At 41.7% G+C, this 131,617-nt stretch overlaps 15 protein-coding genes, 1 long non-coding RNA gene and 3 other non-coding genes across 29 annotated transcripts; 2 read left to right on the forward strand and 17 right to left on the reverse strand.

Moving 5' to 3' along the window:
* Positions 1 to 2,291: 2,291 nt before the first annotated feature.
* angptl5 (angiopoietin-like 5) lies at positions 2,292 to 10,157 on the reverse strand. The gene is made up of 8 exons (XM_003446742.5): positions 9,700 to 10,157; positions 8,572 to 8,743; positions 8,386 to 8,489; positions 8,206 to 8,299; positions 7,203 to 7,306; positions 6,998 to 7,118; positions 2,874 to 3,059; positions 2,292 to 2,727 (listed from the first exon to the last, which is right to left on the reverse strand). The coding sequence occupies exons 1-8, from the start codon at positions 9,754 to 9,756 to the stop codon at positions 2,408 to 2,410; spliced, it is 1,158 nt and encodes a 385-aa protein (XP_003446790.1). The 5' UTR covers positions 9,757 to 10,157; the 3' UTR covers positions 2,292 to 2,407.
* Positions 10,158 to 15,583: 5,426 nt separating this feature from the next.
* LOC100705595 (transcriptional coactivator YAP1) lies at positions 15,584 to 28,086 on the forward strand. Of its 2 annotated transcripts, XM_005472195.4 has the most exons (9): positions 15,584 to 15,847; positions 16,177 to 16,406; positions 18,297 to 18,496; positions 19,249 to 19,403; positions 21,843 to 21,944; positions 22,182 to 22,285; positions 22,503 to 22,621; positions 23,649 to 23,749; positions 24,041 to 28,086. In XM_005472195.4, the coding sequence occupies exons 2-9, from the start codon at positions 16,206 to 16,208 to the stop codon at positions 24,217 to 24,219; spliced, it is 1,161 nt and encodes a 386-aa protein (XP_005472252.1). In that variant the 5' UTR covers positions 15,584 to 15,847; positions 16,177 to 16,205; the 3' UTR covers positions 24,220 to 28,086. The 2 variants fall into 2 exon arrangements, with proteins under 2 accessions (XP_005472252.1, XP_005472253.1); XM_005472196.4 differs by lacking the exon at positions 21,843 to 21,944 and having other exon boundaries at positions 15,595 to 15,847.
* Positions 18,503 to 33,743, reverse strand: LOC112847997 (uncharacterized). Of its 2 annotated transcripts, none has more exons than XR_003221856.1 (3): positions 33,610 to 33,743; positions 19,253 to 19,367; positions 18,503 to 18,751 (listed from the first exon to the last, which is right to left on the reverse strand). It is a non-coding gene; the product is annotated as an uncharacterized LOC112847997 (long non-coding RNA). The 2 variants fall into 2 exon arrangements; XR_003221857.1 differs by lacking the exon at positions 33,610 to 33,743 and adding an exon at positions 19,467 to 21,834.
* birc2 (baculoviral IAP repeat containing 2) lies at positions 31,098 to 39,427 on the forward strand. 4 transcript variants are annotated; one of them, XM_005472199.4, is made up of 14 exons: positions 31,098 to 31,146; positions 31,983 to 32,002; positions 33,338 to 33,560; positions 33,645 to 33,925; positions 34,962 to 35,264; positions 35,774 to 36,062; positions 36,773 to 36,872; positions 37,009 to 37,087; positions 37,187 to 37,235; positions 37,646 to 37,888; positions 37,999 to 38,097; positions 38,456 to 38,611; positions 38,718 to 38,759; positions 38,892 to 39,427. In XM_005472199.4, exons 3-14 carry the CDS (start codon positions 33,467 to 33,469, stop codon positions 39,083 to 39,085), a joined length of 1,929 nt encoding a protein of 642 aa, XP_005472256.1. In that variant the 5' UTR covers positions 31,098 to 31,146; positions 31,983 to 32,002; positions 33,338 to 33,466; the 3' UTR covers positions 39,086 to 39,427. The 4 variants fall into 4 exon arrangements, with proteins under 4 accessions (XP_005472256.1, XP_005472257.1, XP_005472255.1 ...); XM_005472200.4 differs by lacking the exon at positions 31,098 to 31,146 and adding an exon at positions 31,164 to 31,676; XM_005472198.4 differs by lacking the exon at positions 31,098 to 31,146 and adding an exon at positions 31,572 to 31,715.
* Positions 39,428 to 42,179: 2,752 nt separating this feature from the next.
* rpl23a (ribosomal protein L23a) lies at positions 42,180 to 44,857 on the reverse strand. The gene is made up of 5 exons (XM_003446824.4): positions 44,718 to 44,857; positions 43,585 to 43,765; positions 43,153 to 43,329; positions 42,440 to 42,509; positions 42,180 to 42,248 (listed from the first exon to the last, which is right to left on the reverse strand). The coding sequence occupies exons 1-5, from the start codon at positions 44,785 to 44,787 to the stop codon at positions 42,234 to 42,236; spliced, it is 513 nt and encodes a 170-aa protein (XP_003446872.2). The 5' UTR covers positions 44,788 to 44,857; the 3' UTR covers positions 42,180 to 42,233.
* LOC112848093 (small nucleolar RNA SNORD42) lies at positions 42,325 to 42,393 on the reverse strand. Its single transcript, XR_003222041.1, has one exon. It is a non-coding gene; the product is annotated as a small nucleolar RNA SNORD42 (small nucleolar RNA).
* LOC112848095 (small nucleolar RNA Z17) lies at positions 42,577 to 42,648 on the reverse strand. The gene has a single exon (XR_003222043.1). It is a non-coding gene; the product is annotated as a small nucleolar RNA Z17 (small nucleolar RNA).
* LOC112848094 (small nucleolar RNA Z17) lies at positions 43,463 to 43,534 on the reverse strand. The gene has a single exon (XR_003222042.1). It is a non-coding gene; the product is annotated as a small nucleolar RNA Z17 (small nucleolar RNA).
* A 441-nt stretch (positions 44,858 to 45,298) lies between the features above and the next one.
* On the reverse strand, positions 45,299 to 49,720 carry ddx52 (DEAD (Asp-Glu-Ala-Asp) box polypeptide 52). Its single transcript, XM_005472204.4, has 15 exons — positions 49,535 to 49,720; positions 49,055 to 49,301; positions 48,775 to 48,914; positions 48,439 to 48,624; positions 48,198 to 48,341; positions 47,933 to 48,044; positions 47,781 to 47,853; positions 47,466 to 47,669; positions 47,284 to 47,374; positions 47,020 to 47,142; positions 46,776 to 46,926; positions 46,620 to 46,695; positions 46,290 to 46,361; positions 45,877 to 46,173; positions 45,299 to 45,537 (listed from the first exon to the last, which is right to left on the reverse strand). Exons 1-15 carry the CDS (start codon positions 49,619 to 49,621, stop codon positions 45,501 to 45,503), a joined length of 2,040 nt encoding a protein of 679 aa, XP_005472261.1. The 5' UTR covers positions 49,622 to 49,720; the 3' UTR covers positions 45,299 to 45,500.
* A 1,252-nt stretch (positions 49,721 to 50,972) lies between these two features.
* heatr6 (HEAT repeat containing 6) lies at positions 50,973 to 58,968 on the reverse strand. Its single transcript, XM_003446738.5, has 20 exons — positions 58,646 to 58,968; positions 58,298 to 58,405; positions 57,305 to 57,445; positions 57,106 to 57,221; positions 56,793 to 56,907; positions 56,608 to 56,709; positions 56,349 to 56,513; positions 56,046 to 56,260; positions 55,764 to 55,938; positions 55,457 to 55,663; positions 54,559 to 54,658; positions 54,077 to 54,465; positions 53,874 to 53,996; positions 53,679 to 53,765; positions 52,944 to 53,078; positions 52,735 to 52,857; positions 52,495 to 52,619; positions 52,279 to 52,375; positions 51,958 to 52,162; positions 50,973 to 51,805 (listed from the first exon to the last, which is right to left on the reverse strand). Exons 1-20 carry the CDS (start codon positions 58,937 to 58,939, stop codon positions 51,195 to 51,197), a joined length of 3,633 nt encoding a protein of 1,210 aa, XP_003446786.1. The 5' UTR covers positions 58,940 to 58,968; the 3' UTR covers positions 50,973 to 51,194.
* Positions 58,969 to 59,649: 681 nt separating this feature from the next.
* dynll2b (dynein, light chain, LC8-type 2b) lies at positions 59,650 to 61,328 on the reverse strand. Of its 2 annotated transcripts, none has more exons than XM_003446823.3 (3): positions 61,171 to 61,328; positions 60,477 to 60,621; positions 59,650 to 60,383 (listed from the first exon to the last, which is right to left on the reverse strand). In XM_003446823.3, the coding sequence occupies exons 2-3, from the start codon at positions 60,606 to 60,608 to the stop codon at positions 60,246 to 60,248; spliced, it is 270 nt and encodes an 89-aa protein (XP_003446871.1). In that variant the 5' UTR covers positions 60,609 to 60,621; positions 61,171 to 61,328; the 3' UTR covers positions 59,650 to 60,245. The 2 variants fall into 2 exon arrangements, with proteins under 2 accessions (XP_003446871.1, XP_005472262.1); XM_005472205.3 differs by having other exon boundaries at positions 60,477 to 60,617; positions 61,171 to 61,316.
* Positions 61,329 to 62,738: 1,410 nt separating this feature from the next.
* On the reverse strand, positions 62,739 to 68,084 carry LOC100705065 (serine/arginine-rich splicing factor 1). The gene is given in 7 exon segments (XM_003446822.5): positions 62,739 to 63,254; positions 63,609 to 63,697; positions 64,054 to 64,306; positions 64,308 to 64,381; positions 64,674 to 64,846; positions 64,938 to 65,119; positions 66,689 to 68,084. Coding segments are annotated over 7 exon segments (1,140 nt in total). The 5' UTR covers positions 66,883 to 68,084; the 3' UTR covers positions 62,739 to 63,079.
* Positions 68,085 to 68,228: 144 nt separating this feature from the next.
* LOC100704524 (serine/arginine-rich splicing factor 1B) lies at positions 68,229 to 72,588 on the reverse strand. Its single transcript, XM_003446737.5, is given in 5 exon segments — positions 68,229 to 69,903; positions 71,166 to 71,338; positions 71,443 to 71,506; positions 71,509 to 71,653; positions 72,135 to 72,588. Coding segments are annotated over 5 exon segments (792 nt in total). The 5' UTR covers positions 72,326 to 72,588; the 3' UTR covers positions 68,229 to 69,684.
* A 577-nt stretch (positions 72,589 to 73,165) lies between these two features.
* On the reverse strand, positions 73,166 to 79,113 carry pigs (phosphatidylinositol glycan anchor biosynthesis, class S). The gene is made up of 12 exons (XM_003446821.5): positions 78,952 to 79,113; positions 77,514 to 77,653; positions 77,290 to 77,401; positions 77,116 to 77,205; positions 76,916 to 77,007; positions 76,465 to 76,705; positions 76,245 to 76,387; positions 76,046 to 76,160; positions 75,804 to 75,949; positions 75,600 to 75,700; positions 75,310 to 75,520; positions 73,166 to 73,696 (listed from the first exon to the last, which is right to left on the reverse strand). Exons 1-12 carry the CDS (start codon positions 78,968 to 78,970, stop codon positions 73,418 to 73,420), a joined length of 1,689 nt encoding a protein of 562 aa, XP_003446869.1. The 5' UTR covers positions 78,971 to 79,113; the 3' UTR covers positions 73,166 to 73,417.
* A 2,699-nt stretch (positions 79,114 to 81,812) lies between these two features.
* aldocb (aldolase C, fructose-bisphosphate, b) lies at positions 81,813 to 91,732 on the reverse strand. The gene is made up of 9 exons (XM_003446819.5): positions 91,576 to 91,732; positions 85,548 to 85,664; positions 84,992 to 85,203; positions 84,446 to 84,500; positions 84,185 to 84,345; positions 83,970 to 84,053; positions 83,700 to 83,874; positions 83,093 to 83,292; positions 81,813 to 82,978 (listed from the first exon to the last, which is right to left on the reverse strand). The coding sequence occupies exons 2-9, from the start codon at positions 85,657 to 85,659 to the stop codon at positions 82,886 to 82,888; spliced, it is 1,092 nt and encodes a 363-aa protein (XP_003446867.1). The 5' UTR covers positions 85,660 to 85,664; positions 91,576 to 91,732; the 3' UTR covers positions 81,813 to 82,885.
* A 1,233-nt stretch (positions 91,733 to 92,965) lies between these two features.
* rskrb (ribosomal protein S6 kinase related b) lies at positions 92,966 to 101,616 on the reverse strand. Its single transcript, XM_005472209.3, has 13 exons — positions 101,276 to 101,616; positions 99,203 to 99,493; positions 98,984 to 99,067; positions 98,753 to 98,821; positions 98,317 to 98,386; positions 97,345 to 97,452; positions 97,009 to 97,049; positions 95,496 to 95,523; positions 95,183 to 95,272; positions 94,937 to 95,025; positions 94,666 to 94,776; positions 94,474 to 94,587; positions 92,966 to 94,381 (listed from the first exon to the last, which is right to left on the reverse strand). The coding sequence occupies exons 1-13, from the start codon at positions 101,303 to 101,305 to the stop codon at positions 94,145 to 94,147; spliced, it is 1,362 nt and encodes a 453-aa protein (XP_005472266.1). The 5' UTR covers positions 101,306 to 101,616; the 3' UTR covers positions 92,966 to 94,144.
* Positions 101,617 to 102,606: 990 nt separating this feature from the next.
* cct8 (chaperonin containing TCP1, subunit 8 (theta)) lies at positions 102,607 to 109,099 on the reverse strand. Of its 2 annotated transcripts, XM_005472210.4 has the most exons (16): positions 108,908 to 109,099; positions 108,309 to 108,399; positions 108,142 to 108,221; positions 107,895 to 108,044; positions 107,603 to 107,783; positions 107,444 to 107,505; positions 107,229 to 107,366; positions 106,962 to 107,140; positions 106,521 to 106,587; positions 106,349 to 106,436; positions 106,145 to 106,260; positions 105,677 to 105,748; positions 105,403 to 105,567; positions 104,242 to 104,361; positions 103,676 to 103,816; positions 102,607 to 102,892 (listed from the first exon to the last, which is right to left on the reverse strand). In XM_005472210.4, the coding sequence occupies exons 1-15, from the start codon at positions 108,965 to 108,967 to the stop codon at positions 103,709 to 103,711; spliced, it is 1,677 nt and encodes a 558-aa protein (XP_005472267.1). In that variant the 5' UTR covers positions 108,968 to 109,099; the 3' UTR covers positions 102,607 to 102,892; positions 103,676 to 103,708. The 2 variants fall into 2 exon arrangements, with proteins under 2 accessions (XP_005472267.1, XP_003446866.1); XM_003446818.4 differs by lacking the exon at positions 103,676 to 103,816 and having other exon boundaries at positions 108,908 to 108,967.
* Positions 109,100 to 119,196: 10,097 nt separating this feature from the next.
* Positions 119,197 to 123,005, reverse strand: pimreg (PICALM interacting mitotic regulator). 2 transcript variants are annotated; one of them, XM_003446817.5, is made up of 6 exons: positions 122,858 to 123,005; positions 121,821 to 122,138; positions 121,411 to 121,712; positions 121,081 to 121,176; positions 120,361 to 120,399; positions 119,197 to 119,885 (listed from the first exon to the last, which is right to left on the reverse strand). In XM_003446817.5, the coding sequence occupies exons 2-5, from the start codon at positions 122,112 to 122,114 to the stop codon at positions 120,369 to 120,371; spliced, it is 723 nt and encodes a 240-aa protein (XP_003446865.2). In that variant the 5' UTR covers positions 122,115 to 122,138; positions 122,858 to 123,005; the 3' UTR covers positions 119,197 to 119,885; positions 120,361 to 120,368. The 2 variants fall into 2 exon arrangements, with proteins under 2 accessions (XP_003446865.2, XP_005472269.1); XM_005472212.4 differs by lacking the exon at positions 120,361 to 120,399.
* Positions 123,006 to 124,342: 1,337 nt separating this feature from the next.
* Positions 124,343 to 129,569, reverse strand: tmigd1 (transmembrane and immunoglobulin domain containing 1). Of its 3 annotated transcripts, none has more exons than XM_005472213.4 (6): positions 129,465 to 129,569; positions 128,618 to 128,702; positions 128,210 to 128,488; positions 126,064 to 126,351; positions 125,828 to 125,931; positions 124,343 to 125,743 (listed from the first exon to the last, which is right to left on the reverse strand). In XM_005472213.4, the coding sequence occupies exons 2-6, from the start codon at positions 128,679 to 128,681 to the stop codon at positions 125,732 to 125,734; spliced, it is 747 nt and encodes a 248-aa protein (XP_005472270.1). In that variant the 5' UTR covers positions 128,682 to 128,702; positions 129,465 to 129,569; the 3' UTR covers positions 124,343 to 125,731. The 3 variants fall into 3 exon arrangements, with proteins under 3 accessions (XP_005472270.1, XP_025766738.1, XP_005472273.1); XM_025910953.1 differs by lacking the exon at positions 129,465 to 129,569 and adding an exon at positions 128,800 to 128,868 and having other exon boundaries at positions 128,618 to 128,701; XM_005472216.4 differs by lacking the exon at positions 129,465 to 129,569 and adding an exon at positions 128,777 to 128,816 and having other exon boundaries at positions 128,618 to 128,701.
* Between the last annotated feature and the right edge of the window lie 2,048 nt (positions 129,570 to 131,617).

Genomic DNA, 131,617 nt, shown 5'->3' on the forward strand with positions numbered 1-131,617 from the left:
GACTGATGGCTGATGAACAGCAGATGAGATTCCTCAGGGTTTAAATTCCCTGTAGACTTTGCTTCCTGTGTGCTCCCACTCTCAGCTGATCCTGGTCCAGTGTGGGAAAACTCTGTACCCAATCACATGTGTTCATGTGTTTACAACTGTCCAGCTTTTAGTAGCTCTTTGCAGCAATATTGTGATCATCTTCTGCTTTATTGTCCCATTATTTTTTTATTTTTTTATTTATTTTGTTGCTTCTTATGTCAGCTGAGAGCACTTTTTGTCTGCTTTCAAGCTGAATTTCACATGAAAAACCCCTTTACATTCTGTAAAAAATCTCAGCGTGAAATCAGCCTGATAAAGCAGGATCTCCAATGCACAATTGTGGCAGCGAGAATTGCCTTTTAAGGGCCTGATTGCTGAAGATTAGCCAGTTTGGATGTGTCGTGGCGTAGGGGCGTCACATTTCACTGGGAGAATAGTCGGGGCAATGGGGGTAAAGTCTGACAAATGTCACCATTGTGGGTTTTTGTTAAGATTTGCTCGTCTGAACAGAACAGACCTGAGATCTGGATGTAAACACTGTCAGCCTAAACATACACACTCTTACTGAGGTGCACTGAGTGGACAAGTACCTGGACAGTCCTTTGTGTGTCCTCCTCATGTGTGGGTGTGCGTATTGATTAATTGTGGTGATATGTACGCATACCAGACCACACATAGAGCCGGCGCTCCTTCAGTGCTCCTTCAGTGTTATCACCTGAATCACTGACGCTAAAACACACAAGCACAAACACACACATATCACACACACAGATAAACTTTGGCACCAACAGGACACCGTACATGTAAGCCCCACAATGCTGCAGCTGACTGGAATAGAGTTACCGAAGCCGTATACTTTAAAGACGTCTCTTGGAATGATGAAGCCACCTGAGTTCAAGATATTTCTCTCATAGTTCATGTTTTGTTGGGCTGAACTCTGACGAAGGAGGGGAGGAAGAACAAGAAAAACACACACGCACACAAAGGCCCGGACCAAATTGTTTCCTGTGTGGAAGCAGCTGTTCTGCAGCCTGTGCATCTGTTCTTTGTCTAATAAACCAACCTGAACCTGCAGCTCCTTTCCTCACCCAATCCCACCATTTTCTCCCTCTTCTTTACTTCTTCTTTCTTACTTTTTATGTAACAGATAAAACTTAGACACACTCCAGACTCTCATGAGTTTGTTTTTTAGTCTGTGTTTTCTTTCTCTAATGTGTGAATAATAAGAAATCAGTATCACGGCTGGTTTATTGGACACCTGCGAGATTAGAATACACCAGTTTCTGTGTTTCTGGCTAAACTAAACAGTCTGAGGTCCTGCCAGCGTGCTCAAGAGGCTGCGGTTTTCATTACAGCTGCAAAGTGTGTCTAGTGCTCATCTGGAGAAACGATAATGACGGCGTCTGATTCTTGGAGCGCTCAAAAGTTCTGATGCACATGAAACTTTCCTGATTGAATCATGATTTGGTAAAAGATTTACTGAAACAGGAAGTCTTTAACACCACGACCTTGAGGCAGGTATGAGCTACTGTTGTTCGTTACTCTCTTACAGGATTACCAAACTTGATTGCTTTTAATCAATGACTATCATGTGATGCACCTGAAGGGGTGAAACCACGAGGTTTCTGAGACTGATTCAACACGGTGGTCACATTGAGATGAATCAGGGGGCTGATTCAGTTTCACACTTCAGTGTGAATGTGACCTCGGGGAAGAAGAAGCCCAAGTTTTCAGCTGTAGCCTCAGTAACCTTTTCTCTCTAATCCAGTGATTTGATTGTGGAGCAGGGAGGGCACTCTGGGTGTCCGAAGCAACAGAGGCCCTCTGGCTTGCTAACGTATTTATTTGGGGAGGTCGCATTTAGTTTCTCTTTGATCAAAGACCTTTGCAGGGTTTTTCTTTTTTTCTAATCAGGCTACTGACTTTTTAAGTCTCACTAATTGCACAGCAACTGGTTAGATTTATATACAAGGATATTTCATTTTAATTACGTCTTGGATTTCATGGTTGCGGAATATTTCTGCTGCTATAGTGACAGAAATAATCTGGGCACATACAAATAAACTGCATGTGATGTAGGTCTCAATCGGTACACTTTGCTGAGCTTCACAGCACCACCTACTGGACTGGATCAGTTTAAGTTCTCCTCCCTTACCTTGGTGTGTATGTTAGCTGAACCAAGATCAGTTGAAACTGACAGGAATGCAGCAGATTTTGCAATTAGTGTAAAAGAAGAAGAAGAGCACCATAAGTAATTGGCTGATTTTATTTTATTTTATGTTGGTCACGGTGAAAATGGGAATCCAGAAGAACTATATTCTGTTTTAATGAAGCTTTCAGTCATGCATTGCAATGATGCATTTCTTCCCATCATCTCTCAATTATTGGTTGCAATCCTCCTGATCTTCATGGTGACAGATTTGATGGTGTAGGGGACTCCGTTGTGTCTCCAGGTGTCCCACACGATGTGTGTCCTCTGCCCCTGGTTTCGCTCTGTGTCTTCGGGAGAGCCGTTGAGATTTGCCAGACCGCACTGATTGAACCACCACCCCGTGTGGTTGTGGTGAATGCTGCAGCTCTCCACCGTGCAATTGCCAATGGAGCAGAAAGGGTTGCAGCCATCGTTGTCGACATCTGAGGCGCTGAACGGTGCCGTGTCTTGGTTCTGTTGCTGGTCATAGCCTCGAAATGCATCACCTGCACCAGAGCACGCAGAAATCCATGCAGACATGCAGGAGACACAAAATAACCAAGAGAAGCTGTCGCTGTGTGTTTTAATTTGCACTTAGCAATTTTTTTAAAAATAACATTTGTTTTGTGAAGTTTAACTTATTAAGCCATACCTGCGCTACCTGCGTATCTGCCCAGGTGTATGCTGAAGAACTGCGTTTCGCTGTCAAGGCGGAAGTCATCATACGATGCATAAGAGGTGACATCATCATGGGAGACTAGAGCAATGTGAAGCTGGAATCGAGTATCCTTCTGGTTTACTATGTGAAACACCTTCCTCAGGCCCAACCAGTGTTCTCCTAAACACAAGACGAGAGATTTAGTGGTGAAGTGAAAGGTATAGTTCTCAACATGTGTAGATTGATAAAAATGAGACAGTGTGACAACTTTTAGGAAATGCTATGATACCTCACTAGGAGATGGCTAGCTAACCTTAGTATAAATACTGGGAACAGAAGCAAAACGCTAGGCTGCTAACCTGGCGTCCATACACCCATAGTCCTATATATACAGCAGCAGCCTATTAAAACTTATCCTCTTCCTGCTTTGCTAATGCTAATGTTTCCGCTGTGTTAGTTTTTATGCTAGCACAACTTTATGTGCTGCTCAAGCAAAAACCACTGATAAAAAATGAAAGTTCCTCCTAGACTGCAGTTCCTCCAATGGCTGCTTTAGACTGGATCAACAAGAAAGTCAATTCCATAAGTAAAATACTCTGTAACGCACCGCTTTAGACTGTATTAAGCCTTAAAGTGATGGATAATTATGGTTGTTGTGGCAAATGAATTCATTCACAATGGAAACAGACAAAGAGCGATTCAGAAGACCCTTATGAAGAAAACATCGAGGGAACAGTTTACCCTGCCCGGGATAGGGTTACCGGGGCCCTGCCCTGGAGCCAGGCCCGGGGAGGGTGCCCGAGGGCGAGCGTCTGGTGGCCGGGCCTTAGTCCATGGGGCCCGGCCGGGCACAGCCCGAAGAGGAGACATGGGCCTATCCTCCCGCAGGCCCACCACCCGCAGGAGGCGCCATAGGGGTCGGGTGCATTGTGTGCTGGGCGGCGGCCAGGAGCGGAGGCCCTGGCGGACTGATCCCCGGCTGCCAAGACTGGCAATAGGGACATGGAATGTCACCTCTCTGGTGGGGAAGGAGCCTGAGTTAGTGCGTGAGGTTGAGAGGTACCGGCTAGATATAGTCGGGCTCACCTCTACGCATGGCTTGGGCTCTGGAACCAGTCTCCTAGAGAGGGGCTGGACTCTGTCTCAGTCTGGAGTTGCCCCTGGTGAGAGGCGGCGGGCTGGGGTGGGTATTCTAATATCCCCTCGGCTTGCTGCCGGTACATTGGGGTTTTTCCCGGTGGATGAGAGGGTTTGTTCCCTGCGCCTTAGGGTCGGGGAAAGGGTCCTGACTGTCATCTGCGCTTATGCGCTGAGTGGCAGTTCAGAGTACCCAGCCTTCTTAGAGTCCCTCGGGGGGGTGCTGGAAGGTGCCCCACCAGGAGACTCTGTTGTCCTGCTGGGAGACTTCAATGCTCATGTGGGTAATAACAGCGAGACCTGGAGGGGCGTGATTGGGAGGAACGGCCTCCCTGATCTGAATCTGAGCGGTGTTTTGTTATTGGACTTCTGTGCAAATCACAGTTTGGCCATAACGAACACCTTGTTCAAACATAAGAGTGTCCATAAGTGCACGTGGCACCAGGACGCTCTAGGCCGCAGGTCGATGATCGATTTTGTAATCATATCACCAGACCTGCGACCATATGTTCTGGACACTTGGGTAAAGAGAGGGGCTGAGCTGTCAACTGATCACCACCTGGTGGTGAGTTGGATCAGGTGGCGGGGGAGGACGCTGGACAGACCCGGTGCACCTAAACGCGTAGTGAGGGTGTGCTGGGAACGTCTAGCAGAGGCCCCAGTCTGCGAGATCTTCAACTCACACCTCCGGCAGAGCTTCAACAGCATTCCGAGGGAGACTGGGGACATTGAGTCCGAATGGACCATGTTCAGCGTCTCCATCGCCGAAGCTGCTGCATTGAGCTGCGGCCGCAAGGTGGTTGGTGCCTGCCGTGGTGGTAATCCCCGAACCAAATGGTGGACACCAGAGGTGAAGGGAGCCACCAGGCTGAAGAAGGAGTCCTATCGGGCTTGGTTAGCCTGTGGGACTCCGGAGGCAGCCGACAGGTATCGACAGGCCAAGCGGAATGCGGCTCGGGCAGTGGCTGAAGCAAAAACTCGGGTGTGGGAGGAGTTCGGAGAGGCCATGGAAAAAGACTTTCAGACTGCCTCGAAGAGATTCTGTCAAACCGTCAGGCGTCTCAGGAGGGGAAAGCGGTGCTCTACCTGCACTGTGTATAGTGCTGGCGGAGCGCTGCTGACGTCGACTGAGAAAATTGTCAGGTGGTGGAAGGAATACTTCGAGGACCTGGGTGGGTGTCAGTGGGATTACACTGACACGTCTTCGGAGGAGGAAGCAGAGTCTGGGGATGAGGGGAATGACCCGCCAATTTCCGGGGGCGAGGTCACTGAGGCAGTTAAACAACTCCTTGGTGGCAGAGCCCCTGGTGTTGATGAGGTCCGCCCCGAGTTCCTGAAGGCTCTGGATGTTGTAGGGCTGTCCTGGTTGACACGCCTCTACAATGTTGCGTGGAGATCAGGGGCAGTACCCCTGGACTGGCAGACCGGGGTGGTGGTCCCCATCTTTAAGAAGGGAGACCGGAGGGTGTGTTCCAACTACAGGGGGATCACACTCCTCAGCCTCCCTGGGAAAGTCTATGCCAGGGTGCTGGAAAGGAGAGTTCGTCCGTTAGTCGAACCTCGGATACAGGAGGAACAATGCGGTTTTCGTCCTGGTCGCGGAACACTGGACCAGCTCTTTATCCTCTCAAGGATACTTGAGGGTGCATGGGAGTTTGCCCAACCAGTCTACATGTGTTTTGTGGACTTGGAGAAGGCATTCGACCGTGTCCCTCGGGGTGGCCTGTGGGAGGTGTTGCGGGAGTATGGGGTGTCTGGCCCATTGCTACGGGCCATTCGATCCCTATACAACCATTGCAAGAGTTTGGTTCGCATTGCCGGCAATAAGTCGGACTCGTTCCCGGTGGGTGATTGGCTCCGCCAGGGCTGCCCTTTGTCACCGGTTCTGTTCATAATTTTTATGGACAGGATTTCTAGGCGCAGCCAAGCGGCAGAGGGCTTTCACTTCGGTGGCCTCAGAATCTTATCTCTGCTTTTTGCGGATGATGTGGTTCTGTTGGCTTCATCAGGTGAGGGCCTCCAGCTCGCACTGGAGCGGTTCGCAGCCGAGTGTGAAGCAGCAGGAATGAGGATCAGCACCTCCAAATCTGAGGCCATGGTTCTCAGCCGGAAAAGGGTGGAGTGCCCACTCCGGGTCGGGGATGAGTTCCTGCCCCAAGTGGAGGAGTTCAAGTATCTCGGGGTCTTGTTCGCGAGTGATGGGAGAAGGGAGCCGGAGATCGACAGACAGATTGGTGCTGCGGCTGCAGTGATGCGGACGCTGCACCGGTCCGTCGTGGTGAAGAGGGAGCTGAGTGTAAAAGCGAAGCTCTCAATTTACCGGTCGAGCTACGTCCCTACCCTCACCTATGGCCACGAGCTGTGGGTAGTGACCGAAAGAACGAGATTGCGGATACAAGCGGCAGAAATGAGCTTCCTCCGAAGGGTGGCTGGCCTCTCCCTTAGAGATAGGGTGAGAAGTTCGGCCATCCGGGAGGGGCTCAGAGTAGAGCCGCTGCTCCTCCACATCGAAAGGAGCCAGTTGAGGTGATTCGGGCATCTGACAAGGATGCCTCCTGGGCGCCTCCTGGGTGAGGTGTTCCGGGCATGTCCCACCGGGAGGAGGCCCCGGGGCAGACCCAGGACACGCTGGAGAGATTATATCTCTCGGCTGGCCTGGGAACGCCTTGGTGTTCCCCCGGATAAGCTGGAGGAGGTGGCTGGGGAGAGGGAGGTCTGGGCTTCTCTGCTTAGGCTGCTGCCCCCACGACCCAGCCTCGGATAAAGCGAATGAAGATGGATGGATGGATGGATGGATGGATGGATGGAAACCCACGAATCCCACAAAGGTCCATCAGATAGTGAACATTATGTTGGTCAGTGGTTCCCAAAACATTCTTTAACTGATACTATAAAGTATATTTTGAGCATCTAGCTTACCACCATGTAATGTTATTTTTAACAGTTCAACCTCAAAGAGGATCTCTTTGATAATGTACAACCTGCAAGGTGTCCAAAGCCATCGACATAGCCATCCCAGGATCTTTTGAAGTCAGTTAAACCGTCACTCCTCCTCTGCATCACCGTCCATCCGCCTCCCATATAGTCCATCTCACAGAAAACCTGCAGGACAAGCTTTGCTTTGAGTGTCGGCCAAAGAGTGAATAACTCACTGACGGAGTGAATGAATGAATTATATACATGTACCTCAAATGAAGAGTCAGTGTTCTCTGGGTGGACTATGTAAATGCCACTCGGGATCTTGGGGACGACTGACATGAGGTTGTCCTTGATGTCGCTGCAGTCTCGTCCTAATCAATGCAACAAACACTCTGTTTAGTCACCAGGAGAGCAATTTAATCAAATTTATGGTGAAGCAACTTCTCTGATTTATAGCCACTAATGACTTGAAGGAATGTGCACTTCATGTATTAATTAGTCACTGAGCTTAACATAAATTACATCAATTTATTCTCCCCCTTCGCCGAACAATCATTACATATTTGTCAGAGCTGTTTTTCTCTCTGTTTTTCTCTGTCAGAGCTGTTTAGTCACTCAAATGAGGCACAAACTATTGAGTTATGATAGGCTGTACAAGCTAGTGGTGCAGTTTAATGTCTAGTAGAAAATATGTGCCTTCATATTTGCTGATTTTGAAGATTTCTGATGTACTAAAGGTATAAATACCTTCTGTTGTGGCTTCGTGGGTCAGAAAAAAACTTTTACGAACCTCAGATTTTGGAAAAATGCTGTTGTGTTAATTCTATTTAAAACGGTTTCTAAAACTGATATACTGGTGAATTAATTTTTAAATAATGGACCAAATTATGCACCAGGTTTAAAGATATCCTCAAAGGGAGGCCATAGTGTTTATATCCACATTATCTTTTATTTATAAGCTGTTATAAACACAGATCACATTAAACTCAGCTCTTGGCTCTATATGATGTTTAAAACAGGGTATTAATCATTAATATGGTGATCTCTGGTTTGAACCTACTGTTTAAACCTTGTGTTTGTAAGGGGTAGCCTATTAGAAGAAAAACGCAAAGGGGAAGGAGCTTCAGTAGCTTCTTAAATAGCTTAAATAATGATTCACAACTTAAATTACCAAAGGTACAGTACTTTTCATAATTCACCATGTCACTAGTTAGCGTTTATGTCTTTCAAGCTCCATAATCACCACAGTATGTGTTTGTGTGTGTGTTACCATGAGATTGTACGGGTTTCATGGAGTACATCTCAGTGTTGCTCCTCTGAACTTCCAAGCTGAGCGTCTGCACTTTGGTCATCAACTCTGTGACCTGGAAATGTGACATCACTGTAAATACATTCAGCCAGTCTGACGATCACAAACACTTTTAACAGATGTAAAGAGATTCCTCGTCACCTGACTGCTTAGGATGTCCAGAGCTCTCTGTTGCGCCTCCTTCACATCCCTCATCAGTTTTCTGTTGCTGCGTCCTAACGCAAGCAAAGACTGCTGCAGCTGACCTGAACACACAAAAGCACACACACTGAACAACACATGAAGGTGATGGGGCTAACAAACACAATGAATCAGAAAAGGCTTTACCACAAATGGATTGTTTCTCATCTCGCAGGAGCTTGACAGTGATGTCACACGGGATGGTGCATGAGTCCTGACCTTTGACTTCACCGAGAGGTCTCTGATCTTTGACAGGAACATCAGAGAAATCTCGATCGACTAATTCTGATTGGTTTATATTACCTCTGTTCTCTTTGTCCTGGAAATCAGGAGAAAAGGACAATGAGAGAGTTCAATCTATAAGTCAGCACTTATATGTGACTAGCCTGGAAAGTATGACTCCTGTGGCGCATTAGAGACTGAATAATGTCAGCGTTGTGTTTGTTTTCTCCCTTTTATATATCACATGGTTTCTTATTTCAAACATACTACAGAAAATGTAGTTTGTAGTCTACTTCCTGACTCAGGGGATGTTCTTCAGTCCCCTGAGTCAGGAAGTAGACACTCTGTTAAAGTGTTTTAACCTGATTAGCTGTTGTGTTTTAACTTCTCCACCACCAACTGAAGGAAAAAAAAGACTTTCATCGTGGGATCAGCAGTGCTGTAGGTCAAATATCGCGCTTGGCTGAGAGTAACTCCAATAAACCAAAAAAAGATTTATAACCGACAGTAAACTACGGCTTTGAGGTACTTTACTTTATTGTTCCACTACAGCACATATTGGATGGAAATTGTGCACAGTCCTTTGAAAACTTTCTTTTTCACGTGACTGAACTTACTTGGAAAGATTGCTCGGCACTAATAAGGAGTTAAACTCCACCTAAGACAAACTCTGCAAAAGTGCTGTATACACATTATTGCGTCAGCAAAATAAATTAAAAAATCTACTTACAATATGTGGGTATATATGCAAAACAGATACTTTTACCCGTATATTTTGTTAAAAATACTTTTTTTCTTTCATTTAAAACACAAACTCATAACATGATCATTTTAAAGATGGTATAACTAATAAAAAAAACAAGAATTCGTGGCTAACCACTAAACCTCTGTGATTATACGGGCATTTCTTGAAGCACTTTAACACCTTTAAATCAGCTCCCTCACAAGTCATAATTTATAGCTTCCTGCTGTAACTCCTGATAGAGGAGTGATACTGATCAGTAAGACAGATGACAAGTTAAAAACATTCATAACATGCATTGCGGTACATACTGCGTAGGAAAGAAGCGAAGGCAAAAGCAGCAGGAGGACAGCTGCTGTCCACATCATCTCAGTCTTTTCTGACTGTGATTATTTCCACCAGGAGCTGAAGGAGCTGAATTCGGTCCACCAGCAGACACACCTTCATATGTGCTTATTTTTCCACAAATTCTTTCCTTTTCTAACCGTCTTCTCTGCTCATCTACCAAGTATTTCTGCATCTTCCTTTCAGTTTTTAAACTACTTAAACTACTTCCTGTCCAACTGCCCTTTCTCCACCTCCATCAGTTACTCCTACTTTCTCTTGTTAAATTCCCATGACAGCATACCCTTTAAAGGAGGAGGTCACATGTTGATAAAACTCTGACAAGTAGCTGAATCTGCTAATTCAGAGCCATTACCTTCCCCCTCAGTGTGTCTATTACCGAGCATTGTTGTTTTACAGGTTATATCCTGCCATCAGCATGAGAAACAGATGTGGAAAGGGGAAATGGGCTGCTTGTTTTAATGTAGGAACCCTCTCCCTCTGCTTGTGTCTCTGCGTGGGAGCTACAGCTGAAGGTAGGGAGGAGTGAAGGCAGGGTGTCTTTGCTGCTCATATTTCCCCCCAGTTACTCTGTTTGAAATCAGTCTCCCCCCTCCTTGACAGTCAGACCAATTACTTCAGTTAACTGGGCATTGAAGCAGTAAAGAAAGCGTTCCACTCAGACTCCAGTCTGTCACTTCCCTGGAAAACTGTCCCGCAACTGCCAAACTGAAGATTTGCTGCTGTTCTTAACCTGCGTGAGCCATGGTCAGTGACAGGAATGTGAAAAAGCCACATGCTGCAGACTCTGGGCCCCCACATCTGTCCCACGTTACATGCTGTTGTAAAACAGTCTGTGCAAGTAAATGAGAGCTGAGATAATGAGTATATTTAGACATGACTGTGTGATTAATCAAGCAATTAATCAAACATACAGTACATTAAAATCTGTTTGTGTTAGCAAGGAGGATTGATACTCTCCTATTTCAGCACAGTAAATGTGATGATAGAGCTGGGAGGCAGTTAGCCTAACATAAAAAAGTGAGTACGGCTCTGGCCTGGGCAAAGCCTGAATATTATCCATCCATCCATTCTCTTCTGCACATCCTTATCAGGGTCGCAATTGGGCTGGAGCCCATTCCAGCTCCTGAATATTATAAGTTGGCCAATTCTATCATTTAACAATTCTCTGGTAAGCTGTGGTAAGCCTCGGTGTTCCCCCGGACAAGCTGGAGGAGGTGACCGAGGAGAGGGAGGGGCTGGGCTTCTCTGCGTAGGCTGCCCCCACGACCCGGACCCAGATAAGCGGAACAAGATGGATGGATGGATGGATGGATGGATGGATGGATTGGATGGATGGATGGTAAGCTGTGGTGTTTAAGCATGCTCTGTTGGTACTAAGATGCCCAAAGAAAATATCTCCTAAGCCAGTTACACCACCAGCACCAACCTGAATGGTTGATACAAGGTCAGATGGATCCAAGCTTTCAGGCTATTTTTTGCCAATTTTTTTAACTGCAAACACCTGAGAGGGGTGAAGGCTGCCTACTGTCAGAGAGTCCACTGGATACCCGTATCCATCCTCTTGGAGGCTACCCACCTCCAACACGTACTGTTCACACTTTCAACCTCAGGCCGGAGGTATGGAAGTGTGAAATGGAAAACCTCCAGACTGAAGAACTCTTTCTTCCCTGCTGCCATTAGACTCTAAAACACTTGACAGGAGTTTATAACCTACTGTATTTCATACATGCTGATTTATAGTTGTGAGGTTTTTTTATTGTCTCTAAATTATCATCTATTTTACATGTGAATTTATTTCTGTTTGGCATCTATTGTGGACAGCAAAGGAAGAATTTTATATTACAGGAAAATATGTTTTTTTACTGTGCTTATGACAATAAAACATACTTGGAATGTCACAGCAGAAATCAAGACTCATCAGAGCAGCCATTGTTTTCCATTCTTCTACTGTCCAGTTTTGTTAAGCAAATTGTAGCCTCAGTTTCTGTTTTTGCTGACAGGAGTGGCTCTGGTGTGGTCTTCTCCTGCTGTCACCCATGTCCTTGAAGATTCAAAAGTGTTGTACATTCAGAGATGCTCTTCTGCATACATTGGTTGTAATGGTTTTCTGAGTTTCTGTTGCCTTCCCATCAGCTCAACACAGTCGGGCCATCCTCCTCTGACTTCTGACATCGACAAGACAATTTCACTCAGAGAAATAGAAAAATATTTTTCTATTTTTCAGACCTTACAGATGGTCGTGTGGGAAATTTTCAGTTGATCAGCAGTTTCTGAAGTACTCGGACCATCACCGACAACAACCATGCCACATTTAAAATCACTTAAATAATTTTTCTTCCTCACAATGAAACTCAGTTTGAACTTCTTCAAGTGGTCTTGACAGCATCTAAATACCTAAATGCACTGAGCTGATCGTAAATACACCAACTTTCTTCGTTTGTGTGGAAAGATGAAGCATGAAAAGATACTCCGTTAATTTATTAATAGCTTTATGACCTGAAACTGTTGTTTAAAAGGCTAATTACTGTCTGCATCACATGTAACAAAGCAAGGCTCCTCTAAAACTTCTATGGCTCATAACAGCCAAAACGTAAACGTGCACTGTGTGGCTTTACTGGTTTGTGTGGCCAGGCTGACTGATTATCTGGCGTGTTGCCTTTGAAAGGCCAACCAGCTGTTAGCTGTAGCCTGATGTTTATCCGGCATGAGATGTATGAGAATAATAATTGTGTTTAACAAGCTCCAGAGGGAAATAGCTACCCTGGCTGTGTCTGTAACAAAATCCACCTAAAACCCACTGTCAACACGTTATATGTCCTTTGTTCCAGCGCATGACTTCCCATAAAACGCAGCTGTTTAACATTCTGGAGGTGAACCAGCGACAAAATGTGTTTCCCAGAATATTCCCTAAATAATCAAAAATAAACCAACATTGCTTTCCTTTCATACACATATTTTTTTTCTTTTTCTGTTTTTATTCTGGTTTCAATCTTAACCATTTTTAACGTTTTTAAATACTCTCCATAGCCCAGTCCTGTCTTTCCAAACCAGTATGTGTCTCTGAGAGCAATTCTTTATTTACCCGCTTTGTTTGTGGTGTGAATAGGAACCTGATAAGTTGCCTGTGCGTGACCGCTGTAGTCATGCCCACTGATTTGGCAGAGAAACGCTGCTGATTAAAAACCGCATGTGGAGATGATTTGATCTGAGACAGCAATCAAAAGACTGGAGAAACGATCCTCATCTCCTCGAATCTTCGCTCCTCCTTCTTTTGTACATTGTGTTTAGTAATGAGAGACGTGAAACCCAACGCACTGCACGTTTCAGGTGTCAAGGTGAGACACTGCCATCTAATGCGTAGTGCTGTGTATTACATCGCATTTATGGTAAGGTCCACTGTTCTGAGTGTTTCTAAGCATCCTGCTTTGAAACTTCAGACACATAAAACAATCGAAAACATCTTAATGTTGTATGAAATTTAAAAAAAAAAATCAGACACTGGACTGAAAACAATCCTGTAATTTTATTCTTGTTTAGAACAGTTCATTTATTTGATTTTATAAAAATGCAATATGATTTTAAACTGAACAAATAGTAAATAAAAAAAACAAAACAGTGATGTCCACTAAGCCTGACATTTAGAAACATTTAAAAACAGTCTGTGCAGTGCTGTGAAAAAGTAAGTACACCATCTTTAGCAGCAATACCTTGAGATAATTGCTTTCTGTGACAGTCTCTCACATTGTTTGGGGGGAATTTTCACCCATTCTTTGCTTCTGTTCATTGAGGTTTGCAGATATTTGCATATGCACAGCTGTCTTAAAATCCTACCACAGCATTTTAATGAAAATGAGGTCTGGACTTTGCAGCAGCACTTTGATTATTTTCTTTTTCAGCCATTTGCTGCTGTACTTTGGATTATTGTCCTGTTTTCTGACCTAATTTTAGCTGTCAAACAGATGGCTTCACGTGACCTATAGAGGAGCTCATGATTGACTCAATGAGGTGTCCAGGTGCTCTGGCATCACCCTTCCACCACAGTGCTTGACCTTTAATATGAAGTGTTTGTGCTAATGTGCAAATATCTCTATTTTAGGCTAATTTGTCCAAAGGACGTCTTGTTGTTTGCTCAGATCCAGCTTTGTAAAACCTAAGCTGTGCTACCATACTCTTTTAAACAGAAGACGATTTTTCCTTGCAAACCCTCGAAAAAGTCATCCTTGTTTAGCCTTTTTTCAGTCATATCTTCATGAACTTTAACATTTAACCTACTAACTGAGGTCTGTAGAGTGTGAGATTTAGCTCTAGGGTTTTTTACCGTTTCTCTGAGCATTGCACGGTCTGACCTTGGTGTGAATTTGCTGGGGCGTCCACTCCTGGGAAGATAGCAGCGTAGTGTTAAAATACACCTGAATGCTCCAGACCAGCAAACTGTCAAAAACTTCTGCGTTTTTAGAGTTGCCCGCACTTACTGGTTATCAGTTAATCAAGTGCATTTAATTAGCAGTGCCTGGCTAATACTTACACTTTTATTTCACATGAAAGCAGTGCAGGTTACTCAGTTTTGACTGCAAAGTGGGACTCGCAGATATTTGAGCCTGTGAGTGTCTGTGAGAGGGCAGAGAGTCTGAAAAGTGTCTGCTGACCTTTTCTTCACCTTCAGCTTATGCAACTCGCTCATGTATACAGACAGGAGGCCATCACAGCACTTCAGTGCTCACAGTGGTAAACGTATGTGTTACACCGTGCTGCTATCTTTGTACTTCACTGGTAAAATAATGGGCCTCAAATTGTATACACTTCTCTAAAGTAATGACTAAACAGTGGGAAAACGCATAATATATAAGCCAAACCATATATTTTGATAATATATAACTTTACGCAGCCTAATAACTCCATCAGTGTTTTAATCAGACTGGATTGAAGGTAAACAAACTGGTTTCTAAAAGCTGATCAATACAGAAAATACCTAAAACATCTCCAGTGCTTGACTGTAAAACATTATGAAGTAAATAAAATGTGCTTACAAAAAAAAAAAATCAGAATAGAAAAATACGTTTTTATTGGTTTTAACTTTTTTTAAAAAGCTCAATCAGGTAATTGGCCTACATTTTTCACGAGGCATGAGTTCAAACTAACTTTTTCACTATTTTAAAATTAAAAAGTCAAGCAGTTATTCAGATCAATAAGTCGTCATCAAAGTTTATTAGGTAATTATATAAGACTCGGGCGGCCCCCGCGTGAGCTGCTGCCTGTGGTGGATTATACTGAACTGATTTAGTGGACGCACTGCAGTCCAGACAGACATTTTTCTTGAATTCAATCTGTTGGCCAGCTGAGCTCCGAGCTCACTATAGCGCGTGTTTTCCACTAGAGGCAGGCGCTGTGTCCTGCGTGCCTGCACGGGACAAACAGGCTCCGGCTGGCTTGGCCTCATCAGGGGCGGATGTTTTCTCAGTACAACTTCCCAATTTCCCCACCCAACCCCCAAACCAGACGAGACCCAGGCCCAGAGTCAAGAAGTGATCCCCCACCCACCTAACCCCTGCAAGTATATTATTGCGCTTGTCTCTTCCCCCACCTCCCTCCTTATCCACATTTGGCGCTGTGCTACTTTCATCAGCTGCACTGGAAAACCGCACAAACTGGAATCCAAAATCTAGGCAGAAAGTAGAATGACGCTCATTTCCGTCCATTGTAAGGGCTGAAAGTGACTCACATGATCCAAGTGGAGGTGTTAAAAAAAAAAAACTCAAAGTCGTTTTCTGTTCCTTCTTATTGATAGTTCACACGTCTGTCCTAGGAGTGAAGTATTTCCCCTGCAACTGCGGCAGCTTTAAAGCCTGCAACCCCGCCCCTTCGCACTATCACGGGAATCTAGACTGAAAGCTGGATGTGAAAAAAAAGTTTGGAGGTCTCGCAGAAACCACTCTTCTCCTACCAGCTTCCATTTATGCGTTTATTCTTTTACTTTGGGAGGTTTTCGGCTGAGACTTTGCGTCAGACCTGGGTGTCCTCCTGACTGTTTTTCCCGGCTGAGATTTCTCCGACTTATTTTTTTCCTCTGCAGGAATACAGAGAGAGGGGGGGAAACGGTCTGGCTGCTTAAAGGTATGTGGGAGGCATGTTGTCCACCGCTGAGACTGAGTTTGCTCTGAGATCCGTGCTTTAAAATGCGCTCTTTCGACTTCTTTACAGAATGATTGGTAATCTGTTCACATCTGATTGACTTCCGAGACATTAGAGATTGGAAAAGACTCACAACGACGCAAAAGTTCAAATGGGGTGGTGTTGGTGGTTATTGGGGAGGGGGGGTTTGGTGGGCAAAAAGTGTAAACAAATCCGATCATAACTCCAGCACTTTGACGGATTTAGTCTCAGCGAGCCCGGTGGGGGTTTTTCTCTCCTTGTTTGTTTACGTTATTTCACTTTTTCGACAGATTTGTTTCGACAGCAAACTTTTGGCGACATGGACGCGCACCGTGGCGCGCCTCCGGCCGGGCAGCAGATCGTGCACGTCCGCGGGGACTCGCAGACGGAGCTGGAGGCCCTCTTCACGGCGGTGATGAACCCCAACGCGGCCAAACAGCCTTCATCTCTCCCCATGAGGATGAGAAAGCTGCCGGACTCCTTCTTCAGACAGCCGGATCCCCGGGGCCACTCCAGACAAGTACTAAAAACAGCCGCTGTTCTCTCACCATGCGGGCTTACAGAGCAGACTCTGCATTACACTCTTACACTCATGGCAAATCACAGCTGTGCAGTGACCACAGTGATGCAAAGCGATCCAAAAAACCTGCAGTCCGACAGAGCGGGGACACGACTTGTTCTGTATGAGCAGGCAGGAAGGGGGGTGAATACTTTAGAAACACACGGAGCTGATGCATTACATTCTGATCCTTTAGGTTATTTTTGATTAATGGTTTCATCTATAAGACGCCACAGTGGGGAAAATTCTCTGGTTTCACTGGAAAGACTAAAGGTTAGATGTACAGCTGAGTAAGGTTAATTGAAATGTATATATGCATACTGTTTTTACATGCAAAACAAATATTAGAAATTAAAAAAAAAGTAAAAATGGAGCGGTTTTGTGGGTAAATAACAGCTTCACATGTACGTTTTATAAGACCTGGGGAATCTTGTTGCTTTCCTTCCTGCTTCCACATGGGTGGTAAATGGTTGCAGCTCTGGGTTTAAAGGGAAGCTGTTTACTTTAACAGAATTTATTGTGCAAAAACACCAAACACTTCCTGCTGCTTCCATCTTCCTGCTGCTTTCATCTGTTTATCTAAGTGTCAAAACGAGACGTCTTAGAAATGTCAGCCAGCTATCGCAGACTGCCGCTTCGTAATACAAGCGTAAAATATTGCTCTTGAAAAAAAGAAGGGTTCGAAACAGTGTCTGTCCTGACTGACTGTCTTACTGAGGTTATTGGATTGTTTTCCATTTTTCTCATCGCTGAATGCCTGCCGAGTTCAGTATTTTGTGTTGAGACTCTAAGAAGATGATATGAGTTGACTGATGATTGTATGATTCCTACTCTTACAGAGATAGTTTTAACCTGTTGTGTTAGCTGTCTTATATTTGTAGTCCTTCTGGCCACAGTAAACAGTTCAGCTGTGTTGCAAAATGATGCACGGCTCCCTATGTCTGACAGGCTTGACATTTTTAGGTTTATGCAAAAGTGGCTGCTTTTTTAGATTGTAAGTTACACTGCAAAATTATCAAAGGTAGGAATTTACCAACTTTTAATGTATAAGTTAACGAGGATTTCACTTTAACACTGTATGCATAAAACCTTAAATGACTGTATCTGTTAAAGATTCACCTTGTTTTTGTATATTTAAGGTGTTCAGATATGTTCTTAACTCTACTATGTTAGTTAGCTGGAGGTGGCAGGAGTGAAGATGCTAATATTTTCTTTGGGAGTGACCAGGATGGAGAAGATTAGAAATGAGTGGAGAAATGGAGACAAAGTTAGAGAGGCAAGGCTGAGATGTTGGAGATGGAGCTGCCAGGCAGGAGGAAAAGAGGAAGTTTGTAGATGCATTGAAGGAGGAGATGCAGAGGGCTGGTGTGACAGAGGAACAGGGTGAGATGGAGCAGCTTTAAGAAGATTGTTATATGTTATAAAGGTATTGGTGAGATTCACAGAAACCGCGGGGAGAAACATGATTTTCTTGTGACTACAAAGCACCTATCTGTTTCACAGATGTCTTTATCATTTAAAATTGCATAACACTGATTTATTTCACAATCATCAGTCATACCTCCTTAAACGGTTTCTTATATTTGTAGATGTGACTCAAACATGAGAGTTCTTGCAGTGTGTCAGACTTGATCAGCAGTAACTTCTGGACAACTGTGTGGAAAGTAAAACTAATAATGTGCACAGCACTGCTTAGCACTTGAGTTTGAACATGACCGGTTTAAATCTTCTTCCTCTTAGTGCTCACTCTGGTTTCCTTCCAGATCTTGTTGTCCATCCGGTCGGTTTATGTTTGTGATTGCCGTTTGTGGTTTCGTGACAGAGTTGTTAACCCTGCTTGTTTCTCGTCAGGCCAGTTCAGATGGAGGTGTGTGCGGCTCCCAGGCTCCTCATCACGTCCGCGCCCATTCCTCCCCTGCTTCCCTTCCTGTCAACTCCCTCTCCACTCAAGCAGCAGATGTAGCAGCAACACCAATCATACCCGATGACATGCCACTCCCCCGAGGTTGGGAAATGGCCAAAACACCGACTGGCCAGCGTTACTTCCTCAAGTAAGGTTAACCTCCAGTTTATCTGTGTTCCATCTCTCATGCTCTGCAGTTATTAGAAAGGTTCCTGTGTAGGAGGAGCCCCGTTCGTCTTGTTCCAGTCCTCTCTGTTGTGCATTGGCACTCATCCTGTGTTGCAACAAGTGGTTTTCACAATTTTCCAAATCTCAAGGTGGCATCTTATAAGAGTTTGATCACACTGATTGTTCAAGTGATTAATTTACAGTCACATTTGCTGCACTTTTGCTTGACAGCTGCCTGTAAAAAATATGATCAAAATCATCAATAGTAGTTCAGGTTACGTGGATCAACAAACTGACCAATTTCAGAGGTAATTATATTTGCACCACGAAACGTTTCTTTAGATTTTTCACTAGATTTTTTTCCTGCAACAGAAAGCAGTGCAAACAATCTGATAAAAAGTGATGGGAAACAGTGAGGAGAGGCATGCAGGAGTGCTGATGTAACCAAGGCCTGAAACAAATTAGCTGCATGCAGCCAGAAAATGTTCCGACTAGTTTTGCAACCAGTGCGGTTGTAACTTCACAGGAGCACATGGCCTGGCAGCTGACACTCCTGACAAAGGTCATTGTAGTTTGCAGCAGCACGAATGTTGTCATTTGTCTGTGTGAATGTGATTGTGCGAGTGTGTGAGCGTCTGGTCGTACAGGTAAAGCAGGTCCAGGGCTCCTTATCCAGCAGGTTACAGTAGTTTAACAGTCACAGATACGTTTAGACTTGTTGTGTTTTTTCAGTCACCTGGATAAGACAACCACTTGGCATGACCCTCGCCTGGCACAGCTTCAGTCAGCTGCGGCTCAGCATCCCATCTCTGGCCCTCCGGTCCATGCCCACTCCCTCAGCAACCCAGCACCTACAACGCAACCACAAAACATCAATCCAGAGAAAGGTATCACTCTGCTAGCTCCTACAAACCTCAGCTCGCCGTCCAGTTTCTTTGAAAAGCACAGACCTGCTTCTGATAATAACTCCGCCTCCGGTGGATCAGGTCTTTGCTGGGTGGGATTTCTTTATCCTTTCGGTGGCTCTGGTGATTTTGGTGGGAGAAAAATCACAAAGATGGGACTCTTGGATTTCATCCGAGTGAAATCAGGAGTTTTCCTTACTTAGATGCAGGTTTTCCAGTTAATTGGACCGTCTTATCTTTAAATAAATTAAAATCTAAAGGTCAGTTCACCCAAATTGCAATTATTTATATATTTTCTTTTGCTTTTTTTGACGGGGCAAATGACAGACTGACTGTAAATGTGCGTGGAGACAGCATGGGGGACTGCATGAAACAAAGTACACGGCCAGACTTTAACCAGGCTGTGTTTTGATGCAGCTGCACAATAAGAGATTTCTGTGTACATTCTTACATTTATGTGTCAGAAAATGATAAAAAATCAACCGGTCTTAAAATTAGTTAAATACAACGTCAGATGAACAACAACAACAACACATGACATATTACATCATGTCACTGTTTTTTGTTTTGTTTTTTTTTTAAAAACGTCAAATGCAGAAGTAGTGTGTGGGGGAAAAAGCTAAGTAGTCCCTGACTGTTTCCTTTGGAAATTCCAGGTGAAGTAATAGCAAATGCACTTGATTAATTGATCAACACCATGTTTGAGCACCTATGAGTGAGTGTTTATTTAACAAAGACAACCACAATGATCTTAGAGAAGCCGCTGTTTCTGGCCATCGATCTGGAAGGGATTATAAGGTTATATAAGGTCTTCATTGTACAGTGAGAATTATTCACACGTGGAAAATATTCAAGACAGTTGCCAGTCTTCTCAGGAGTGGATGTCCCAACAATGGTCAGATTACGCAACGCTCAGAGAAACCGCAACAAAAAGAGCTGCGTATCAGACTTGGCAGGCTTCAGTTGGTTGTTAAATGTTAAAGGTCATGGCATTACAGTTAGAAAAAGACTGAACAGGTAAGGCTTGTTTGGAAAGGTTGCCAGGAGAAAGCCTGCATGGCTCGGCTTTGCCAAGGTGGATCTGGACAAACCAAAAGACTTCTGGAACAATGTCCTTTGGACAGGCGAGACCAAAGTAGAGATGTTTGTCCGTGATGCACAATCACATTTCACAAAAGCCAAACACATCAGCACAAACGCCTCACATTAACCGTCAAGTACGGCGGTGGAGGTGTGATGATTTGGGCTCATTTTACAGCCACAGAACTACAAACTCCTCTGTATATCAGCCTATTCTAGACTCGAATGTGTTACTTCAGCATTGTGTCAGTGGGTCAGACTTCCTCCACAGTGACCACTGGTAAACTCAACAGTAAAATGTTCTTGCTGCTAAAGGTTATTCTTCAATCGGCTGAATCATACGTAGATGCTCACACACTGCTTCTGCATTTGCTTTTGTTTTTATTAGATAAATAATTTGTGTAATAAATATGTCATGTTGTTGTTTATCTGAAGTTGAAGTTAAATAATTTAAGAAACCACTAAGAATTTTATTATCATGTCCTGATACGTGAAACCTAAAATTGTGGGGGATGTACTTTCTTTTTACTATGATTTGTTTTGAAAGTTTAAAAGAAAAAAAAAAAGTTTAACTTTAAATTTATTTTTGCTTATTTAATTTTCTGAATGTAACTTGACCGTGCAACAGCCTGCTGCGTTCAGTGAGAAAGACCTTAAAATCAAAAATTAAAGTCCTCCAGATGCTCCTCTCCAAAAGACAGACGTGATTATTGAAGCGACATCAGTATTGATTCAATAATCACCAGTGTAGATGATCAGTGATTGTTAAAGCAGATTAGAATAACATAATCTGCCTTAAAATTGGTTACAGTATGTCAGCTTGTTTCTCCTTTTAATCATGAAGTTAAAAATTGTATAAGAAACTGTTCATATACAGTAATTGGTCAGAATCCCTTTTGTTCCTGTTTAAAAACCTGCTATGTGGTCTCTAGAATTTCCAATGGTGATGGTGCTTTTGTAAAGAGGACTTCTATATTTTTCTGTTGTAATTTGGGTGAACAAAAGCATTTTTAAAAGGAAAGAAAAAAGAAAATTGTGCAGTCCTTTTCTGTCTCACCACCCCGGGACAGTGGACAGTAGTCACCTCCCCAATGTCTTAAACGCACTGCATTCAGCGAGAATTCACACAGATTAGAGTATTTTTCCTTCACAGGAAACACTGTAAGTATTTACCCTCTAACCTTCACTTCTATCCATAAAATCTTTACAAACTAGAGACAACACAGAAATTAAAGGACGTGGGCCAGATTCTACTCTTTTTTTTTTTTTTTTTTCCTCTCAGTACTCCATGCTCTCCATCTACCATTTGCCTTCTCACTGTGTACTTTCACTGCTGTTCAGGTCCACTGCCTGAAGGCTGGGAGCAGGCTGTGACTGCAGATGGAGAGATGTACTACATCGATCACATAAATAAGACCACCACATGGGTCGACCCGCGTCTAGGTAGCACACTATCAAATTTGTGTCTCCTAAATTGACAATTCTTGTTTGTCAATGAGAACTATTTTGTTCCAGTGTCCACCATCACAAGTTGCTTTGTGGCAGCCATAAAAAAATTTTAAAAAGAAAGATCGCAAAGTTTTGAAAAGTTTTCCTCATAACTGTAAATGCTAAAATGTTGTGAAAAATATACAGGTAATTCTCAAAAAGCATCCCTTCCTGTCGTTTTCTGTGTTACAGCTCAGAAGATGAACCCCAGCATCCTCGGCATGGCAATGCAGCAAAGTCAGGAAAAGGACAGGCTCAGATGCAAGCAAGGCATCCCTCAGCAAATCCCACCACAGGTCAGGGGTCAAACTGCGCCCAAACTCTTGCGCTTCATTTTAAATTGCACAGTTGTGTCCATAAGCTGCTGCATAGATAACCTTTTTTAGCTTACCTAGTGGTCCTATGCTGTATATCAAACAGGAAATTAGACCATAATGAAGTTTTAGTTTTTTGCAGTGTTCAGTTTGAGTGTAACAAATTCATGCAAGTAGGTGTGTGCGTCTTGCGTTTCAGGATGTAGGAGGAAGGAGCCAGATGCCCGGCGGGATGGACCACGACAGGAGCGCACAGACACTCATCCCGTCTCTGGATGTCAGGATCAGAGCATCAAACCACGAACCTACACTTAATGGGTGAGTGGTGATCATTGAAGTCATGGGTGTTGACTCATAAGAAATTTAGAAATGTTTACCCCCGGCAAAAAAAATCATTAACTTGATCTTCACAGCATAACAAAAGCCTTTTAAATGTCAGGGAAATCAATCTGTCCAGTGAAACGTAAACCATCGAAATTCCATGTCCACTAAGTGGGAAGCCAACAAAAAGCCCCCCCCTTTAAAAAAACAAAAGAAACGGGTGGTTTATCCCTACTGACTGAGTTTTCTGTAGTTTTTTTTGGGTGGTGGTGTTGTTTCTGATGGTACTGTGAGATGGTAGAGCTCCAGTCAGGTTTCACCGGAGTACGTCACACCACAAGAACCGCCTCAGAGTGTGGAAAAGATATGAAGAGATACAAGGAGAGCTGGACAGTGCCCTAGAAGGTCTTCAACCCAACAGCAGCACTGGTACGAGGAGGAGCGCTCCCAAAGCCCTACAGAATGACCTCTAGCTGGGTGACCTCGGGGCCCAACATCCTTTAGTGGGCCCTGTGCTCACAGCTTAACATTGCAGCCAATCCAGGATTGGCAATCACTAATCCCAGAAGATGTATAGCATTATAACCGTCATGCATGCTCTACATGAACCTGCTCTCATCTATGAAGAAAACAGGCACCAGTGGTGGACCTGCCAGTCTGGTAAATGCCCTCTTCAACTCTGTGTGTGTGAGGCTTGTTTCCTGGTAGCTCCACCAAACTCTTGAGACTGTACTAGGAGACATAGCAGACCTTCTTGCAACTCCACATATGGATATCCCATGCTGAATGAGCCAACAAGGACACTAACAAAAACCAAAACTACAGAAAAATCCATCAGAAGGGGCAACGAGAGAGCGAAGATCTGTGGTCACCACCTGCAAACAAATATTACATAAATTAATATTTCTAGAAGGCAGTGCCAGTTCAGTCACCAGAAAAAGATGTTGTGCCTGTAATCTCTTTAAAGTCTGTGAGCCGAGATGCTAAAACAAGGTAACTGTGGTTTGCATGTTTCTTTGTGCAGCGCTCACTCTCGCAATGAGAGCACTGACAGCGGTCTGAGCGTCAGCAGCCTACCCCGCACGACGGACCACATGCTGAGCTCTGTGGAGCACATGGACACTGGTAATGTACCTAAACACACAACATCCACGACACAAAAACACAGACTTGGGTTTCTGTGGTGGGGAAATGAGGCTTTTGATTAATCATCCGTCCACACTCTAGCTAAACCAAATTAATGATTAACATAGTGTAAAGATCTTATCCTGCCATCCTTTGTTTTTAGTTGGGGTTATTTTGTGAGAGTAAATGTGTCACAACTTAAGCCACTGACAGTGAAACTGAAATTCAGTGCAGTTTGAAATCTTTTGAACCTTTTGTTGATTTAAAGCAACATCTTTCTGATTCGTTCAGGTGACTCGGAGCCTCCCTCGATGGCCTTGCAGGACTCGATGCCCGTGCTCCCGATGTCCGAGGGCGAGGAGCTGATGCCCTGTATCCCAGAGGGTCTGAGTTCAGACCTGCTGATGGACATGGAGACCGTTCTCTCCGGCTCGCACATGGACAGAGACAGCCTGCTCACCTGGCTATAGACACGACCAGCCACTGGTCCAAATGTAATTTGGCATCAAATTTCCATAACGTGACTGAGAATTCTGGTGGATTTTTGGCTCCAAAGGTGGTACAGAACAACATTACAGAGAGAATATGCTACCGTTGTGTGATGGATAACCTAACACTACTCACATCCTGAGGAAGAAGGTGGTAAGCTGCTGGTATTTTACTCTTTTTGGCCCTGGTTTTAAAGAGAAGCACGACAGAACATCCATGTTTTCATTTTTCTAATAACACTCCTTTCTTTTTAGTCCGTACTTGGTAGCTGGTTTGTAACAAACTTTTAAAGTGCCCCTGTTTATACTCATTTACAGGCTCAGAATATTATTTTAAATGTTTACTAGAAAAATCTATAAATGATTTTTTTTTAATGCTGTTTTTCTCAAACTGTACATTTAAAAATGCTTTGTTATTTACACTCCTGTCTCTTTAAGATGGTCACTAAAAGGCTGCTCTGTTTGGTTGGTTGAAATGACAAAAGCAAGGAAACACTGAGGTTATGAAGTTAACAGGTATTTTAACAGTCTAAGAGGCATTGGGTGGAAGCAGAAAAGCATTATTCACATTAGGATTAAATTCAATAGTTTATTATTTTCTCTCACAGAGAGCATTTTGCATGTAATTAAGGCTAAAATCACAGCACTCCTATAGTTTTTAACTTATGTTAATGATGTTTCTGTCGAATAACTCTAACGTTAGGTACATTTAAAATTACCAACTCTGTTGGTGATATAATGGTGGCCTGCATCTGGATTTAACTAGTTCCTCATGTTTGCTTTTGGGCTCTGCAAAACTGCCAAGTGGGTAATATGTGTTACATAGTGAGTTAGATGAGTAACGGAGGAAAAGCCTGAACTGCTTAGAAAGCCCCTCAAACTGTTAAGCAATATTATGAAGTCCAGTACATGGTGTGGCATGCAAAAATTAATTTTAAAAAACTTTAACCACAAGGTGGCAGCATTTTACAACAAAATTTTACAGTAGTTGTCCACACAACAAAATGAAGTTTTTCTGCCACTTGAAAGAAAGAAAGAAAGAAAGAAAGAAAGAAATTGCAGATCTAAGTTGAAATTTATCTCAAAATTTAGATTTTTAAATTGTCTTAAAGTTCCAAGTTAAGTTAAAATTTTGAGATACTTCCTAAAAATTTTAATTATGTTTAATCAACTACAAAAAACTGTGCCATTAACAAGCCTTTATACACCCAGAAATACATTCTTTTATGTGCTTTTTAAAATATTTTGTGTTACTGTCCAGACATATGAACTTTAATGTTTCTTTTTTTTTTTTAAATTAGACCCAAATTATTAGGCTCAATATGATAGCAGCATGAATTCTGTACACAAGACACACTAACACTAACTTATAGCATGTTTGAACATCTCATGCTGAACTCAGCAGATTAGCTCACACAGATTAGAGACTACACTGACCCAGTGCACCATCTTGTGGTTCAAAGTGGTATTACACAAGAGTACAGGCCAGCCCTATTTACTCTACAGCTGATATCATGTTTGCAACACACAGACATCATTGCTACAATAAGATCCTTTTAACATTCACAAAAATAACAACAGCATATTAGGGGTACTTTAAAAAACAGAGTGAATTCACAAAAAGAGCATTTTAAAAGAATACAAGTGGTACAGAAGCGATATGACGCTTGGTTACACACACACACACACACACACACACACACACATTTAGTGGGTTACTATGTCAAAACAGCCTCTAAATTCAGGTTTTTAAATGTACATGAGTGCTAAAAACAACAACAAAACATTCCTAGCAAGGGTCAGAACTAAGCAATCAAACTCAATAACTAACACTAGGTGGGTTATACCTGACTAAAGAGCCCTGCTGAAAAGCTACCACTGTTCTGGTTTAGGGACTTGATGCACTCATTTGGTGTGACTCTATAGAATTTGGCATGAATGACGATGTTAAAAGGAGTCGCATTTACTTCCAAACCTTAAAAACAGTCGTTTGAAATCCTCACAAGCAGAAGTATTAAAACTTTGTCTAAAGACCTGACAATTCAAAGCCTGCCATTAAATAAAAATCATAAAAAGAGCTACAGAGTGATGCCACCATACAAAGGAGTCTTAGTTTGAAGACTAAAACTAGAATATAGTCTGCTTTCAGGAGTCCTCCTCACACAGAGAGGAACTGTTACAGAGAACATCTTCAGTGAATGACCTCATGATCAGTGTAACACAATGTCTCACAATACAGGATTTTCCCCCGACAAATGGTAATCCTGACTCATCTGGTGATTTGATGAACTTTATTAACTAATTAGCCCATCTCTGTTCTAAAAAGAAACTCTGATGTAAAATCTGTGCATACACAGTTACTAACATACAGGTTTTACTTGTCTTGTTGCCATGTTAGGTTGCATTTTATTCCCGTGATTTTGTGCACACAGAACTGGATTGAAACTTCACAAGTATGTGCTAGAGGTTTGTTATACTGGATTGCGTAGCGTGTGGCTGCTTTGTCCACTCCTTTTCTTTGTGGGGTTTTTTTTTTTTTTGGTAACATAAATTAAATCATCTGCCAGCATTCCTCCAGCTTTGATAATTAAACTGGTTTATTCCCTTTTTTGGTTTGAGGCGATACTAATAATTCTCCTTGTATAACATCAAAGCACCACCTCCACATGGAAAAACATGCAAGCCAAGTTCGAACTTCTCAACTGCAAATCAGCTACAGTTTTTATCATTGTTGCTTATTTTTCAGATGCACTTTTCTACTATTTCAGGCATCCAGTGTTACCCAAATTGCAAATGCATCAAAATTAAACTGGAGGATGTCAAAGGCTATTTGTGCTTTTCTCATATTCAATGAAATGATAAGTCATGTGTCTGATTTACATTATATTCTTTTCAGAATATCTTGTAGAAGATGCAGTCTTTCATTTGGGCTCGTTGTTTATTAACCGGTAAAATTTAATTTTAACTAATAATCATTACAGCTAACTGCGACAACTAACCTGTTTCACAGTCTACAGCTACAGCAGTTTTGCATGGATAGGAATGCATTAGATGCCTGGAATAGTAGGAAAAATACAATATTATCATAAAGAAATAATCTTTTTTTAGTGGTAATAAGATATTGATTTGCTGCCACACTGTAGAGTTATAATTGTTTGTGGCTCAAGCGAAAAGTGTCGTGCTTCAGCATAAATCAAAGATCCTGTTGTGACTTCTCCAAAAAGAAAAATACTAAATGCGGATGCTGTGTTCGTAGTATATATTTTACTCTAACTGAAAATGCTATCTGAAGTTGCAATGCAGGAGGCAAGCATCAGCAGGGGAGCAGTTTAATTCTCCCTTATTAGTAAAGCTATGTAAGAAGTGTATAATCTGTTTTTGTTTTTGTTTTTTATCTGCTCGGTTGTTTCTGCAGTGTGTGTTTATATATTTTATCTAAAGTTGAAGCTTTTAATTGTTGGTGAAAGCATTTCTTCTAACCAGCATTGTTAAATATATCTATTAGTATACATTATAGAGTAAAAAGGTATAATTAACCCTCCCCCACAGTCAACGTTTTGTGATATTTCCTAAATTTAAGTACCAAACTTACTGAGCGGCTTACTGCTCGTACACATAGTGCAACACACTACCTAGCCTAATATTTATCTGAGGATGCATGACACTTGCTATGTATGTTACATATAATGACTTTTGTTATCCTATTTACAGAAAGTTCAAAAGCGATCAGACTTATTTTATACCTTTTTATGCATGCGATTTATATAAATGTTCTTTGTAATCATTTTAAAGGAGTTTCTGTTTAACAAACTTTTACGTACCCCTAAATAAAAACATTGTTTCTTGTGATGTGCTGAGTTTGTATTGTACTTTTTTTTTTTTTGTTTGTTTGTTTCTTTTGCTTTGCCTCGTCTACAAAACCGCTTGACAATTTATGATAACAAACAAAATACTCTCCCTTACAGTTCTGAGGTTTTTACGTATTAAAAAACAATAAATTTACCAGGTCCTTAGCAGGTGTTTAAAATTAAACACAACCTCAAAGGAGCAGTAATAAATGATATGTTCCATTTGTTTCATTAACAAAAAATGAGCCAAAATGCAGAAGTAGTCCTGAAAAACCTTTTGCTTCCTTAGGAATTAAGAGGGTATGAAATTCACTGGATTAACTGATCATCAGCAGGTGTGGGCACCTTTGTTTCTTGTTTTCAGTAGCACCCAATTCCTATGATTGTCCCAGAGCACATTTTGAACAACACCATGGGCATTTCAGATTTCACGCAGGTGGCTAGTTGTTACACTCTGGAAATGAAGTGAAAGTGAGTGTTATTAACCCTCTGGGGTTGTATAAGCGGTTATAAATCATTTTGTAATGACAGTATGAAAAAAAAAGAGAAAAACAACCCCTCTTTCCTATTGGTGGAAAAATGTACCATGTCGACCAATTTAAAAAAATGAAAGGCAACATGTGGGATTTGGTTGTTTAGGAAGAGGGGAAAGGTTTGGGAGTGACGGCAGCAACACAGAGAGACAACACAGTGAAAGATTTGTGACGTTTAGCGTGGAGTGTATAGTTAGTGTGTTGTGTTGTCTTGTGTAGTTAGTGTATTCGTGGTTTCGTTTTTGTGTGTCAGTAAGACACTAATAAATGTCAAAATGGTTTTAGGTCTGTGGTGTTCTCCTCTGTCTTGTGGCAGACAAACATGTTTTTTTTCACTGGCAAAAATAATTTGTGGGGCATCTTATTGTGACACCTGTTTGTGCTCTCATTTTAGTTATACTAGTATTTTTAAATGGTTGTACAAAAAAAAAAAAAAAAAACGGCAGATGGCTGCATTTTTAGATAAATAATTGTATATAACTTTGTTTACAAAATGTGTGCATAAGTTTTCATAATTTACCATTTATCATTGCATTTCAAGTTATGAAAATAATTTGCTAACTATTACTAGGATTTTATGTTTTTTGTGTGGTTTCAGATCAGTTGGGCTAATACAGTATGTCAATGGAAAAAAAAAAAAAACTAAATTCAGACATGTGAGATGGAGCTGAAAAGAATGATACCAAGCAAGGCAAAATAAAATTAAATAAATAAATAAACAAAACAATTTGAAGGTAAAAATACAAATGTAAAATCAAAAGTAGTCAAAAATGACCGATTATACCCTGGACCTCAGAAGGTTAACTCAAAAAAATCATGGAAAATTAGGTTTGAATTGTTGTTCATGATTTGTGCAGATTTCTGACATTTTGTGTAAAATTACATATGTAACAATCTGATTTTTTTTCTAACAAAAACAGTGTGAAACTTAAGTTAGAATTGTTTTTTGACATGTATTTGTAAATGAACCGCCCAATGTTGTGGAGCTTTCTGGATTTTATATTTATTGGGCTACATTTTTACTTATTATACAGGCTATATGGTACATAAAATCTAAATTCACACGTGATATGTAACTGAAATGTTTAATTATGTGGGCTACAGAAAATAATTAAGTTATAGACTATATTTACCACCCAATTTGATTTCCATGCCATCCTCATGCCACCATAAGAAAATGTCTCTAAGTCCGCCCCTGCTGATATGTGAAACATTGGAGTTGACAAAGGGTTTTGTTTCATTAATGGCAACCCATTCCACTTCATAACAACTGGCAACACAGATGTTATCTGTCATCCAACCCACAGCCATTGTGCATGCTCCCCTTGTGCTTACATGGGTGGGCACTCCAGCTTCTTCCTACAGCCTAAAGAGGTGTGTGTGTGTGTGTGTGTGTGTGTGTGTGTGTGTGTGTGTGTGTTTGTTTGTGTGTGTGTGAGAGAGCGAGAGAGCGAGAGAGAGAGACAGAATGTATGAAAGATTGCCTAACTGGCAACATGTACAGGATGTTAAATACAATAAAAAGATTGGAATACATTTTTTTTAAATGTATAAATACTTAAATTGTGATTTTAAGCTGCTTGATCACTCAGTAATTGAACCAAGACCACTGTCAAGCGTACTTGCTTTCTCTCAGTACCTTTAGACAGCATTTAGGGCTGTCTCGATTCTCGGTACATTAATGTGTTAAGCAAATTTCCCCCGAGGGGGGATTTGCAGAACAGTGAAACCTTTATTCATACTGAAATTTTAAATTATTCAGAAAAACAAAGACTTAAAAACAAAGGGTTTTAAGCAGGACGTGTGGGGAGGGCAATTACCTGAATTTTGCCGTTGAAGGGAAACTTTTGACGAAATTTTAAGAATTTCACGCTGTCCATTGTGACTTGTGGGGGCGTGGCGTGAAGGGAAAGCCCGAACTACATGCATTCAGTCATTCACGGGTTTAAAATGATTCACTGCATCGAAACGACTGCCTTGTGTTCATCAAGCCCTCTATGTAAGTACCTTATTTAATGGGATTTTTAAAAATGATTTTTATTTTAATTTAATTTAATAATCCTAAAAGTGACAGGATTTAAACTTGTCAGACTGTTGTTGGATTACGAATTTCCTGTAAATGTAAGAACATTTCTATATTTTTAATTCATCCACGAAGTCTTACATAAAAGATGAGTAGTATTAATGAGTTAGCTCATGTAATGTGGCTCTTTTGGTGTTGTTTAATGTGAGCTGACACAAATAAACTGATTACTGTAGGGTCTGTTAGTGTATCAGCTATATATTTTTAGTGGATTTTATCAGTGAAAAACGAGCGAGAACATTTTTGACAGAAAACATGCCGATTTTATAGTTTGTAATCCATCCAACGTGGCGACCTTTGGGACCCCAAGCAAGACTTTCGGATGTAGGGACTTACCTGTGGGAAATCTTATCGATTCATTCATATTTTGGTTCGTTTTAACCGGAAGTAAACTCGTGGGGGCGTGACCAGAATTTTCGGGACTTTCCGAGCATATTGGGAAGCGGTGAGTTAGCACATCAGTGGAAAGGACATGCCACGCCACGTTGCTAATAATGTACCGTCTGACGTTTTGCGTCATGGACATCAGCTAGTTTATATTTCCCTTCCTCAATGTTGTGGCCCCGCGCGTTAACGAAGCGGAAAGTCTGACTGCAATTCATGTTAGCAACCGTTAGCATTAGCAAGCTAACGCCCGTTGCAAAGCTTATGTCATATCTTTCTGTAGCTGCTTGCTAACCGTGCGTTTTGGTTCATGCTTTGATTGTGCGAAAAAAATGTAAATAAACCAAGTGCCCTCCTAACGTGACATATTAATTATTAGGACACATTAAATGGCTAAGACAGGAACCATGTTGCGTAATTACAGACAGCTGGTGTGGAAAGTACCAGGCGGAAATACCGTACCTGTCACTTCAGTTTACAGCAAGGATTGTCCCTTTTCTCCTCCAAGAATGAGAGTCCACGTTTCAATGCGGGCTCTCCTTGTGAATCTTTCGCACTTTCAGTTTTGATTTATTAAGAAGTCAGTATCAGGTGGGTTATAGGATCGCTCCACCGATTTTTCACATGAAGGTCAGTAGATTTGTCACAAGGTCTAGCTGCCATTTGTTGTGTAATGGTTTTGCTCCGAAACAGCTCTCGAAAGTGACAGGAATCGATCCTAATTTTATGTTTTAAATATATCACTTTGGAGACTTAAGCTTTAGCATCAAAACAGTTTATGGACGTTTGTTTCTGTGTAATATTGTATCAATTGAACCTGCAAGATTTTCACCGCTGAAATGGCCATGAAACATAACTACAGCATGTCTTATGTATGTTTTTTCTTGTCATCTACAGGTTCTGCTGATATAAAGCAGGTACTCGTGTTACCCCTGGAGGATTAATTTTTTTTTAATTGTTTTGTTTCTATTGAATTATGAATCCTTAGACACCCCCAAAAGGGATGTCCAAGATGGGGGGAGGGGTTTGAGAGCACAAATTCCTTGGTCTTGGGGTGTGTGTGTGTGTGTGTGTGTGTGTGTGTGTGTGTGTGTATACAGGAAGTGCAGAATTATTAGGCAAATGAGTATTTTGTCCACATCATCCTCTTCATGCATGTTGTCTTACTCCAAGCTGTATAGGCTCGAAAGCCCACTACCAATTAAGCATATTAGGTGATGTGCATCTCTGTAATGAGAAGGGGTGTGGTCTAATGACATCAACACCCTATATCAGGTGTGCATAATTATTAGGCAACTTCCTTTCCTTTGGCAAAATGGGTCAAAAGAAGGACTTGACAGGCTCAGAAAAGTCAAAAATAGTGAGATATCTTGCACAGGGATGCAGCAGTCTTAAAATTGCAAAGCTTCTGAACCGTGATCATCGAACAGTCAAGCGTTTCATTCAAAATAGTCAACAGGGTCGCAAGAAGCGTGTGGAAAAACCAAGGCGCAAAATAACTGCCCATGAACTGAGAAAAGTCAAGGATGCAGCTGCCAAGATGCCACTTTCCACCAGTTTGGCCATATTTCAGAGCTGCAACATCACTGGAGTGTCCAAAAGCACAAGGTGTGCAATACTCAGAGACATGGCCAAGGTAAGAAAGGCTGAAAGACGACCACCACTGAACAAGACACACAAGCTGAAACGTCAAGACTGGGCCAAGAAAAACAAACTAAAAACTACTTCCAAAAACATTCAGCTTTGATATTAATGTGTTTTTTGGGTTCATTGAGAACATGGTTGTTGTTCAATAATAAAATTCCTCAAAAATACAACTTGCCTAATAATTCTGCACTCCCTGTATACATCTGCTAGAGGCAAATTTTTAACATGTTTGTTCACATAACCATATGCTATATGTTTGAGTTGGAGCGGTTCGATGGTATGTCAGATATGTGTTTCCTAAGTGTGCATAACGATCCTGGGTGATGTCATGTTTACCCGTGCATTTTACTCACGCTGTGTCATTACTGCAGAGGATGGATTTTGTTTGACGTTCATCTGTGTTAACTGTGGCTAAGAGAGAGATGCTGACATTTAGGCAGTTAAATGTTCAGGTGTGCTTCTTTGCTAGGCATAGGTAATATGGATGCAAGTAAAGATTGCATTATGGTTGAGGTGAAACTAAGGTCTTGTTTCTTTGCACAAGAGCTCTTAAGCTTTAATTATCTTGATCTAGCTAAGCGTTCCCTCCTCTTTTGCATCCTTAGCCATTCGTCTGCTTACCTCTTCGGCATTACTGAGTGTTTGTGTGAGAGAGCAAGACCTTGGGTTTTCTCAAACCCCTCTCCCTCAGAGGGACATCTCTTTTTCCTTATCTACTGCACTAAATTCCCAAAATGGAAACTCTTCTTCAGCTCAAAAACAATCAGTTTTTAATGGGTCTGTTTCGCAATGGGCCTCCACCTGAACTGCAATATGATAACTCCTCAGGTATATATATATATTTTTTTTAATTCATTTGAATTTATTTGTAGCTCACCTTCGAAACTCAACCAACTTGTTTTTATCCTCTAGAGCTCTTCCGCATCTCGACCTTTGCTCGCTTCCCAACATCTGCCGTCACCGAACGAAGTCTGGCGAGAGCAGGTTGGTTCTACACCGGCGTGGGTGACCGCGTGCAGTGTTTCAGATGTAATGTGACAGCTGAGGGCTGGCAGCCCGGCGACTGTCCAACAGAGAAACACCGACAGCTCTCTCCTTCCTGCTCCTTCATCCAGAGCCTCCCATCTACAGCCAACCTCCTCTCCTCTTCTCATTCCGCCTTCTCCCCTCTCCGCATTGTCCCAGCGATACCAGTAAGATCATCAATGCATGCTTCTTCAAATAAGAGTTATTACCACTCAAATTTTGGAGTCACTTAGAAATGGCTTTTTTCAGACATTCGACACCTGTGGTCTAGAGCAGGGGTAGGGAACTCCAGGCCTCGAGAGGCGGTGTCCTACAGGTTTTACATGTCCTTGATCCAACACAGCTGATTTAAATGGCTAAATTAGCTCCTCAACATGCCTTGAAGTTCTCCAGAGGCCTGGTAATGAACTAATCATTTGATTCAGGTGTGGTAGCTCTAAAACCTGCAGGACACGGCTCTCGAGGACTAACGTTCCCTATCCCTGGTCTAGAGGATCATCCTTTGTGGATTTGATCAGTCTAAAAGTTTTCTATAAATAATAGTAAAGAACTTGCCAGAATATTCTTGATTCAAGAAATTAGTTATTCCATCAGGTAATTTCCAAAAACATTGAGAACTTTAACACCACTCTGTGTACCGCTACTTTCACAAACAAGCTCAGTCAGCCTTTTAGCGGTATCATTTAATGAGACTCTAATGTGGGTGGTACACCATCTTCCACATTTTCCTATTCTAATTAGGGGTAGTTTTTGGTTTTCAGTTGGTGGTAGTGGTACACATTAGAGCAAGAACCTTTGAGGAAGTGGGAATTTTGAGGCTCAGCTGGGCAAAATTATTGTTCTATTATCAGAACAGTTCTCAGCTGTGCAAATATAATTGACAAAGGGTTTTTCTAATGATCAGTCACCTTTTTAACATGATGACTCACAGGTAACACAATGCCTTGTTCAAACACGGATAGATTAGATTAAATTAATCATTTACAAGTGTTATAATCCCTTTGATGTTAGATTAAAGTAAGCGATCTTTTAAAAAAAATTGATCGTTTAAGGTTTTTCTGATTCATTCTGAGATATGTTACAATTCTCTCAATTTCTTTTAAAACTGTTATTCTTAATAGTTCTTCACAGTAAGATTAATAGATTAGATTAGTGCCCAGAGGCACTGAGCTGTCTGAGTAAGTTTTTTTATCTTTTATCTAGCTTTCTGGTCCAGGCCCAGCTACTGCTAACACAGCAGTAAGCCAAGGCGAAGAGCCTGTTGGCTACCTGAATATGGCCTTCTCCGCTCCTCCGCCCTCCAGCCCACTCACCTCCCGAGGTGTTGAGGACATGTCCCACCAGAGACCAACGTGCCACAACCCAACCATGCGCAGAGAGCAAGACCGCCTGGACACCTTCCATTCCTGGACGCTCTCAATCATCATGCCTGCCGAACTCGCCAAAGCTGGCTTCTATTACCTAGGGCAGGGCGATCGAGTGGCCTGCTTCAGTTGTGGAGGACAGGTGTGTGTGTTATGGTAATTGGCCTGTATTTATATAGCGCTTTACTAGTCCCTAAGGACCCCAAAGCGCTTTACATATCCAGTCATCCACCCATTCACACACACATTCACACACTGGTGATGGCAAGCTACATTGTAGCCACAGCCACCCTGGGGCGCACTGAGGTGAGGCTGCCGGACACTGGCGCCACCGGGCCCTCTGACCACCACCAGTAGGCAACGGGTGAAGTGTCTTGCCCAAGGACACAACGACCGAGACTGTCCAAGCCGGGGCTCGAACCGGCAACCTTCCGATTACAAGACGAACTCCCAACTCTTGAGCCACAATCGCCGCGATCGTGTTGTTGTTTGTACTGGGTTTATTCTGCTTAAAGCCCTTTGTTGAAACAGTTAGTTTACAATATAAAAATGTAAGGCAGTGTTATAAAGATGCGCCACATCATTCAGACACCAAACTGAAAACATCCTAACAGAAGTTTGTTTCCCCCCCCCTTTTTTTTCCCTTTGCAGCTAAGTAACTGGGAGCCAGGGGACAGAGCCATATCTGAACACCAGAGGCATTATCCGAACTGTCGCTTTGTCCGAGGTGACAGGGCTGACAACGTGTCGCTAGCTGGTGCAGCAGCAACTGCATCCTTAGCTGCGAATTCCCAGATGTCTTCAGGAGCCACAGTCCTCACCAATGTGTCCAACCCTGCCATGCAGCAGAGTGAGGAGAGGCTGCTCACTTTTGTTAACTGGCCATCACGTATCCCTGTCCGCCCAGAGCAGCTGGCTAAAGCTGGCTTCTACTACGTAGGTACGGATGCTGTCAAAGAGGCACACCTGTTCAGTGACTGTGACTGACTTACCTTCTTTAATTGGCCTGTCGAATTTTTTTTATTGAGAGGTTATGCTACTCATTGGCTGCTGTCTGTAAATAAGGTGCTGTATTCATAGGGTGCTGTGTTCTTCTAAAGTGGCCAAAAAGGCAGTTAATGCTAGTTTCAATATACAAAATTAATATGGATGAAAAATCACATTAATTTGTATGTTTTAGTTCCAAGTCAGACACATGCATATGTAAATCACAGATGAAAAAGTTTCGTTTGACTTTGGTCATTATAAGAAATGCTTACTAGGGGATAATCTTCCTGGAAATTTACTCAGAATCTTTCCTTTACATGAAGTGGTTGTAATGTCGGAGGGTTTTCCTGCTGTTTCTGAGGGAGTTCCACAGAAGTGTTTTTCTTATCGAGTTTCTCTGATTTCACTGGGAAGTCCTCAAATAAAGCATATCAAGGGGGACACCTGGTTATAAACTCAAGTGTCATAACGAAACTAAATGAAGCATCTCAATGTGATGAGATCAGTGCTTTCGAGCTAAAGGTGAAATGAAAGAAGTGAAAAGAAGTTCAGAGTGTGTTTTGGTTTTGTTTTTTTTGTTGTTTTTTTTTTTCCCCCCCATTTCTTAAATTTGCCCAAAGCTACGTACTGAAACTGAAGGCTCTTTGTTTGCCCCTCCTGAAGGTCGTAATGATGACGTCAAGTGTTTCTGTTGCGATGGAGGCCTGCGATGCTGGGAGTCTGGAGATGATCCATGGGTGGAACATGCTAAGTGGTTTCCTCGGTAAGTGCTGCTGTTGTAAAGTCGATTTGTCGTCAGTTTTATCCAGAACACAGTGTGCTGTAGAAAAGCGCTGCTTAGGCAAATGGTATGCGTACCTACGGTGGTTCATGAATGTTTGTACCTCTTTTAACTGCAGGTGTGAATATTTGCTCCAGGAGAAAGGACAAGACTTTGTTCACCAGATCCAAGCTCGATTTCCTCGACTTTTTGAGCAAGTTAGTAAAGACCAACACATCTGAGATTTACTTCAAACGAGTGATTTGGAACGAGTCATTAAAAAAAAATGCTGTTTTCTCCCTTTTTTTCCACAATAGCTTTTAACAAATGGAGACAATAACTCCAGAGAGTTTGTGGATCCACCAGGTGAGTTTGGAAAAATGAAATTCTTTACATTTTTTTTTTAAAGGTTTGTTAAAATCTCCCCAAAAAGAATATTTAAGATAAGAAAAGAATAAACTTTATTGTCCCACATAGGATCTGTAACCAGCAAAATAAGACAAGATAAAAATTAATTTTACCATAATATACTTGCACAACAATATGATTCCAGACCTTTTAAACTGAGCTGAGTCCTTATTTAAAAGTGAAATAGATGTTGGGAGGACTGAGAGCAGTTGAGGGTGATAACTCGCGCTCCAAAGAAAGGATATAGGATCGTTAACAATTTTATGAGTCTGATGAACAAAAATTTTCTAATATTCTGATCGGAGCGACTGGTGCTCTGTTTTCTGTTAAAACTGAAATCCATAAATGTCTGCTTTCTCTTCACTCAGTGGTTCACCTCGGTCCTGGAGAGGAGCGGTCTGAGGATGCCATCATGATGAACACCCCCGTGATAAAGTCTGCTTTAGAGATGGGCTTTGAGCGAAGTCTAGTCAAGCAAACTGTCCAGAGCAAAATCCTGACCAGTGGAGAGAACTACAGGACAGTCCAGGAACTGGTCTCAGACCTGCTAAGTGCAGAAGATCAGAAAAGAGAAGAGGAGCGAGAGATGCTGGCAGAGGCGATGGCATCAGGTGGAGTTGACATTGATACTGTTCTCACGCCCTTAGTTTATGGAAATGTAAAATCAAATCCATTCAGGTGTTCTGTTGCAGTGAAATGATAATATTTCCTTTCCTTTCAGATGGTTTCACCTTTGTGAAGAGACACCAGGCAGCTTTGATCCAACGACTAAAAAGTGTCGAGCCAGTGTTGGAGCATTTAAGAGATCAGAATGTGTTGAGTATGTAAATTTTTAAGCCCTCAAATCTCAACAAACACAATTTTTGTCTGAATTCACATCCATTCTTGGTTAAATAACAAATGAAAATCCCTGAGACTGAATTTTATCAGCGATACCCGAATCATAGAGGGTTACGTTTTACTTTGTGATTGAAAACATGGAGACAAAAGACCTGCACCTGGTGCTGATGGACAAACCTAGAGTCTTTGGTGTCAGGGGCAAGTACTGCTAAAGTACTGCTCTCAGTTTTAAATAACTAAAGGTACAACATAACTCGAGGTGCAACAGTGTAATATTTCATTGCATCTTTTATTTCATCTGTTTAAAGTGTTTCACGTGTGCCCTTCTTTACCTGCAGCTGCTGAGGAGTATAGCGGTCTTCTGGCTCAGACGTCTGCCCAGCAGCAGACTGCCAGGTTGATAGAGCTCATCCTCACAAAAGGAAATGCTGCAGCTGAGGTCTTCCGCAACTGGATCCAGAAAAATGACGTCCACCTGCTCAGAGATCTCATGGGTATGTGTGTAAGCAGGTCAAATATAGACTGGTTTGAACTGGAAACAATGACTGTGATCAAACTGTAGCTCAGTGGTTAAGTACGTGTTGTCTTTTCTGCTTGTAGCTCAGTCGAACGAAGCTGCATCGCCAAGCCAGGATCTTTCAGGTATGTAGCCTTAAGCAGAGCTCACTATCCTGTAAAATTGTTTTGTGTTCAACTCATTTTACTGTTTAAATGCTATCTCTTCATTTACATAATTTCTTTCTCTTTTTTTTAAAAATCGCCTTTTTATTGCAGACCTCCCAATGGAGGAGCAGCTGCGGCGCCTACAGGAGGAGCGTACCTGCAAGGTGTGTATGGATAAAGAGGTCAACATCGTCTTCATCCCCTGTGGACACCTGGTGGTGTGTAAAGAGTGTGCGCCATCACTGCGAAAGTGCCCGATCTGCAGAGGCCTGGTTAAAGGCACAGTTCGAACCTTTCTCTCATAAGCAGGAGGTCCGCTGTCAGTTTTATCATGTAAATCTAATCTATAGGCTACAGTTTATATTTATTGGAAAGGGTGGCAAGGTAATTGCACACCTTTTCTTTTTTTTCTTTTTTTTTTTTCCGACTTGTATGACTCACAAGTTTGTAGATTTGTCTACATAACGAGATAAAAGCTCGCAGACTAACCGTATCTGAAAGTGATGTAGAGTTGTAATGCTCATGCTTTTACTTATACTTTACCGTAAACTTAACAAGTCAGAAAATAGATGAAAACACAATGTTCAGTGCAATCTGTCTACCAATGACATGCTTGAATTTTAATAAAACAATCACTTTCAAAGTTACATCTGTCATTGTGGTCTGTTCATTCATGCAGTGGATGTGGTTGATACTGGGATAAAAAGGCACCTTTCTCTTAAATCATGGTTTCTATGAAGCCTGATGATGATAATTGTTAAACAACAATGATGACTGTAGCAGCATTGCTTTCACTACTGTTGATATATTAATTGTCCTAGTTTGTCAAACATTAACCTGCATGTGCCAAAGAAAGTGTCAGTGCAAGCTGCCCTGTGATAGACGTACCCCCACCATATGTTCACTCTTTAAATTAAGCCACAAATAGAAACTGCATCAGATGATTACAGGGGAGCCATGTACAGTAGGTAGGTTGATGCTTTCAATACACAAGTAATGCAAGGACTGTGATTGTCTGGTGACAGGAACAATTACAGATGGCATAGATCACACTTATCACCTTACAAAGCTGCTGCTGCACATCACTAAGAACAATCACACAGCAGGACTGCAATCAGAGCTGAAGTCATGAAAATGACAGGTGATTTATTGAGAGAAATGATTTGTGTATGCTTTCACAGAAAATTAACCAAAGCTATGTGCAGACACTTGGTGCAGGGTCATTCTGCAGAAATATCCAGTTTGAGGATGCAGGATGTCTTAAAATTGATTTTCTGACATTTAACATTAGGACACATTAGATGTTGACTTTATGTACTGTATTCACAAAAACGACAGCTTAAAGAGCTTTTAAAAGTAGTCTTCATACATTTCAGTAAACTTGCATGTGCCAATGTTTTGTCACTAGTGTTAGCTTACACCTTTGGCAAGACTTTCATGACATGTCCTCAGTCTCTTCAGCATAAGTGGTCAGCATGACAAAACAATAAATAATGCAACAAATCAAATAATTGATTAAAAACTAAATATTGTCAAATTCATGGCTAAAGAAGGTGTAATTGTTCAAATAGCATATTGTCCTGTTTAGACATAGAAATAAATTGTCACCATGATGTGCTTTTCAAGTGTAATATTTCTGTATAGACCAGACACAGAAAAACTGATTTCCAGAGTGAGTCTGTGGGACTTTGGCTCTGCAAACATGCTTCTGGGATTCATGGCGTTCACTGAGCGTGCTGCTCATGGTGAAGTTCACACTCTCAAGAATCCTGTCATCTGTAGTCAAATTTATTATAAAACCTGCCTGTCACATTCAGTTTAGTTTTAGGAAGAGGGGGGGGAAAAGAAGCTTTCACAAACACAGCTGTGACACCAAGGTATAAATGATGAACCATTCAACTAGCTACAATTAATGATTTTCTACATACTAAAGTAATAAGATTACTATAGAGAAATTAAATAGAAATTATTATTTGTAACGTCAGTAGGGGTGTTTCCTATCAAAAGTTTTCACATTACAGTCTGCTGGTATGAGACCAGTTTACCTGGAACTTGGTTCAACAGTCGCATCAACTAAAAAACACATTAGCTCTAATTTACACATATCAGAGCTTAGAACTTTTGTCAGCGTACAGTTGCTTGTACAGGGAAATTAGGTAGTAAGGCTACAAAGGCGTGAAAGTAAAGAAAACGATATACAAGAGAGAAGAAGAAAAACAATATAAGAACACTATGTACACTATATATGCAATGTTTGGGTTACAGGAAGCATTGTAGGGGTGTGTACAAGGGCATCGTAATACAATACAATAAATAATAAATAAGGGTGGAAGGGGCTATGGTCGTTGAGGGATGGAAATTGCACATCTGCCAAAATATTGCACGGAAACAAAAAGAAACACACACACAAAACAACATAATAAATAGCAAGTAGGAGCAACAGAATGATTGTAAAAAACTCTTAATTTGCATTTATGGTTCTGACAGCCCACAGGTAAAAGCTGTTCTTTGGTCTATTGGTTTTGCACCTAATGGATCTGAACCTTTTTCCTGAGGGCAGGATGTTGAAGAGGTGGTGGTTAGGATGGAGGTGGTCTTTTATAATTACCCAGGCTCTGGAGCGACATCTAGAGCCAGCAATGGAGTCCAGGGTGGAGAGTGGACAGCCGATCACCTTCTCTGCAGTTCTGATGACCCTCTTTAGTCTCTTTTTATCGGCTGTTATGCAACCAGCGTATCACACGGGGATAGCGTGCACCGGCACACTCTCGATTGTGGCTCGATAGAAGAACACTAGTAGGTCAGTTTGCAGCCTGTTATATCTCAGAACCCTCAGGAAATGGGAGGTGCTGCTGGGCTTTCTTCACCAGGGCTTTTGTGTTTGTGGTCCAAGATGGTACCCACATATTTGAGGACCTAAGGAACTTAAAGGAGGACACCCTCTCCATGTAGTCACCCATTTATGGATATGGGAGCGGGATCGGTTTTTGGGATGCAAGGTGCAGTCACTAGTGTAGATGGTGTATATGAACTGTGTAAATACAGTCAATAATCTCAAACTGGCTATCAGGAGAGCTTAAACTAATAAATTTAGCAGGTTCTCATTGTTATCAAAGCACTGAAATTTGTACTAAAAAAACTAAAATTAGAAATTGATATCAAATTTGTGTGTTTGCATGAAAAAGAAAAAAAGGGATCACAGCCACTCGCTCACAGGTTGATAATTAAATGTAAACTCTTAGATAAGCACTGATTATTTTATATGCTGGAGAAAAGTGCACACATTTCACTTTCAGGATGGAGCAGTATTTCCACAGCTTAACTGAATCATAATTACAATAACTCAAGTATTTGTCAAAAGTGTAAATGACGCTTCAAAAAACACACAAGACGACTGGACAGCTTGTTTATACAAATATTTATTTTTATTCCACAAGTCTCTTGAACTGCTGTTTAGATGATGCCAATCTGCAAATAAAATAAAAAAGGATATTAATTACACAATGTTCATCAACAGAGTCGACACATCTGTATCTGCACTGTTTTGCATCAGTGGTTCCTTTGAATGCATCACAGACATTCAGAGCAAATATAAAGTTTACATCACATGCAGATGACTGATTTAGCTTCATAAAGTCAACCCCTGAATAAAGGCTCACCTTGTTTGCAACATCCAACGCATCGTAATCAGGTGCGAGACGGACGTACGCCTTCTTCTCACCATCAGGCCTGCACATGAAAGCATGTTTATTCACTACTGCTCACTACAAACATGTTTAGAAGGTTTTTTTAGATTGGTGCATCAGAAGTTTAAAAAACTGGAATCATGCTTTTTCATACTTTGATCGCTATTACCATCATGTGCACCAAATTGGCTGTTATTGTCTGTCAGATATGGCAAATTGAATAAAGACTCATTCGGCTTGGGCAAAAATCACCTACACTTAAAAGTAAAACAAGGTTTTCACCAATGGGAGCCCAGTGCCATCCCCAGGTGAGTGTAATGTGATTACTGGGACATAGGTGGACAGATATCAGACAAACCATTTACTAGAAGGCCAAAAAAAAAAATATACACACACCCCTCCACTGTCATGTCAATGCTACACAAAATTAATGGGTAGAAAGGGCCACATTAAACCCCCAACCCCCCACAATAACATCGGTTGGGAATCTTCCTGTAATATCCTAATGTGTTGGTTTGTCTTGTCATGTTTTCAGCACATCCACTTAAATGTCTTATTTATCCAGATACTTGCACAGCATGTGATCTGCACATATGAAGTCAATGCTTCCTTCATGGGAAAGTGTAAAGGACTGAAAAGGTCTGTGTGAAGTTGGCTTTCAGCTCAGCCTGTGTGAGGATTTCTACCTGATGAGTGTGTTGACTTTGGCGACGTCAATGTCATACAGCTTCTTGACAGCGTGCTTGATCTGATGTTTGTTGGCCTTGACATCCACAATGAACACAAGTGTGTTGTTATCTTCAATTTTCTTCATAGCAGACTCTGTTGTCAAGGGGAACTTGATGATGGCATAGTGATCCAACCTATAAAATAAAATGCACACAAGTTTTTTGGTCAGAGGTCCTCACTTAATCTCAAAGTCTCTACAATATAATTAATTGTTAACTGCTTATTCACTACACCTCACTACAAATATGTTTAAAAAAATATCAGATTGGTGCATCAGAAGTTTAAAAAACTGGAATCATGCTTTTTCATACTTTGATCGCTATTACCATCATATGCACCAATGTCCGCTCATGTTCGTTTGTGACCTGCGTGCACTGTTTGCAACTCACTTGTTCCTGCGAGGAGCACTCTTGCGGGGATATTTGGGCTGTCTGCGGAGACGGAGGGTTTTAGGGCGACGGAAGGTGGGAGAAGTCCTGACTTTCTTCTTCCTGTGGCTGTGTACGCCTTTCAGCACAGCCTTCTTGGCCTTCAGAGCCTTCGACTTGGCCTCAGTCTTGGCAGGGACAGCTATGATTGGGGGAAAAGAAAGTTACCACTATTAGACAGCTGTTCATTATTCTAGGCTTTGTCAATATGGCAAAGAACACTTTGGAAAATATCACAGCACTGCCAAGTCAACCTGTGGCCCACATACTTGACTCAATGTACATAGCAGGTCATCTACTGAATTCTGTAATGAGTTGTAGCTGATCCAGTGAAATCCACATTTACACTGACACAAATACTAAAATAAGCATCATATACAAATGAAGCTGAATGGATCTGCCTCACAGCTATTTCAAAGGTAGTCAGTATTTACAATGAATCATATGATCTTAAGATCCATGTGATTAAAAGACATGGGAGTTTACTTCTTACTGCTCAGTATGCATACAACCATATCTGGCATCCACACAGTATTAATACCCAGGAGGCAGATTACTAGCACACCAACACACTCTCAGGATTTTTTACGTTACAGGAAGTATCGCTGACTACAACAGCTAAAACTTCAACAGTCAGAATTTCAATAACATCAAAGAAATTTAGAGATGCTCTCACGCGTTGCTAATGCAACGTTTTAAAGCCTGCTAAGCTAAGGCCATTGCTAACATGATCGAAAACACCTAATCCGCAGACATATCTGAGTTAATGAAGCCATAATAAGATGAACTAGCTAAGCCTTGTCCATAAGAGACGACTTAACAAGAAAACATTAAGTAAATGTAACTGTAAATACATGCGATTTCATCAACAGCGGCTTGATTTAGCTTAGCTTAGCCAGCATCACGTTACAGACTACATGCCGGACCCACACTCTTGAGATATCCACATATTTACAGCTCTGACAGCAATAACCTGAGCTCAAACAAAACACTTTCACTATATTCCTTCATACCGTACACATACGGTACAAATAGAGGCACCAATTCAACTAAAATATACGATTTATTCATTCAAAACTGCTAGATTCACGAACCTTCCTTCTTCACCTTCGGTGCCATGTTGAGAAAGGAAGACTGAACGGGGTTTCCTGCAGTATATTGCATGGGCGAGATCTCATAGCAAATGTATCGCGATAGTTAGGAAACCAGATCCCATGCATTTGCTTTTTTGCTATCACGTTGCTACGAAAATACTTCTTTTCTTTCTTTATATAAATTCATGAAAAAAAATTACGTAACTTTAAGCACCAGACTGTTGTTACAGTGCTGTATGTGCAATTATTGAAGAAATTAGGTTTCAGTTAGGTTTCAACAGTTTAGACTGGCAAGAAATTTATTTCAAATTTTATATATAAAGAAATTTATATTTATAAAGAAATTTCGCCTGATTTAATAACATACAGTTATTATATCTCTGTGTATGAATACCCATTTTTTTAAGTTACCCTTAAAGTGTTAATCCAACACTAACAAAGTCTGGTGAAGGATTGACCAGAAATGGTGTGATGAAATTAAACATTTTAGGGCACAGTCCGTCATAGCTGGCCTTCAATAGTAGAATAACTTACAGTTTATAGTTTATTTCTAATCAAAAATACCCAGTTGCTGTTTAATGTACTTTCACAGTCATCATCTTTATTAACAAATATACAAATTATGTTCAGTCAGGTAAGCAAATGTAATAAAATGCCAAAAAAAGTTTATACATATATAAAAGTTTATTTTATACTCTCATATTACAAAGCACAAATGTAAAGGTTGGCAATAAATCAGACTGCAAATCCATCTTCTCATCAGTCCATCTGCATCGCACTCCTCTAGTTTGCCTTCAGCTTAGTTTTCTTCCCCTTTTTCCTGTTGAAGAAGAAAGAATGAATGAATATTAGAAATATTTTTAATTACCATCCTCAAATTGCACCAAATGTTGAACCCTTTTATCTCAAGTGAATTCAAGTGGCTTCAATTTATGGCTCCATACATGCCTCTGTAATATATTTGACAATAATGTTTCCTACTTTCAACTTTTCAGATTTTCACTCTAATGGTATGCTAAGAAAATTGTATTTATGTTGTGTGTAGGGTCATTTATCATATATGTATTTTCTTTTTTTACATAACAGAGTTTGATATGATTGCAGTTTGTAGTTTATTGGACTCGATAAATGTGCATGAAAGCCCTCCCCACCTCCTTACTTTTGTAACTTGGTTCCTGAAGTCTCTGATGTTGTTTTCTGAGACACTTTCTTGTGTTTTTCTTTTCCTTCTTTCTGTGTTTTATTTCCTTTCTTCAGCCCCTGTCCTTTTGTCTTCTTTTCCTCTTTCTCCTTCTGCAATGTTGTTTGAGCTCTGTTTTCTCCTTTCTGCTCTCCACTCGCTGCTCGCTTGTTTCCTTTTTTCTGATCTTTGCCTTTGGTCTTCATTAAGAAGCGAGGAGTTGTGCAAATGGTGCTTCTCTTGGGAGGTTTCTTCTCAAGTCTCCGCTTTACTTTGCTAAACAAAAAGATAACGACCAGACCGCTCTTACCAAAACTCAACAGGGAGCAATTAAGCATTAAATCAAAGGAAACATTTCTGTAAATGTGCAGGCAAACATGGAGCTTTGTTACCTGTGTATTTTCTTGAAACCAACCATGTAGTCTGGTACAGGACAGCCCGCTTGTTTTATAACATTAGCAATGCTGTTAGAGAGAAGCATAGGAAAAAAAAGAAAAACTACAGGCTCAGTATTTAAATTCAGGGTGTTTTAAAAATAAATTAATGGCAAGAAGTGACCTAAACTTGCAATTGTTGTGTTGCAGTGAAATTATGTTATTAAAAAAGCAACACCAACGATAGAGAAATTGTGTCTTAACAGCTGGATATGGGTTTGAATAAAGAAGTATTTACAGTTATAAAACATCAATAAAAAAAACTAACTCAATTTGCTATTTTCCTACCTGCGCAACAGAGGTTTGTCATTCTCTGTGAAGAAGGTGACGGCCTTCCCCTGATGTCCAGCTCTCCCAGTACGACCTGACAGACACAGAGAGTGATACACATCAAAGATGAAGTGGAAACAGGCTGATTATTTGTGGATCACTGTCCAAACCAACCAATGCGATGGATGTACTCCACAGCGCTGGTAGGGAAGTCGTAGTTGAGCACGAGGTTTACGCCTTTGAAGTCAATTCCTCTGGCGAGCAGAGCAGTGCAGATCAACACCCAAATCTTCCCGGAGCGGAAACTGTTCACCACGTTGTCTCTCTGACACATAGGACCAAACGATGAGGATGAGAGCACTCAATAAATAAACTGAAACAGAAATAAATGATAGGAGTGGTAGGTGTGTTGATGTACCTGCTGCTGTGTGCGGTCTGCATGGATTACATCCACGTTGATGCCTTCATACACCAGCTCATGGAAAAGCTCCCGTGCCCTTTCTATAGTCTGAACAAACACCAGCATGGGCGGCAGGAAGCCCTGAAACACAGAAAAGAGGACTCTTTTATTTTATCTCAGCTTGTAAGATAAAATAATCAGAAATTAGAAATGATTTAAACGGATGTTTATGCGATAACCACTAATAAATCTGTTCTCTTTGAAATCAAGTAAGTTCCTTACCTTTTTGATGATATCCCTCATGGCCACAAGCTTGCCATTCTCTGTCCCGACAAACAGCAGCTGCTGATCTACCGTATCCACAGCTGTATTTCTAAAAAGATGAAACACCCATGTTTCTATTGTGACAAAAAAAAGAAGGCATGAATTTGTTGCAGTAAGCAGTTCTTCAGCTAGAGCCGTACCTGTGCCCGATGTTTACAGAAACCAGGTTATCGAGGTTCAGGCGGCACCACTGTTCTACATCTGCCGTGCAAGTGGCGCTGAAGAAAGCCCTGCGCACCTTTGGACCGGAGCAGGCCAGAAAAATGGTGGCCAGCTGCTCCCTGAAGCCCGTCTTGCCGTCTTCAAACAGCTTATCGGACTCATCGACAATCAGCCACTCCACACTGAAAAGCAACACGCAGAACATCGTCCATCTGTCTTCTTTTTTTTTAAAGTAACAAATAGAGTGGGTATGACACACAAAAACCATCAGAGTGGAGCAGATCAAATGTCACCTGCTGAGGTCGATAGCTGGAGGATCCTGCTTGAGAAGGAAGATGAGTCTGTTTGGAGTACTGACGAGTATATCTGCACACAGAAACGTTGGGAGTTAAAAGCCAGTGAGATTTACTTATTTTTCATCCCCTATGAGCCAACGATCTCTTACCGTATTTTTTGTTTGACCGTGGTCCGTATTTCTTAGCCGCTAGTGACGCTTTGTCTATGATGTGAACTCTAAATCCGACTCCCTCTGACAGACGGAGTAGCTCTCTGTAGGTCTGAACACAATTCAACAACAATGACCAAACACTGCTGAAAACACAGGAAGTCAGTCCCTTATCATCCTTTATCTATCACCAGCTGCTGTCGTTCATAGCAGGAAAGGCCTCCTTACTTTTTAAAAGGATCACTTTCTAATTTATGCTGCATACCTGGCTGGCCAGCTCTCTGGTTGGGGAGATGATCACACCTCTGAAGCCCTGATTGGCTGGCTGCTGCAGCTGAGCGAGCAGTGGGAGACAGAAAGCCAAAGTCTTCCCAGATCCCGTGGGAGCGCAGGCCAGCAGCTCCCGACCCTGACAGACAAACCAAACCAAGAGTGAAACCCTCAGAAAATCATCGTCTGTGAACTAATCCCAAACCAAAGAAATGAGAACGAGCGTGCGTGCTTACATGCATCATGAGGGGCATCGCCTGCATCTGTATCGGCGTTGGGGAACTCAGTCCGGCGTCTCTAAGGTTCTGAAGGACACGCGGGTTGAGGCGATACTCGGACTGCAGCTCCTCGAATGTGCACACAGGGTCAGGTATGTCACAGCCGTGCACATTTATGCGGTTTTGGGCGCGAATACGATTGACCTAGAATGAAAGAGAAATACTTTATTTGATGGCGGATGGGGGGATAGCAGTAGCTCTGCAGAGCATTTCACCACTAAGAAGCAGTTTTAAAATTTTGCAGAATCTCTTTATTTTACTTCTTTGTGCTATAAGATGTAGCTCAGTGAGGACCTTTTCCTGATGAAGATGCTTCAGCCTCTTCATTGAAGATTTCTCCTTCCCATCACTCGGGAGGTTTTGGATCTTTCTGTCCAAAGAGGAGGTCCAGGTGATGCCAGTTCCCTGCGTCTCTTTCAGCAGTTCACCGCCAGCTTCAGTCAGACAGAAGACATCAAACAGGAGTGAACAGCTAGATCGTGTTCATTCTAAATGTCACTCGATATTTTTGTAATACAAGGTTTCCATAGTGAACACTTAAAAACTGCATCCTTTACTACTACTGCTTCTTTACCTTTCACCTCCACTTGGTTGCTTTTGGTCTTTTTCTTCTTCTTTTTGGTCCTCACATCTCTCTCCTCCTCTTTGCGCTTTCTTTTGCCTCCTATGTCGGAATCTCCATCTTCACTTCCCTCATGTTCTTCCCTGCCCTCCTCTTCCTCCTGTGCCTGGGTCCAGCTCTGGGCTCCATTGGCTGTGGCAAAATAATCAATCGCAGAGAGAGGATCGGGAGAAGCTTCTTCTGCGTGACTCCTCACGGGCTACAAAATAAAACGATACACAAACGTGTGTGTACATGTATGTGTGAGTGTTACGGTTGTACTATTCTTCAAATACATGTATTAAGCACAACGACTTCCCTAAAACGTTAAACTGCTACACAAGCAGGACAGCAAAACTCGGTTAGCTAAAATGCATTAAACCATAGTTCATGCTGCTGTTAACCATTCGCAGTTTTCATCCAGTACGTCATCAGCTACACTATAAAGCTTACCTTAAACCGAGCGGCGTCCTGACCAAACCTCTTCAGGTCAAATTTAGCTCCAACTCCGAGTTTCCGAAACAACTCGAACGCGTCCATTTCTACAACAGCGTGGTGTGCCCCGACCAGGCATCACTAATCAACATCCAGATCATCCACCTCTCGCCTCTGGCGCCCCCTGTGGGCTGTGAGTGTTACAGCGAGTGAGGCAACTACACTAATTATCCTTTTGTATGTTATTTATATATATACATATACACACACACACATATATATAATTATGTGGGCTTATCAGTCATAAACCATATTCTCCCGATTCTGGCCTATTTAGAAGAAAATTGTGTAGGAGTTGTTACTTCAAGGATTTTGTTTATTCTTTTGTGTGTTTGTTACAATTCATAAACATACGACTGCGTGACCTGTGAAAGTGATGCTAACAGATTAACATGATTCAACAATCTGAAAGTACTAACTCTACTGTTTTACTTCCATAGTGTTGTGAGCAGCTGTTCAAAGCAATTGCCACTCATTCTGAGGAATATAATCAAGATGCTCTCCTGATATCTTGAAGTGGACTAAAAACTAACACTTCTGCACAAGACTGTTTTTGATGAAATTTTAGAGTAGAGCGTATCTCATTCATTCTGATTTTTGCAGCAGCAGCAACATTTAATGGTGGATGGTGACCCAAAGTAGCAATTCAATTTTTTTTATGTAACATCAAATCACAAGTTTGCTTTAGGTACTTTAACTTTTAAGGTATCAAATGGTAAGCTATCAAAGGATGCCCCGATGAGTAAGCACTTGGCGACAGTGGGTAGGAAAAGCTCCCTTTTAACAGCAAGAAACCTCCAGTAGAATCAGGCTCAGGAAAGGGTGGCCATCTGCTGCAACTGGCTAGGGGTGAGGGAGAGGAAGACAAAACAAAAAGTACACTATGGAAGAGAGCCAGAGATTAATGATTAAATACAGAGTGGTGTGTAAACACACAGTGCGAAGAAGAAATGCTTAGTGAATCATGCAAAACCCCCAGCAGCCTGATCCAGCCCGAATCTTAAAAGCAGAGAGGATGCCTGTCTCCTGAATCCAAACTGAGAGCTGGTTCCACAGAAGAGGGGCCTGAAAGCTGAAGACTCCCTTTCTACTTTTAAATATCCTAAGAACCACAAGTAAGCCTGCATCTCAGAGCTAAGTGCTCTATTGGAGCATTATAGGTCTGTAAGACGGGGCCTGATTATTTAAGACCTAGTATGTGAGGAGAAGAAATCGAAATTTGAATCTGGATTTAACAGGGAGCCAGTGAAGAGAAGCCAATATGGGAGAAATGTGCTCTCTCTCCCTCCCTCTCTGGAACATTTTGGATCAACTGAAGGCTTCAGTTCAGTACATTTCTTGGCAACATGTTTCAAAAGAAAGTTTTTATAGTTTAACAAAGCCAGACTCCAGGGAATTACATGTTTACACTTAAAAATCTTTAATCATATTAAAAAACTACAAAGCCACAATCATCCTCTAACTAGGCATGACCTAAGTAGTGTAAATGCATCAGATCAATACACAGGATTCAATTTATTCTTTTACTTCTTGCAAATGTTTATTTGTATTTAATCAGATTTAAAATATCTTTGAACAGATGTTCAACATTATCAGTCATAAATCACTGCCCAGCAGTTCATATATGATCCGCTTTGCTTTCAGTCACCTCTCTGTTAGTTTGGGTGTTTTTCCAAGTCTCTTCACAAATCTTTATTAAATCCTCCAGGAAATGAATCACCATCTCCTTACCCCTCTCCTCCTCCCCTTCCACCTTTAACCCCTTTATCCTGATCAAAATCTGCTCCACACTTCCAATTCTCTCCCGAGGGTGCAAACTTTCCCCCCTTATATCCTTCTCTGCCTCCTCTCCTCCTCCTTCCTCTGCTCGGAGGTACTTTATCAAATGCTCTCTTATGCCTGTCCCCTCCTCGCTGGCCAGCGACGCGCTGAGCCCGAGCATGTCCTGTGACTGGCTTACGCTGAGCAGGTGCAAGAGAGCCTGAGAGAGTGTGTGTCGCAGGCTGGCGCTGTAGCGGTACTCCAAGAAGTCGTTGGTGTCTTCGCTGTTCTCAAGAGCTGTCGCGAGGGAGCGCCACACACGGGTGAACCGCTCTGTGTCTCCATAGCAGCCGCGGTGGGCGGGAACTGCAAGGGCAGCGGCAGATTTGATCCGCACTTTAAAGTTCTTACAGGAAGTAACAACATGGCAGAGCGCAGAGAACGCTTCGTGAGACCAGGCGGCTGAGTCTGATGAAAAGATGGACATGAGCAGCTTTTCAAAAAAACTGAAATCCAAATGAATCACTGCTGGAGACATTTTGCACAGCAGCCTCTTTCAAATGTAATGCATAACACTGACAATGTATGATGTGTTTACAGCCCTGTGGTTAAAAACTTACCTAGCGGCAAGGCGGGGTTTCTGAAAGCATTTCCCAAAGCATAACAGGCGTTCCATCTGACCTTCATCGTAGCCTCTGATTGGACCGTTTTAACCAGAGCACGCACTGCATCTTCCAGCGGCTGCTGGAACGCAGGCCTGGTCATCTGACTCTGCCGCAGGAAATGAAGCAGATTCCCGAGAGCGCGCACTGCATTCGACTTCACCTGGTAGGGATCGAGGGAGGACGTAAGTACACGCTACAAGATCTAACAGATGAATTCAGGGGCGTTTTAAAATAATCTGCATGTTTGTGTGAGTGTGAAAGTGTAGCTGCTCGCACCCTGTCTTTGTCTGCTGCTGCTCGCGTGGCTGCCTGCAGCATCTTGAGCAGCAACATGTCTGATAACTCTTCCTGGAAGTCCACACCTACACTCTCCCTGGTTAAAGAGAAACAAGATCAACTGTTTATAGGCATTGGGTATATTTTATTCTACCCTTTTAATATGATTTCAGTCTGTTCCGAGATGATGTGTGTGGTACATCCATGCTGTCTTACATATTAACAATAAGAGTGTCTGTGAGGTTCCCGAGGGACCAGGCAGCCTTGGCACGCACATTTGTAGATCGATCATCGAGCGCAGCTAGGATAGTGTTTGCAGTATCAGCCACAAACATGACATCCTGAAAAGAAGAACATTATTTTTCTATTTTTTTTCCAGAGGTTTACATATCTTGGATTCAAAATATCTGATTTAAATTGTAAATTGTGGTCATAGCTGGTGATCAGCACACCTACCTCTCTCAAGCAGGGGAACAGTACGTAGATCCCCAAAGCCCTGACGGCTGCCGTCTTCACCAGGTAGTTTTCAATGTAGGTGAGTCCCAGCAGCACAGTGATGCACATCAGCTGGGTCTTGTCCTTAAAAACAACAGTACACATACAGCGCCGTGAAGCTCGGCAGCACCAGTGCAGAAAAACAAGTCCAATAAAAGGGGATAACTCACAGGCAGTTGTGCGAAGGCCTGCGGCAGAATGGAGGAGAGCGTGTCGCAGGCGCTCGCCTGCAGCGTGGGATGTTGCTCATTCTGCAGCGCTCGGTTTAATGGGCCGCTCAACACTTCTGACCAAAACTGCACCACCTGTATTGTACACAGATTAATTAAATTAACACACATTAATGTGGATTAGAGGATTTATTTTTTTTTAAATATAACCTGTTCTTAATGCCTCCTTTTACTGTTGCTAAAGCCTGCACAGAACTGATCTGTACCTCAGTGACAGCAGCTTAACTCTCAGTCTGTGCTCGACCTGTAAATCATATGAAATCATGTCCCTACCCCTGTAAGTATGAGTATTTCAGGAAACTGTGGTTATCTATAAGTACAAAGAACTTTTCCATCTAAGGTCTCTGGGGTCTTTGAAACTCAGGTTTTACATTTCTGAAAAATTATTTTACAATCTCTTAGAAATGCACATCAGGACAGAAAACATGACATTAGTGTCAAAGTCTGAAAGAGGTTTGCTTAAATGCTCTACAACGTTACATAAATATATATTTTAAACCTGTCTGTTACATATGGATGTTAAGAATAGCACTTAGATTTTAACCCTGAATTTGCTGAATCCATCTTTGAAACAGGCGAATGAGGATTTGTCCAAAAAGAACGAAGCACATTTGTTTAAACCTCTGTAATCATATGCTGTGTGTAGTGCACTGTGTAGAAATGATCTGCATTTACCTGGCTTATGGGGACCCTTGAGCTCTCAGGCACGTTGTTTTCTGCTCTGTACTGCTGAATTATTCCCGAACCAAACTCCTCTAGCAACTAAATAAAAGACAGATGTTATTTCTAAATATCTGATACTTGTTTTATTGTGTACTGTTGCAGAATGAGTATTAAATTTATACTTCTATATTGTATAGAGGGCATTACTTTTGCTCCGTGTAGCTGTATGGAGGTGTCCATCTCCCCAAGACAGCGTGCGCTCACTTGCCCAATCTCACACAGATAGTGTTGAGTTAGAGGGAAGTAACCACGCACCAGGTGAGACAAGACCTGAAACACAAGAGATTAAAAACATCTTCAGACTTTAGAAATGCCTGTTAGGAGCTCCTGTCTGGCTCGTTATTGCTCACCTGCAGAGCTTCAAGTCGAACAGGAGGTGGCTCTAAAGCAGCACCCCCTCCCACTCCCTCGCTGTCTGATTGGTCCTCTCTGGGTTGAGTCACTAGTGTCACACAGAGCTGCAGCAGCCACAGTCGCCGGCTGTCCTCTTCCCCTGGTGTGTGAGGAATGTGTGGGGAGTGTGTGCTAGAGCTCCGCTGGGAATGTGTGACTGGTGTACGAGAGGGTGAGGACACCCCGTCTCTTTGTCTCCAGCTGAGACCCGAGTCCTGCGGCGTGAACGCACCGGTGCTGCTGCTGTGATCCGGCTGCTGGAGGAGCAGCTGCACCTCAGGGAGAGGAGCCTGCGTGGTCACCAGAGCGCCATAAAGTGTCAGGACTGACACACGCACATTCACATCTAAAGAAGGAAAGATAGTTGTGTCGACGGTAACAGACTTCAGTGTCTTACATCCTATTGGCAGTTATTTCAGCGTGCCGACAACATACAGACCTCTGTGGCGCACATACGGACGAATATGCTTCCAGAGCAGAGTGAGCAGGCCAGGTCTGAGGCGGTGATAGGGAGCGTTGGCTACCAAGTAGGCCAGACACTAACAGACGGAGCAGACGGATATTTACAGTGTGGATAACAAAAATGCATGTCAGAATTCAGTACTCTCTCAGCTCATGAAACTCATATTGTAATTTACATCCTGATAAACACCACAAAAAAGACAAACAGTAAATAATCCTCTTATATACATGCACACACAGACTGCAAACGTGTGACCTTACACAGTAAAAGTATGTGAAGTTATTCAAAGTGTTAGCAGGCAACATGCAACCATATAGCTAAACTGGTAATTGTCACAACAAATTCTGTTTATTTTTCGCTTTCTCTCAATACTGAAAAACAACAACAACAACAACACTAATACTGTCCAGACTTATTCTTAATTCTATTTTTATGTCTGAATTTGAAAAGCACAACTTTCAAAGAATATTCCAGAGTCTTTTCAGAACTTTTTAACACTATAAAAATCACTTAGAATACTTGTTTACTTTTGCATTATAGCGCATTTCATTACTGGAACCTGAACATATTGCATGTAATGAAATAAATGTAATTAAACCCCAATGGATTCATTAAGTTATCAATTTTCAGTCATACTTTATATGACTGAGGGTGTAATTCCCCTGAAATTAAATGGAGTTTAAATTTAATTATGTTTACCTAATAGGTTTTTACAGGAAAGAAAAAAAATAATCATTATGTTATAGTCTGTAACATCCAGGTTTGTATTAAATTTCAACAAAGAAATATTGACAGTAGCTGTAACCCAAAAGAGAAATCCAAAAGAGAAAGAGATGAAAGATAAAAAGTGTTCGTGGAGAGCAAATAATCGTACCTTTATGACCTGTGTGAGTGTCTGAGGGGAGGTCTCGGCCAGCAGGGCCAGACTGAGGGTGCGGTGCAGCTCTCTGATAGCAGTCGCCAGCGTGAAGGAGAAAGGGGTGTAAGAAGTTCGAGGAGATGCCGTATCTTCAGCCACAGCCAGGAACTGCCGGGAGCCATCCAGCATGGCTGACAACACCTGAAGTGCACACAACCTCACCTGGAAGGTGGGTCAAGATAGAGATGTTACAATCGTATCGGTCCAGAACTGCACAGTGTGTGTGTGTGTGTGTGTGTGTGTGTGTGTGTGTGTGTTGTACCTTTGGAGAGAGGTCCTTCAGAATAATTGTGAGGAGAGTAAGAGGCGGTGGTCCCCCGATGGGAGAGTCGGGGATGAAGGAAGACCAGTAACCGTACAGAGTTCTCTTCTCTACTGCTTTCACCACTGCTAACAAACAGTGCAGCGCCCCCTGACGCACACGACCGTGGTTCACTCTGAAAGAGTGTAAAGAGTAAAAAAAAAAAAAAGTCAACATCTATTGAAACTTTTAAAAGATACACATGCATGGGGGAAAAATATTTTATTAAGGGACTTTCTGTACCTTAATTTGCTCTGCGCGTTGCCCTCTAGGTCGGAAAATTCTGAATCAGAACTGTTTAGTTTCCAGGACGGGTAGAGAAATGAGGCAGGCTGTTTTTCCTCCGCCCTGCCTTTCGGAGGCGCAGGCACAGTCTCTGCATCTCCCTCTCGTTCATCCCCTCTGCTCTCCTCGGTTTTCATCTTCTTTCCCTTACCTTTAGATTTCCTCTTTTTATTCTTTGGAGAGAGAAATACATTCGACCAAACATCAGAGTTCCTCAGTGCGTTTAAATATGGCCATTGCTGGTATCAACACTCTTCTTACCCCTGAAGCTTTTCCTGGCACAGCGGCATCCTTTGGTGGCTCTAATGATTTTGGTGATTCTGCAGCTTTTGCTGCAGAGAGACTCTCGTACTGCGGTAAAGGTGCTGGATAAAGTACAGCCGGCCACTCCACAATCACACCTGGAGCCCCCTGGAACATGAGCCGCTGCAGAATACATGAGCAGGACTCCATATTAATACTCAACTCAAAAAAATTAATTAATTAATAATAATTGTGCACATGTGGTGAGATTTTACACCTTAAGTGCAGCCAGTACAGACCCGAGCTCCTCCCCTCCACCAAATTTCCACTTCCCACCTGAGAGACAACACTGAAGTCCCTTCAGAGCTGCTTGGATCATCTGCACAGATTACACCATCTTATATAAGCACGATTGAATTAATCTGTTTCTCGTTTAAATGTTTGTTGTTGAGTATCCAGTACCATGCAGTAGTAGAGCTCATCAGTGTCGGGAGGTTTGGTTGACTGCAGCGTTTTCAGGAAGGCTCGGAAGCACACACTTCTGTACTGATCATCCAAAGGCGGCTGACCAGGTATCCTGCAGGCACAGAGGCAGACGATTAGAGCGACAAATACAAGCTCAAAGATGGAGAAACTGGAATTGCGTCTCATTTGAGTTCCAGATTCGAAGCATCTCTTCAGAAATCAGATTATAGACACTACATCCAGGCTTTTATATAGCCTGCAGTTTACACAGATAAAAATGGCTACTGGCTCAAGCATGTTGTAGCAGTACCTGAGACAGATGTTGGCCATGCAGGTAAGAGCAACGCGGCGCAACTCCATGTTTGACTGAGATGGAGAACTATACTGCAGGAGGAATCCCTCTTCACCCAGTAAGTCGCTGAGGTGCTACAAATATATATATAAAAAAATCTTGATGTAAATAGTCAACAGTTAGGGCACACTTTTCGGAAAGTGCACTAAATATCTACCTGGTGGCACTGAGGTCCATTCCCATAGACTACAGTGGAGAGTGCCAGGAGGACGTCTGTGTGCGTCCACGTACTGCATACCTTCAGTGCACCTGCAGTATAGTTCACCAGTACATCCAGCGTGTGCTCATCCATTATTACCTTAAAAATAAAAGACAAATGTGGCTGTAAGTGCAGTATATCCCAACAACTACACATGACATCCCATTCTGTTAGTATGGAGTTGGTTGTGTTGATATAAGAGCTTCTACTAAGAGAATCCTCTACAGGCTTTCAACAAGACTGTCTATGGGAAATTTCGTCCTCTCATCCAGCAGAGCATTTATGAAGTCAGACACTGATGCTAGAATCTCTGTTCTAGTTCATCCCAAAGGTGTTTGACAGTTGGATCAGTTTGGAGTATTCTTCCACATCAAACTCATCCTGGCACGCCTTTATGGAGCTTGCTTTGTGCACTGAAGCAGACCCAAGTTGGCACAGTTTCCCCAAGCTGTTCCCACCAGGCTGGAAGCGGAGACTTGTCTAAAATGTCTTCATAAGGTAAAGCATTAAGATATGCCTTTACTGGAACCATCGACCTAGGCCAACAAACTTCATAGATGGCCAAATGCTGTCGGATATTTGGTGATGCAAAGCTGCTTGGCCATAGAAACCATGCCTCAAAGCTATATACAGTTTTAATGCCTATTGAGGTCTGGATATCTGTGGTTATTGATTTATTGCTTCCACTTTACAATAATACCACTTAGTTGGCATCGGTCATCCTGTTATAGTACCACACTCGACTTTACTGAGCTCTTTAAAACGACCCACTCTTTCACGGATGCTTGTATGCATGGCTAGATGTTTGATTTTGTTCATCTGTGGCAACGAGACTGAACGAAACACCTCAGTTCAGTGACAACCCAGTACTTTTGTCCATGTAGTGTAAGTGCAACAATAGCAGTCCTAACAATACAAAAGTGTACATGTGGCACGAGCGTGACCTGTTACCTTCAGCTGGTTGAGCAGATGATGGACAACCTGGCAGAGTTTGATGACTAGATGCTCCTGAGTCAGCGGCACAAGACAGCTGGCATGTTTCAGCAGAGAACACACATCCTGAAATGGAAATGAGGAGGCTCACCAACACAGAAAAAAAACAGAAATGCTGATGTCACAGTTGTTGGTTTAGAGCTAGTCTCTTATTGATTATATGGTTATCCTCGGGGCTCTGAAGTGTGTGGGTGGCTATTTCAGTGTTTATTCATCCCACAACTGCTTCTAAATACAGAGGCGGCAGACTTTTATAGAGTTTGTGTCGCTGAAAACAGACTACAGGTCCAAAGCGAGTGTCCGTACCTCTGGACGAATGCTGACAGCGGGCTCGAAGGTCCTGTTGTAGTTTTCGGACAGGAGTTGGTCAAAGAGCAGATTGAGCTCCTCTTTGAGTTGGACCGAGTCTACTCGCATTGCTCTCAGTTTTATGGCGCAGTTGGAAAACAGTTTCTCGGCCTCCGACTGTGAGCCAGGCCGCCAACCGGACGGCTCCATGGGAGTGAACGGAGCGGCCTCAGCCGACAGAGGCACCGGGGGGAAAACAGACACACCACCGCGGCCAGGAGCCGGGTGTGACAACCCGCTCTGAGCCGCCATTACTCCTACTAGCTCCTCGGTGGTTATTGGGCTTTCTTTAAAGCATCACATCCAAGAGTCTAGCTCATTACCGCCCCCTGCGGTGAAAACCAGAAAAACAAAACTATCCATTTTACAGCGTTTAACGCCAGCAGTTTTGTACAGTATGGAGGTTTCTTTCTTCCACTGAAAAAAATACAATAAAATAATATATTTATATTTTTTCTGCTATCCAAAAGCCGAAAATTTCAAAATTTCTCAAAATTTTGAATTAGTTTAAGTAAATGAAATTTTGCCTGCATGCATAGTCAACTTAATTTCACTGGCAGACATTAACTTCCACATAGTTTGATTTGGCATTTCATTTTTTTCTAAAATGGTGCTTAACTTTACTGTAATTTCTTTCACAGGAAAGCAAACCATGACAAAAGGCTACGGTACGCCACATTTCACAAGAACTAAAGTGTTCATACCAAATACTGTGCAAATTCAGCTTTTACCTCATACACCGCATTGTACATGTACAAAAAAAATTCCTGCATTTCCAAACAAAAAAGGAAACGAGAGGTACTCTATATCTGCCTATTCGCGATTAGGTCCGAGCACCTAAAGTTTAGATGCATCACAAGGCTTCAATCAGAATACACGGGAGATAAAGTGCTGGACAGCCCAACAGGGTGCCAAGCTATTAGTATCTAATGGAAGTGCAATGAATTGAAAGCACACAGAACACATTTTGAACCAATTTACTGTTGTCAAAGCTTTTTTTTTTTTTTTGGTCAATATGCTGAAAATATCACAATGACTACTCACTGAATTACATTCCCAAAGATCTACAACAACACTACAAGTGTCAACAGGAATGTTTAGGCATGTACAAAACCCCTAAAATCTCTCAGTATTTTGCATCCTTTATTTCATGTAAGCAACAGTCTCAGCATGGTTTGTCAGTGAAAATCAAAAGGATAACAAAAAAGGCTGTTGCTCATTTTAATTCAATGAAAATAAATTATACAGTCATGTGAACTAACATACAAAGTCTGTGCACCACAGCACAGCAAATTACTGAGAAGTCATGAGCCATAATGAGTCTGTTAGAAGTGCAGAGGCTGACTGAGTGCTGTCAGCATAAGTCATTTTATATTGGCATTTTCTATGAATGACACATCACCAGTCCAGGCATTACACAAGCTCAAAGCACCAGCCACTGTTGGTAGTAGTGTTGCAGGAGACAAAAATAATAACAGGCTGAAGACAGCAAGAAATTAGGAGGTAGTCATGTAGCAAATGGGAGAAGAAATGCTGAAATAGTTTAGGAGCCCACGTCTCAGCCAGACTTGAACAGCAGAATAGCCACTTGACCCAGGTAGAAGTAGATGAAATGCTTCGTCTCGTGTGTCACGTAGCTGCCAAAGTTCCTCCCAACAATGCAGTGCCATGTGGGGTTGTACTTCTTGTCAAACTCCTGCAGGGAAAGACACACATTAGCATCTTCTTGCCAAAAATGCACGCAACAACTTTGCGCTGCTCATTTTATTTTGAAGCAACAGCAACATACCTTTTTGACATAGGCGGCGATATCCTTCTCAATGTTATACTTTTCCATGGCCTGCATGGCACAGTCCACTGCATCCTGCTGCATTTCATCAGACATGTCTGCATTCTTTATCACAGCCTTCTTGTCACCCATGTTGGCTTTCTGACTGCAGGAGACAAAGCCATCTTTACCGTGTCCGCTCAGCTCTTTTACGTTCTCATGACATCACTGCTATCACACAATGTGCCTAAGGAAGCGGCCACTGGCTGCAGGGGTGCCTTTTATTTACTTTTATTTTGAATAGATGATTTACATGATTTGCAAGTGAGAGCTAAATGAAACCAGGACACTATCCAAAACAGGTGATGGAGATAAGTGTCCCTTTTATTGAGGTCCCTCGTGTAATTTAAGACATAAAGGGCCCTTTATGTTAGGATTACAAGAAATAGAAGCCATGCGTCGCTGGCATCATTATTTGGTAAATGTTGCTGGAATAGCCCAGTTTAACCATTGCAACACGCAGTATCGCTAATTTAACCCAACAATGGTGTAAGTGCTCCGATTATCAGGTTTGCAAATAATGTACAGCAAGTAAGGTAAGAGCCTGAGAGCGTGGATGAGCACGCGGGGTACAGAAACCTCACCCCTCACGCTGACCTGCTCACGGTGACAATAAGCAGCAAAGGTTAGGACCAAACGTGCATTTTACTCTTACCGTCTTTCAAGGAAGTCTTAACGTGCAAAGGTGTGCGATGAAGGGACCGTGCAGGTTTTTCCTTTATTTATGCAAGGAAGTGTGCCCCCGTGCGTTCCGCCCTCCACTTCACATTCACTACGTGATTGGCTCGAGCGAAGCCTCCACCCTGCCAACGGCGTGGTTTTACTTGCGGACAGCACCCCGCATCTTATTTCCACCCAGAATGCACCGTTTCACCCGTTCCCTCCCCCAACTTAGAGGGTCCCATTGATCCAGGTGATTGGTGTGCAACCCCCCTCGAGCCCCCAAAAATGCACATTCATAACTAATGAAATAGGATTTTTACATTTGAGTTTCTTCAAATCTTGTAAAAAACACAGGTTCAAATTGTCCTGGTTTGCTTTTTCTCCTTTTTCCACAGTCCTCAGTACATCAGAGTAACATTAAATTATACCTGTTATGATCATTTTCAACTTCATATGTTTTATTCTTGGGCTCCAATTGCATGACTTATAATCATCCTTATTTATTCATGCTGGTGTGACTGTAAGTTTATTTGGTGTCCATTTCTACCCTCTTTCAAAAAGGTGGTGTAGATGACCAAGACCCTAAACTGAGGCATCACATATGTGGCCAGAAGTTTACTTTCACTTATCACGAGCATAAACGTCACAGTCCTTTTGTGCTGTTAATGATTTCTTTGAACTGTTCTTTTTTCCACAGTGTAGTGATTTTACAGCATACATCTTTAATGATTTTAAAGAAACAAGTTTCAATTTATTTTGGATTCTCTATAATCCACAGAGAGTCATATTTATGCACACACTCTTAAATTATTTAAGTGGTGCTGAAAGTTCTACAATGTTTTTTAACTTGACAAGACCTATTAACTTCTCATTGATTGTCATGATTGACTACAAATGGTAGTTTCTTTGCCAACACATAAAGTATTTATTTGACAGCAGTCAGTGGATTGACCAATGGGAAAGTCCAATTGGAAAGTCCAAGGAACTCTTCAGTGAAGATCTAAGGAAGAGCATTATAGATTTACACAAGTTGAGAAGGTCTCTTGGAGTGATTTCTAAACATCTGCAGGTTCCAAGATCATGAGTTCAAACACAAGTACATAAGTACAAGTCATTCAGATGTGTCACCATTTTTCCAGTGTCTGGAAGAAGACCCAAACTGTCACTGAAATTGGTTGGTACGTTCAAGGGAACCTCCAAGGCTCAAGCATGCCATTAACTGGAACTGCTGGAACACCAGGGTCACTGTCCAATGTCACCATTAACTGAGATGTCAAGCTTGACTGAAATTTCCAGCCATGAACAAACCAAATGCCTGAAGATCCAACATACCCCGTGAAGATACCCCACGGTAACATTAATTTTCTGGAATGGCCTTCCAAAGTCATGACCTCAACCTCAGTGAAAATTTGTGGGCTATGCTTAAAAGCTGAGTCTATGGCAGAAACCAACTGACAGAAGAGCAGTCAAATATCAGGCCAGAAAAATGCCAGAAACTTGTACTGTGTAATCTGATATATCTGCAGAAGTTTTACAAAAAAGAAAACCAGGAAAACAGGAAACTGTAAACTGATTTTTTATTGAAGCTTTTTCAAGGTACTGGAGATTATATTTATCCTAATGAATATGCATCTTCTGCAGAAAAGCGCTGACCTAAGAGAAAAATGACATACATAAAGTCACATCCTCCTGTAACCTCCGAGTCTCCCCACCCTCTGTCAGTGTGTTAATGTTTAGCTTTACCACTCTCCTTATGTGCGTGGATCCATCCTGCACCTCCCAGCCCTCCTCCTGGATTACACCAAGCTTTGATCATGTTAATTTAAAAAAAGAAAAATAATTCTCATCAGGAAGCCTTCCCGTGTGGAAAGAAATTTTCTTTCTGCTGTTTGAAGGCCAATTTAAAGTTTGAATATTTCTATAAAATGTTTCCACTTTGATGGGGTTATGTGGACAGGGTCAGGGGTCGGGATCCTCTCCCGGTAAATTGCTCCCATGCTCCTGCTCCATGTATCCATCCTGAAGCCTAATCCTAATCCGGCTCCGGAATGGGGAGACAATGAGCCCAGTCCAAACCTTCAGAATACCAGCAGAACCAAAGAGAAGGAGGCAAGTTAGAATCACACCTTCAGGAAAAAGTTTAAAGAAATGTCAATAAATACAGCTACCAGGGACAGAACCAGCACAGGATTTTATAATGTTTTAGAAAAATCTGCAGGGACCACTGAGAAGAATCACTAGATTTTAGGGGCTAGTCTAACCTTGCTGGTATGAATTTTAGAATGTGAGCATGCAACAAACAAAACCTTTACTACAACCACAAATACCTCATTACAGTAATCAGCAATGTTCAAGCATATATTTATGGCTAAAATGGACTAAAGCCTTATCTTATGCAGATTTCAGATATAGAGACCACAGCCATCATACCATTGGTGCCATATCTGACTCCTCCTCCTCCTGCTTATCCTAATATGAACAGTCTCCTCTGTTCCCATCCTATCCTGCTCCTCTGAACTCTGAACAGAGAAACACAGGAAAGGGTCAAAATACAATTTTAAATGCAATGCTGGTAACAAATATATGTATATTAATATATATACATCCATAACAACCCCAGTATAATAACCAAAACACAAAGCATACAATCACACACAGCTGGGAACTGGGAGAGGAGGAGTACACACATAGGAAGGGACAAGTTTGCAGGAAAAAGGTTTAGATCATTGTGCGGTGAAAAGGGTGAGAAAAGGATATAAGAAGTAAAGGGGACATACATAAACCAGGAAAATTCAGCTGGTCTAAAGCAAAATAAATCCCGCACCACAAAACCTGGGGGAAAAGAAACACACAAGAGATGCAGGAAACAGTTAACCCAGCAAATGGTCCATGGAGATCTGTTCTGTGAAGTCTGTCGTCTCCACTCTGAGACGACGGAGATCTGTTCTGTGAAGTCTGTCGTCTCCACTCTGAGACGAGCGGCTGGGATGAGCTGTTGGTTTATGTCATAGGAGGTGCGTCTAGGTGCGAGAGCAAGAGCGGGAGCGGCGGGGAGAGTAGTGAGGAGATCCTCTGCTGCGGTGTGGGGAGTAGCTGCGTGACCCGCTGTTGCTCCGGCTTCGACTACGGCTACGAGAGGGTGAGCGACCGTAGCTGGGGCTGCGAGGGCCGTCCATCTTTACGCGAATGTAGGCCGTCTCACCCTGAACACACAAACAGAAGAGCGGGAATGGCAAAAGAGCTGCTTGACGACATTAATTGTGGTTAAAAACATTTGGAAAAGATGGTTGCCCTCTTACAAAGAATCTCAAGAAAGAAATTAAACATGGTCTTATCATTGTACACCATCTGATTAGTGTCATTAATGTAGAATTTCACCCTCGTGCTCATTTTCTTCACTCTCCCTGCTCCATATTTCGTGTCAGGACTTACCTTGAACAATTTAAATTCTAAAATTTACTCCCAGAGCTATTCATTGCAGTGACCCTAACCTACCTCATGGGAGCGAAACTTGGTGTTATCCAATTTACGGATGGCGTAGGTCATGTCTTCTTTGCGTACAAACTCCACCACGCCGGTGCCATCACGGTACACATCAGCATAACATACATCACCTGCCTCCCGCATGTGATCCTTCAGGTCCTGCCAGCTCCCGCTGGGGGGAAGGCCTGACGTGAAGAATAGGGATGTTATAGGAAATGTAACACAATAAAGGTGGGGAGGTAATAAGATGCAAGCTGACAAGATGCACGTGCCTACCTGAGACTATAACCCTGTACTCGGAGCGCCGTGACGGGGGACCATACCGTCCCCTTGGGGTTCCTAAAGCTCCACCACCACCTCCCCTTCCACCTCCACGTCCACTTCGAGGGAATTCAACACGCAGACGGTAGCCATCATAGTCATAACCATCACGTCCATAAACAGCATCCTCTGCATCCCTGAAGAGTGATACTGACACTCATGCACTCCTCAGAACATGACAGAGTGTATCGACTTTTGACTTTTAGACTACTGAAGACTCAACTTATCACTTTAATGTGTTAACGTAAAACTGAGCCAGTCTAACAACAAGCGTACAACTTTTTCTTAAGATTCAGAGAGGCAATTTGATGGTCTGTTTTTATTATCTCATTTGTAGTGCAGACGAATTATGGTAGCGTAGTCTTCTTGTCCAGTTTACCCTCAATGATAAAAAATGGTGAGGACAAAACAGTATGAAACCACAGACGGTATAAAACGCGTTGTCACCCACTGGCTTCTGAAGTCTGGGTTGAAAGCTTGGAGGTGAGGATTTTTGCCACAGCCAAGCTGGTGCTTTGAAATAGGATGTGAGGAAAGAAGCTTCTCTTTGTGAAACCACATGCTTAAGTGGTTAACCAATGAGCATTACCTTTGTGAAACTTAGTATGACAAAGATTTAAATCCGCAACTTATTTTTTTTATTCAGTATTACACCAAACGAGTGAATGAGCCCATAAACTCCGTAGAAAGGTTAGGTCAGAAAGCCAGTTTCCCGTAGATTTATATAGGAAACCAAGTGTTTTTGAAACTGCAGTTATTGCCCCCTAGTGGCCCTTAAATAGAATGCAGATTTAATTACTTTCACTTTTCAGACATGCAAAGCACATTCGTCTTTTATATTAAACCCATAAATAACGTAAGGCATTAAAAATATTGGCTTCAACCAAAATAAAAAAAATAACATTAGTCTTAATTTACTTTTACAACATTAGCTTAGAGGAATTTTCTGAGGACTTTTCTTACATGGAGAGACCAATACAGCTGTGTAAATCAATTACAGTGCACAGTAATTAGACATGGGAAGTGTTTTCAGAGAAACGTCATTTCTTTATTAAAGCACTCAGACCCCATCAGTCCCAGTGTCACTCTCCATGGTGCTGAAACAGTAAACTATGTTCTGTCTGTTCAATCATTTTTTAATTAAAACATACACTTTCACAGAAAAGGCTGGAGCTGGAGATGACCACCTACAGTCATCTCCATCAGTATGAAGGATTTCATTAAATACAAATGGGAAACATCAGGGACGTTTTCAAGGAGGTTTCAAGATATCTTCCTCTTGCTCTTTACTTTTAATCTAGTGTTTACTTAATTTAAAAAAAAAATATTTAACTGTTTTAGCTAAATTCTAGTTACAGTTTTTTTTATTTTTCTACTGATAAGTTCAAAGAACAACCCTCCCGTAAATCATTTTGAAGAGAAATAGTTTAATTTGGTCAAACTTGGTGAAGCAAGTGCCGGGGATACTACTACTACTTCCGCAAAAGTAATAAATACAAATAAAAAACAAAACATTTTTTAACCCTAATTACCTACAATTGTCACCCAAATTAACAATGACAACCATTTTAATATAAATGCTTATTCTGAAGGACAATTCTAAAGTGTGGGCACTAACACGAGTCTATTTGGCTTCAAAATCACCTTTTAAGTCTGTCCTGATATTTCGGTGTAAACATGAGTTAAAATGTGGCACTGCAGCCCACCTCGGGTCCTCAAATTCTACGAAGGCAAACGGCGGGCCTCCTCTCCGGTTTTTCAGGTCAATATCGCGAATGATTCCGTATTTATAAAACACGTCCTCCACGTCTTTGGTGCGGATATCGGGAGGGAGATTCCCTACGTATATCCGACAGTCGTTGCTCCCCGCAGGTCCTCTAATCACACCTCCGCCGGACATGCTAACGCTAGCAGCGAGCTAGGGTGACAGTTAAATGTCTGCGGCCCGAACAAGCAGTTAGGGGAAAAATAGATAAATAAAGACACAGCTTTTATCTGTAAAAATAAAATATGCGCTCACAGTTTAACTGGACTGGTGACATGAGTGCCAATACTGAGGAAGACCCTCATGACGCTACTGCATGGAGGCCGGGGCCAGCGTACGTCATCACGCACACGTAATAAAGCGGAAGACCACTGCTACAAGTGCGAGACAAAACGTGATCTTAAACAAGAGCGAGAGACAAAATAGTTCTAGTATGTATAAAAGTCGTGTTTCAGCACCCATTAGCTTTTCAGCCATCACAGTTTATACATGTGTTGGCACAGGAAGAATCAAATACTTGCATTTTTATTTTTTTAAAGAAATGCCTTTATTTAAATAGGTCTGTGATGATGTGACAAGAAAGCAGGAAAGACATGCCAGCGGTCTGGAAATGAACCCAGCTGCTATAAATGAACCTGAGGCTCGACCACTGAAGTAAACTAGCACCTGAGGAAGTTATTGAATAATAATGAATATCGTTAACCCAAGCCAGGAGAGAGTTAACCCCACTCTCAGACCTGGACAAACGGGTAAGATTCTGTCAGGAAAGCCATTTGGCCTAAAATCAGTCCAAGCCCAAATTAACAACAACCGCCTCCAGTGCTGTTGCACAATAGTGTGCCAAAAGATGATAGAAGAAGAGTGGGGAAGACGTTAGTCTTTTCTTCTCTCACTGCCTCCTAACAGTAACAAGAGACAGCACAAAGAAGACAGAAGGCAAAGGTGGAAGTGGCAAAGTTGAAGTTAAGAATGTCATTGAAAATTACCAGAATGGACAGAACAAGAAGGGAGTACATAAGAGCGACGGCTTAGTTTGAACAATTTAGAGATGGTTTGAACATTTGAGGGGGCACAGTGGCTATACTAGACAAATGAAACTGGAGATGGAGATGGCAAGTAGGAGTAAAAGAAGACCTTAGAGAAGATTCATGGATGTAGTGTAGGAGGATATGCAGAGGATTGACAGGGACAGGGTGAGATGGAGGCAGATCCATTGTGGAGACATCAAAGTGGACCAGGCAAGAGGAAAAAGAATGAGGCAAATCTGGCTAGCTAGTAATGGATCATGGCCAACACATAAGAGACAAAGTGGAGAGTGTGGGACTGAAAGATCTGAAAGAGGTGGCACCTTGGCAAACAGTGCTCCTGCTAAGCTACCAGACTTTTAAGACAATGAAATTAACAGCAGCCACCTAGAGGGATATGTTTAAACACTCTGTACACACCATTTTTAATGCAAAAAAGAAAAAAGTCAGTTCATCTAATGTTGTAGAACGTTTTATTAAAAGAGAATAAAGCTTTGAGATAATCGAGATCATGTGTAAGAAAATCAGAAGTCAGCCACCGCTAGAAAAAAAACTGGACCAAAAAGAAAAACAAAGAAAAAAAGATACAAACCACATTAAAGTTACGATCCCTCGTCTCCTCCCAGACTTCCCTCTTCACCCCTCCCTCCCTCCTCCACTGGTAACGGTTTTCCACTATTTACCACTCCTTACGCGTGTGGATCCATTCTGCACCTCCCAGCCCTCCTCCTGGATTTGATCCATGCTTTTCTCTTCTTTTTAATTATTTAAAAAAGAAAAATAAACGGTGCGTCACTGTGCAGCCAGTAAGTCTGTCTGTGAGGTCCCACACAAAAAGGGAAATTTTGGAAAATTTGAAAGCCAATTTTTTCTGAATATCGCACTACAATGGTTCCGGTTTGATGGGTTTATGTGGACAGGGTCAGGGGGTCGGGATCTTCTCCCGGTAAAAACGCTCCTATGATCCTGCTCCATGTATCCATCCTGAAGCCTAATCCTAATCTGATCCTGAATCCTGATCCGGCTCCGGAATGGTGAGACAATGAGCCCAGTCCAAACCTTCAGAATACCAGCAGAACCAAAGAGAAGGAGGCGAGTTAGAATCACACCTTCAGGAAAATGCTTTAAGTAATGTAAATAAATGCAGCTACCAGGGAGTTTACGTTGAGAAAAAGGAGAAAACCATCTATAATCAATCCCAAAATACAAAGATTTACTTTGTATGATAAAGGATGAGAAAAACCACCAAAAAAAAGAAAAGAAAAAAAAAAGAAACTTAACTACTGAAAACATTCAAACTGGGCCCTATTGTCAGATTTATGCTTTTTGAAAAAAAAGAAAAAAAAATGAACAGCCTTATAATTTCACAGTTGACAAGGCACAGCCATCATACCATTGGTGCCACATTTGACTCCTCCTCCTCCTGTTTATCCTAATATGAACTGTTTCCTCTGTTCCCATCCTATCCTGTTCCTCTGAACTCTGAACAGAGAAACACACAAGAAGGTCAAAAAGACAGCAGTATTCGCCTGAAGGAAGTAAAAAAAATAAAATAATAAAAATTAAAAAAAATTTAAAAAAAAAATCTTTGCAAATGAAGCAAAAAACATTCAACATTCAAGCAGGACAATCAGGAGAAGAGAGGTACACGGATGAATTAGAGATGACACAGCAGAAGCAGAACACGTTTTGAGAGAAGAAATAATGGAGCAAAACTCGGTCATGTGCACGCTCAACTGGTCTGCAAAAATTAGAATGGAAAATAAAACTGCAGGTGGGTTGGTGTCGGGTAGGGAAGGGAGCACACACCATGACAGCATACATAGGTGACACACGAGATGATCCTTGATGAATATACAGGATTCGTTGAGTAATGTGAAGATTTCCATTCTGGCTCTTAGGTCAGGCTTGCCTAGGTGCGAGAGCGGGAGCGGGAGCGAGACCGGGAATGGGACCGGGAGCGGGAGCGAGAGCGGCGGGGAGAATAACGGGGAGATCCTCTGCTGCGGCGTGGGGAGTAGCTGCGTGATCCACTCTTGCTCCTGCTTCGACTGCGGCTACGAGAGCGAGAGCGACCGTAGCTGGGGCTCCGAGGACCGTCCATCTTCACACGGATGTAAGCCGTCTCACCCTGAACACAAACATGAGCAAACATCACCGACCATTCCTTTTGCTGCTATATGAAACCCACATACAGAAAGAGCTAACCACATTTTTTCCTGGTTGATGTATTAGTCATAAATAAACAAACATACTGCTGCACAACAGCCCTAATCCACACATCAGAATTTTAAATTACTCGCACAATCATCAATCCGTCATTCAGTAAGATCGTTTCTGTTAATATAAAACAGATAAGCCAATTATTGATTCTTATCACCAGGAAATCTTTACAGTTGAGCATTTTGCTTTACTTACTGGAAATTAACCTTCACATTCCTTTCAGTGTTTAAGTAAGCTTTTCAATGTCTGTGTTGGTTCTTAGTCATCTGGGTAATGGTAGTCTCAACAGCTTTAAGAGTTTGGAGATAAAGGAGGAAGAAAAAAAAAAAAAAAAAAAAAAAGGCATCAAGACTTCTTTAGGTTTGCAAAGACGTTTCACTTCTCAGCCAGCAGGCTCCTTCAGTTCTAAGTGATCCTGAAGGTCTTCTACCCATCTGTGGTAGCAATAAGGAGCAAGAAAAAGCATCAGTGCCAACTGATTCACAAGGTTGGAACGATGATTGGCCAGAATTTGGAGGATGCTCAAATTGCTCTCGATCTTGGACAATCCATCTCACTCCACAATACTGAGGCAAAAGAGTTCATTCTCCCTCAGGCCGACATTCCTGACATTTTCGGTGAAACTGTAACTGACTCTCTTTTTGTGACAGGCTAATTTTTATTCTTTATCTTGCCGCTGTAACACAACAATTTCTCTTGTGGGATCAATAAATGATATAAAACAAATGGTGGAGAGTCCTGGGTAATTAAAGTGTAGCGGCAGTTGTTCCCTTTGGCAGCGGCCCCGAGGATCGTTGACCCTCTACTGATCATGCGAGTCACCACATGAGCCAAGGTGGGTTAATGCTGCATTTTGTTGTCGAGGTATGCTGCCTATGACTTATTTAGTTCCTGGGGCTGATCTGACTTTCCGAGTGGGACATCCGCGTTCAGGGCGTTCAATTTCTGACTGGGAACCAGAAATTCTGACTTGTTCAAGAACACACTATAAATACCTGTAACTCTACCCTATTTGTTTTCAGAGCTGAAGATGCCTGTTTGATTAAAGGTGAAACCTCTTTGCAAGACTAAAGAAGTCCAGGTGTCGCCTTTTTTTCTTCTTCTTCTTAAGACTAAGCTTTTCAAGTTAGTCCTTATTAAGAGAGTCTGACAATGTGAGGATTTACATACCTCATGGGAGCGAAACTTTGTGTTGTCCAGTTTACGGACGGCGTAGGTCATGTCTTCTTTGCGTACAAACTCCACGACACCAGTGCCATCACGGAACACATCAGCATAACATACATCACCTGCCTCCCGCATGTGATCCTTCAGGTCCTGCCAGCTCCCGCTGGGGGGAAGTCCTAAAAAGGAAATAACAACAAAAAAGGTTTTGGAAGCTTTACACATACAACTACACTTTTAAACTAGAGACCAAAACCTTCAGACAGAAAAATACACCACTCACCTGACACAACGACCCTGTTCTCCGAGCGTCGGGATGGGGGACCGTACCTTCCCCTTGGGGTCCCATTCCTCCTCCTCCTCCTCCTCCACCACCACCACCACCACCACCGCCACCACCTCCACCTCCTCTTCCACTTCTAGGGAACTCCACACGCAGACGGTAGCCATCGTAGTCGTATCCATCACGCCCATAAACAGCATCTTCAGCATCCCTGTGAAATCCAACAGTGAAATGAATAACCCAACACTAATAATGCAAAGAAAGATGTAGTTTTACTCTTATTTCAGTCTTCGTCACAGACCATTTAAAAATGGGGAGGAAATTAGCCTCTTATAGTGGACTTATAGATGATAGATATTTTGTTAAATCGTTTAATTGCTATCCTGAACATTACTTATCAGCTAAAACGTGGTTTGGTAGTAGCACATTTGCAAGCACATTCACACTCACAGGTACTTAACGGGGTAAACCGCCAATCAACGTGGCCTCCTGCAGGCCTCAACAACACACATTTCACGACAATCCAAAAAGAGCTCCATTAACTCGACTCAAAACTTCTCCTAAACCAAATTCTTGCTACAGGTTATATCCCGTCAACTCGCACGTTATGTGCCTGTTTACGCCTTATTTTGGGTGTAGCTGGCTAACTGTGGAGATAAGAGGCAGACGTGGCGCGGAACAATGCGGCTCACCTCGGGTCGTCGAACTGCACGAAAGCAAACGGTGGTCCTCCTCTGCGGTTCTTCAAATCTATATCACGAATACTTCCGTACTTGTAAAATAAGTCTTCCACGTCTTTTGAACGTATGTCGGGAGGGAGATTTCCCACATATATCCGACAGTCGTTACTCCCCGCGGGTCCTCGAATGAGACCGCCAGACATGATGGCGCAACGCGAGGGAAGTTAGCAAGTCGGCTAATAGATCAACTTTTGGTGAAAAATGACTGGAGTGGCGCCTAGATAGTAAGCAACATGTACGAACTACGCGTTAGAGATTGGGTTTAAGCTACACCTTAATAAAAGTTGAAACCCTTCGAAGCGGAATTCAAACAGCGAGATAAGCAAGGGCTAAAAGTTGCAAGCAGAAGCTACCGATAACAGATTCTTCTTCACAGGGTACGACTAGCTCTAAAAGGCGTAAACCGCCACCTACCGGAGAGTGGGGTTACTCTTTAAAGTGTAACCTGTAACCTGAGCCACAGCTGTTCAGATGGTAGACAGGGTTATCTACCAATCTGAAGGTCAGTGGATCGATCTATAAATCCTTGAGCCCATTGATTAGAGTGTGAGTGGACGTGTTAATGTTAGAAGGCGTTTAGGTATAAATACAGAGAGTATGAACAACTGTATAATTGGTAAAATGTGCTCTGATTGCTCAGGCATGCTATAAGTACCAGCACATTAAGTATTGTGCGACAATCTCCATTCAAAGTCCTTTAAGAAGGATATAATGTCCTCTTCATCACTAAAAATGTGGCCATGACAGTGAAAATCATAACTTCATCAAAAGCCTATTAAGTATTTAAGCAACAGACACTACAGAGAGTACCTTATTCAGTGTTTTGTGAGGAAATCTTTTTCCACCTGAGCCAAATGATCATCAAAACAGCTAGATTTCAATTGTTGAAGCTGATATTTTTTTTTTATTAGATGAACCTCAAAGCCCAATTTGGACTTTTAAAGGTCTGCAGTAATGTTATAATAGAAAAAAAAACAAACGGGTTTACAATGAGACAGAACTTTAGTTTTTATTTCTTAATAACATGAGAAATAAAATAAATAAACTGAAGCTTTCAGCCACACAGTGTCAGACAGTCGCTGCAATCACTCAGTACATCAGACATAAATCCTTGTACAAAACAATATGAGTTGTAAACCCCAAACCACAATGGTTCACATGAGCCTTTTCAGGCCACTAACGAAATGGTTTGTTCAAACAGTTTCTTTGTTCTTCTTCTCCTGCTCGAGTGCCTCTTATTCCTTTTTGGCTTGCTTTTCCCTGCGTCTCTGCCTGACCTCCGACACTATTTTCAGCATTGAGAGCAGAATAGGCACACACATGGGCAGGAAGAGTGGTATGTAGATAGCAAACTTCTGATCGTCTGGAAAGTAGAGCAGGTGAAGGAGTGAAGGGTCGAAGAACGCTTTCTCCGAAGCCAAGATGGCCTCTTTGCTGTACTGCAGAGCAAAGCCGAGGTTTCCGACCTCCAGCTCGGCCATGGCCAGCTGCAGGGACGTGACAGCACTGGACACCTGCGTATTAGCAAAACAGATCACAGGTTATGTATTATTATTGTTATTATTATGCAATTAGAGGAGACTACCTAATTGTTAGGCATAAGATACCACTCTGATACTGAGACTGAAATGGCCTTTTGTTTATTTTGGTTACTTTGTGTTCATATATGCAGTCTTCGTGTGATATGAAAGTGTTATTTTTTGGTTTTCCATAGGGTGATTTTTTTGTTTATCTTTTCTTTAAAAAATAAAGAAAAGGAAAAAAAAGGCACGGACAAAATTTTAGAGACAGAATTTCTAGGTGTGCACCCAAGTGGCAAAAAGCTTCTAATTTTGTGGCTTCAGGTTCTCATCTTTGCTTTTTGCAGATGATGTGGTTCATCAGGTGGTGGCCTCCAGTTCACATTGGAGCAGTTCACAACTGCGTGTGATGCAGCAAGAATGAGAACTAGCACTTCCATGTCTGAGACCACAGATCTATGCCAAAAAAAGGTGGAGTGCCCAGTCAGGGTTAAGCTCAAGTTGCTGCCCCAAATGGAGGATTTTTCAGTATCTCGGGCTCTTGTTGAGTGAGGTACAGACAGAGGCAGACAGAGGGACAGGTCTGCAACTTTGTCCACTAGCTTCTCGGTACTAACTCAAAAGAATGAGATTGCTGATACAAGCAATATAAATGAGCTTTCTCCGAATGTTGGCTGACCTCTCCCTAGAGACAGGCAAGGGTTTCAGTCATCTAGGAGGGGCTCAGAGTAGAGGAGCTGCTCCTCCACATTGCAAAGAGCCAGCAGAGGTGGTTCAGCCATCTGATTAGGATGCCTCCTGGGCATGTCCTGTTCCCAGCCTGTCCTTTTGGGAGGATGCACCAGGGCAAACCCAAGACATGCTGAAGAGATTACATTTCTTGGCTTGCCGAGAGACCGAGGGTATGCCTCTGTGTTCCCCGGGCTGCTGCACCGGTGATCTGGAAACGGATAAGTGGCAGAAGATGCATGAATGGGTATTATTATTCTATTAGTTTAGGGAGAGAGGTTCTGGGTCCCACAACCTCCTGTGTGGCTGGCCTGGCCTCTTTCCATGTTTATCTTACCGTCTTCCAGGCCTCCAGACCTTCATTCTGTTTAAATAAAATAATTATTGCTGACAAATTGAAACTCTGGTGTGGCATCCTCTTTATATGTTGCAGTCACTGAGATTAATTGAGCTTTTTATTTTTCCTTTTTGAGCTGGCCGTGACAACAAAAATGGTTTTTGATTTTGTTTTTTTATGTTTCTAATTTCAGCTTATGTAGTGTGATTGCTGATGTTGTTCCTGACTTCCCCCAGCTAGGATCTGTCCTCACTACTATGTTGCTAGTACAATAATAAAATTATTAAAAGAAGGATGAATTCTGGATTTTTGTCTTCAGGTAATGAGAAGGAAGTAGCTTGTTTGTTGTTGATTAACTGACAATAACAAAGTATTTAACAAAAAAAAAAGTCACATATGACAGTTTTAAATTCAAACTAAGAAACCAAAACAATGACATAAATCTCCAGAATCAAAGTTAGGATGTGTTAAGAAATCTACGCACATGCACAATTTTGCTACATGGAACAAATGCATAACTACTACCACACCTGCACCTTACCTGCTGTGCAATGTTGTCATTGATAACAATGTTGCCTATCTGGTCCAGCAACTGCGCCAGAGAGGTGATGGTGGTGGTTGCTGTTGCAATGTTTTCCACACTACGACTCCACATGAGCCGGTCCAGCTCCCAGTCAGCTAGTCCCGTGCTACCACACGGTGCCACCAGGAAGCCAGGTGGGGGGCTTAATGACTGCACGCCCAGCAACAACCTGACAGAACACGGCACGGGAAGGTTACTTTGTGTCGAGAGGAAAGAAAACGACTCCCACACTGCAGGTTCACACTTACCGAAGCTGGGCGAGGAAGACTCCCATCACTTTGGCCATGTTAATGTTGACGTGAACAGGGAACTCAGTCTCCGACCCATAGAAACCATTCACGTTATAAACCTGCAAAAACATGGATAAATGTAGGTTTTCTTATGGATACAATACCCAACACAACAAAATAAACGTGCAGCTATCCCTCAGCGTTGCTGCTCATTTTTCTTACCATGATTCCACCCCACCGTGGAGAGTGAAAAGCATTAGAAGGCACTTCCTGTTTCCTGTGATCGTGGATGTAAAGGGGTGAATGGCGAATATCCGGGACGTACAGAAGAAAATTTAACACAGGGTTAGAAGATGCCGCATTAGAGCCTGGAAGTCAAACGCAAAAAAGAATTAAAAAGACTTAAAACATACTGTATTGTACTGTATGATACTGTATGATAATTTAAAAAAGCAGACTTTTACCAAGTCTGGCCTCCACCGGGTTGATGACATGTGCAAGACTGTCAGCGTTGAGCGTGTAAGCCTCGAGGCTGCTGTCAAAGCGCGGGGTCACTCCGAGCATGGTGTAGTACAAGGTCTGTAAAAAAGGAAAGGTTAACCTTAACTTCCAATAATTGAGCATCTTTTCTTTGTCATAATGGGGACTGCGCATTAACAGCACCTGAGAGTCGATGCTAAAGTTAGCCAGAGGGGACAGTTTTGTAAGCAAAGGCTGGATGTATGTCTGCACGGCACCCTCAATGTCCCAGTGCAGCTGGTGAGACTTTGGATCGGGGTTCAGGAGACTGAATGTGATCTCATAACCTGACAGGAAGATAAGAACAATCAGAGAAAAGATGCAAACGTGTTCTCAGAGTTAAACCTGGAGCCGAATTACCAACCTGGGCTAGATTTGAAGGCTCTCATGCTGTCAGCAATGCTCTCTTTGTTGCCAGGTCTAAAACGGACTCTGTCGCTGAGTGCAACGGTGATGTCAGTGTGGCTAAAAGACATCACTTGGAGCACCTGCTTGATCCGGGGCTCCAGCTGAGCCAGCAATTGCTCTAGTGTCTTGCCCACTCTCATCTGGGCACTGATACGCACCAGGGCTGTCCTTCGCTGACCGATATACACATTCACATCCTGAAAGGCATGAAGGTGCAGTGCATACTTTATTATCTTTGTCTTACCTGGAATATAACAGATAATTCATTCTGTTTCAAGCTTTGCAGATGGTACTGTATTTACACTCCGTGACAGTAAATTATATTATCTTCATTATCCTTTTTTTAAATAGTAATTAGCATGGAGTGATCACACTCATGAAATAAAATAAAAAAGCTTCAGTTTTACCTCAGGCAGCAAAGAAGAGGACTCCGGGATCACATACACAACTAAAGAACCGCACGGGCTCTCACTGAGCATATGCAGAGACAGATCTGCCTCTAAAGCAGAAAAATTAGCGTGATTATCAGCTGTGCTTTCTTTGAGAAAAAATGTCAAATGTCAACATCTGAAGTACCACAAGTTGGATATGATAGACTGCTGCTCACCTGCAGCAGTCGGCTTTTTCAGGGCATCTTCCTCCATGATTGTAGCTGTGCGGTACTTTGTTTCATACCTGTACCTCAACGTTGTGTCCTCTGGAAAGAAAGTTTGAGAGTCAAACAACCTTGCAGGCTTCATATTCTGTAACCGCAGAATTATAAACTGCACGAGCAAATCACCATCCACTGCATGTTCCTCATCCTGCGTCTGCGTTAGCGGGACCTTTTTCTGCTGTTCTGGCGTCACGGTGCCGCGTGCAAACACAACCTCGACATCAGCGCTCAAATGCAGCTGCAAAATAAGAAATAACGTAGAGAGAAGAATGTTTTTAAAAAGGTATTACACAGGGAAAATCAATCAACTACAAGGCATGAGAGATGTAATAAATGGAAACACTAAAAACCTGCAGTTTAGCCAGATCTTTGATCTGACTGACAGGTAACCAGGCACGGTACGTCTCAGTTGTTCGCCACCACAAAGGGACTCCCACAATGATGACAACGGCTGCTATGGATAGAGCAGCAAGCTGACCTCGTCGACGCTCTGGGAGACAAACACACAGTATTGTTGTTTGAAAGATTTTCACTGATGATAAATCTTCTAATTAATCTATCAATTAAAAACCAAGTACATTAAAAATTCAAGTATACATGTGAAATACACCCATCTTAAATTCAATAACAGCTTAATGGATTGGATTTCATATAGCGCTTTTCAAGGCACCCAAAGCGCTTTACAATGCCACTATTCATTCACTCTCACATTCATACACTTAGCTTAGTTAAAATAAATACTGTTTCACATTAAAATGACTAACTGTAACAATCGATCTATTACCAAAATAACTGCAAAAAAAAAACTTCGTTTAAACAGATAACTGACCAGTTATTTCAGCTCTAAATGCCAACATTCAAACCTAACTTGGGATTCAGGCTAAAACAAAATCAGATCATTTATATAAGCACTGGCAAACATAATCAGAGTTTACCATGGTGTTTAAACTAAAAAATACTCCATTGTTAAAAAACAAAATATTTATTTTTTATTCTCTTCTGGAAATCATTGAACAATATATTAAATATAATATATTAAAATAGGTTACACACACTCACTGGCCACTTTTTTAGTCACAATTTGACATCAACAGCATAAAAGTAGGGCTCCACCTTGTCTTGTATCAACAGTACAGGCATCTAGTGGTGTGACTGCTGTGGGGGATATGCTCTTGGCCCCTTAGCACCAACTGAGCCTCGTTTAAATACCTGAGTTATGTTGCTGACCATGTCCACAAGGGGTGGATATGGATCAAATCCAGTAGTCTCATGGTGTACCTAATAAAATGTCCGGTGACTGTATATCATGACAGAGGATTTTATCCCAATCCTTGACCCCTACGTACCCTCGATATGTCCAGACTGGTGACCACTGACTGAGTAACACATTTGCATCTGTGTCTATCATGCTGCATCAACTACAGTGCCTTACATGGTTGTAAACGAGGTTCAGTGTAAACATTAGGCATGTTACTGTCTTTTGTGGAAGCTTTAATATCGTAAGTATTCCTTTAATTAAAAATATATATTTAAAAAAACAAAACAAAAACAAATAATGTAGTAAACAGCAGGTGTTCTTGCAGTGTCAGGGCATCACCCCTGCAACTGCGGCTAGCTAGCCATTAGCTTCAAAGGGTCATAACATGGAGAAAACGGCTCCTGTTAGTCCGCTATGGTTGCACTCTGTACAAAGGTTCATGTTTAATAAATCTAACGTAAACCAATGAAAATTAAACACTTAATAAGAATTAAATCATTTACACTCATTTCAGTTACGAATCTACTCACCCACTTCCGTGATAGCCATTTCTTCCAATGAACTGGGAGGGAGCGCTAGTGGATGCCAAGCAGCCAGCAGCACCGATCACATGACCGATTTTTAAACGTATCTAAGCGGTTCTTCATGTGCGGGCCAAAACAGAACCGTGATTCATACACATAGCTTACATTAAATTAAATATGATCAAATATTTGCATATACACCTGTCTGTCCGTAAAATTCTAAAAAAGAGTGTTAGGGCTGTACGTTGTTTTGTAAAGGAGTGCAGAAGCGGAAATGACCGTCGGCGCACCCTGTAAAAGAATTAAACGCACAAACACACTGTGATAAATGTGGGCATTCAGCGCCACCTGTGGTAGCTTTAATTACGACAGGCTCAATTCATGTTTGTGAATGCATAAATTTCCCGAGCAACCACTAAAAGTGAGTAAGCTTAGTGTTATTTACACGATTAAAACATATGATCCTTAGTCTGCTGCCCCAGCAGCATGCCCGCAACATGTGGAAAAACAAGTCCACCACAGCCCTGCACTCACTCTCGCTCATGCATCCAACCACCACAGACACATTATAAAACTTCTGAAGATACCAGAAGTTCTGTCAGGTAAGGACACTAGAGGGACATCCACTTGCATCACTGTCATCTTCCTCAAGCTGTCTAGTAAAACCCTAATCTGATCTGTTAACCCTGGGATGTTTTATGGAAGTTAGCCAGGGCGCTCAAGGACACCCCAGAACAGGCAATAAGGGAGGAAACAGCTGCTCTCTCAGTTATGTATTTACCCTGATCTGATTTGTCCAGCTGGTCCTGGTGTGAAACGGATGACCTCATTACTTTTAGGTCAGCTTTGTTAAATTTGGGTGACTTGTGTGGTGACCCTTGGACACTACTGGACACCACAGATACCCTTTCATAAAGTGCTTATTTCATCTAAATAATTTTAAGAAACTGGTAGCCTCCGTACTGCTAGTGAAAATGGTAATACACATCTTTTGGACCCAACATAAGGTACACTTTAGACCTCATGAACTTTTTGGACCCCATTTTGACTTCAGAGCTGTCATAATTCTTTGTTGCATAAATTCAACAAGGTGGACATGGTCATCAGCAATACTGTTAAAGCTGTGATGTTTAAACAATAGCCAAAGTGGGCCAAGAAACTATCCTACACACCCTTACACCACCAGTTAGAACTGGTGATACAAGGCAGGATTGATCGGTGCTTATATATTGTTCATGCCAAATTCTGATCCTTTCATGTGACCATAGCAGCTGAAATCAAGACTGTCCAATTTTGGTGAGCCTGTGCCAATACAGTTTTCTCAAAACATAATATTTGCTTTCATTGTTATCCAGACGACTGTCAAGTTTATTTTCCACTGAAGCACACGGCTGAATGCTCTGTCCAGCCTCTCCACGACGGCCTTATCGATATCAGGAGATGGATGGTGATAAATCACTTGAATTTTAATGAGAACAAGATAGAAGTCACGTTGTTTAGACTCAACGACACCAGCAGCAACCCCCGCATTGACCTTTCCTCTATGGCCCCATATGAGAAATCCATTATCACTAATTTAGGAGTGACAATGGATCCTTCTCTAAAGCTCAAAGCTTATGTGAACACTGTAGTAATAGCATGCTATTTCCAATTGAGTTGACTGTCAAAGGTCAAGCCACTCTAGTCCAACCTTGAAACATTTATACTTGCATTTTATAACCTCTCGTCTCAATTACTGCAATGCACTTTTCATTGGAATCGGCCAGGCCAGTTGCTCACCTACAGCTGGTGCAAAACACTGCCGATCGATTTTTATCTGGTGCAAGGATGCAAGAGCACATCACTCCAATTTTAGCTTCCATTCACTGGCTTCCAGTTAGTTCATGAATCCATTTTAAAAATCCTTTTGTCTCTTAATGATTCTGCATCATTTTATGTCTGAGCTGTTGCACTCTTATGTCCCACCTCGTTCTCTCAGGTCAGCAGACCAGAGACTTTTGCTTGTTCTGAAGACACAACGTAAACACAGAGGTGACGGGACTTTCGAAGTTGCAGCTGCAGAATTGTGGAACGATTTTCTATATTTTTTTTTTTACCTTTTGGTCTGAGTTTGTCTTTTACATTTGGTGTTATTGTTCAACCCTGTAGTTGTTTTTAAAAGGGCTTTATAAATTCACACAGACTCACGGTCCACTGAAATAAGTTTCATCTGGTGTGGTCTTCTGCTGCTGTAGCACATGTCCTTCAAGCCACGTGATGTGTAGTGCATTCAGAGATGCTCTTCTGCATACCTTAGATATCGAGTGGTTATTTGAGTTACTGCTGCCTTTCGATCAGCTCAAAGCAGTCTGGCCAGTCTCCTCTGCCATCAAAGCATTAGCATCCAGAGAAATACTGCTCACTGGATATTTTTTCCTTGTCTTTTGGACCAGTTTGCGTAAACCCTGACCAAAGTAATATCCTACGTGCTACATTCTGATCTTTAGCTTTAACTTCAGCAGGTCATACCTACACGCCCTGAGCTGCTTCCATGCAACTGGCTAGCCAATCTGCAAGACTGAGCGCAAAACACATGAATTGGACTCAGAAAGGGGGTACATGTAGGCATATATACGCCTCCAGGAAACTGAAAATAAAGTTTAATTATGCAGATTAGTGTTGGCTATTTAATGTCAAATCATGATAAACTGATTGTGTTAAGATAATGATATCAACCAACTAAATATAGTTAAATACTCAAGATTTCTCTAAAATGTAGAGGCATTAAAGATTCTAAATAATGAAGTAGCAATATTTGACTAACATGCATAACTCTGTCATCGCCAGTATCAGGACAGGTGTAGAAAATTCCATCACACAAAAGCATCTGATGTTTTAAGGTTTTAGTTTATTTTTCTCCACTATTAGACACACCAAGTGCTTAAAGAACAGTATTAACACCACAAACGGCACAGTACTCCAACACAGCAGCGACCGTTTCCCCGCTGCTGACCCCACGCCATTGGTCCATTTAATGTGAATGTCGATAGAAACTAGTCTGGTCGTTCGGTAGGGCAGGCAGGGGGGAAATCAGGTGGGAGGATGACACACTAGCATCACATAATATTGACACCTTCACACAACTGAATACATTGATTACTGCATGTAATTTTAAGCTAATGAACAGACACACAAGGTGGTTGTTTTCAAATTCAATAATGGTGATAAGGAGCACAAGAACAAAAAAAGAGGAAGAATCCTGGTGTGTAGTGGCTTATTACAGTATAATGTGCCTGCTAACGTCTGCTAGATATACAGCTGTCTGAAAGCACAACAGAGCACTCCACGCTTTTGTTCAAAAGATCAACTCGGCTCAACATTTTCACCTCGTCTGCCCTGTCGCTCCTTAACGCATGTTCTGATGCTACTAATAAGCAGTTGGTCCCACTTGGTGTCAGTGCGGATGTTAGTAGAGCGTTTCAACAATGAACCAATGCTGTTCTGACAGAAGCGAAACACTGACACAAACATGCTGATCTGGCCTGCTTGGGAGCGATTTGATATTTTGTGTGAAGTGGGGAGAGGGGGTAAGAAAGCACCTGACATTAGAGACAAGTGTGTGAAAGAAGGAATGTGGAATGAATACTGACTAAACATTTTTGATTATCCTCCAACCGTTTAACTTCAAATTGTCTCAAAACTGTAACCGTTTGTTGAAACTGGGGGGGGAAAAAAAAAGAAAAAAAAAAATTAAAACAGACAGACGACCCAAGTCTGTTTCCTTTTAGTACTGTGATGTCACATGATGGTTTCAAATACACATATCTAATAATGTAACTTTAAGAACTCTAAAGTAAAGCAGACAGCACAGGCCTGTGATTGATGGAGGAGTGAAGAGGGGAGATAGCAGAGCAGATATAAGACTATAACTACACCACAGCTCAACGTGGTAGTTTGCCGTTTAATAGGCGTGATTAGCCACGTAGAGGGACTGGGCTGCGGCGGTGCCACTTCCGGAAGACTCGTACTTGCCGAGTGCAGCCAGACCGTTAGCCTGGAGAAGAAAGAAAACAAAACAGACATAAGCAATAGAGCAAATAAAGGTTATTTTTAAAAAAAAATTAAACAGTACTAAGGACACATCTGATGTCCCTTCCTGTGGTCTGACCTCAGCACGCTTGACGAACTCCTCGGTGGCGGCCTTCTCGTTGTTCAGCTGTCCTTTCCAGGCATTAAGAGCCGAGGCCTGCAGGGCACGGCCGTAGGAGAAAGTCAGGGCCCAGGGCTTGGGGAGTGGGCAGTTGTTAATGGCATTAAGGTTCACGCTGGCCTCTTCCTCAGACTGGCCACCAGACAAGAATGTCACCCCTGTTTACACAAAAGAAACACGAGTTACCGATCTGCTCATATCTGATGTCGAGAAAGATTTGAAAGGTTTTCTAAAGCATCTTTTCCTGCATGTTTGCACTCTGCAGGTAGATATAAACGAGTGAAAGAATCAAGAGATTTAAGTATTACTATTAGGAAATCAAAGCAGTCTGAAAAATGGCAAGACAGCCAATTTACTAGTTAAATCATCCCCTGGAATTTAGATGAGTTCACTGATTTTATACACTCACAAAAGCATGTTTCAGCTAGCAATTTATCCATGATAAGATATAATGGTTTAACTTTTGAATATGCTGCTCTATTAAGTCGCTTGCAGCCCTGCTTTTGCACACCGACACTGTCCCACTCCCTGAATCTTTCCTATTATATACACACAAGTATCTTGCCTGGGACAGCAGGAGGCACTGTGCGGCGCAGAGCAGTGACAGTAGCCATGGCGATTTCTTCACTGCTGTACTTAGTTGGGCAGGAGTGTCCGGCTGTGACCATGTTGGGCTTCAGCAGTGTTCCCTCCAGGTACACATGGTGGTCCGACAGAGCCTTGTACACTGCAGCAAGGACCTAACAGCAGGAGACAAACGACAGCACGCGAGTCCAAAGTTGAACTCTCCAGAACAGATAAAGGCGGCTGAGTTCCACATTCTGCACCATGTTACCTTCTCACTGACGTACTGGCAACGCTTCAGGTCATGATCTCCATCAGGAAGGATCTCGGGCTCCACAATTGGAACAATACCATTCTGAGAGAGATTACAGAGTGTAAATTTAACACCAGTATTTTAGAAATATACAATACTACCATTTGAGGATCAGTAGTGTCCTTTCCAAAAAAGGAAAGGAATTTAACCATCCTCGATAGCGCCACACCAACCTGTTGGCAGATGCTAGCATATCGTGCCAGCACGTTGGCGTTCTCAAAGATGGCCAGCTCAGACGGTGTGGTTTCGCTGATCTTCAGCACACAACGCCACTTGGCGAAGTCTGCGCCGTCCTTCTTGTATTGCGCACATCGCTCGGACAGCCCATCCAGACCTGGACTCAAACAACGCACACAGAACCAGCCATGAGAAACACACAGGGCTTCCATGAAGTTCATCTCAGTTCTCAAACTTCTGCGTCTACTGCATCCTACCCTGAGTGGTGGTCTCTCCATTTGTTCCAGCGAGGGGCACAACACCCTTATCAACCTGTAAAGACAGAAATGGAAAATGTTCTGAATTTCCTCCAAGTATGACCTGAAAAAACTTTAGCGCAGTTTGTCCTAACAACATGATCTGCTGTTATGTGTGGGCCTGTGTGTATGTAAACATGCTGAAAGTGGGTCAGCGTGTTTTTTTTGTTGCTTTTTTTAAACCAAAAAAAAAAAAAAAAACCTTTCAGGTTTTACCTGCTAAACCAATGATGAGGGTTTACTCTGCCTGCTAAGCTGACTCACTTGACTGCATTATATCAACAGCACAGTGATGATGACATTCAAAACCAAAGAAGGTTGAGATTTTCAGCACACAGGCTCTTATGTTTTAAGAGGTCGAGTCTGAGCATGACAAACTATGTAAACTAACATGCAACGGCACAAACCAGGCAATGCAGCAGAAGCATAATTAAACTGAGCTGAAACTAATTTTCAAGATTGCACCAGGGAAAACTGATTACCCAGCAACAGCATTCCCCTGCCTACCTTGATGCCAACGACAATGCCGCGGTCTTTGATGAGCTTGGCGAAGTTGACGCCATCGTCAGTGTTCTGGTAGAGGGTTTCATGGAAGAAGATGACACCTCCGATACAGCTGTCGATGCGCTGGTCGGCTGTGAAGAGCAACTGGCGGTAGCGGCGCCTGTTCTCCTCAGTGTTCTCGACCCCAATGGGGTTCAAACGCTTTGCCATGCTGCCTAAAGAGTAAAAAAAACAAGAACATTGATTTAATAAAACAGACAAACAAAACAAAATAAAAAAACCCCCCCACACACACAGACGTCACAAATGCCATTTATTTAGCAACAGCTACAGTATAAAATGGCTTTCAGCAGAAGACTAAAACTGCTCGTTTGCAGTAATCTTATAGAAACAAAAAAAATATCTTTATTTTAAGATCTCTTTACATAAATGCACAGCAATTCTAATTTTACATGCAACTCAGTGCATGTTCAGTGTACTGTATGTTGGTATTCAACCATGTTTAATGTTGCGTTTCAATCAGCCACCTTTGCTGAAACACTAACACACCAACACATACCGGTGGACTCATCAGCTGCGAGGATGCCTTTGCCTGGAGCTACTATCCTGTGAGCAATGTCCTGCAGCTCCTTCTTCTGCTCAGGGGTCAGTGCGGGATACTGGTGAGTCATGGTGGCTGAAAGAGAGCGAAACACACATACTGCTTCACTATGTGCAAACCTGGATGACTGCCCAGCGCTGGCCTCATTTAATGTCTCTATTGTCTGCAGCTCGACTATACTGTTATACCAATGAGCTTTTCTCAGTTAAGTGCAGCCAGATGGGTGAAAATGGCCAAACTCCTACTCGATGGCACTTAATCACAGCATACAAGAACATGGCATGTGTGCAAGATGCGAGCAGTACATTTCCTGTTTCCTGAGAGTTAAAAAAAAGAAATAAAAAGAGTAACTTCAGTAAAGTCATTTATTGTGACTAGAAGCAAATACCCCATCTTGGTGACATTTATTTTATTTAGGGTTTGTAAAAGTTCCTTTTCATGCATCATCTGGTGTCAGTGATTAAAAAACAGAAAGCTTGGTGGCAGTGACCAAACTCCATAAACAGCCTTCAAACCAGATTATTTAATTCCCCTTTCCCTTCCTCACTCTTCCGTAAATTAGCAGTTACGTAACCCCTCACCTCCCCCATCTGAACCACAGCAGACGGATGGAGGGAGGGGGAAGGGGTTTTGTAACAACGCTCCTATAGACACTGCTGCCAGTCCTCATTATAGCTGCAGGCCTGGATGCAACACGGCTCGTTTCCCCCTCCTCAGCAACACTCTTTGTTTTCCTCTGTCATTATACACCTCTCTGCAAGTTACTCGAGTGACACGTCACGCATCCATTGAAGTGCTGCTGCACTCAGACTACAAATTATTTCTACTGGATCCATGCGAGATGAGTGCATTAAGGATTTGTAAATTTCCATTCTCACTCCAGCTGATGCACTGTGTGCCTGGGAACAAGCTGTGACTTGTCTGTTTGGCTATATTGGTATCCGAGGTGCTCCCGCTGAACACAAGGCTGTAGCTTTGTGCACAACGTTGCATGTTCCCGGGTGTGGGCCACAATAACAGGTCATCCATTGGAGAATTTGATAGACGATTCATTTATTGCACAAAATGTTCCTCCACAGCGAGCAGTCTTAACTAAAATCTGGAATTGTCAGTATATTGTAAAGGCACACACACTCATAGGAGGCTGTAATACAGCTTAATGATAAAGTCAGGGAGGCTGGTTTGTTGTGAGAGCACACCGTCTGATATACTCCCTGTACCCTCTGTGTTAATCCTCAGCTTAAAGCTATGAGATAACCTTTACAGTACACACAGGCCTCTCAATGAAATCAGTGTGCAACTCTTATGTTACACACACACTGCTCAGTGCTAACAGTTAAACCTCACACGCAGGTGAAATTAAACACGGCCAGGCCTGCAGGGTATATCGTGTCCCCCGAGGAGAATAGCTTCAGCAGGGGTACAAGCTGCATACTTCACATCTCCAGTGAATAAAAGGAAGTATTTACACTTGATAAAAGCCAACCTAAGGGCACAGGCATGTGTGCACTCAGCTCTGCTCCACTGTCTGTGCCAGCCAAAAACCATGCTCAGCAAATACCTGCCCTCCTTTGTGAAGCAGTACGATTCCACCGTGGTGGAGTTTTGCTGAGGAAACGTTGCGCAACAATTTAACTCAATAGGAAATCTACAGTTTATGCAACAACTGCCCAAAAATAACGGAAAATTACTAAAGACGTCAACTTTACATTGACTGGAGGCTTACGCTGAAATCACTGCTCAGCCCTGGCAGCCTATGGAGGCCTGCTTACCCACAGAGGGCGTCGATGGAGGGCGTGTACCAGTATACTACACAACTAGGTAGTATAACTGGTCTGTGGGCTACTCCTGGTTATTCTGTTATTGGTCCATCAGCTTGGGACAGAGTAGAGGGAAGTTATAACATGAAAAGAGCTGAAGTGAAACAAAGTGTCAAACACATTGAGAAGTGACCACCACAGCCACTGCCTGTGCTTCTCCCAGTCCATGTGAATGTCGCCACTTGTCAACCAATCAGCATTAAACAGACACATAGGTCATCCGCAACCAGGGACATGCATCTGGGATTTTGGACGAGCGCACAGGAGCACGTGCAATGGGTGAAACACTGTCTCTTTACACTGTCCATACTGACATGAGGCAGGACTCTAGCACATGATCAGCTGGGGCAAGTTTGGTAGTAGTGCACTAAAGTTTATGCTTGGAGGGTTATTAGCTTTAAACAAAATGATATTGGCTAAATGTGCAAGTATAAAGTTGTAGAATCACTACTATGCATCAATGCAACAACCACAGAGAGTGTGTGGTGTCAAGGACATTTCTCTCTTTGGTCCACCCTAAGAGTAATCTGGGAAAATATTTGTCATATAGGATTACCCTTCTGTCTCTCTTAATCTACGATGGCTCCTAAAATCAAAAAATGGGAGATTGTCAGATCGCTGTGGCTGAACTCCTTTAGACATAATCAGGTGATGACAACTCAGCTTATGTTACTCACAGCCAAAGGAGGCACTAATCTTATGTTTTCCATTTTTGGGTTTGCTTCTTGAATGTCTCCAGGAAACAGTCCCAGAGGAGGACATTAGAACAAAGACAACTACCTCACTCTGTGCCACACAAGCACCACTGCAGGGCCTTACACCACAGATGTGGCACACTAAAAAAAAAAAAAAAAAAAAAGCCCAAAAGGTTAAAAAAGAAAAAGAGTCCAGGGAAATGACCTGATCAAGAGAATTAAAAGGAAGGCTTTTCATTGGTGTTTGAGTTTAAATATTTCTGTTTTGCATATTCCTTTAGCTAGACAATTTCCATGATCTACTCATGAAGTCAAGTGATTAATCGAAACCATTTTGTTTTGTTTTTTTGAGTTAATATTAAAATACAGAATTTTTTTTGAGTTCAGTAAAAGCCTCAACTACCCAACTGTAGCAGATTTAAAGAAACTATAGCACATCCTATAAAAATGTCCCACATCCTGTAGGACATTACAATTGGGGTGAACCTGCATCCTCATTTGTATTGACTAACCTGAGCTACAGTATTAGGCTAAGAACTCTTTAAAAACATCTTCCTGTGTTTCCAGTAGTTTTTTTTAAAATGCTTAAACTAAAGCAGCGTAAGCGCTATCAGAATCAAGTAGCGACCTTCCAGTGGCGTTATCAGCAACACTGGTGATAATCGTTATCTTCCAGACAGTCGCATACACATACACTGTTCAGTGATCATGATGCCCCAGTGACCAAGGACATCTCTGCCACATTTATCTAATGCAGCTTTCAAATATTTTATAAATTATGTCCACAAAGTTCTAAGGCTGTTTGTGTGTTCGTGTTCCTGTTTAGCCATCTTTGTGAGGACCGAAAATCTGCATTCTACTATACTTGTGAGGACACACACACACACACACACAGGTCCTCACAAGTTTGAAGGCCTTTTTGAGGCTCAAAATGTGGTTTTAGTGTCAGGGTTACAATTAGGTTAGGGTTAGGTTTAGGTTTAGGATAAGGGTTAGGTTTAGGCATTCATTTTTAATGGTTAGGGTAAGGGGCTAGGGAAACCATTATGTCATTGAAGGTCCTCACTAAGATAGCTGAACGGACGTGTGTGTGTGTGTGTAGTATATTAGAGTGCATCCTATTGATTGTCATTCGTGAGATTTATTGATTTGGTAACTGCTATTAGAAATTCTGCTTGGAGGTCAGATTCTTCATCGATTCCTGATCAATTTCCTGTGTGGCTAAAGCAGTTCAAAAGAATTAACACCCCCCCCCCAAAAAAAACAACCCCATACCATCACTAAAGACTGATAAGCCTGAAGTGATATGACTGAACAGCTCAAAGCTGGTTCGCTGTTGTGACTGGACTGCATATGCAGGATTAGGGCTTTCATGACATGACAGCTGAGATAATGCAGCCATCGTAGCCCAGCTCTCTAGATTTTCTGATCTTTGATCCAGCCTGTTGTAGTGGTCTGCCTCAACAACACTTCTGCAATGCGACATGAAGATCAACTCCCTGCTGAGTCACGGAGAACCACTTGAAAAACAAGAAGACAGGACTCTCAACACCGATTTTCAAATAACACGGTAGGAGAGACATCACCACTCCACACACACACGCTCTTTAGTTGTTGTTAGATGGAAAATGACACATCTAGATTTGTACCAGGTTGATTTAACTGTGATGCTGTCTGATTACGATTGAATTTCAGGTTAACAGAAGAAAAAAAACAAACAAACAGAGGGGCCATCCAATGCTTCTCACCTTAAAACAGGAGCAGCCCGGCATGCAGTGAGAAATCACAAATACAAGAAAAACATCAGAGTCTACATCTACAGCCATCACGCTCCAGCTGGTCATCTTTTAAGCATTGCTGCAAGCATTCAACTACAAGGTCTTGAGCTTGCATGCTAGATTTACTGCCTATGTTCATAAGCATGTAGGGGGAGGATGAGGAGTTTTTTGCCGTTTTGTCTAGATCATTAGAACCCTCTGGAGGTGAGGTGTAGCCACTTTTTTTTTTTTTTTTTTTTTTTTTTAAATTTCTATTTGCAAGCTGCATGAGCTTTGAGATGAAATGGCTCCTGCAGAACAGCACTAAAATAAAAAGCCTGCTTTCAGTGCTGTGCTTTGTTACCAGACGGGCCTCTGGCCTTGGCGTCGCATCTATCTTCAGGCCTTGATGCTGCAGCGCTAGCAGGAGCACTGTTACCCATGCAGCTCAATGACTTGGGAGCCTATTACAGACCTCGAGGCTGCGAGGGTGTCGCAGTTCAAAGAAAGGTGGACACTGATGAAAATGTGCAGGTTAGACTTCAGAAACATGTCCATAACAAACGTCAGTAAAGGGGAAACCCGATGTAAAGAAACCACTCATAATTAAGAACACCTGGTGTCTGATTGTAAAAATACTCTCTGGACTGGAAACTATTAGTTTATCAATAGAGAATTAATCAGCAACAGCGGTTATTGATTAAGGGTTTCGATTTGTTCATTGATCCATTGCCTAATTTGTTTTTTTTAATTCATTTTACACGTGAAGTGCCAGCGTACAAATCAACAATGAAAACACTTATTTTAGAATTACACTCGCTAATAATGTAAGAGTATAGTAAAAAATATAATTACTCTAAGTGGAAACTGCCGTTTGTTTTGTTTTTGTTTTTGTTTTTAAAAAAAAAAAAAAAAAAAAAAAAAAAAAAAAAAATTCTACAATCCAACCCTCATCAATTACATCCCCACGTGATAAGGGCTAAAACATATTTGTTATATATTTTCATTATTATTGTTGATATTAGTATTTATTTTACATTCTGAACTAATTTGCTGGTTAATTTTATGCCACTTTTCTACAAAACTGGCATAAAATTAAAAAAATATATATGCAAGCCTTGCTTCCAAAATTCAGGCCGCTATATGACTTCATTAACACGTGTAGCTTTTTCACGTCCTCTGCGGCTCCGCCTCTCGATGCCTACGTGCTTCGGCACAGCTACACCCTGACGGGAAACAACCTCGTCACAGCCCTCACCCATCACCGCTGCCACCCACGTTTGTACCCGACAAATCACGCATATCAAGCACATGTTAAAACTAAGAGCGTCGATCTGAAGCTAAGGAAGGCGCAACAGGCTCGTCTCCTCCACTTCCATCCTTGAAGGTCATCACTTCTGCGCCCTTCCTGTTGCGTACTTCGATGATGGGGCCGAAATGCGCAACTCTAAAACGACTGTTTTTGAGAAGGTGATAGAGTTTTAGGAGTTGTCTGTCAAATTAAGATGATATAGCATCAGTGATACAGCTAATGACGCTGCTTGTGAATTTATGGCTAACAGGCTAGCTTTTGGAGGATACAGCTAGCTGTAGGTTCTGTAAACAGCATCACATCCGCATCACCATCAGAATGACAGCCATCATGGCTGACGCGATCGGTAACACACAATAAACGTTTAAAATTGTGATATTTGTCGGGTGAGATGACTCTTACCTGCTGATGGATGTCAGAGCTGATAGAGATCAGGTGAGGTGTGCGCGAAGGATGCGGAACGGTCTCCTGTTTCACTGCTGCAGCGCGACGTGACCTTTTAGAAAGCCTGGGCGGAGCTTATGCTACCGCGTCACGGCACGAAGCGACGGGGCGCATGCGCCGGAGAGCTCCAGAGTGATTGTGCATCTTTTTTTTCCCCCTTTTTTTGCGGAGACAGTTTGTCCTCTGTATTCTAAAAGTACCCAGATATTTATAGATGTATAAATTGACAAAGCGATTGTGAACAAAGGTGGAACCTGTCCTCCTACAGTGCAAACTGTTCAATAAGATAAAATAATATACTTTAATGAATTAAACTCTCTATTTTGTTGAGTCTTTTTTTCGTCCTAGTGCTAAAAAAATCTCTGAAAATGATCAATACTCATATCTTGCGGCCTAGTTATGTACAAAGCTGGGTGAACTTTTATGGCTTTCACATATGTTAGATTTCTGTTCATATTATTGTTTATGGTATGTTCTGATACTTTGGTAATGTAATTTGTTGAGAGGTTCCTGTAAGGCATTTGAATTGAGCATTAACAAGGTTTAAAACAGATGTGGAACTATGAACGTGGGAATAATATGACCTTACAATGAAGGTATTTGTTTTCATAAACTTTTCTGAGATGCTGAGATCTGCACTCGGTGACTTTGCCCACATACCTCTATTTTAGTTGTGGCCTAATATACATGCTCAATTTATAGTAAATTTTGTACATATGTGTTGTTTCTTTCTTCTCAGTTTGTGTAAAGATGATACTGTTGGTGCTAATGCCAACTTTCTATTTTCCTTGGGAAATTTGTACTCTTTAACTACAGAGAGAAAAGTAACCAGATGAAATGGGCTTGATAATGTCAGGAAATTCTTATTCTAGTGGTGAATATTGAATTATATTAAATAAATGCACTGTTGTAATCTAACTAGTTTGCATGCCACAGACAATTTTTTGGCATGGGGCGGCATGCGCCACCCTGAAATGATCTCTTGCCACCCCCTAGTTTTCCACATGACAGTGTGTTGTGCGTTCAGAGATGCTCTTCTGCATACTTTGGTTGTAATGAGTGGTAATTTGAGTTGCCATTGCCGTCCCATCAGGTCTGATATCAACACGGCATTTTTACCCCAGAGAAGTGCCGCTCATTGGTTATTTTCCTCTTTTTCCTGTAAAAAGTAGAGATGGCTGTGTGGAAAATTCCCAGCAGATCAGCAGTTTCCGAATTACTCAGACCAGCACGTTTGGCACCACCAACCACACCACGTTCAAAGTCACATTAATGACTTTTCTTCCTCATTCTGATGCTTGGTTTGAACTTCAGCAGGTTCCACCCTGACAGAACAAACCAGCAGAACTTTGTACAGTCAGAGTTTAATATTCCATCTATGCTACATGACAATTACAAAAATACATCATAACATAACATATAAACATCAAAGAGTATTAAAAAAAAGTCATATAAACTTTATAAACAGGAATATATACATGAGCATTCGGTGAGCAGAAATAAAGAAAGGTCAAGGATCACACACGAGGCATTCTGGGCACACATTAGGGTATACTTTACAAAAAAAAAAAAAAATTACATTATAATCAGATGAGCAGGTAAGTGCATAAAGGTGAGATTACTGGCAAGGGCTTACCACATCCTCAGACAGTAGAAAAAGCCCTGTATCTATCAAAATGTTAACTGGAGGTAAACGGTACTGCGGTTCCAGTCCCAGCTCTGATCTGCACAGCTAGGTGCCATCTTGGAGTCAAAAATCAAGGCTGGATGGGAAAACCAGCGAGCACTCCCCTGAGACGTAGGTTATAAATGATGAAGCTAAATAAGGTGTTGAAGGCATACACATTTGAACCTGATACTGTGTCACTTGCTCGAGGAGATGATGTAGCCAAGGTCAGGTTTGGGAAAGGTCAGATCGTGGCATGAGCAAAGGTACAGAATATGTTTCAAAGTAAAAGTAGCACAGATTGAGGCAACGAGTCTTCCATCCGCTTCTGCTAAAATAACTGCAACATCTTGCAACATGAAAATAACAGCAGAGATTTTGAAATCAACTCACCTAGCTGAAAGGATAACTATGGTTTGCACTCTTAAAACAAAAAAACAAAAAATATTATGATCTAGAATATTATGATCAACAAGCATGACATTTCCACATGGGGTGAATTTGACAGCATTTGTCCACTATGTTTTAAAACGGCAGCCATGACGGTTTACTGGAAAGTGGATGCACAATAGTGCAATCTTTCTTGCACAACTGTTGGGCAAACAAGTGTGCAAGAAACTGTGTGCAGCGGAGAAAGGCAAACACATAAAGGAAGAAGAACTTGTGTTAAGCACGTCACAAAACATAAAACTCATTGATATGCGTGGAGAAAAAAAAAGGTGATTTCTATTAATAATATTAGTAATTATATTATTAGTAATTTTAAAGTTTAGAAAATTTTTAAAGGCGCACCAGTTCAAGGGTGAACAAATGTGTAGAAATATACGAATGTAGGCCTTTACACTGTAAACTCAGTGTCTGTCAAACAAACACTTCTCTGCGTGGACCTTTTTCCTGAGCAGGATGGGGTGGGAGTGCTGGGCCAGGCAGCGGTACAGCTGTGTGAGTGTTTGTGCTGGGATCCAGCTGCGAGTGTGGCGTGGCGGGTGGGCTGAGGAGCGAGTCGTAGTCAAAGCCTTTGAGAGGCTGTAGAGACAAAGTCAGGCCTCGTCGAGCTTTGGCCGCTCGGTCCGGTCTCTCCCGCAGCTCCAGAATCACCTGACAGCAACAGAGAGGAGAAGTCAAGACTCATGCTTCAGCTTACAGAGGAAACAACCAAACCGAGGACATTCAGACGTCTCGTCTGTTACCTCCATGGGCTGACGCTGCAGTAGGTCGAGGTCAAAAGTTGATCCGCGGAAGAAGGTTTGCCGCTGGAAACGATCAAGCGTCCTCAAGCGGCGCGAGGGAGTCTTGCATAAAAGCTGGACAGGAAAATGTGCAGATGATGATGTGACCGTTTAACTGGCTCGTTGCTTAGCAGATATACGATAAATGATTACCTCTGTTATTAGCAAGGCCAGTGGGGAGCTGAGGCTGAGGGGCATCTCATAGGGGAAGCTCCTCACTTTCCTCAACATGCTGCAGTGGTCTGGTTCAGGAGCCACCGGGAACTGACAGAGGGAAAATTCAGGGGAGGATTCATCTTTTGCTACTTTGACAGATTAATACTTCAGCATGCCAGAACATCAAATGAACACAGTCTTTCATGCTCATGTGTCACTGAGAGATTAATCGACCTGCTGACCATGCAAACAGGCAACAATAGCTAACCTTCCCAGTAGCCAGTGAGAAAAGCAGAATTCCCAGCGACCACCAATCAGCTGCATGGTTGTAGGGCCCACCACTCAGCACCTCTGGAGCTGCAGAGGACAGAGAACCCTCACCATGTTTTTCCATTCATAAATTCACCTCCCAGTAAAACATAATTAGATACGCTCTAAATGCTTCCAAATCCCAGCATCTGCAGCTGTGGTGGGATGAGCTGCAGGGGAGGTTAAGAGTGGATGTTTTCCTCACCCATATATTGGATGGTTCCACAGATGGTAAAGGCTCTTCCCCCTCTCTCCAGGCGACGAGACAAACCAAAGTCAGCTAGCCGGATGTGTCCTAGAAAAGATCATTTTCTCTATGTTATGATGAGCATGAAGCCCAAGGCTATTTTTTTAACTGATACAGTCAGGATTTTTATTTCTATCATAATGCTCCCTCATAGTTTGCAGTAATAGGTATTGATTGATAGATGTGCATAGCTCTGTTTTCTAGAAGCTTCTGTGCTTTTCCCCTCATACCAAAGCTATGCTGCTCTCTGCTGGGGACAAGATTTACTTACCATTGTCTGTCAGCAGGATATTTTCCATCTGTAACAACAGAGCAAAATAAATAAATAAGTGGATGGGATTACACTCTTGTTTTTCTGATGCACTGAATTCTTATGCCACACACTGTGTCTGCCATCGGATTACTGCGAAACACTGATGAAAGGAAACCTGTAGCCTGTAACAAAATGTTAAAACCAAACAAACTCGAAATATGGTATCTGATAAAAACACAAAGTATCAGAAAAATTCTACTTCAATAAAATATTTTGTGGCAATTTAAAAAATTTTAATGCATTATACACATTGTTGTGTTCATGCATTGATTAAAAAACAGGAATGAGCAGTTTAGAAACATTTTAGTAAGTAAGAGTTTTCAGCCTTACAAAACCAAAAACAGCTTTTGTATGTGTGCATGATGGAAAAGGAAGCTGAGCTTGCTGTTCTTATATGAGACGCAAAAGCAGGGCATCCAGTTGGAAAGGTTTCAGAGATAAGACAAAAACTCTTCATGATAAATGTTAGGCTTGCAGCATCTGATATCCTTTATTCTGCTGTATGGTGTAAGATTTACACTGTACAGCCTATGGTATTCCTATGGATACCTTACTCCATCCATGGGAATTAAGCAGCTAAGTAACAGCCTGCTGCTGATAATCAAGTGCACTTGATTAGCTGATAGTCAGCAAGCATGAACACCTCTGTAAAAGCAGAAGCTTTGGCAGTTTCCTGGTCTGGAGTATTCAGTGTGTGCACCCCAGAAGTGCCAAGCCCAGCTAATTCACCCCAAGGTCAAACTGTGCAACACTCAGAGAATTTCCCAAAAGCCCATTTCAGACTCTACGGGCCTCAGTTAGTATGTTAAATGTTAAAGTTAATGACAGCACACTTAGAAAACAACTGAACAAGTATTTGGAAGGATTGCTAGGAAAAAGCTTCTTCTCTAAAATAAAGAAGCATCGCTTAGTTTTGCAAAGTTCTATTAAAACAAAGCACAAGATGTCTCGATCAATGTCTTCTGGCCTGAAGCGACTGAAGTGGAATATCAACCTCGCAAACACTGCAGTAAAGGAGTGCTGATTTGGGCTTGTTTTGTAGTTACTGAATCAATCATGAATTCATCTGTATACCAAAGTATTCTAGACACAAATGTGAGACCACGTGTCTTACAGCAAATCTACAGCAGAATGGCTGAAAAAAAGAATTAATGAGCAATGTCAATGTCCAAGCCCTAACTTGATTAAAATACTGAGGTGGGACCTTAAGAGAGCTGTGGTGAACAACTTCCCACAAACATCATTAAACTCAAACAATGTTGTAAAGAACAGTGGGCCAAATTTCCTTCACAATGATGTAAAAGACTGAGGACTGCAGAGAGTCCTGTGAAAAACCTTGATATAAATAAGTGTTGCCTGAAATGATCTAGATGCCTATGCTTAATGTAGGTTTTGTGTCATGAAGGTAACACAATATTTTCTGTTGTTAACCTAACTATCTGCATATTGTACAGTTTATTTGGTTCTTTACCTTCACATCTCTGTGGATCACCCCAAAATCGTGCAGAAAACCTGTAAAAAACAACACAAACATGAGCAAAAACTTAAAACTAGTAAGCAAACAGGTTTCAAATCCACGTCTTTCTACTGGCAAACTGAGTAATTCTGGCTTTGCTGTGTTGCTGGTGGAGATCCTTAGAGAGCTCATCTGTTTTTAATAAGACCGCCTCTGATAATTACTTCCAATTAAATAACTATGGAAATGACGCTTTGAGCTAATTAAGATTTCTGAGGAGAAAAGTCAGATCTACAGTACGGATGTGGGTTCACATCTTTCATTTAATTAGTAATGTAATAGCATACACACCAAGCGCACATCCCAACTCTGCAGCGAACACTCGCACCGTGTCCTCTGGGAACTGACCAATCATCTGCCAGTAGGTGTAGAGGTCTCCTGTGCTGCAGTAGTCACACACTGTGGGAGAAGAAACGGGATCAGAGCATGCCTCTGTGCAGCAGTGTGAGGCGTGAGTGGGAAGTGAAGGTCAGCGGGAGGTGGAACACAACTCTGCTCAATCAAGGGAAGAGACAAGAGCAAAAACTATCCTTTTCTAGGAAGCAAGCAGGGTGGAATTTTAAGGCTGGCTGCCTTTATGGAGCATGACTTTAAACTGCATGTGTGTGTGCGTTTGTAATAACGAATCAGCACGCTGTAACTGAGGACAGCCATATTTATTTAACACTGTTACATAAGGCAACATAAGAATTAAGCAACTGTTTAACCTTAATTGCGTTAAAATATCTGCCTGATATCTGCAGAGATCTTCATCATTCTGTTATGGTGACTTCCATGTTCTCTATATTTCAGGCTCGAAAAATATATGACTCAGTGATGATTCACAGTATGTTCGGCATCTGGTTTTCGGGGGCTAACGCGTTCTCTTTTTGCAGGGGGTGGAGAGGCAAACAAAGTGGGTCACACTTTCTGAGTCAGTGGCTAATTTGGAAAAAGAGGGTAAATGCTCAGGAGAAAAGAGGAAAGAAGTCGAAGAAGCTACACGATGCAGAGGGAGTGGTAGACTGGGGTTGCAGGGTTGGAGGGTGTTTGATAAAGGTGTGCTTACACGTGGGGTACAGGCTCAAAAGACCCAGAATTTTAAAGTCTCAACGGGAACCTCTTTGCCTTTTTTTTGTTCATTGTGTTCTAGGAGCGGGGTTTGGGTGGGGCTGTGGGTAGATCTTGGTCCTAGCTGCCAGTTTTGAGGTGAAAAAAGGTGAGGTGAAGTAAAGGGAGAGTGGATCTGGGTTGGATTGGGTCACTGGTCTCTGTCTGACTCACTAATGTAGACGTGGCGCTGTGTCTGCCAGCAGTCCTGGAGGTCATGGACAAATGGGTGGCGCACCTGACGCTGCAGGCAAAGGTCAAAGGTCAGCCTGGAAAAGCTCAACTGGCCATTGTTTCTGAGAGATCACTCAGAATCGCTTTAACTTCAGACTTTACAGTCACAAGCCATTTTTGTGAGAAGGAGAATAAAAATAAATGGTTCATCACCATCACAGCAGATTTTTTCTACCTTCTATCAACATTTATAAAGTTAATAAATCAAAGAATAGCACAATATTTACATGAGATCTTATCACTTATTAACTGTTAGCAGTAATTATCACTCACTGACTATTATGTGTACTTTAGAAAGCCTTGGTTTGTTGAGGAATTTGAGTGCTATCTGTATGAAACGTAAACATAAAGCCTTCGAAGTTAACAGAAAACCCACCTGGACTACAACTTCTTCCTTTGACTGCTCCAAGACCCCGAGTCTTAAAATCTCTGCTTTAGGTATGACCTGTGGGCAGACACAAGATGAAATCAGGCCACTGTAATTATAAATGAACCGTGAATACAATTATCTCACAACTTCAGTTTCCTGCAACAGCCCGATTGGTGTTTATGTTAGAATTTTGACGCAGAAAACCTATATGTTAAAACCCAGATAATCAACACTCACTTTAACGGCGTATGTCTTCTGTTTGACCTTGTCCTTCACTTTCAAGATGGGTCCAAATGAACCTTTGGCGATGTAGCCCAACACCTAGTGAGGTGAGAACAATGCAAACACAGATACAATGGGATGGTGTCTAGTTAAAAAAAGTAAAAGCAGAACATGAGAAAGCTCTGTTACATCATAAGAAGCATGATGTGGCACTGGCGTTCAAAATGACGCTACCTGAAAGTGTTCGTGGCCAGGCACAGTTCTGTGGGGGAATTCGGGCAGGAACATGGTAATGAACCCCGGGAGGCTCCACTCCGCTCTCAGCTTGTGGGGGCCAACTCCTGCCAGCCTCAAGACGTGGTCAGGGATCTCGGGGGCTTTGCCCTGGAGCATTCGACGCTGGCCCAGATGAAGGGCAGACGGGGCAAGGCGACACAGGCCTGCTGGGACAGACAGGCCAATGTTTGAGAGGAAGCCGCGCCATCCAGAAGATAAGTGCTCATTCTCCTGCCCTTCGGAAGGCCTCTGTTGGGGAAACAAAAGATAAAGACACAGTTTTGTAGATGCTACTGCAGGAACAGTATTTAAAAAAACCTTTAGATTGTCTGTTTTTATTACACAAACTCCTGGAGAACAAAAATGAATAGACTGTTCATTCAGAGACCGTTTTACGCAAGGTTAAGTACCAACACTTATCAAGGCAGGCGTGCACTGCTGAAAGCGCCCTTCTGCTTTCACTTGACCTTTTGGGAACTAGAACACACAAAGAAAGTTGGCACAGGACAACCTGTACTGAAAAATGCTTTGTAAAAATATAGAGGAGAATTGCCTAAATGCTACTCTAAATTTACAGACTAAGTCCAAACAACTTACTGTAGCAATAACTTGAATCAGTCGTATTCTGTATGACTTTATCAGTCTCACACATTGCTGTGGAGGAATTTTTGCCCCTTTTTCTTTGTATTGTTGCTTCAGTTCATTGAGATTTGCAGGCATTCATTTATGAACAGCACTTTTAAGGTCCCACTAAAGCATTTCAATCAGGTTAAAGTCTGGATTTTGACTGGGTATTGACACCTTGATTATTTTCTATTTTGTTTCATTCTATTGTTGATTTGCTGCTGTGCTTGGGATCCCTGTCTCATTACATGACCCAGTTTGGGTCAGGCTTTTATCTGTCAAACAGATGACCTCAAATTAGACTGTAATAAACTTGGGTATAAGAGGACTTTGTGGTCAACTCAACGACTGCAAAACAAGCTCAAATCATCACCCCTGCACCGACGTGTTTGGCAGTCAGTATGACGTGTTTGTGATGTTACGCTGGGTTTGGTTTTCACCAAACATCTTCACAATATTCTCATCTGTCCAAAGGGCATTGTTCCAGAAGTCTTGTGGTTAACTCAGATGCAGCTTTGTGAGCCTTAGCCATACTTGCAAAAATGTTTTTTTTACAGAGAAGAAGTTTTTTTTCTCAGTAACCCTCGCAACACCTTGTTCAGGCTTTTTTCTAACTTCTCCTCCTTTATTTTTACTCTTTTATTGTTTAACGTCTACAGCTCTTTTGTGATTCTGTATCTTTTATAGTCTCACACACACACTTGTGAATTTTATCTTAGTGTTTGTTAAAAAAAAAAACAATGACACATGTATCTGGGGTTGTATTTAAATAATTTTACAACCTGCCATAGATTTGAAAGACAGTACACAGTGTATACTTTATTTAATTTATAAAAGGTTGCCTTCCTAACGATTGTGGTTTACTGTACATCAGACATCAGACTTTGCTATAATACAGCCCCATCTTCGTCCCTCAAATGCCTGAGTGGAGCCGCAATTTCATGTAACCATTCCTGCTCTCATATATAAAAACCCTCCCTGGTCTGCAGTGCAGTCACCGGGTCAACAAGCCCTCTCCCCGTGGGGCTGTTGCTGCAGATCTCTGCAGCTATGTAATGCAAGATGTGCGTAATCAGCCATGCAGAGTGTCATTATCATCCGAGCAAAATGAAGGGACACATCTACTCCACTGTCACTCTGCTGAAACAGCTTCCACCAGTGACCAGAATCTGGGGAGTGTCAGACTTTTTGTTTGAAGTGACACATTTGCATTCGAAGTGAATGGTCTCACCCCATATATCGTAACGTGGGAATAACACATTGTAATACTAATCGGCGACTTTTCACCGTTACGCAACTTCAGCACACTTTTCAGGTCCCAAGAGACTGCGGAACCCCGTCACACAGGGAACCCCCCCCCCACCAAAGCACGTGCCTTACACCTTAGCAACCAGATATCCAACTCACCTTCCTGTTTTTACTGCCGTCGGCCCCCATCTGTGTGACAGGACATCAGCGCAGTGCCCTCATACCGACTTCTGCTCTTCATTTAGCCATCCGCGGTGTTCCGCAACCTCTCCAAGCACAACGGTGTCAGGCTGCACGAACACAACGCGTAGCTTTCGCAAACAATCTGCAGCTGATCGGGCTACGAGGTGTAAAATGTGACAGATATGGCGATATAAAGAAAACAAGTTAATCCCGCGTATGGGCAACGTCAGCGTAAATCCGCCCCCATCACTACCGTCCAATGAGAGGCACGCTTCAGATCCCTGTGCTGCTGCTTGCGGTAATCAGAGCCGCACACATCAATTATACACGTCGGTGACAGTTTCTGTTAGGTTTGCATCATTTGCATTGGCGTGACTTGTGTGCACAAAAGCAAACGTGAAACAGAAAAGCCTCCTGTATCTCCCGATACATTTTTCAACCCCCCATTCACTTGTTCTAAAAATAAACCCATGCATGCATAATATGTGCTGTCTTAGCATGTTTGGAGGAAATGTGAATGCTGAATGCAATTCATTTAATTAAAAATGCTGCAGCGGGAGCACTGATGCAGAAAAGGAGTGCATCTTTCTCCCATATTGGCTTCTCTTCACTGATTCTCTGTTAAATCCAGAATCAAATTTAAAATCTGTATCCTCACATACTAGAACCTCACAGTAAGATCTCACAGTATCTTATCACCCCAATTTCTTCCACAGTGTGTCTTTTGTCCTGAGTCCCTCTCCTCCCCTGCAACCCATCACAGCAGATGGCGACCACTTCCTCAGCCTGGTTCTGCTGGAGGGTTTTTTTTTCTGTTAAAAGGAGTTTTTCCTTCCCACTGTCACCAAGTGCTTGCTCTTTGGGGATCCTTTATTTCTGTTCATATTTTGAATTTCTTTTTAGGAATTTTGTAATGTTCTTTAAACACTTGGAAGCATCTGGTGGGTGAATTAAGTGTGCATATGTCCTATATTAGATTAGATGCTGATCTGACTGAAACACATGGGGTTTTCTCTCTATTATTATATCTTTAGTGTAGAATATGAAGCCCTTGAGGAGACTGTTGTGATTTGGCACTATACAAGTAAAACTGAATTGAATGCATGTTTGTATCATATCAAGAAGCAATGTATAATGTTGGCCATTAAATATCATGGGAAATGCACAGCAACTTGAAGCATGGTAACACTTTCTGGGTTCCTTTTTGAGTCTCAATATGTGATGAAACAATGCCAGTGATCATATGAAGTACCAAAGAAGTTTACAAAGCAATGCTGGGCAAAAAGTAAAAAACAAACCAAACCAAATGGTGACAGCACAGGTGCCTTTTATTTGGGACTGAGAACATAAAAAGCAAAACAGAGCCATTGGTATGTTTTTTTTTTTAACTTCTGTTACCAATGTATGGTCATTTCTACAAAATAAACCAATAAACAGGTGAGCTTTAAATAAGTAGAAAAGGTTTGGGAATCCATGTCAGAGCGTTCAGGGTTAAAAGGAGCATCTGCTGGACATTCACTTTTAGTCGTCCTCATCAAAGTCCTTCTTTCCCTGGGGAGGTTTGGGTCCTCCTGCTGGTTTGGCCATGATGATCTAAGAAGGAAGAAAACAATCATTTCATCATAAGATCCATGCAGCTGAGTGAGTGGGCTTTATGTCAGAGTGGAAGCACATCACCTCTGACACTCATAAAATATTTGATAGACAAACATTAACCACAGCATCCAAAATGTGTTCAATCTTAAACTCCTGTGCTTATTTAAAAATGAGGGGACTACATTTTCAAAGTAAAAAAGGCCATTTAAATCCCCACAGATATTCCAGAAGTCCATTTATGGTGATTAAACATTCATGAGCACACATGGCAGTATGTTGTGCTTTAAGAGAAATTCACTACACAGGAAAATGTACTTGTGTACAAAACGTGAACACTTAAAATCAAATAAATAATTAAAGGAAAAAAAAAAAGCTGAGGAAATAATAATTAAACGCTGGGTCAGTTACTTAAGGCACTTCATGTTTCACAAAACATCTTCAAGTAAGTCTAAACTGAATTAATCTTCTCTTAAAATACATTAAAAAACAAAACAAAACAGTATTTGATTTGGTACTTGCAAGCTTAACAGTTTGTGAGTGCATGCAGCATGCTATCACACCACACACACTATCTGTTCTGTGCAGGTTTAGGCAGTGGCACATCTGGGTTTGTGTAAAACACCTGTGATGTGGTTGAATCCAGTCAGTAATGCAACATTTCTCCAGTGTTAGTAGTGACAGGTAACGCATACATATTTCAACCTCCTGTGAGTGACTGAGCACACTGGTGCAGATTTTTTTTGTTTTTAGTTAAAAGCGCACACACATTCCAAAACCTACTGACTGAGCGACTGAGGGTTTTGTGTGTGCCCTCTAATGATGAGTTTCAAAATTATCAGGCTCTTCATCCCAACCGTCCTTGTCCCAATGGCCTCTCTGCTTGGGAGCCTTGGGTCCCCCTGCAGCCTTAGCCATGATGATCTGGATCGTACATATATGCACACTTAATTTATCCACCAGTTGCTTTCAAGTGCTTAAAGAACATAAAAAAAATCCTAAAAAGAATAATACAAAACTCAAAATATGAACAGAAAGCAAAAATCTGTGATATGTGACTTGATGCGGTCTGTTGGATCTCTGTGGAGTGAAAAATTAAGTTTGTAGATTTGCCTCGAAGCCTAAATTATTTCAGTTCAAAATCAAACCAATACATTAAAAGCCATGAATACATGAAGTTTTGTAAACAGGTGAAAAATAGTCCTAAAGGCTCTTACTGTCTGACTGATTGAAGCAGTTTTCTGTCTCAATCAAAAACAAAATTTCGAAAGTTCATAAAATATTCTGTTTGAGGCTGGCTTTGATTACATGTAGAGTTCGTGTGTTAAGAACGTTTTGTTTGTACCCACCTGATCCACCCTCAGCACTGTGATAGCGGCATTGGTAGCCAGTTTTATGCCCCAGTATTTGACCAGGTAGGGATCCAGAATGCTGGCTTCGAGCATGTCCTTCACAGCAGGACCATCACTCTGTAAACGACATGACAACCGCACCATCAGTCAAGAATATGAGACACTTCAATAGAAACGGGCATTAAAAAAAAGAATTTCAAATGTTGGATTTAAGGGGGAAAAAAAGGACACTACAACACAAATTTTAAGATGTCTTTTATAGACCTAATCGGCACGGCTTAACTCGACTGTTTCTAGGGTTTCCCATACTCAGAAAATGAGACGTCAACAGACTGCATGCCACCGATTGGCTAGTCAGTGGCGTTCCTCAATTAGTCATGAGGGCGTCTCCTTCACGAAAATCAAAACCATCATTTTTGAAACCCGGAAATTAGGGAATTGGCTATACACAAAAAAGAAGGCAGCAGGTATACTGTCACCTCAACCTCCTCCATCGTTGTGGTGTTTGTGTCGCCATTAGTTGGTACTCGTCGGTAAAAGAAACCGTCCGAAACCGAGTCGAGCCAAGATGAGTAGGTACAAGTGGAAAAAAGGGCTGTTAGTGATAAGCTGTGTACCCTAATCTAAAACGTGGTGTGCATCTACCCAAGTTAACTGGAAGCCAAAAAAAATCCCAACTGTGATTCGCCTGCTTGTTAATTACATGCCATGTGAACATCATATTATTTAGCATAAAGATCATGTCTCCAATAAAACTACAAAAATGCAACAGGCTGTATCTGTCTCCATAGCGCAGACAACACAAATGGACTCTGTGGCAACACAAGTCCTTCCAGCATTTCAGTCAAGGTAACCGTTTTTCTCTTAAAGGCCAACACATGAGCCAAGTTTCTCTTGTGATGACAGAACGATGTAGCGACTGTTTTTAATGCAATCAGCAGTGTTAGCTCCTCGGGCATTCACTGCATGCCTATAAGTCAAGTTTTGGACACCACTGGTGATGCTTTAAGGACCAGTGTGTAAGGTTTAGGTGCCTCTCGCAGTGCCGTTGTAGATTGTAACCAAGGAGAAAACAGGCTGAATATTTTAAACGATTCACATCTGACATCAAACGATATCAAAGCCATCCACACATTCTTCTCATGCATCCACACATACCTCAATGTCAAAGCCCATGTTTTTGTTCCCCTCGTGATGTGCAGAATACAGCTTTGAAATAAGCTCGCTCCCCTTCACGCCGGAGTTCTCAGCGAGGGCACGTGGCAACGCCTCGAAAGCTTCGGCAAACTTTTTAATGGAGTACTGATCGAGACCAGGGCAGGACTGCAGAAAGGCAGGAAAATGGTGTATCAGTCAAAATGGGGCAAAACGAAGAGGAGAGATAAGTGTGTGGACTTGGAATATGTTAATTAATGCACTTGAATGTGCATACCTCTCCATATGAGGTGATCTGTTTGGCCAGCTCAATCTCAGTGGCTCCTCCTCCAGGTACCAGCCTCTTGTCCTAAAGATAATGAATGACAGAGAGACTGTAACTGTTGTGCAAACTAAGTAGTACATAAAAAGAAAACCCCTTGAAATTTGTAAACTGTAAAATTCTCAATAACAATGTTTAAAGGGACAGTTTTGCTCATAGTGAACACTGATAGCATAGTTTTAGTTTTTCAGTTCCTAATTCTCTTTTAATACAATTATTATTATTAAGTAAACAGGTGCTCAAAACTGATGGAAAAAGATAAACATCAGCCCCTGAGTTGCTTTACAATAAAGACAATAATAATCTGTAAATTATAATTTGCGCATCCATTTGTCCATCCATCTAAAACGTAAGAAAAACAATCCCAACAAAAAAAACAAAAAACAAAAAAAAAAAACCCCACTCTGACTTATGTCTACTTACCCTGACCAGAACTTTAAAGGTGTTGACTCCATCATCTACAGCCCTCTCAATATCATCCATGAGGTTGTCAGTGGAACCTCTGATCACCACGGTTGAGATGACACCATCCTCTTTATCTGTTTGAAAGTGTCAGCACCAACCAACAGGTTAACTCAGAAAGGTTTAAATTAAAGATTCACAAGCCTGAAGAAAGGAGTCATTTACCATGTTTGAAGACCACCACCTGAGTGTCTCCCACCTCAGTCAGATATACACTGTCACAGTGACCCATCTCATCCGGAGTCGGAGCCATCTAAGGATGACAAAAATGTATTTATGGTTAAAAATGGACGGCTCTTTCAAATGCCTGATCTGATAAACACAAGTGTACACTCACCATCTTGGGCAGAGCTACAGCTCCCACAGTCTTGCATAACCTCCTGAGGTCCCACTTGGAGTTAAGCCTGACGAGAAGGAAAAAAGAACGTTTATGGCTGGGAAACACACAATGCCAAAGATACATTATATTATATTATTATAAATCATGTAATATTTAACATACAGCATCAGATATTTATTTAAATTTCCTAAAAGAAATGCAGATACAGTTACATCTTGCACCTTCAAAATAAAAGTTTTAGTCCTACGTGGCCATGAAAAGACCATCTGTATTAGCAAAAAGATCAATCCTTTACTTGGGAGAAACGTGATCTCTTAAGCAAATTACATAAAACAATAAGCTCGACTAGAAGCAGAAACTCAGACTGAATTTGCCTTAAATGTCTTGCGCTTTGTATAAGATACATTCCCTGCCCACTTTAGGCTTTGTAGTTCTTACCTGACCACCATGAGTTTGTACTTGTTGGCGTAGTGCAGCGCCATGTCAGCCACTTTCCCCCCAGTTACCACCACAGTGGCACCAGCCTCCTTGATCGCCTTCACGTTAGCTTCCATCAAATCCTCCTCTCCTTTACTGAAGTCCATGAGCTCCTGTGCATTATTTATCAACACTGTGCCCTGTGGAACAGAAGGGACTATCGTCAGCACAGAGAGCAATGTCAGCATCATCTTCATTAAACTTTATATATCAGTCACCTCCACTTACCTTGGTCTCTGTCACCATGCAGTCGAAGGGGCAGGAGAAAACGGCGATCTTGGCTTCTTTCACTGATGTGACGTCTCCCTCTGCCTCTTTCTTAAAAACCATGCCATGAAGCATAGAGGATGCCGTCACCCCACAACCCTAAAATGACCACAAATGTTAATAGAGGCCAAACTGCATACGCACACAAAATAAAACCAACAGAAGATGCTGCTTACCAAAATCTTGCATACTCTGACGTTATCAACATTGAAATTGCCGGACTCTGGGAAGATTGATACTGCACAAAGAGGGGAGAAAAAGGAAGTCAGAAAAATACCAAGGCAATGCTAAAATCGAGACAATCGAGTCTGAGATAGTGTGCACTTCTGACTCACCACAGGCCTCTGCAATGAGGTTGGCAAGGAAGTCTTCGTTGCCGTACTGTTTACTCATGACTGCTGTACGGATGAGCGACTTGGCTTCATTAATGTTATGGAGGTTCTTGGCTGAGGAGCAAACACAGTCTGACAGGATCTCCAGAGTCTTCTTACAAGCCTTCTCGTAGCCTTCAATCACCTGTGGCAAAGAAGAAAAAGGGGGCACTGAGAAAATGCACCAATCATAGCACTGTGACATGCACATGTATGACATTAAGCCATGCTACTTTACTAATATTATCTTGTTTACCTCTGAAACAGACAAGCCCATTCTAAGGAGCTCTTCAGCCAGCTCCAGCAGAGCTCCAGCAAACACCAGGACAAAGTTGGTACCATCGCCGACTTCCTGTTCTTGCATGTGGGACGCCATTACAATCATTTTAGCTGCGGGATGCTGCACCTGTAAAACAAACAAGAATTTACATAAACAGTTAAATTCATACATTTATTATGCACTCAGCTGAATTTCAGTGAGGTGCACAACATTGTCTCCTCACCTCAAGCTCTCTGAGAATTGTTGCAGCGTCATTGGTGACAAACAGCTTCTCTAAATGGTTGATGACCATTTTGTTCATACCTAAAAGAAAACACTTCATTTAACGGGTGCTGCTTTGATATCTTTGCAGAGCACGACCCTAATAGGCTGTAGGCAGACCAAACTTACCGTTGGGCCCATAGGCAGTGCGGGTGGTTTGAGAAAGTTCCTTACAAGCTCTGATATTACGGAAGACAGCCTCTTCAAGACCTGAAAAGTGCTTTAACAGACAAGAAATCAGCTTTTCAAGACAGGTGCATTACCGTTCATTTCCACGTCAGACTAATATATTTAGCTTACTACCTAACCATGAATATGTTAAAAGCAAATAACTGGATATAATATGGATAGTCTGAGAATGTAAGCATTCCATTAAGCATCGGCATCACTTTAAGCTGACAGTACTGACAGTTAGCTGAATGCTAGCTGGGTGTGACTGCAGTGTGACATCCCGTTATAACAGCAGCTCAACCGCTGCTGCTGCTATATTTAGCACGGTTTAGACTGAAGGGAGACAGTGAAATATCAAGAATAAGCATTTCATCTTCCCTAACAGACCTTCGTCCAGCAGCCGGCTGGGCGGCCTGGCTGCCGCTTTCTAGAACTATCCCTCATGACTCTGAATGAACAAGCTAACTCAGCGGCTAACGTTAGCTAGCAAGCACGCTTCTTCACAACTACTCAGTCAAAGCTTATCTACGAGCCCGATATTCCTAATTTAACCCCACCTTGGCGCCATCCTTTAACATCTGGGCAAAGCCCGGAGCTTTTGGGACGTGGAGGGCCATTTTCAAATTTTTAGCAGCCCCGGTATCCTAGAGAAGGTAGCCGCGGCGTGGGTTCAACTCTGGGTACAAAGCCGGAGAGGCAGAGGTGGAGCGACTTCAGCGAGGCAGCGAGCTACAGACGGGTGACAACAAAGGACAAACAGAGCGATTCTCGTTTCACCGCGCAGTGATCGTAAAACACCACACGGGGGCACTCTTACCGTCATGTGTTACTATAATGAAACCCAAGTCAATGACTTTAAGCTACCTCACCAAAGAAACACAAGTAAAGTACGACAGATGGCATTTCTGATTTCCTGTTGTTTACTTGCTTTGTCAAATTTCTATCATTTGTCATGAAATATTACAAATATAATGAATTATTAGCATTCACAGTATTGTTGTTGTAATCTTTATTATTCCGTTTTATATATTCCATACGTTTTTTGGCATCTAACTCCTTCAAAACCGTTCAACGTAGAAAAACCATTCAACCACCATTCGATTCCTCTTCTTTTGGACATTACTGCTTCTATTTTTCTCACTTTTAACTTTTATATTTTTTAAATTATTCAACTTTATTCAACAAAAAATTATAACGGATTTCAATGGGGAGACCCTTCAAATTCTCATTCAACTTACTCCTCTTCCAACTCTATCTACTTTGACATACGTTGACCTAGAGCCAACGCTCAGAGATTTGAACTTTTTGAATTGTGTGGCTCAAAGTAGAGGGATAACCTTCTAACTGACCCATAGAAACACATTGTATTTTTAGTCAGGAGTTTGTCTCAACAGCAGGAACGACCCCACTTTTTAAATTGCTTCTGTCATCACATTTTTGACACCACAAGGATAAAAGAGACACTGTTGTGTAGAACAATTCCTTGGGATCCTCATAGTTCAAAAGCTGTTTTGATGGGAGTTAGGGTCTTGGATTTAGATGCAGTTTTTCAACAGGTGCACCAAGGCAGATTTGACAGGGTTTTGCCACAGAATAATAGTATGCCAGTAGTTAGTGCAGGCCAACTAACTCCTTGGTGTTCACATCAGGAAACTGACAGACCTGGGCATCAGTTCCCTCATCTGCAAATGGTTACTGGACTTCCTGACCAACCGCCCCCAACATGTCCGACTGGATAACCGCTGCTCATCAACAATCACAATGAACACCGGTGTACCACAAGGCTGTGTGATGAGCCCTTTCCTCTACTCCCTCTTCACCCACGACTGCAGACCTGCTGATGGTTCCAACACCATCATTAAGTTTGCAGATGACACCACGGTGATTGGCCTCATCAGCAACAACGATGAGACCGCCTACAGGGAGGAGGTGGATCGTCTGGCTGAGTGGTGCGACACAAACAACCTGCTGCTTAACACTGAGAAGACTAAGGAGCTCATCGTGGACTACAGGAGGAATGCTGACCCACATCCACCCATCCACATTAAGGGGATGGCTGTGGAGCGTGTGAGCAGCTTCAAGTTCCTGGGAGTCCACATCTCCGAGGATCTCATCTGGATGACCAACTGCTCCAAGCTGGTCAAGAAGGCTCACCAGCGCCTCTTCTTCTTGAGGACTCTGAGGAAGAACCACCTGTCCTCAGACATCCTGGTGAACTTCTATCGCTGCACCATCGAGAGCATCCTGACCAACTGTATAACAGTCTGGTACGGGAACTGCTCTGCCTCGGACCGGAAGGCGTTGCAGAGGGTCGTGAAAACTGCCCAGCGCATCGCCGGAGCACCACTTCCTGCCATAAAGGACATCTACAGGAAGCGGTGTCTGAAAAGGGCTGGGAAAATCATCAAAGACCCCAGTCACCCATCACATAGACTCTTCACCCTCCTGCCCTCTGGGAGGCGCTACAGGAGCCTCCGGACTAAGACCACCAGGTACCGGAACAGCTTCTTCCCCACAGCTGTCAGACTCCTGAACTCTGCCTCCTGACATCTGACCCATGTTAAACTCATGGACTGAACATACACACACCCACAACCACTAGCACTTTACCACTACTGTATAGTTCTGTGTAAATAATCATTCTGTACATACGATAATTTTTAATCCCACAACTGTTTATAACTTACATAGTTCACATTTCTGTATAACTGTATATCTCAGATTTCTGTATAGTTTTTATTTCATATTTATATCCTGTTCATAGCCTGTACATAGCTTGTACTCACTACAGCCTGTACATACTTATAGTTATAGAATATTCATAACATACTTCACACTGTGTACATTATAACATACCATAATAGACCCATTTCTGTAATATACTTACACATCTCTATTATTGCTAATATATATTGTAATATATCTATATCACGACTAAAGCACTTTCTGGATGGACGCAAACTGCATTTCGTTGCCCTGTACCTGTGACATGTGCAATGACAATAAAGTTGAATTCTATTCTATTCTATTCTATTCTATTCTATTCTATTCTATTTATATTAATAGTTTTCTATGACAAAAAAGTACAAGTGTTCATTTAAGTAAATAAACAGAGCAGTAAGAGATGTTTTTCAATTTTTTTTTTCTTTATTTTGATTTGCTGCTAATGACAATTTTTTTATTTGTAGATTTTGTAGTGCTCCCTACAATTTGGACCTCTCACCTGAATTTTTAAAATTTTGTTCAATCCAATTAAATTAAATTAAATTAAATTAAATTCAAGCCCAACAATCAAATGATCCCCTATGAGAGCAAGCACTAGGCAACAGTGGAAAGGAAAAACTTCCTTTTAACAGGAAGAAACCTTTGACAGAACCAGGCTCAGAAAGGGGCAGCCATCTGTCATGACTGGTTGGGTGGTGAGAGGTAAAAGAAAAGAAAAATGAGAGCACAATTTAGATATGTGTTGCTCACATTGCCTAAAATGAACAACATGTGGTTTTCTGGACTGTGAAGGAAATCCCTCAAGTCACTTTTCTGTGAGGTGACTGAAGACTTTGCTGGATGGCCGAGCGGATGCTTTTCAGAAACAGTTCATTTCCTTTCTTGTTTAAATGAACTCCGTCGGGTAAAAAAATTGAGTTGTTGAAAAACCTCAAGCGTGGATGCTCAATAATCACTCCAGCAAAGCGGTTGACAGCCTTTCTAATGCTGGCGTTCACGATCTTTCTGTCCTTATTGATTTGGCCTGGATTTCCATATCTCCACACTTGACGCTCGTTGATGGATGAATATACAATTTTCATTGAGGGGAACTCTGTGTGCAATTGCATCAATTCCTTCTCAATGACAGAAGAAAGTTGATAAGCAGACATGAGTCCCAAATCATTTCCCCCAGCATGGATTACCAATATGTCAGGTGGGCTCTGTGTGGATAGCTCCTCATAAAAACGAGGAAGGACTCCACTCCAGCGCATCCCTCCTTTGCCAAACCACTGGACTTTGGCATTAAGTCCGAAATTTTCTCCGAATATCTCTTTTGCGTCACTCTCGCCTCGTCTGATGTAGCTTGACCCAATGATCCAGACTTTTGTTTCTCCCTTCTGGAGATTGATTCTGTGTGGTCTCTCAATGGCAATACATGGGAAGCTGTTAGAGAGGCCAGGGTTGAAAAAGGGATGCCGGAGAACCTCCGAGGGTGTTATGCGCTGGTGTGCATCTATGGCCAACATCTTTTTAATCAGGCTGACAAATAAGCTTTGGCCATCTTCTGGTCCTCGTCTAACCTTCATTATTTGTTCGAGGTCATCGAGACATTTAAGTTTTATGTATCGAGTCTCCAGGGATGGATATCCTGTCTCGTACTGAAATTGTTGGTCAGTCTTAAATGTCCAGCGCTGTTGCTTGTAGTTGTCTTCAATGAAATAGTCATCAGTGTAAATGCCAGAGTCTAGAACATGATCTGGTAGCTGACCCTGAGTCTCTATGATGAATTTCAGATAATCATACTCATTCTCCGCAGGGTAGAGTGGCACCCCTGTAGCAAGCTCCACAGCTACCAGACCCAGAGACCACATGTCACTTGCTTCATTATAAGGAAGGCCAAGCACAACCTCAGGTGCACTATAACCAACTGTCCCCACGCAGTCACTAGGATTCACTGCAGACGCAGGACATGCGAGGCCAAAGTCTATGAGTTTGACTTTGACTGGAGACTCATGGCGGTTTACAACCATGATGTTTCCAGGTTTGAGGTCAGCGTGCACTATTCCCACAGAACCCAGGTGGGACAGAGCACTTGTGAGTTGACCTAAAATTGGCCTGAATTCGCTTATGGGGAGACCCTGGTTATTCCGGTCCCGTATGTAGTCCCACAGGCATTGATCAAGGAGTTCAAACTTTAGGCAAACCCGCTCTCCGTCTTGGAAAAAGCCGTCCCATTTAACAATGTTGGCGGCATCTGGATCCAACTGTCGCAGCTGCTCCAGGATGAAAATTTCCAGTTTTGCCTCTTGCTGAACATCAGGGCGGCTCTTGTTGACTTTAATGGCAATAGCTTGGTTGGTTTTTGTGTTGCGACATTTGGCTACAATACCAAAGGCCCCTTCTCCAAGTAAAGCCTCTACCTTGTAGTGGTTTCCCAAAATGCTCCCTTCAACTATTTCAAGCTCATCTGAGCTGAAGGATGGGCTGGCTGACATGTTGATGTGCACTTGTTGAGAAAATTCAACAGAGTTTTGGAAACTGCAGTTGATTTTCTGTGATCTCTTACTTTTCAAGTTTGAAGGCTGCTGAAAGACCACAGGGTTTTGTCCTCTTGTGCTACTCGTGTCAATGCACAGGGAACTCTTAGGGTCGAAAAAGGGATGCTGGAGAACCTCCGAAGGTGTTATGCGCTGGTTTGCATCCAAGGCCAACATCTGTTTAATTAGGCTGACAAACAAACGTTGGCCATTTTCAGGTCCTTGTGTAAACATCATTACTTGTTCAAGGTCATCAAGGCTTTTAAGTTTTAAGCATCGAGTCTCCAGGGATTCATATCCTGTCTCGTACTGAAATTGTTGGTCAGTCTTAAATGTCCAGCGCTGTTGCTTGTAGTTGTCTTCAATGAAATAGTCTTCAGTGTACACGCCAGAATCTAGAACATGATCTGGTGGCTGACCCTGAGTCTCTATGATGAATTTCAAAACATCATAATCTTCATTTCCAGGGTAGAGTGGCACCCCTGTACCAAGCTCCACAGCTACCAGCCCCAGAGACCACATGTCACTTGCTTCATTAAAAGGAAGGCCAAGCATAACCTCAGGCGCACTATAACCAACTGTCCCCACACGGTCACCAGGCATCACTGCAGACGCAGGACATGCGAGGCCAAAGTCTATAAGTTTGACTTTGATGGGAGACTCATGGCGATTTACAACCATGATGTTTCTAGATTTGAGGTCAGCGTGCACTATTCCCACAGAACCCAGGTGGGACAGAGCATTTGTGAGTTGACGTAAAATTGGCCCGACTTCACTTATGGGGAGACCCTGGTTATTCCGGTCCCGTATATAGTCCCACAGGCATTGATCAAGGAGTTCAAAGTTTAAGCAAACCCGCTCTCCGTCGTGGAAAAAGCCGTCCCATTTAACAATGTTGGCGGCATCTGGATCCAACCTTCGCAGCTGCTCCAGGATGAAAATTTCCAGTTTTGCCTGTTGCAGAATATCAGGGCGGCTCTTGTTGACTTTAATAGCCACAGCTCGGTTGGTCTTGGTATCACGACATTTGGCTACAATACCAAAGCCCCCTTCTCCGAGGAAGGCCTCTACCTTGTAGTGGTTTCCCAAAATGCTCCCTTCAACTATTTCAAGCTCATCTGAGCTGAAGGATGGGTTAGCTGACATGATGAAATGTGTCGGCTTGGTCGGTGAATTGCTGAGAAATGTGAAATTCTCTCAAAACTTTCCAAAAGGGCTGTGGTTGCTGTCAGGTCTACGTCGGTTAAGCAGTAAAGTTTAACAGAGCAAAGCCCCTATTTATGGGTTTTGCCTCTCAGCAAGATGATGACATAACAAAGGATCAAAGGCATTCTATTTTGGAAAAAGGCATTCTATTTTTTCAGTTGAAACACTGAAAAAAATAGTGTTTCAACAGGGCAGGCTGGCGTCCTGTGGGAGGCAGAGGTGATTGGGTAAGGATGCAGAGGATAAAATCCAAGAAAAGATTTACTTATCGGTCAGCTCATCAGCGAGCAGCCGTAGAATCACAGGTGCAGCTTGGCAGGGAATGGACTCAGGGTGAAGACACAAAATCAACAATGACAACAATGTTATTCTTTATTAGTGTGAATGCTTGAAAAGCATTCACACTAACATTTATATTTTTAAAATTATTCAACTTTATTTAAAAAAAAATGTATAATGTATTTCAATGGGGAGACCCTTCAAATTCTCCTTCAACTTACTCCTCTTTAAACTGTATCTACTTCCACATACATTGACGTAGAGCCACCATTCAAACTTTAAAACGAAGACAAGACATTCAACTATTCAACTTGTATTTATCTTTTCAATATCTATTATACTTTTTCTTCAGTTCCGGTTTAAGTTTCATGATGTTTTTTCAGCCGTTTCAGAGTTTATAATGGGTGTGTATGGGACGGAATGTTGCCGCTAGAGTGAGACAGCTCAACTGCTAGAGTGAGAGGAGCAAAAAAATTAATCTTAAAATCTTTTTAAAAACTGCTGCTGTGTCCGCGGCGTTTGCTCTACAGGTATGATTTTACCCTCAAAACGTAGCCATCGCTGTCCTCTTTCATCCAATGTGTTTACTATTGTACTAGGTGTTATGGTTCTTTCATAAATGTCACCAATGCACAGCCTCCTCCCTCCAACTCTTCCATAGACTAATGTTAAAATGGCTCAGAAGGTTCGTTTGAAAATCAGAAGAGCAGGCTGTCTTTGCACTGTCACCATGTCCATATAATAAACTCCATGGGCATGAAAACTGAGAATTTGGTAGACTGGACATTGCTGCCGCTCACGGTGAAAGAATTTTGTCAATACGACCTGTACTTTTCATTTGGGAACAATTTGTTTGGGGCTGACTTTTCTGTTCATTTTAAGCAGCAAAAGTGAGGTGCATGTCTGTGTGCATGTGTATGGAGCCATTGGGTGCAGTCACTATCCGGTTGTTCAGTCTGACGTCACTGGCCGTGTCTGGGCCTAAACTCCGCTGCAGGTCCATATATCAAACGATCACTGTGGCATTACTGAGAGTTGAAAAACTGTCTAAAGTCTTTCATCTTTAATAAAATGATCAGCGTTCTTCTCTACCAGGTGTAACAATTGAGTTTAACATCCAGGCATCCATGAAAACGGAATTTATGACATTTAACGGAGTTAGAAGTTAGCAGGAAGTTAGCTCGCTAGCTTCCATCTAAATACAATATAGCATGTCCTGACTGCAGGGGTTTAGAAAAAATTCAAACGTACAGCTCTGCTATCACTTCCAACATAAATGAAGACAGAAAACTAAACAGCAGTGACGTTTGTAGGGTTACTGAAGTTTGGCTAGCTGGTATATAATGATGTGCTACGTGACCGCTAGCGACACAGCTATGTTAGCATAATATAAACAAGCTAACTTTTTTTCCACTCGATAAAAGTTAACGTGAGTGTTCTCAGTGGTCAGGAACAAATGTAATCGCATGGCAGGATGCTGTAAACGGACCAAACTTCAGCCAGGAGAACAACTGAGATAATCCATCCACAATACGAGGTTAGTTATTCATATACTGCTGCATGGGCTGTGCTGTAGTTACATCGTAAGGTTTTAAAAACTGAGCTTAAATAAATGATTAGCGGTAATAAAAGCCGAGGGAGGTCAACGGTGATCACTGACTGTTTTTATGAGCTTTTTGAGATTAAATAGAAGAAAATACAAAGCATTAAACATGTTAACAACACAAAAGCCATATTAAACGCAGACTACTTTAGGCCTGGAAGTAGGATTCGTCGCGTCATCACTGAACAACCGGATAGCAACCAGGCTCACACCTGCCTGCCTAACGAGCTCTGTCTCTCACTGTGCCAAGATTCATCTTAAACACTTCTCTTTCAACTGCTGCTGTGTCCACAGTGTTTGCTCTACAGCCATCATTTTACCCTCAAAACATCGCCATCGTTGTTCTCTTTCCAACACCGTGTCTTTCAAAGCTCAGAGATGTAAACTTTTTAAACTGTGTGGATCCAAGTGGAGGGATCACATTTTAGTCATTCAGTGATTCAAAGAATATGAACTTTTAATATTCATTTAGATGTTTTCTGACTCTAATTTGTTTTTTCTCATTTCTTAGGTTTTTCTAATTTACATTTAAAACATTTTCAACTATTTTCCAACTTCTTCTCTGTGGATGTCAGCTTTTAGCAGTTCGGCACTTTTGATTTCAGGTGAAAATTTCTGTATTTTCATCTCATTCAACATTTTTAACTTAAAATTCAGCAATTAATTCATTTCAGTGCATACATTCAGATTCAAGCATTCACACTGCAGTTTCTTCAGAAAATGCACTTTCTAGTTGTCTTAAATGTGTAGTTGTTTTAAATTAAAAATGTATTGCCTTTACCAGTTAGTTTTCTATAGACTGTGCCATGCATATTATACAAATATAATATATACAAATATAACCATGCTATCCCAAATTATTTACCCACTAAAAGAATTACACAAATTTTCTACATACAAATTAAAGTAGTACTAATGTCATATAAAGTACTTGATCACAAATGTGTAACATAATTTAATTTTAGGTCAGCGGTTTGGCAACCTATCAAGGATGTGCCCTCCACTTGCCCTATGTTAGCTGGGATAGCCCCCCACCCCATAACAATAAGCAGAAGAGTATGGATGTATGAATATTACAATTATTCTAAGTTAAAACACAAATTATTGTACCAGAAGAAGTTCAAACTGAGCATCAGAAAGGGGAAGAAAGGGGATTTAAGTGACTTTGAACATGACATGGTGGTTGATGTGAATATTTCAGAAACTGCTGATCTACCGAAATTTTCCCACACAACCATCTCTGTGATCTGAAAGAGGCATGTTGCACAGATAAAACTGGGCTGGAAAAATGTTGCCTGGTTTGATGAATCTCAATTTCTGCTGCAACATTCAAGTGATAGGGTCAAAATTTAATGCAAAGAGCATCAAAGCATGGATCGATCCTTCCTTGGACTGATCACTGGTTCAGGTTGCCGGTGGTCATTAAATGGCGTGGGAGTGTTTTATTGCCATAAATTGGGCCTCTTATTCCAGCGCCATGATGGATCTGTGCCATTAGGCAAGCATTAAGGCAGTACTAGCAAGGTATACCTAATAAAGTGGGAGGTTAGTATACTGTCATATGTAGATTTCAATACCTGCCTGAAAAAGATCTGAACAGAAAGAAAATAACAAAACAAAACCCAAAATGGTGATATAAACACATTTTTCCACTCAGTTTCTAAAATCTTGGAGGAACTGTCCATGCATCCATTTGCTTCTGCTTATCCTTTTCAGGGTCGCGGGGGGTGCTGGAGCCTATCCCAGCTGTCATAGGGCGAGAGGCGGGGTACACCCTGGACAGGTCGCCAGTCTGTTGCAGGGCTAACACAGAGACAGACAACCATTCGCACTCACATTCACTCACAGATTCACACCTAAGGGCAATTTGGATTAATCAATTAACCTATCCCCACAAACTGGACGGTGGGAGGAAGCCGGAGTACCCGGAGGTAACCCACGCAAACACGGAGAGAACATGCAAACTCCACACAGAAAGACCCCGGCCTGATGGTGGAATTGAACTCAGGACCACCATCATCAACATCATGATGTTGAGAAAAATGTTATTTTAACAAAAACAAAAGAAAACAAACAAACAAACAAAAACAAACACCCAACCAAAATGATGTGAAGAGAAAACATGAAACAGATATATATATACATAAAAAAAAAAAGCAAAGTTTTATTTTTTCACATTTGCACAGTTGTTCTCCCTTTAAAAAAAATATTAATGCAAAAAAAAAAAAAATCAAAAACAGAAAAACAACAACAACAACACACCCACAGAAGAGCTTTGCTTAATTTGAGGCTGGTAGCTTGACAGTCACTAATAAGACTCGGGATCTCTCTTTATAACATCATCATTAAAGCCATCATTTGGTAATGAGCCACTAAATCTTTCTCCCCATCACATTATCAGATGATTTATGTGTACAGTATCGATGCATGAATCATCCACAGGCCATTAGAAGTGCCAACCTCTGCCTCAAAGAATGTTCACATTTAAATACTGTGTTTTAGAAAATACACTTGATAATTTGGTATAATCAAATGACATTTAAAAATAGTGTAACAAGTGTTAGAAACATTATTGCATACATATAAAAATAGTGGAAAAAAATTTCCCCTCTGTCAGAAAATTTAGTGTTAGTTCTGCAGATAAACTGTAGTTCTTGTTCGTGATCTCTTTAGAGTACATTTCATTAACTTTCTATGCAGAGAATGAGAACACAAAGTACAATATTAGTATTTTGAAAATGTAACTAAATGTAACATTTTGGTTGTAGCAGCTACGACAGATGCAAAGAAAATTCCTCTGGAAGCTACAGTGAGGATATTTTACCCACAACAAGCTAACCTGAGACATGTAAACACACAAGAGTCACACAGATGCTCACAAATATGCAGAGCACACATTAAAAAAAGACAAGCTGTAGCATAATAGTCTCCCAGTATCATAACACCACTGTGAATATGTAACAGTGACACCACAATAACAATGAGTATAATAAGTGTAAAACATGGCTACAAAAGGTCCTGCATTATACACACATGCATGTAGTTCAGTTGGGTTTGCGAATAGTGTTCACAGCTGTGTGGGCCCAACTGCCCAGCGTGTCTGAGACGCGTGTGGCTCTGCGTGTGACATTTGAGCGGCTGAGTTTACCGCTTGGATCCAGCTTTCTCATCATCGCTCCCCCAGAACGTTCCTTTGGGCCAGATCTGCAGAGACAGAGAGACATGAGTCAGTGCAAAAAGAGACTGCCATTAAAACCATATAGGTTTACAACTGTAACATCAGTTAGTTATTTAAAAAGAAAAAGGCAAGTGTTAAGCCATCAGGCAACAAATGAAAATTTTCAGTAACTCATTTCCTGATCTACAATTTGAATTTTATTACTTATCATTTTAATGTGTAAATGGCCTTGTAGACATTCTGGTAATATCAGAAAAAGTATTTGGGAAAGTTTGGCGTCAAAGAAAATTTAAAGCAGGAGCTGTAAAGTCAGCAAGAAGAAAAAGTGTGAGCAACATTTGTTCAGACAGCGAGTTATTCATCTGTTTTTCTTCCGTTTCAAAGGAGACTTTCACAGATTTGCATGCATCCGATTAGCTCTGCCATGCACTTTTGTGTTTACACTGAAAGCGTATGTTCTCATAACTCAGCTGGTTTTACTTTTTGGAAAGGGGATTTTACCTTCTGTATTACTCCACAATTTGGGAATAGTTGAACTGCCTGTTGTAAGTAAAAAAAAAACAACAACAAAAAACTGATTTCAATTAAACAAGAAGACGTTTATATTCAGTGAGGAAAGGATCTGGGAGCATGTAATGTGTGCAGATAACAGGCAAGATCACCATTACCGAGTGCTCGCTTTCCACACTGAATATCATCGTTTTTACATTGGACAGGACACAAATATTTTAAATGACAACACGGGAAGTGACGCAAATTTTCAATTGCATTCTGTCATGTCATCTGGCTCCAATTCCCACACCCACCTCCTTTCCCCCTTACTCCCTCCTTATCTGAATACCAGAAACACAGACCCTGTTTCAAACTGAGGCGGGAGGAATGTCTGGAGGGAGGGGGAGGAAGTCTGGGGACCCACAAGCTGGGATTCTTTGGGTGAGAGGGCAAGGAGGACACAGACTCCCTTCCTCAATGCAGAATATGCATGAATACAAGGAAATGGACTAATGGCTTCTTCAGTTACACAAAACTTTAATTTACGAACAAAACACTTCTTTAGTGGTGATTATAGAAAAAGGTAACAAAACTTAACATGTTCTTTTTTCTGTTAATTACCCAATTTGGGAGAAACTAATAATACACATAATGCAAACACTTTTTACAATTTACCACCCAGTCAATGCTCAAGATATCAAAAGAATTCACTAAAATAAAAAATGTTACCTGTTGTCTCTGCCAATGATGTCATCAAAGGCCTTTGACAGATGTTTGAGCCTCCTGAGTCCACTGGAAACTGACTCCAAATCTTGGTCAAATTTCCTATTATAGATCATAAAAACAAAATATTTGGTGGAGAAAGATAACCACTGAAATTCAAGTAAGCTACTTTCAACTGCTCCACATATTTGATTGAATTTTTTTTTTTTAAATAAATGGTGCATGATCTTCCTGACACAACCTCACAGGGATCCACTGGAATAAAAGTACTCAACAAACTAATAAACTAACAAAGTCCTAAAAAGCAAAGTTGCATAAAGAGTGAATCAAACTCACATCCTCTGATTTTGTGTATTTGGAGAGGCAAAGGGACTTCGTACAGCAGCCATGCGAACCAGTTGCCTCCTGCCACCTCCTGTTTTCACTCCTCTTACAGATGCTTCAGGAGTCCTGCGTCCTCTGGAGCCTGGAGTACGCCCGGGTGTACCTGCTGCTCTGGGTGTGCGTCTGGGTGTTGCAGCCCGATGAGGTGTACGTCCTGGGGTGCAAGAATTTGATGCACCAGCATTTTCTCCATCACGACCCGGGGTCGCTACCAAACACTCTTCACGGGAAAATTCTCTGGTCCTCTGCAACCTCTGAGAGAGAGAGAGGGAAAAAACAACTCTGGAATAACTGACTGGTGGCTTTTGTTGAGACTGATAATAATCAAAAATAGGCAATTTCACACATAACAGTTAATATACCTGATACACTCCGGTGATAGAATTACGAGCACTGCGAGTAAGCTTGCGGACTGTGCTGGTCTTTGGTTGCTCCTTCATGGTTTCCCAGGTCGGATTCTCAGGGAGGGAGCTGGTCTGGACAGATCGCAGTGGGAGTCGCTTCCTCAGTGACATTCTCAGAGAGTTGAGTGAAGATGAGGATCGAAGTTTGCGGAAACGGTCCGGGGCTTCTGGGGAGCTCTCTGCTCCATCAGACTCATCCAGGACTGTGTGTGCCCGCCAGACTCCAACCACAGCTTTACCAACACCATCCATGACTGAGCAAGCTATATGACTGAGCTGAGAAAAAAAAAGTGATCTGTATGAATGCGTTTTATGAAAAAACATTTTTAATACTACCGTTTCAAAATCTCACAATATACCCCCCCCCCATATTCTAATCTGGCTCAGCATGCTATGAAATTTGAATATTTCTTTGGACTCATAGACCAAAATAAGAAAAAGTTACAAGTTAAGACAAATCTTTCTCTTTTAATCCTCAAATTTGAGCTTAATTAAGCTTAACTGTTGCTTTAGGAAACTATTTCAGAGTTCCTGTGTCACTGTCAAAAAATGTGAAAAATGTCAATGAACAAAGGACGGAAAAAGTGAAAAATGAGCCGTAACAAGCAGCAGTAATCGTGTTAGTAAAAGCTCCGTGGCTTTTGTTAGATAGAGACAATGCTCCTGGTCAAGTGTCCAACTTAACCCAGGAATGGCTTGCCCTGGGGAGGGAATAACAGCCTTAAGCAACAAATGAGAATTAAAGTTTACCTTTCACTTGCCTTTACATGGAAAACGCTGTCAAATTGTGCCATTGTTGTCAAATGCTGCCTTTACCCATAAAAGTCAGTGAATATCATTAACAAAACAAAAGAGGGCTGTGCCCCCGAAGCCACGCTTAGCTAGAAAAAAAAAACGTTACTATTTCAGTTTACACGACAAAACTTCGACACAATTAAGTATAAAAACCTAATAGAAGAACGTCTGCTGAGACAACTGCTGTACAGAGAGCTTACCTGAAAGTTTCAGTTGTAAAAGTAGTCGATTCTCTGTGGCTTTTAGGCGACTGTAGCTCCCGTTTTTTCTTTCGCTGTTTGAATTTGGCGGCGGACCACAGAATCCACAAAGGCACGCGTCACCACGCCCTACGCAGTGTTACGTGACGTAACACGATGCGTCACTACGTACAGTTTTAAGTTAATGGGATTTACGTTGAAATGTGACTAGAATTATAGTGTGCGAATAAGATTCCAAGATGTTTTTTCTTGAAATATATATTTTAAAATGATCTTTTAAGGTCTGTATTTTCAAAATAGTTGTAAAAAATACTTAGGATGACAAGTTTGTAATACTAGATTCCTCTCAATACAAACACATGGCTTGTTGATGCCTACCAAAAGTCGTGTTGTGACTTGCAAAGGAACATTTAGCTAAGTATTATTGGGGGTCTATGTTTATATTTGAGCCTGTATGTGTAATTTTGATCCTGTGTGGATTAGGGAAAATCCAAAATAAATTTAAAATGTGCAGCTAATTCTTTCTTTTTTTTTTTTAAAGACTTATGCTGCACAATCATTTCACCCTGGAAAAATAACAGCTTAAAGAAATCATTAAAAGCCCTAAATTACCATGGCATTTATGCCCATGATGAGTGTATGTAAACTATCTCTCAAACACCGTCACATTTTTGATTAAAGAAAATGTTTGGGTAACTACAATTCTTGTTCCATTATGAAATGTTTAGCAATAAAGCTTATCTTTGCCAGGTAATATGTCCAGTTTTTATTGACTTGGCATGAGATTGGTATTGAAGCAACTAACAGGGGTGTTAGTAATGCTCTTCTATTGCAATACTGTTTTCCCACCCAATTTACAGATAAAGGAATACATAAAAATACACGTAAGAAACATTTTACAAAGCTAAGTATAACAGTGCCTTTGGACTTGGTGATGTAAATCAAATATATTTAGCTGCTGGGAAATGCTAGATAGTTTGCACAGTTTTTTCCACCAACAGCACAATTATAACAGGTCACTAAATACTGTTGGTCATTTATCAAACACCATAAGGTTTTTCTTTGCTTTTGGTTGCATGTGTACACAAAAATCCACCATTGTGGCTACAAAGGGCTTGGTGACCAGCAGATGTCACTGCACACCTGCACATGAAATGCTTTCAAACAGTATTTTGAAATCTTTGTCTTGTCCACTTCGGTAGTGATTTAGTAAAGGCATTAACAAGACTGTGGAATAATTTATCTTTAACTTTGAATCCATTTGTCCTTCACTCATATCACTCTGTTTTATGTGTTTTAAAGTGTTTCTTTCTTTATTGGAAAGAACATAAAGAGGAGACCTTGACCCTAACAACCTAGCAGTCACTGTCCTTTTGTCTCATTAAAAGTAAATGTATAACATCATTTTAATGAGCTGTGGCTGTATAGTTGAGTAAGGAGGTAAAGTTCAGAGCAAATGCAAGAATTAGATTCTGAAGCATTATAAACATTACACAGACGTGTTTATTTCTCTGGTTTGACAGCAGTTTGATAGTTTTACACTGGGTATTATCAAAGCATCAGCTTAAGCATTGAGTTACTCTCTTTTAAGCAGCTTTTTGGCTTTTAACACAATTAGTCTGACAATTATCTGTCTCTGTATTGCTTTAAAAAGCACACTGATTAATATGCAGAAGCCAGCATGAGCTATATATCAGGGTAAGTGCATACATTTCTCATACAATAGCAGTTAAATGTGACAGTGTGAATGGTGGTTTCTGTCTGTGTCTGGTAATATATATATCTATATTGTATAATAACCAATAAAAATGATCTTACAGACAAAGACAGTTTATATTGCATTGATTGCATTGGAAAGATGAGCTTTACTAGCTGCATCATTTCTATCCTGAACCCATAAATCGTGAAGATGATTTATGGTTTCAGACACGTTTGTTTCTGAACATATGCAGCTACCGTTACCAGACAGTTAGCACAGTGTAAGACAGGAAACAGGGGGAACAGGCTAGTCTGGGTTTAACCAAAGGTAACAGGACATTTAACTGATAAGTTATACCCTGATTGTATAACACATAGAAAAACTAACATACTGTGAGTTTTATGAGTTGATTACAGTTAGACTAACACTACCTAAGTGTTTCACTGAAGTTTCACTCTAAGCTAAACTAGCTAGGTGTTTACATAACAGAAATACACTATATGGACAAAAGCTTTAGGCCACACCTATTAATCTTTAAATTCAGGTGTTTAACATCAAGCACCTAGCCACGCTGTCTCCCATTACAAATATTTGGGAATGAACATGTTGTGATAAAGAGCTGAATGTGAGTTTGATCGGATATTTCTATTGCAGGAAGTCCCTTCCTGAAGATTTTCTCCACCTAGACATTACACAGTCAGCTGTAGTATTATTGCACAGAGGAAGTGTTCAGGAGCCACACGATGTAGCAGATCATATGAAGTTAAAGAGTAGTGCATGAAAGTCACCAGTGCTCTGCTCGCTCAGTAACTGCAGAGGTCCAAATGTCCTCTGGCATTAACATCAGCACAAGCTGGGAGCTACATAACGTGAGTTTCCATGGCTGTGCAGCTCCTGTAGGTGTAATGTATATGTAGCCCTGCACTTTTGTCCATATAGTATACATAAGAATATTCATTGTTTGTACAATGGGAAGAAAACTTAAATGTAGAATAGATGTATCTCTCAAAATGACAAAGCATTCCTTTAAAAAAATGACAACCATCACATCACAAAATTAAATAGAAGGACACAATAATGGATAATCAGAGTCTCTTACACACAGAGTAGTAGCGTTATCTTCATGGCTTGTCTCGTTTGATGATGTAGAGAAGACTGGTTATTTTGAGCACAACTTACTTGCAGCACTGTTAAAAGAGATTTAAAATATTAGAAGGTCCGGGTTGTAATCAGTCAGTCTCTGTACTCCACGCATGTATTCTGTGCGTTACCTTTACGATTTTCCTCCACCTTGAAACAGCAGCAAGAAGAGCAGTGAGGCCAACAACCACCAGCCCGGCTATCATGGGCCCCAGTGGGAACTTCAGGGTTTTGTCTGTAAAAATGAAGATTAAAACATTAATAACCAAGCCACAATATCATGCACTGATTTTTATAATCCACTGAACAACTTAATGTGGAGATGTGGCTTGGGTAGCATTGCAGAGTGCTGATCTTGTGAGCTCACCTGTTATTGTGACTTGGAAATGCCTGCTGCTATCGTTATACATAGGAGAGTCCACTGTGCACGTGTACATGCCTCCATGCAAGCTTTTCTTTACTTTGTTGGCTGTCAGCTGACTTATTAAGCCATTATTAATCACAGAGAAGCCGTCTGCTAGTAGATCCACCAGGCTTCCATTTAGTGACCATGTCACAGAGGAGACAAGTGGATTGGCCCTTGTGTCACACTCCAAGACAAGGTCAGCCTCCTCTTCAACTGTAACTTCCACTGTTCCAGAGATATTTGGGGCAACTGAAAAATGATCAGTGCAAATATTAATGCTTGTGAGATTATTGAAGTAACTTTTTTCAGATAAATGCACATCAACTTAACGCAAGTTACGCGTTAAACTAGCAGCTACACTGATTCAAACTGGAATATTCCATGACCAGCCTGTCATCAAAATTTGCACAGGTATGTTGGGTGTGTTGGTATCATTCCATCCCTCCCCCCTCTTAAAATGGACATTCCCTGTTAAAGTGCTGTTGTCATGCAGGAACCACAGAACAACTAGTTGCATCCAGAGGGGAGACTGTGTGCAGATGAAATCTTTTCAAAAACCCAGATGTCAGTTTACTATAAAAACCCAAACGTTGTCCTCATGATCACTGATAATCCTGGACAAATCAGGGCTAGAATAAAGATGGGATCGTGGTCAGTTCCTTCCAGTCACGCTTCCTGCAAGTCCACTTGAATGGTCCATGCATAGTTTGGTGTTCTCCATGGTCGAGACTAGTGACTCCACTAGGACTACTAGTATAACATGTTAAAGATCCACATATTGTGGTGCTGTACTTTTTCTCTGAGAGCAGTGAAAAATATATGAACTAACAGGTAATGAGCCCTACTTTGGTTGGTCCTTTGGTTTAAAACCTGTTAAATCCCAATGACCCCAGTACTGGGGGCAAGATGGAAAACATCTGGTTTCACGAGATGTCCTGCCACATCTGTTTTTAAAATATAAACATTTGTGGCATCCACAGAAAAATCTGAATGTTTTGTGAGCTCAAGGCTCAAAAACATTTTCTACGATCACCAAACAGAGCTAAAACAACATATAATTAAAGAGCAAGTAGACATGTAGCAAAACTGCATGTTTCATCACGCTCCAACCTAATTTCTCTGAACCAGCAGCAAAACAAGACCAAAATTATGCATCCCACTTGAAAAACATGATGAATTTTGTCTTACCTTTGCTTTCTTTCTTTCAAAACAAATCCACATAAAAACGCATTTCCTGAATACCTCCGTCTTTCAATGTGCTTTGTGTTCTGCCTTATTTGCTTGTTTACACACGGATAAATTACAGCCTACGGCAGCATATTTTCTTCTATATTCTGTTTTATAGAATATAACCCCTCCCTGTCCAGGATGTGCACATCAGCATCACTGACAGGGTGGCTGCTGGCCTGTAGGCCTAAACAGACTGCAGAGTCCTGGCCTGATGATGTAGCTTTTCTGTGTTGTGTCATCAGCTTAGAGGTTGTTTGATTTCACTGATGTATAATTTTACAAAAATCCTCCTTGTACTTAAACACATAGACTAGATTACTCTGTTTGTACCGGAGGACCCGATCCTTGGGGTGGAGCAATTTTCTGACATAGCATGTTTTTTGGTTTGAAAACCACAGAGATGCATTGTTTAGAGAAAATGTGCCTCAGGATCACCAAAAGGTTTTCGTTTAGGCATCGGTTGTACTTCTCTCCTCAAGTATTCTTTAGGCGACTTCCCAACTGGTCAAATGTCCAACTGGGAATGCCACATTTACCCAGGGCCGTTTTGATACAATGTTCTTCTGCTTCCGTACCCGGCATGTTTGCGAGGATGTCGTTTGCTCTGTGTTGTAGTGTCCTGATGACAACCTGTTTATGCTCCAGAGTATGATGACAATCAAACCTTGAGTACTGATACATATTAAAGATCATAAAACTGAACTCACGCCCCGTTATCAGTCAGTGTGATAGTTTTGGTCATTATGCAGTTATACTGTTTCTGATTCCTAACTTGGCTAAATATGCAATTAATCTAAAAGTGATTCAGTATTGGCCGGCAGTATTAATGTAATAATACAATAAACAGATCAGATCAGAATTCTTTAAAGGGACTTACATATGACATTCAGGGTGACAGAGACTTGATCTGTGGAATTGCCTTTTTGGTGGCAAGTGAACTTGGCACCATTATCTTCATAGATCGGTGTGACACACAGACTGCTTCTACCCTTGTTGTTCCCTTCCTTCAGAAGAACCGCTGCATCATTCCTGAGCCAGACCAGCTCTTCATCAGCTTGAGTAGCATCAAGCGTACAAACCAGTGATACGGGTTTGTTGAGCTCTGCCTGTATAACACGCTCACCGTTGAATGGAGGTTTAGAATCGATATTAATGGCTTTAGGATGGGGAAGAAAAGGAAGTTGAGTAAGATCGGGGAAGTAAATCTTGACAATATAAACAGAGACAAGAAAACTGATTGAGATACGTTCCCTGTGACCAGGTCTTTCTAAAATGACAAACTTACCTAAAACGTGCACTACATAGAGGACGAGGAAATGGAAAACTGCGGCTCTGAGGATAAACTTCATTTTGCTTTGCCTTCAATGAACCTGGAGGAAAGGAAGAGATCATTAGAAAAAGCACTGGTATGCAATTCATTTACAATTTTAAGCTAAAGCATTACAAGTTTTTTCAGATGTGGCATACCACCAGACCCCGCATTCTGTTGTGTTCTTCATCGAGAGGTAGTAAGACCACTAACCATTTACTTAACAGGTCAACCAACAAACCAAAAATACGTTAAACATTAGTCTCTCGGAATTTTAGCCTCAGATTAAATTTACATTCCAGATGACCAAAGTGCAAACATTTTCTCCTCTGCACTTCTAAAAAAAAAAAGAAACCCATCAAAAAACATTCAACTTATTTATCCTTCTGTAACCTTAAAAAATAACTACCTGATCTGAATGACCTGAAAATGTCTGTGTTACACAGGTTTTAAGCAGATGAGCTGCTGTGTTAAACTGTTGACTGGCTGTTCATTTACAAACCTGGTTTAAAAATCAGTTAGCATCAAAATATCTCAAAATCCGTCTACAGAAAAAAAAGGGATTTTTCTGATTTAAGTTTAAATCAGATTTAAGTTTAAATCAGACTATTTCCAACTCTGGCAACCAGAACTTTATGACTCAGAAAGGAAACACATTTGTTTCAAAACACTTTTTTTTCAGCATTTGTTAGATATTAAGGACCGCATTAAAAATCCTAAAAAAAACCTCTCCGGATTTAAAACTATAAGAAAGATTTTAGGAATTATACTATAAATATATCTAGAAATGTTTCGCATTCTGAGATGAGTTAGACGAATTTACCTGACGAAGCTCGTGCCTTGTCTGTGTTATATGAGGGTCTGAATGACTGTTTTAACCTGGATCAGCTCCTAGTCTGTACTTCGCAGGTCCCTTTTTATAACTACCGTCTCTTTCAAAATGCCTTTCTTATAATAGTATTTACCTTCATGTCAACACCCTTTAAATCCGCCCACCCATGACTTTTTTCCATCTTTTATTGTGGACACTTTTAACACAAGGAAAACTTTTATTGGCTGTAGCCATTACAATGGCACTAAAACTAAACTGGGTGTGTGTGCCAAGTTAAAAAACACCCTTTTTAATAGTTTAATTTTTTTTTAGCCGCTTTTAAATACCCTTATGACATCACAAACCCTTAAAATCAATGGTTGGAGGGATTCAAAATTAAATTAAAATTCTTTAAAATCAGTGTACTTCTACACATTTATTTATGAAGCAAGTTACAATGGAAGCCCACTAATTATTTCTAATACCATAAAATTATACAAAATATATAAATTACTTATACATTAAATTTGTGTGTGTCCTTGAAAAGGAGCAGAAGGCATTGTTATTTTGCTGTGGAGAAAGGGATAAATGTAACCATAGTATTTGTGGATTTACTTCCTTGTCAATTTTCCTGCCTTTCCTGTTAATGTCAGATGAGTGACAGTAAACGCAGATCAGTGCAACGGAAGTTTGCTTGTATATAAAAACATGTAAGGAATTATTAAAAAAAACAAACGTAACAAATGTTAATGAAACGTGAAATTTGAATTGTAACAGAAATTTCAAAGACATGGGTTTACTGCTCTGTAACAAGCTAAGAATTCAGGGTTGCCCTAAGTTGTTTTTTTTTTAAATCAGCATTTCTGAACCAACTGCTGGACCGACAACAACAAAAATGTGCTAATTTAATGACCATTTGTGAGGAATGGAAATAATGTTACTACCCTTACTGATAGCTTGTGAAATATGCTTAGCTAAACTTTGCTTCGAAATTCTCCACTGTTTGCTGAGGCATCAATTTTGATGCTTCAGCAATTTAATTTGTTAAGTCACAGTGCTGTGCATGCAACGTTTGACTCCAGTGGGAGTAGACATCTAAAAGTAGCTTTAAAGCAAGACCTGCAGCAGACACACTACACCTAGTTATTACTTTACATCAGAATTAAATCAGAACTCAAATTTAAAGTAGGAAAAAGGCCAGCTTCCTCTCCACTTTATTCTTGCGACTTAGCACATATGCTAAAGTGCAAGTTGTAATAATAACCATCGCCTTCACGCTTGGACCTTCTTCATTCATATATTTCACCACTACCAACACTGTACTTTTTAATCTATGACAGATTTCTGAGCTCGCTCTTTAAGAAAGCCTTATGTGTTCACACAAAGATCAAAGGTTAGCTGCAATTGCAACACGAACAGAGGTGTAAAAAGACGCTCTTTATGATGCTGTTGCGCAATTGACTGGATAGCACACTACGGACAGGAAACTCTTTCTATCCATCTGCAGGCAAACACACACACACACACACACACACACACACACACAGACACACACACACACACACACACACACAGACACACACACACACACACACACTTTTCAGCTCTACTGTCTAAACTAATTTTTTAACTTCTGACTGAGCTCATGGCCAGGTTAAAATCGGTTTGATCATGTGGACATGATACGTATTAGGTGTTCATTTCCACACTGTGCCTTTTTGGTCTCTTCTTAATAGTCAGTCGACTATAAAGACTAAAGTCAAGTTATCTGTAAATGCTTGTGAGTAAATGTTTGAGTTGTAGAGCGGTCAGGTTTTTGTGCTCATGTGACTTTGTTGATTTATGTGACACGAGGAAGGACGACTCCAAAAATCATTAGTCAAAGTCCATTCAGAGGGAGCTGCAATCAATGGCTAATACCGGCACACACACACACACACACACACACACACACACACACACAAACACAAACAGCATGACTGCCCTGCACCAATTAGTCAAAGCCTGCAGAGCAGATGCCATCAAAATTCCTTGTATACACTGAAAAACAAGGCATTCCTCATCAGATTACCACTGAGCCCTGCAAGACCACTCAAACGCGCAAGTAAACCCACACGACAAAATATGCCATGTAACATATTCACAAAGCACGCACTCGTACACTG

Source organism: Oreochromis niloticus, linkage group LG10 (assembly GCF_001858045.2).
Source record: "Oreochromis niloticus isolate F11D_XX linkage group LG10, O_niloticus_UMD_NMBU, whole genome shotgun sequence".
Classification (NCBI taxonomy): Eukaryota; Metazoa; Chordata; class Actinopteri; order Cichliformes; family Cichlidae; genus Oreochromis; species Oreochromis niloticus.

Bases quoted from the DNA above. Each gene is read 5' to 3' on its own strand.
- angptl5 (XM_003446742.5), bottom strand. From the start codon at position 9,756: ATGATGTGGACAGCAGCTGTCCTCCTGCTGCTTTTGCCTTCGCTTCTT. The intron at 8,744-9,699 runs GTATGTACCGCA...CCTGATTTCCAG, and splicing joins CTTCGCTTCTTTCCTACGCA to GACAAAGAGAACAGAGGTAA. The intron at 7,119-7,202 runs GTACATGTATAT...CTTGTCCTGCAG, and splicing joins ACACTGACTCTTCATTTGAG to GTTTTCTGTGAGATGGACTA.
- LOC100705595 (XM_005472195.4), top strand. From the start codon at position 16,206: ATGGACGCGCACCGTGGCGCGCCTCCGGCCGGGCAGCAGATCGTGCAC. The intron at 19,404-21,842 runs GTATCACTCTGC...ACTGCTGTTCAG, and splicing joins AAACATCAATCCAGAGAAAG to GTCCACTGCCTGAAGGCTGG. The intron at 22,286-22,502 runs GTCAGGGGTCAA...CTTGCGTTTCAG, and splicing joins CTCAGCAAATCCCACCACAG to GATGTAGGAGGAAGGAGCCA.
- birc2 (XM_005472199.4), top strand. From the start codon at position 33,467: ATGGAAACTCTTCTTCAGCTCAAAAACAATCAGTTTTTAATGGGTCTG. The intron at 35,265-35,773 runs GTGTGTGTGTTA...TTCCCTTTGCAG, and splicing joins GCTTCAGTTGTGGAGGACAG to CTAAGTAACTGGGAGCCAGG. The intron at 36,063-36,772 runs GTACGGATGCTG...CCCCTCCTGAAG, and splicing joins AGCTGGCTTCTACTACGTAG to GTCGTAATGATGACGTCAAG.
- rpl23a (XM_003446824.4), bottom strand. From the start codon at position 44,787: ATGCAATATACTGCAGGAAACCCCGTTCAGTCTTCCTTTCTCAACATG. The intron at 43,766-44,717 runs GTTCGTGAATCT...CCCCAATCATAG, and splicing joins ACCGAAGGTGAAGAAGGAAG to CTGTCCCTGCCAAGACTGAG. The intron at 42,510-43,152 runs GTAGAAATCCTC...TTTCATGTGCAG, and splicing joins AAAGTCAACACACTCATCAG to GCCTGATGGTGAGAAGAAGG.
- ddx52 (XM_005472204.4), bottom strand. From the start codon at position 49,621: ATGGACGCGTTCGAGTTGTTTCGGAAACTCGGAGTTGGAGCTAAATTT. The intron at 48,342-48,438 runs GTAAGCACGCAC...TTTGTCTGTCAG, and splicing joins CGATGCCCCTCATGATGCAT to GGTCGGGAGCTGCTGGCCTG. The intron at 45,538-45,876 runs GTAAGGAGGTGG...CTTCTTCAACAG, and splicing joins TCAGGAACCAAGTTACAAAA to GAAAAAGGGGAAGAAAACTA.
- heatr6 (XM_003446738.5), bottom strand. From the start codon at position 58,939: ATGGCGGCTCAGAGCGGGTTGTCACACCCGGCTCCTGGCCGCGGTGGT. The intron at 58,406-58,645 runs GTACGGACACTC...TTTCCATTTCAG, and splicing joins CTGTCAGCATTCGTCCAGAG to GATGTGTGTTCTCTGCTGAA. The intron at 57,446-58,297 runs GTAACAGGTCAC...TTTATTTTTAAG, and splicing joins ATCTGCTCAACCAGCTGAAG to GTAATAATGGATGAGCACAC.
- dynll2b (XM_003446823.3), bottom strand. From the start codon at position 60,608: ATGGGTGACAAGAAGGCTGTGATAAAGAATGCAGACATGTCTGATGAA. The intron at 60,384-60,476 runs GTATGTTGCTGT...CTTTCCCTGCAG, and splicing joins TCGCCGCCTATGTCAAAAAG to GAGTTTGACAAGAAGTACAA.
- pigs (XM_003446821.5), bottom strand. The intron at 76,706-76,915 runs GTAAAACTGAAG...CATGCCTTTCAG, and splicing joins CCTCTTCTTTGCTGCCTGAG to GATGTGAATGTGTATATCGG. The intron at 75,950-76,045 runs GTAAAAGTCTGC...TTTGACTTCCAG, and splicing joins CCCGGTGGAGGCCAGACTTG to GCTCTAATGCGGCATCTTCT.
- aldocb (XM_003446819.5), bottom strand. From the start codon at position 85,659: ATGACTCACCAGTATCCCGCACTGACCCCTGAGCAGAAGAAGGAGCTG. The intron at 84,346-84,445 runs GTAGGATGCAGT...GTTTGAGTCCAG, and splicing joins TGGAGAGACCACCACTCAGG to GTCTGGATGGGCTGTCCGAG. The intron at 83,293-83,699 runs GCAAGATACTTG...TTGTGTAAACAG, and splicing joins AGTGCCTCCTGCTGTCCCAG to GGGTGACATTCTTGTCTGGT.
- rskrb (XM_005472209.3), bottom strand. From the start codon at position 101,305: ATGGGGGCCGACGGCAGTAAAAACAGGAAG. The intron at 98,387-98,752 runs GTGGGTTTTCTG...CTTTGCCTGCAG, and splicing joins AGGAAGAAGTTGTAGTCCAG to CGTCAGGTGCGCCACCCATT. The intron at 94,588-94,665 runs GTAATCATTTAT...TTTCCTGTCCAG, and splicing joins TGGCCTTGCTAATAACAGAG to CTTTTATGCAAGACTCCCTC.
- cct8 (XM_005472210.4), bottom strand. From the start codon at position 108,967: ATGGCCCTCCACGTCCCAAAAGCTCCGGGCTTTGCCCAGATGTTAAAG. The intron at 104,362-105,402 runs GTATGTGTGGAT...TGTCGTTTACAG, and splicing joins ACATGGGCTTTGACATTGAG to AGTGATGGTCCTGCTGTGAA. The intron at 103,817-104,241 runs GTGGGTACAAAC...TGTACGATCCAG, and splicing joins CAGTGCTGAGGGTGGATCAG to ATCATCATGGCTAAGGCTGC.
- pimreg (XM_005472212.4), bottom strand. From the start codon at position 122,114: ATGGATGGTGTTGGTAAAGCTGTGGTTGGAGTCTGGCGGGCACACACA. The intron at 121,713-121,820 runs GTATATTAACTG...TCTCTCTCTCAG, and splicing joins CTATCACCGGAGTGTATCAG to AGGTTGCAGAGGACCAGAGA. The intron at 119,886-121,080 runs GTAACATTTTTT...CTGTCTCTGCAG, and splicing joins ATCATTGGCAGAGACAACAG to ATCTGGCCCAAAGGAACGTT.
- tmigd1 (XM_005472213.4), bottom strand. From the start codon at position 128,681: ATGAAGTTTATCCTCAGAGCCGCAGTTTTCCATTTCCTCGTCCTCTAT. The intron at 126,352-128,209 runs GTAAGTCCCTTT...ATCATTTTTCAG, and splicing joins TGTCACCCTGAATGTCATAT to TTGCCCCAAATATCTCTGGA. The intron at 125,932-126,063 runs GTGAGCTCACAA...TCATTTTTACAG, and splicing joins TTTCCAAGTCACAATAACAG to ACAAAACCCTGAAGTTCCCA.